Source organism: Azolla caroliniana, unplaced genomic scaffold (genome assembly GCF_043228905.1).
Source record: "Azolla caroliniana isolate FFs.n. ecotype wild unplaced genomic scaffold, voAzoCaro1.0.p SCAF_1, whole genome shotgun sequence".
In the NCBI taxonomy this organism is placed as follows: domain Eukaryota; kingdom Viridiplantae; phylum Streptophyta; class Polypodiopsida; order Salviniales; family Salviniaceae; genus Azolla; species Azolla caroliniana.
In genome coordinates, this window is record NW_028230436.1 from 35,984,568 (window position 1) to 36,128,746 (window position 144,179).

At 39.5% G+C, this 144,179-nt stretch overlaps 11 protein-coding genes and 3 pseudogenes across 12 annotated transcripts; 7 read left to right on the forward strand and 7 right to left on the reverse strand.

Moving 5' to 3' along the window:
• Positions 1-5,708: 5,708 nt before the first annotated feature.
• On the reverse strand, positions 5,709-9,277 carry LOC147870208 (putative L-type lectin-domain containing receptor kinase S.7). The gene has a single exon (XM_087337928.1). The coding sequence runs from the start codon at positions 9,138-9,140 to the stop codon at positions 7,077-7,079; it is 2,064 nt and encodes a 687-aa protein (XP_087194054.1). The 5' UTR covers positions 9,141-9,277; the 3' UTR covers positions 5,709-7,076.
• Positions 9,278-12,223: 2,946 nt separating this feature from the next.
• Positions 12,224-15,134, forward strand: LOC147870209 (uncharacterized). The gene is made up of 2 exons (XM_087337951.1): positions 12,224-12,489; positions 13,809-15,134. Exons 1-2 carry the CDS (start codon positions 12,319-12,321, stop codon positions 14,793-14,795), a joined length of 1,158 nt encoding a protein of 385 aa, XP_087194077.1. The 5' UTR covers positions 12,224-12,318; the 3' UTR covers positions 14,796-15,134.
• Positions 15,135-15,201: 67 nt separating this feature from the next.
• On the reverse strand, positions 15,202-25,241 carry LOC147870210 (pleiotropic drug resistance protein TUR2-like). The gene is made up of 25 exons (XM_087337940.1): positions 25,158-25,241; positions 24,948-25,068; positions 23,849-24,422; positions 23,072-23,281; positions 22,872-22,956; positions 22,577-22,736; positions 22,392-22,468; positions 22,233-22,286; positions 22,042-22,132; positions 21,645-21,946; positions 21,257-21,538; positions 20,858-21,174; positions 20,577-20,737; positions 20,382-20,485; positions 20,115-20,274; positions 19,843-19,968; positions 19,589-19,746; positions 19,168-19,500; positions 18,793-19,083; positions 18,630-18,713; positions 18,405-18,538; positions 18,082-18,309; positions 17,786-17,957; positions 17,438-17,692; positions 15,202-16,824 (listed from the first exon to the last, which is right to left on the reverse strand). The coding sequence occupies exons 3-25, from the start codon at positions 24,331-24,333 to the stop codon at positions 16,552-16,554; spliced, it is 4,542 nt and encodes a 1,513-aa protein (XP_087194066.1). The 5' UTR covers positions 24,334-24,422; positions 24,948-25,068; positions 25,158-25,241; the 3' UTR covers positions 15,202-16,551.
• Positions 25,242-34,975: 9,734 nt separating this feature from the next.
• LOC147870211 (uncharacterized) lies at positions 34,976-43,586 on the reverse strand. Its single transcript, XM_087337961.1, has 7 exons — positions 42,313-43,586; positions 42,138-42,218; positions 41,985-42,050; positions 41,830-41,895; positions 41,401-41,745; positions 41,110-41,269; positions 34,976-35,364 (listed from the first exon to the last, which is right to left on the reverse strand). Exons 1-6 carry the CDS (start codon positions 43,468-43,470, stop codon positions 41,111-41,113), a joined length of 1,875 nt encoding a protein of 624 aa, XP_087194087.1. The 5' UTR covers positions 43,471-43,586; the 3' UTR covers positions 34,976-35,364; position 41,110.
• Positions 43,587-63,630: 20,044 nt separating this feature from the next.
• On the forward strand, positions 63,631-65,911 carry LOC147870212 (pentatricopeptide repeat-containing protein At5g16860-like). The gene is made up of 2 exons (XM_087330274.1): positions 63,631-63,917; positions 64,015-65,911. Exons 1-2 carry the CDS (start codon positions 63,631-63,633, stop codon positions 65,909-65,911), a joined length of 2,184 nt encoding a protein of 727 aa, XP_087186400.1.
• Positions 65,912-69,105: 3,194 nt separating this feature from the next.
• LOC147870213 (uncharacterized) lies at positions 69,106-76,193 on the reverse strand. Of its 2 annotated transcripts, none has more exons than XM_087337980.1 (8): positions 75,642-76,193; positions 74,536-74,632; positions 74,355-74,430; positions 73,269-73,352; positions 73,031-73,185; positions 72,474-72,720; positions 70,661-70,724; positions 69,106-70,082 (listed from the first exon to the last, which is right to left on the reverse strand). In XM_087337980.1, the coding sequence occupies exons 1-8, from the start codon at positions 76,150-76,152 to the stop codon at positions 69,415-69,417; spliced, it is 1,902 nt and encodes a 633-aa protein (XP_087194106.1). In that variant the 5' UTR covers positions 76,153-76,193; the 3' UTR covers positions 69,106-69,414. The 2 variants fall into 2 exon arrangements, with proteins under 2 accessions (XP_087194106.1, XP_087194099.1); XM_087337973.1 differs by having other exon boundaries at positions 74,349-74,430.
• A 1,138-nt stretch (positions 76,194-77,331) lies between these two features.
• Positions 77,332-81,321, forward strand: LOC147870214 (ATP-dependent caseinolytic (Clp) protease/crotonase family protein). The gene is made up of 8 exons (XM_087337988.1): positions 77,332-77,620; positions 77,941-78,110; positions 78,197-78,271; positions 78,358-78,448; positions 79,359-79,410; positions 80,335-80,438; positions 80,533-80,609; positions 80,737-81,321. Exons 1-8 carry the CDS (start codon positions 77,497-77,499, stop codon positions 80,911-80,913), a joined length of 870 nt encoding a protein of 289 aa, XP_087194114.1. The 5' UTR covers positions 77,332-77,496; the 3' UTR covers positions 80,914-81,321.
• A 2,103-nt stretch (positions 81,322-83,424) lies between these two features.
• Positions 83,425-84,780, reverse strand: LOC147870215 (light-harvesting complex-like protein OHP2, chloroplastic). Its single transcript, XM_087337993.1, has 2 exons — positions 84,391-84,780; positions 83,425-83,818 (listed from the first exon to the last, which is right to left on the reverse strand). Exons 1-2 carry the CDS (start codon positions 84,735-84,737, stop codon positions 83,704-83,706), a joined length of 462 nt encoding a protein of 153 aa, XP_087194119.1. The 5' UTR covers positions 84,738-84,780; the 3' UTR covers positions 83,425-83,703.
• Positions 84,781-85,870: 1,090 nt separating this feature from the next.
• Positions 85,871-90,471, forward strand: LOC147870216 (bifunctional TENA2 protein-like). The gene is made up of 3 exons (XM_087337994.1): positions 85,871-86,056; positions 88,221-88,435; positions 89,338-90,471. The coding sequence occupies exons 1-3, from the start codon at positions 85,925-85,927 to the stop codon at positions 89,657-89,659; spliced, it is 669 nt and encodes a 222-aa protein (XP_087194120.1). The 5' UTR covers positions 85,871-85,924; the 3' UTR covers positions 89,660-90,471.
• Positions 90,472-94,013: 3,542 nt separating this feature from the next.
• On the forward strand, positions 94,014-99,477 carry SIR (sulfite reductase). The gene is made up of 8 exons (XM_087338006.1): positions 94,014-94,220; positions 95,481-96,266; positions 96,541-96,837; positions 96,921-97,118; positions 97,212-97,346; positions 98,441-98,557; positions 98,714-98,872; positions 99,054-99,477. Exons 1-8 carry the CDS (start codon positions 94,014-94,016, stop codon positions 99,258-99,260), a joined length of 2,106 nt encoding a protein of 701 aa, XP_087194132.1. The 3' UTR covers positions 99,261-99,477.
• Positions 99,478-106,267: 6,790 nt separating this feature from the next.
• LOC147870218 (ammonia transport outward protein 2 pseudogene) lies at positions 106,268-106,954 on the reverse strand (annotated as a pseudogene).
• A 6,668-nt stretch (positions 106,955-113,622) lies between these two features.
• On the forward strand, positions 113,623-114,294 carry LOC147870219 (accumulation of dyads protein 2 pseudogene; annotated as a pseudogene).
• A 10,530-nt stretch (positions 114,295-124,824) lies between these two features.
• On the reverse strand, positions 124,825-126,255 carry LOC147870220 (uncharacterized). Its single transcript, XM_087338030.1, has one exon. It carries the CDS (start codon positions 126,041-126,043, stop codon positions 124,901-124,903), a length of 1,143 nt encoding a protein of 380 aa, XP_087194156.1. The 5' UTR covers positions 126,044-126,255; the 3' UTR covers positions 124,825-124,900.
• A 4,677-nt stretch (positions 126,256-130,932) lies between these two features.
• The window catches only part of LOC147870221 (uncharacterized), a 17,703-nt pseudogene continuing 4,456 nt past the window's right edge, over positions 130,933-144,179 (forward strand).

Consider the following 144,179-nt stretch of genomic DNA (forward strand, 5'->3'; position numbering starts at 1 on the left):
ATCACTTTCCTATTTGCTTGGAGGTGTGTAATCATGCAATTGACATGTATAAATCTTTACTTGGAAAGCCTCCACTACGCTTTAACTCTTCTCTTTTGCTTCAACCTCACTTTGATTCTCTCATGGAGCAAATTTTGGTAAATTTTTCTCAACAAGTGAATCTTAAAGGAGTTAAAGCATGGGATATCACATTATGAACCATTAACATCATTCATCGTATGTATGGAGTAACCAATGCTCAACGGAAAAGAGGTCTTATTCGACAATTCACACACGTTCTCTCTAGGTGTAATGCCTTATTGATACCTACACCATTAGATGAGGAGCTTTTGGATATTCAGAGTCAATTGCATGTTATTATTTCTCAGTTGCAATGCCAAAGTTATCGTTATGCTAAGATGCGACAACTCAGGGAAGGACTCATTGATAATCAATGTCAATCTCATTTGTTTTTCCAAGCATTACATCCTACTTATGCTCGATCTAATGTGGTACATGTGAAGCAAGGGGATGAATTGATAGTGGATCCTACAACAATAATTGACATATGTCTTGATTACTTTAAGGAGTTGATTGGTCCACAATTATTAATGACATATGAGGTGAGTAGAGCATGTCATGAGTTTTATGATGTGGTTGGATGTATTGTGCCTGATCTCATTAGTCGTGAATTGGATGCGGATTTCACTGAGGATGAGGTGGATGTAGTTTTAAGGCATCTTCCTAGTGGTAAGAGCCCTGGTTGGGATGGCTTGACAAATGAAGTTTTTAAGAGATATTCCAACATTTTAAAGGGGCCCTTGACTTTGATGTTTCAACAGTCTTGGGATTCTGGTTGTATGCCTCAAGCTTGGAAGATTGGTCTAATTAAACTAGTTCCAAAGGTGGCATCTCCTGAGTCATTTCATCAATGGAGACCTATTTCTTTGATGGGGGGGTTGTACAAGATATTTACGGAGGTCTTGGCAAATAGATTACAAAGGTATTTGCCAAAGTTGATACACCCCGCCCAATATGGTTTTATTGCAGGTAGAAATATATTGCATAATGTGTTGAATGTTCAAATGGCCATGGATTATGCTCGGAACACTCATCAAGAATTGATTAATAATGGTGCAATTAGATTTGGAGAAAGCTTATGATCATGTTAATTGGTCTTTTGTTTCTGGGTTAATGCATACAATGGGCTTTGGACCTCGTATGTCTCGCCTCATATTTTTATTAGGACAAGATGCAGTGTCTCGAGTAATGCTTAATGGGGGAGTTACATCAGATATTGTCCTCACAAGATCCGTTCGTCAAGGATGCCCTCTTAGCCCATTGTTGTTTGCTATTGTTACTCATCCTTTGTTAGTGATGCTATGAAGACTTGCAATAAATGGTGACATTGTGGGTTTACACCTTCCGTCCGGAGGGCAAATAGTAGCACAAGCTTTGGTGGATGATTCTTTCATGTTTTTATAAGCCTCACGGGAGAATCTTGAGAAGGGGATGCTTGTATGGAATCAGTTTGCATTGGCTTCTGGATTACATATTAATTGGAGGAAGTCTAGTCTCATATCATGCACTGAAAGGGATTTGGAATGTTTAGGATGGCAAGGATCCGTGGTGAAGAAAGGCTCTATTTTTCGACACTTGGGCTATCCATTAGGAATGAATGTTACAAATGGTCAATTGATTGAATGGATGTCTAGTAAGTTGAGGGATAAGTTCATGTATTGGAAGTCACAATCTTGGCCCTTTCATGTGCGCTTGAAGGTTGTACAATGTATTATGGAACCCATGATATTATATTACTTGCCATTATTGCCATGGACAAAGAAGGCGTTGAATTCTGTTTTGCAACCTCTTCGATATTTGTTGTGGAAGAAGAGGGATAAGATGGGAATCACATGGATTGGTTGGAATCATCTAGCAACCCCTAAGCAATTGGGGGGGGTTGGAATATTGAACTTATCTATGCATATGATGGATCATAGATTTTCATTATTACAAGACATGTGTTCAAACTCACAACCATGGATATCTATTGTTCGATATTTCATTGAGAACAAGGGTTTAACACATGGGAGGACAACGATTAAGGCTTCATGGTGGCAATTACTGAATGGATGTATTTCACTTAGGATTCCGGGTTCTTCATGTGTTCAACACTTAGTTACCTCATGGCAAGAAGCACTCTTGTTATGTGTATGGAAACCATCATCTAGTAGAGAGCATTGTAAGTCTTTGCAAAAAGAGTTACTTGTGTCGTCTCGGTTATTATGTTGGTTAGGAAAGGAGAGATTGTGTTCTCAATTTAATCGTTTGTTTCGTTTGGGGGTCAAAGAGGTGGGAGATATAGTTGAGGTTCCATCTCAAAGAATTTTGGAGTTTACTGAAGCACGACAATTATTATGCATCCCGCCTAATTATGGGTTTATTTGGCAACAACTACAGAATATTGCATTGATGCAAGGTCCCTTACCTCTACAAACAGGAGAACAACCGTGGATTGATTGGAGTTTAAGGGGTCAAACACCATTGTTACAAGTGACTACTAATCTTTTGTATCATTGTTCCGTTGAATCTCTTAGATGGTTATCATCTAAGGCTGAAGAAGAATGGAAAATACACAAATATGATCATGGGTGGTGGCAGATCTTACAACGTAGTTGGCATTATAAATTGCCACTTGTTGCAAAGGTATTCATTTGGAGAGTTTTGATCGGAGGATTGCCTTTGGGATTAGCTTTAAAGCGTCGTGGACTAGCAACGGGCACCTGCTTCTTTTGCACAGTTCAGATAGAAGATAGTACTCATCGATTTATACAATGTCCAATCGCTTGTCAAATTTGGAGTTACATTTCTCAAATTTGGCAAGTTTTATCACGGAGTTATTTGACACCTAGACAATGGGTGTTTGCACAATTTACACAGGCTGACCCAAAATCAGAGATGGAGATTGTTTTCCTGTTTCTGAGATATTGGGGATTGCGTCATAATTGGAACATGCGCAACGCTTTTGTATTCGATGGTAGACATGGAGTGAAAGCATATCTACGAAAGTTGAAGGGAGTACTAATGTGGCAATTTTCTTTATTGGAACAAGTGGAAATTATTTCCTCGGTGGAGTGTTCGTCTTGCCTATTGGCAATTCAACATGTTCCACTACCCATGTAGTGTAGTGTGGTTAGTGTGTGACCATACTCCATTGTCACACATATTGTAAGTAGTGTTTTTCACACACATTTATTAATATAATTGTGTGTTTTCACCAAAGAGAGAGAGAGAGAGAGAGAGATACACATCACGAAATGGTTATGGTGCAATTACATTTGGAAAAAGCATATGATCATGTTAATTGGTCTTTCCTCTCAGGTGTGCTGTATAATATGGGGTTTGGTCCTCGTATGTGTCGACTTATCTTTTTGTTAGGGGAAAATGCAACCTCTCGTGTGATGCTTAATGGCGGAGTCACTCCGAAAGTGTTTCTTACTAGATCCGTGCGGCAAGGATGTCCACTAAGCCCATTATTATTTGCTATTGTTACACATCCTTTGTTAGTAATGTTGTCAAATCTTGCGGCCAGTAGTGATATTGTGGGTTTGCATCTTCCTTCTAGTGGACAATTAGTGGCATAAGCATTGGCAGATGATTCTTTTATGATTTTACAAGCCTCAAAAGAAAATCTTAAAATGCGTATGCAAGTTTGGGATCAATTTGCTTTGGCTTCAGGGTTTTATATAAATTGGAGGAAGTCTTGCCTTATTTCTTGTACGGAGAGTGATTTGGAATGTTGGGATGGCGAGGGTCAGTGATTGCACAAGGTTCAATTTATCGACATTTGGGTTATCCATTGGGCATTGATGTTACAAATGTTCAATTGATTGATTGGATTGGTAGTAAATTGAGGGACAATTTTATGTATTGGAAGTCTCAATTATGGCCCTTTCATGTACAACTCAAAGTGGTGCAATGTATCTTGATACCCATGTTATTATATTTTTTGCCTTTACTTCCTTGGACTAAGAAGGCATTACAAAGCATGTTACAACCTATTCGGTTCATGTTGTGGCGGAAGGGAGAAATGATGGGAGTTACATGGATTTCAAGGGACCATTTGGCTACTCCTAAAAGGTTAGGTGGTGTAGCAATATTGGATTTGGAAAGACATTTGATGGCTCGTAGATTTATATTATTACGAGATATATGTCAACAAGATCAACCATGGATATCTATGATGCAATATTTTATTGAGCATGAAGGATTGGTGCATGGGAAAACAAAGATTCAAGCATCATGGTGGTGACTACTGAATGGAAGTATTCCTCTAAAGATTCGACATTCTGTATGTGGACAACATTTGGTAAGATCGTGGCAAGATGCATTCTCTCTTTTTGAATGGGGACCATCAAGTGATCGAGAATATTGTAATTCATTACAAAACGAATTGCTTGTTTCTTTTCGAGTGTTGTTTTGGCATGGGAAAGAGAAGTTGAGATCTCAATTCAATTGTTTATTTCGATTGGGGATTGTACATTTGGAAGATGTGGTTGATAATGAATCTCAAAGGTTGTCGGATTTTGAAGATGCCAAGAGATGGTTATGTATTCCCCCAAATTATGGATTTATTTGGGAGAAATTACATGATATACCATTGTTGCAAGGATCTTTCCCATTGAAAACCAATTTTGCAACTTGGGTAGATTGGCGGTTACAAGATGGTACACGCTTATTATAAGTCACTACAAATATATTGTATCATCATGCGATGGCATCATTATCTTGGCTATCTCCTAAAGCAACGAAGTTGTGAAATGTATATAAGTCACATGCAAGGTGGTGGAAAATATTACGTGGTTGGCATTCCCATCTACCATTTCGTGCAAAGGTATTCATATGGAGAGTCATGATTGGTGGGCTCCCATTAGGTTCGGTCTTAAAGAGATGAGGACTAGGGTCTGGCACTTGTTTCTTTTGCACCGTTCCATTGGAGGATAGTACACATAGGTTCATTAAATGTCCTATAGCATGTACCATTTGGAAGTACTTATCGGACATTTGGCAAGTTTTAACCCGTTGTTGTTTGAGACCTCAACAATGGGTTTTTTCTCAATATGTTCAAAGTGGATCAAATGATGAGATGGAGATATTGTTCCAATTTTAACGTTATTGGGGTCTACAACGCAATTGGAATATGCGTAATGCTTTCATGTTTGATAATAGACATGGGGTGAAAGCCTATATAAAGAAGCTTAAAGGTATTCTCATGTGGAATTTTTGGATGTTAGAGCATGTGGGGATCATTTCCTCAAATGCATATTCAGGTTTTTTCATAGCATTACAGAACGTGCCTCTCCCTACATAGGCATATGATAAGTAGAGGAGACTAAGAAGCGTTGTAACTAAGTGAATTTTACATACAATTAATATAATTGTGTGCTTTTACCAAAAGAGAGAGAGGGGGGGGGGGGGGGGGGGGGGGGTTAATGGGAGACATTGTATTAAGCAAAATGGGGGATAATACAATAGTAAATCTACTAATAAACAATATAACTAACATTCATAATTCATTACATGAGGAGGGTATCGGGTTATATGGAACGTTATACATGTATTTTACATAGGAACCTAGAATAATTTGTTATGGTTTATATGGAACGTTATAGATGTATTTTACATAGAAACCTAGAATAATTTGTTATGAGAGGAGTTTGAGTGGGATATCACAAAGTATCCATTACCATTAATACAAAAGGTATCTACCTTTACACTTATGATAAGGGTGGACTTTAGCACAACCTCTTAAATAAAATATGTTCATACATAAATTGTTTGGTTGAGTTTGATATCTCAGCACTCCCCCTCAAATTCAACCACGTTGTACTATCAAATGAATGATAAACCCTGTTGTACTATCAAATGAATGATAAGCATGACTTATTGGATCAAGTGCACAAAAGCAAGCGTCGTTAAAAATCTCTCAACTGGTCTCCACCAAGTATTTTGGTGTAGATGTCCATACTTTGATGACTGTACAACATATGTTGGAGATCCATGTCTCCCACTAGTAGTTGTTGTTGGATGTAATTAAGCCATGGAACACTACGTTTCATACCAACTCTATAATACTTAGATTATTGCAAGGATCTGAGCCAACTCATTGACATGGATCTAAAAATTCTTTAGGATACATTTAAGCCTAATGTCATCAAATGTGGGATTCACCATACCCTTATATTCCACCTATATACAAAGATATGGCATGGTGGCATTCACTAAGGAGAATGCAAAGCATTGTCAATCCATTGAATAGCTGGCCTTGCTGGATTAATATACATAACACTCAACTATGAAAGATAACAAAGAGTCAATGGACAATGTCAAGAGATGGTGGCTTACTATTCAAAATAGTAGGTACTACACATTGTACAAGAGTTCTGTTGTGAACCAATGCTTGTTTGAGCTTTGTAAGTTTCTCATGTATATACTTGATCAATGTTGGTGCATGCATATTAGGTTGATCCGACTAGTCTTCTCCTCCATATAAAAAGTTCTCCCACCAAAGGCCGAGATTCATATCCATACGAATATGAATTCATCTCCATGATATATGTAAACTTCTACATCTGCCTAGTGTTGATAGACAATCCCAAAAGCTTTGAGTGTCAAGCTCGGGTCCGTGACAAGTTGAGCCAAAAGACGTGGGCTCTTAAGCATTCTTCCTAGGCACACTTCTTCCTCAATAAGCTCTTGCCTCTACATTGAGATTGTTAGATGGGGAATCTACTCTAATGTTAGAGACATGGGTCGATACATATGTCAAATCATTCCAAACCTTACTATAGTTTCATGCTAACCAGTAAAGCCAAGGTAGCCATGTTTATGATAATCAAGATAATATGTTAACCTTACTTTAAAAACTTGATTATATGTTGAATCACACTAAATGAGTAGCAGATCTGATTAAGTCTGCTTAGGAAAATTTGTCCTAACTTAGAACCCCTTTGCAAGTTGTTGTTTGGTTTCTTTCCTCTTCTTGCTCTTTCACACTAGGATATGACAAGGTGCCTACCTTCTAACTACTTCCATTGTCACCAAGTCATCTGGTTATAGGAGGATGATAATTGTCTCGATGGAGTTTGTCCCCACGAAGAGTAAGGACCATGATAGGAAGGCCTCGAAGGGTCAAGGGGCACCACGATTCCATGTAGTATGGTATCAAGTACCTCGTGCATTTGTGGTCGCTCTTCGGGGATCGGATGGCAACAATGCAAAGCCAAATGCAGGATGCACCTCCACATTGTCTCCATCTCCCCACTTACGTCCATCCTCGGGTCCAAAACCGTGGGTAGTGCGCCGCTCTCATGCTTGGACCAAACCCAATCGAGCAACATACGCTCCTCAGGTTGGTTGAGCCTCGGGTCGATGACCCGGCGGCCGCACGCGAGCTCTAACGCGAGCACGCCATAGCTAAAGACATCTACTTTGTCGGTCGGAGTGCGGGTGAAGAGCAGTTCGGGCGCGGCATATCCGGGGGTGCCGGCGGCCGTCATTGTCTGTGTGATATGGTTGTCGTCCTTGAGCAGGCGGAGCAGCCCGAAATCGCCCAGCATTGCCTTGAAGTCCGATGTGAGCAGCACGTTCGCGGCCTTCACATCCCGGTGCACTGCGCCCGCTGCGTGCAGATGGTTCAGGGCTTCCGCCACTCCCTTCAGGATGTCCACCCTAATCTCGCTTGTCAACATGCTGGCCTCCCCCTTCCCGAACAGGTGGTCCGCAAGGCTCCCATTGCTCATGAATTGGTACACCAGCATGGCCTCCCCTTTCTCGTAGCACCATCCTTTGAGGTTCACCAGGCGTGGATGCTGCAGCGTGTTGATCATCTTGATCTCCAAGAAGAACTCATCGCTCTTCCGCAGCCCCTCTTTGTTCAGCCGCTTGATCGCCACTTCACACATGGATCTATCTGTATTTGGTTGCTTTAATCTGCCCTTGTAGACGACGCTGAATCCACCACTCCCCACTCTGGCCTTGTCATGGAAGCCCTGGGTCGCCTTCCACAGCTCCTTGTACGTGTACCGCGGCATAGCCGCTGGAACTAGTACATCTTGTGGGATTAGGGCAAGCTCCGACACTTGATCATCATCAGAAGAACAACAGCATCTTTTCCTGTAGGCAATGGCTGCCACTATGATTACCGTGGCTACGACCCCACCGACAATGCTAGAAATGAGTATAAGTAGAGAATTGCCTGATTTTCGCGTGTACACTGCCTGAGGCACCTGGTTGCTTACAGCGTTGTCTCGTACAACAGTACTTAGCGAGAAATTCCAAGAATAGATCGCACAGCCTTGGTAATTCAAACCGGTAGTCGCGGACAAGCCGACAAACATGTCGGAATCAAGGAACAGAGTGGAGAGGTCATATCTTGTGCTGAGGAGCGGATCACGCGGCCGAGAAATCGAAGTGGACATGGTAATGTTGACCATCCGGACCTCGATGGATATGTTGGAGTAGTAATAATCCACCCACACCATGAAAGAAGAGTTCTTGTGGAGGTCGAGATGGGGATTCTTAGACGAAGCACTCGTATCAATGGTGATTGATGAGACGACGCCATTGAAGTCGATCCCGACATGGTTGTTGTTGGGGTCTTTCACATAACTGTTCTGGTAGGTGTCGAACTCAATGGCGAAGAGATGGGCATCCATGTAAGTGCCATTGGCGATGCCGAAGAACCCGCCCCCGCTCTTCTCGGGAATGGTGTGATACGGAGAGATAAAGAAGGTCATACCATCTCCGACTTCCGAGGTGCCGGAAGGGGTAATGAACTGGAACTGGAAGGAGGTGTGGAAGGAGGTGATATTTGTGAGCAAGGTCAAGGGGGCGGCAGACACGAGCCATCCCGCGTTTCCGTACATTTCACTCTGCTGCTGCACGCGAGGATCGGGCGTGAGCCAGAGCCTGCCATTGCTGAGAGTGGTATTGCCTAGTCGGGTAAGGTTTGGGTGCGGTGTGTCATTTGCAGGATCATAGGTAAACATGTAATCAACTGTTGTGACATTGAGATGATGGTTGGCACCAACAACAAAGGTGGCTTGCAGGCTAGCATACACTAGAAAAAGCAGGATAGTGGATGCTCCAGCCATGGCCATCGCCAGAGCCAAAGAATTCAAAGACACAGCGACAGAGACAGAGGTAGAGCGACTATGTCAGAATTCAAAAGAAACCAATTAGGTTTTACTACACGAGTGGCTGCCATGTTATCGAGACAACCTTCCACCATGTGTGCGTTTGTAAACTTAGGAAACAGATACATATACGGCTCTGCGCACACAATATATGTATGGGATCTTGTTAATCTGGCCTTTTCTCATTTGTGGGTGTCTCTATATATATTACATGTAATATAAATACATACATCCTGCATGAAGGACGTAAACGTTGAATCCTAGTGTGGGCTAGAGAAGCATGTAACTTGGGTGCGATAATGAATGGTGATTCAAGGAATTGTAGCAGCATTGCAAGCCATGTTGATATAATCCGAAAAGTCAAGAGTGTGCATTAATGCTGTGTTCTCATTTATTCCAAAGCTCAACTTAAGAATGGAAGGCCAAACTTGAGAAATCATTTCCTCGTCCCCTTTCAGCCCCCATGGACATGTGCAAAGTGGTGCTAAATTTGACACGATTAGGATGTGTGCGGAACCAACATTTATTGCTAGTATCCGACTACAATATACAAGACTAAGATGTTGATATATTCGATATAATAGAAATTGGAGCTAGTAGTTACAAAGTGCACATAGCAAAGGGTAAGATGAAAGGACGTAATTAAGAGATTTGAATGGATGTAACGTGATGGTGGTGTGTTGTGATTTTCTTTGTGACATCTACATAATCATATGGGAGCCATGTTGGTTGTAATCCAAATTGAGTATTAAATATATGGACATTCTTCTCAATATTCTATATATATAATTGTGCTTTTGCTGGTTAATTAAGACATCAATTCATTAAAGATCCTGTTTCTCACAACAATGTGCGTTGGTTTCCTATATTTCTATCTTCCATTTTTATTATTTGCAATTTTAAGAGATTTTGCCATGGAGTGATGATATGAACCTTAAACAACCATAAATGTTGCTCTTCTATTATTAGGTAGATCTAATTCAGGAACTCAATCATGCCCCTTTAGCCGCTTCAGAGTTCTTTGTCTTCATAAATGAAATTAGTGTGCTTTATTGTCTTGTGTGCTTGGTTACATTGGCTCAAATCGCACTAAGTCATCCTAAACTCGCATAGTTTATGAAACTCATTAGTCATTTCACTCAAGTATTATGTCCCCGTACTCTTTGAGTGGGCCTTTCATATAACACTCATCCCAAGCACTCCAATAACAATATTCCTCATTTTCAAGAGGAAATTCCTTTATAAAGTTAGTGTATTCTTGTTGCCAAGGGAAACAATGTATGATGCTTCAAGCATATCGAAATCCATTTTGATGTAGTCCAAAATCATTCAAATACTTGGAAGCATTCAAATGAAAACTACGAATGAAGTATTCTCCTATGACCTACATGCGTTTTGAGGTTGAGTGAAGAAAATATAAGTGTGGACTTTACATTAAAACAACTCAAAAGACTACTTGTATATTTTCAAGAGACATTGAACAACAATCCACTAGTAGGCATATCAAAATTCTTGGATGATGACAAAGGAGGATGTGGAGAAGAAGGGAATCCAAAGGATTTAACAAGAGAAGTGTCGCCTAAAATAGAGGAAGTCAATCGTCAAGAGGCAAGTGTGCATTGTGGAATCATCAATGGATTATACATAGTCTACTAAGGATAAACCCCTCAAACTAGGTAGAAGAAAAGGCTAAAGGATACGATGAAGTAAAGGATTAAAGCAAGAGAAATACAATCCATGAATGATGAGAATAGGAAAAGTGAGTTATAGTTAAGAAATCAACTAAGCTTTTTCCACCACAAAATCTAAAATTCAGCATGGAAGAAGTGGGAAGCTAAAAGTTAAGAATGTAAATTTTTTGAAGTCATAGAGCATGACCAATGACTCTTTTTGAGTCATAGAATAATTTTGTTCACATGGATTAAATTGGTGGCTATCAAATGTTATTGGGAAATCCATCTTCTTGTCTCTAAGATGTGCTACGACCATAATAACCACAAAGCAATGTACATGGTGTTCCCTAATAAGGCATTCTTTGAGAAACCCCAATGACTTTCTACAATTCTTCATCCATTTGAACTATTATGATATTCCATACAATGGTCTTTACCTCGCAACAAACATTTTAATGCAATGTCGAAAGTCTTGGAATTGTTTCTAATTAGTTGGAGGAAGCATGTCAAATATTAGTTTGAATTTATCTTCATCAATCAAGAAACCATCCTTGGGCATGATGCCTCCAAATATCAACGCATGTTTAACCGAGGCGCTCATTGGAAACAATTCTCTCAAGAGGGTGAGATTTTTGCCATAACTTGAGTTACAATATAGGTTTAGAAGCATGGGAATGGGCACAAAATATTGCATCTTTGACATCACTAGAGACATATGTTTTTAGTTGTTTGTTTGTTTATATTATTAGAATTGATTTGGTTGGGCATTATGGTCCTTTGGCTTGCATACTTGTTTGTGCTTTGTGCATCTTCTTTCTTCCATTGACCTCTATTTCGGTGGTGGGGTCCTCCTAATAGGATCATAGATTTTGGTGGTTTTTCCTAATAATGCGCATCGTAAGTGGCTAATTCATAGGAATGCAGGACAAGTTTATGCCAACAAGATTCCATTCAATGAAAAAAGTTGTCTAAGTTACATCGTGATACCCACTCTTCTTGCTTGTGAGGTTAACGAGGACAACTGAAGGCTATATATTTCCACCTCCTCGACGAAGTCTATGAAATCTCTGTTGCACTTTCAAGACAACTTGATATGCACGATCTAAACTAGACTTTCTCGATTGTCAAAACTAATAGTTCCTAAAGGCTTCAGTGGAATGTAGTTCGATCGGGGTCGGCCGAAGGCTTATGTGAGGCGATGGCCAGGAACAAGAGTGTACGCAATGGCCGGCATGTTGTGCAGGAAAGGCCGAGCAGCCGAGATGTTGGACACTCTTGGAATGTGTTTGTCTCCAATCCTCAAGAAACGAACGCATAAATGCACAACAGGCACAGACACAGATAGAGATATAGATATAGTTATAGATACAGATACAGATACAGATACAGATACATATATAAGTAAAATCCGTCATGGAATGATTCCGTTCTTTCTTTCGAGCTAATTGTTTGTCCTCATCGCCATCGCCATGGCTCCATCTGCTCAGAAGCAGAAATTACCACCCTTTGCTCTTCTGCTCCTTGTCTCCTCCGCTCTCATTCTCCTCATTACTTATCAGACCTTCAGAGATCGCAAGAGCGTTGCCGATTTGATGAAGGTGAAGGATTCTGCCATTGAAGACCTCGAAGAAAGCTTGAAGGTAAATCTCTTATTTTCGTTCAAATCATAGAATCTTCCTTTCTTTCATTTGTTTGCGTACATCATATTCTCGCTCTTCCTTTTCTTTCTTTTAGGTTTCTTCTATGTTCCTGATTTCCGATCTGATACGAATTTACGGAAAAAATCTCATTTTGAACTCTGTTCCAGAGGAATTTCATAGTCATTCTTCCTTGACCTAATGGCCATGCTATTGGTGTCTTTTTCAAGAACATTTTCCTCGTATAAATTTGATATGGCTCTTCAGGAATGATTCACTTGTCTGAGGCTATAGATCCATGCATTAGCTTCATCAGAGTCTATCTACAATTTTTTCCTCGAGATTTTCCAATGTTCCATGTACATTTTATGCATCTCTATGACTGTCATTTCGTTAACGGAAAATTATCTAGCTTCTTGAACATGTTCATATCTCATTTTTCTCTGGTTAAGTGGAGATATTTGGATATGTAAGCATAAAGTCAAACAAAGATATTATAGTTGTGCTTGATCATTATTTAAGAAACAATGGGTTGACCCACGCACACATGGGTTTTTCTACACTAGAATCAACATAATTCTTTCAGTTTGCATAATAAAAAGTCCCTGATCCTGATATATGGTTTTGATCCACTTCACCAATGATAGATGCTTATTTTTTTGAGCTTCCTTAATTCAAGAATGGTTTGTCCTACATCAGACTGTGAAAGGCATTATAAAAATGAAAAATAGTTTATCCATGCGTAAAATGTGACCAGCTAGTTCTTTTTTCAACCAATCTGAGTTGAAGAATGTTTGCTGACTCAAATGCTAGAAGAAGGTTGACAATTTTGTTTGTTGATTCAAATGCTAGAAGAATATTTATAGTTTTGTTTGGTGACTCAAATGCTAGAAGAAGATGCTGATCTTGGCATGGATTGAAAACATATATCTAATTTTTCGCATATAGTCTCACATGTTTGAAGATAAGAGTGGTTGTCAATTACTTAATACCTTTGAGAATTTCTAGAGAAGGATTTAAAGCTTGGATATTGTTTATATGTTAAGGCAGATTATGCAAATGGGATAAGCCTAATCAAGCTTATATCAAAATCTGAGGACGAAATCTGAGTGTTATTTATTCTTCTTGTGTTTAATAAAAGTAAATATGCAACATTTCTAACTACAGAAAACTGTATTTTTTACTAATATAGAATCAGCTATTTGTTTGAGAGTTTCTTATTTGGCCTCAATGTCTAATTTTGTAACTCATTACATGTTCAATCCTGATTACTGCAAGTTATCCTAGTAATTTATCTAAATTCACTTAGTTCAATTTCTTAGGATGAGGAGAAAAGGAATGCTGATTTGGAAGAGAGATTGAGAAAGGCATTGTCTGGAAAGCAGAAACTCAATGATTTCAAGGATGGATTGAATAGACGCGTAAGAGAATTGGAACATGTAAAGAGCTCAGATGAAGGAGAAAAGAAAAGCTTGGAACTGTCTCTCGAAGGTAAGGAAAACGAAATCATTAGTTTAAAAGATAAGTTGATTGTTCTCCAGAAAAATGAAGGGGAACTCAAACTTAGAAAAGATGAAATAGTCGAGAAAGATGCAGAGATTGAAAGCTTGAAAACACAACTGAGATCAGCACAGATATTATCTCCCGAAAAATCTGATGATGGTAAGGTAGGATATGAAGAAAAGCATACAAATGACGAAGGATACAAACAAAAGCATGAAAATGAGCCAGAATCCAAAGAGGAAAACAAGGAAGTGTCTTATACTAAAGTAAATGAAGAAGAAGAGCTGAAAGGGGAAGTACAGACAGATGCTGAACCACATGGAGAAATTTCTATAGACAACAAAGGAGTATCAATGGAGAGTATAGAAGATGAGGAAGTGAAAACGGAATTTACTATAGATGTAGAAGACGAAAACTCTGTAGGAAGAAAGAGAGTGCCTGAAGAGAGCAAAGAAGAAGTTGAAATGGAAATCAAAGATAATGCCACAGACACCAAAATCATCACATCAGAAAGTGACGAAGGAGAAGATAATGGAGAAGAAGAAAGACACAATGATGGAAGTACAGAGAATGAAGACAGTGGTAATACCGATGATACAAAGCAGAGCATGGACATCAATGAAGGAACTAGTCAGGTAGATGATAGAGGAGAGGAATTAGTAAATGAGGCTACAACAATGGAAGAAGATGATACAGCGAACATCAATGAAATAGAGGAGAGACTTGAAAGTGATAGAGGAGAGGTAGATATAGAGGCAATCAGCACAGTAGAAAATGAGGAGACAGAAGCAACAGCAATGGAATAGAGGTAAAGCTTTGGGTTAAAAAATCTCAAATTTCAAGGTTGAATCCTTCTTGGGGTACTTCTAACAGCGTATATCAGTTACTAGCTATGACCGTCATCTTGAATATTTAACAATAGAAAGCTTCCCATGGACTCACAGAACCATATTTTTTGTTGCATTGCTTCATCTTGCTCTCCTGATGAAGTGCTCCCTATTATTTATTTATTTATTTCAAGTAAATGGCTTGGCTGCCTTATATACTAATGCGTACCGCTAGTGTATTGTTTCAAAAACAATAAATGAGAAAACACAACTTGAATGATGTATGTCTAATTTGATAGTGAAAAAGATTATTGATGAGATCTTCTCAGGTCACCATTGACCTTTTTGCACTGTTTAAACTAATGATGTTGAAGATGTAAGAGTGTTGTTAATAGGACAGTTTCCAAAACGTGTTTTCATTAACAATTTAAAAATCAATTTGATCTATGGTATATGGTCAATCCGAGTCATTTCATGACAAAATTGAGGTTCTATCCATTGTGCTTGGATACAAATCTTCCATCTCTTGGAACCTTTTCAAATCTATAGATGACCAGAGATGTGCGTCAGGACGTAACCATTGACCATGATCTTCTTGATCTCCATGCACCTTCAAAGCTGTATGTCATACAGTCATTGTGAGGGACACAGGTTGTCCCTAACCCAAGACACTAAAAGCATGAACTTTCTTGCATGGATCATAACACAAGGTGCATGAGTGTAATTTATTGATGAAATGCCTCTTAGTTGAGCTTTGAATATGACATACAGGAATAGAACATAGTGATAGTTGTCATCTCTTGCAAGAAACACATTGATGCCTTGGCTATAGCAAGCCACTTACTAACAAACTAATGGCAGATTCCATCATTGAGAAAACTACAATCTGTAGAACGCTAACGTGAACATGCTTGTTAATTGTGTAATTCAGTGAGCCCTTGAGGACAATGAGGAGTGAGAAGGAGGGCATCAAACGAGAGGTGGATAGAGATATAAATTCAATGAATGATACATAGAATATGACAGTTATTTGTGCTTATTAATAGCATTATTGACTTAGATTTAGAACCCTGAGACAAAGGAGGTGATGCATATGCATATCATCACAAGAGTAATGCATAGTTCAAACATGTTGCTCTCCTATATTTCATCCCAAATGTTGGTTCTTAGCTCTGTTTGAATAAATGTTGGATTGGGTGGAGTCATATCACACTTCCATTCCCTGAATACCTTGTTGATAATCACTCTTACTTGGTTCATGAAAGGAGTGAACAGCCAGATTAACCACTATGTAATAGAATGTATGAGTTCATACAGAGATGGATGTCCAAGTATCAATTCATTGGCTGCTATAATGTGACATGGATTGGGTGTAGGGACAACCCTAAATAGACTGCAATAGCACCCTATGATATATACTCATTGGTGGTGTTTATAACTGTAAATATGACGATGATGATGCGGATGGTTTTGGTGGTGATGATGATAGTTTATAGCTTAAAAGACTGTCATTTGTAGTAAGCACGGTTCTGATACAATTCAAAAGATGAGGATTCTTTCTTTCTCAACCTCTGATTTAGAACAGAGGATCACAACACAACAGAGAGAGCAGAGCTTCAATGCCATCTCTTCAGCCCAAAACAGGAATCAGAACTAATGAGTTGAACACAGCTTCTCTTCTTCTGCCATATCCATTTATATATATTGAAGAAGCAAATATCCTATCTAACCAGCTTCATCTCCTTTGGAAGTTGAGGAACTTGATGCAGAAAGCAAAGACAAATGCAAAGAGTATGACAAACACGAGGTTCATGCCTGCTACCACACCAAGAAAGCTGTGCTTGAATCCAAAGTAAGTTCGAATATACGACTTTACTGTGTCGTTTGCAGTCGTGCCTGAACCAGTGATGGGATTCACGTCTTCACCCATCTGGGAATCGATAAGACCGTAAAGTGTCCATGCAACAGGTGTACACCAATAGTACCATCCCCACCATGGAGGCATTTTCTGTATAATTAAGGTACCCTTAAGTCAATTCATTCTAGATACACACATGCCTACTCTTATGTAAATTGTAAAGCATGTACATAGATAAGTTACAGTTGTGTATATGTACATACATACATTCATTCATACACTTCAGTCAATTGTTGTAGAGCGTGTACATAGAATGGTTACACACATATGATTTATGTTTACCTGATCCTTGGTGATATTAATATTCATTATGATTACTTGAGTAGGACTTATTGTTATGAACATCTAAGGGCATGCAGCTAAGTATACCTGACTAGTTATCCAAAGCTTCGTAGACATCTCATAGTGTTTATTTGTAGGAAAACATCAGTGGAAATATCTCACATAGGAAAACGGCTGACATGTTCTAGAGCTTGTGTAAGATCACTCATTTTATTGAGCATTGTAAAGAAACACTAGGGAGAGTGGTCACTTTTTCCACATGGGAGAATGCCAAAAAGCTGGCTACATACTGAGAAAGTGCATGACCAACCATAGACAATTTTGTAAATCTATATGCCTTTTGACATCACACCAAACCCTGGACCAGTAAACCATCCTAGATATCTATCATAAAGACGTATTATAACACCTTGAATCTTACCGGAAAAGTGATGATGAATCCTGAGAATAGATTCCACAGTGCATAAAAAGCTGATGAAATGATTGCGCTGACATGGTGGCTTGGAGTCACAGCAACGCACATCATTCCGTAGTATGTGAAAAATAGGAAGGCACAGAACATGAAGTATGTGAACCACAAAAACTTGGTTGCCGTCCATGGGAAGTCCATCATTGCATACACCATGAAGGCATAGACAATTGTTTGACATATACAATAAGGTACTTCGATGATAACCTGTTGGAAAAGAAATGATGGTTTTGTTATATGTTCTTTTGAAGCTCAAAATCTCATTGACAAAGGTGTTTATGATGCGATTGATTGCACTACCTGCGCTATTGCATAAGCTAATGGTGAGTACATTCCGGCAGCTTTTTCACGATAAAAGACTGTCCTCTCCACCCCAACTACTGGCTGGACTGAGGAGGAATTGCTAACCCCTAGGAAAAATGTTGCAGCATACATGCCCCCCATAATGTTATTGAGATCTTGGATATTTTCTCTGCATTGGATTCCATTTAAGTTTGTAAGAATTTGGCAAGATTCTTGGGTTTTAGCAAAATCGTTTTTGGCTAATTATGTGGCGTGGATAAGAATGCCCCTATTTTAGCTCTGAAATTGATTACCTTTTTTGTCCTCGTTTCCAATAGACAGTTCCAAACATGAATGCTGTGACTGCAGTGAAGAAAAATCTCACAACATTATAGAGAGGATTACGCCAATATGACTTGTGCTGCTTCCATAAGCAAGCAAAGAATTGTGTCATAAAACTTTGGGAGTATCGAGTTGGAAAGTGGATTTCTTCTGAGCCTGATGCTGGTGTACTCAACTCCTTTATGAGGACTTTGTTCCTCCTAAAAATTAAGTTATGGTTTATTTTAGGCATATATATATGAATTTGAATGCCAAGGTAATTGATCTTGAAAGGATTTGGAAGAATGATACTCACTGGAAAACTGTGGAGTTGCGGAAAATCTCCGCAAAATCGATATTAAGCTTTGTCTCAACACCGTAGGAACTGACCTCCAACATCCATGTAGCTGGATTATAACCTTCTTTGATTTTTGTCACACCTGGTATGCTCTGTCAAGATACATGTACACACACAACAAAGCAGCTGTCAGATTCTGAAGTGAACATTTGCACTACCTTTCCAAATGATTAACTACCATACCTCAAAATATTCAACAAGCTTGTGAGATTGGTGACCAAGAGGTCCACAATAGATAACTTGACCACCTCGTTTCATCAGCAATAACTGGACAGGAATAGACCATGAGAAAAACCAACAAGTCCAAGCATTATAACCATTCCAAAAATGTCCATGTAATACTTACTTCATCAAAAGCCTCAAAAATGTCAATGCTGGGTTGATGAATTGTGCAAACCACTGTCCTTCCAGTATCAACAGTATTTCGAACTGTTCTCATTACAATAGCTGCAGCACGGGCATCTAATCCAGAAGTTGGTTCATCCATGAATATAATGGATGGATTGGCAACAAGTTCAACAGCAATTGTCAGCCTCTTCCGTTGTTCTGTTGATAGTCCATTCAAGCCAGGTAGACCGACAAGTGCGTTCTTTATCGGTGACAGCTCCACAAGCTCCATAACCTCATCTACAAATTGCTGGAGGGAGAAGAAAAAATCATGTTTTGGGAGGTACGAAAACTTTATTTTTTTATTCTTCAAAATGTAAGAGAAAACACATACCATTCTCGTCTTCTTGTCGACTTCTCTTGGTAATCGAAGCCAAGCGGAGTAAATCAATGACTCATAGACAGTGACATTTGGCGAATGGATGTCATTTTGCTCACAGTAACCTGAGATCCGAGTAAAGGTTTCCTGTTTTTTGGGATATCCGGACACGCTTATGTCACCCTCAATATAGCCACCAGTTTTCCTCCCTGCCAAAACATCCATAAGGGTTGTCTTTCCAGCACCACTCACTCCAACTAATGCTGTGAGGACTCCGGGTTTGAAAGCTCCACTGACATCATTCAGTAATCTTAGTCTATCTTCTTGAACTCCACGTTCTTTCATTTCCTGTATTGCAATTGGAGTATTTATATTTATATAGATTATTGTTTGAAGTTCATCCAGTCAGTAAGAGGGAAACATATTTTGAACTTACTGCAGGCATGTCAACATAGTAGCTGACAGAGTCAAAAGTGAGTGCCAAAGGCTGAAATGGTAATATCATCCCTTTCTTTTCCACTCCTCCATTAGAGACATTGACAGCAGCTGATGACATGGCTGAGTGCCTAGACTGTCGATCTTGAAGGTCTATACCTGTGGGCACATTATATGGAATGGAACTATTAGAATCATATGCTGGTTCTCTGCAAGAGCGATTCTTTTAAACGGTGAACACCATTCAAAATATACCTTCTCCTCTGGCTGATCTTCCATATGATCTTTTGGATTGGGTTGCTCTTGATGGCACTCCGGTTCTATTGGAATTCTTCTCTTCTAATGCTTCTTCAGAGATATTTGATTGTGCCTTGCCAAGAGCTTCACAGAGTCTAATTAATTAGTCCACAAGCAGTGAAAGGATGTGCATGTTTTTTGAGCATGGCTTCATATTTTGAATTTGTTTTTAATCTTCGATATTTTCAGACAAGGAAAACTTCCCTCTTCTATGTATTTTGGAAACTTACGTTTTAGGTATGTCAAAGCGAGAGTATATAACACGTTGAAAAGTAATATATATCCACAGAGTGCTCCAACACCAATCCAGTACCAATAGGATGGAACAAACAGTCCTCGTTCTATCAACATTTCTTTCCCGATTGTGGATGTCAGGCTGCCATCGTATGGCTGGAAAACCACATATTAGAACAGAATGAACTTAACTCTAATTCTGCTGCTCACACAAGCTAAGTGTGAGTTTATGTAATGACTGTTCAAAGGCATTGGTATTGTACCTTGTCCCAACGGGGTGCTAGGAACTCATTATTGCATAGTGCCATTAGTCCATACATCAGAGGGGAAATCCAAAATCCCCAGATCCACCAGGCAGGTATAGCATCTGGAAATCATTGTAAAGTTTAAATATTCTGCAGCAATTTTTTCAAAAGAAACAAGAACTCTTAACCTCTCTAAAGATTGATGAGGCTTACGTCTTGATACAACGAAACCACTGCACACAAAGACTGCAACTAATGCGAAAGTGCCAAAAGTGTTGGCCACCACCATATTTCTACTTATTGATGCAATGAAACGGAAAAGTGCCAATGCCATTTGATGGACAAGAAATATGACCAAATACTGGCGAAAGAATCTACAATGCCAAATGAACAGAGTGATGAGATTGACGTGAACCAAATTATACAAGTATATGTAAGCTTTTAAAGGTTAATGCCGATATGAAAATAGGCAAAGAAAAAAGGATATTGGTTACCTCTCAGCTTCGGGTGCAAAGCCAATCACATAATATGTGAGGCATACATATATGAATGATTGAAGAATGGATATCGGTATTGTTAATAACCAAGTTGGCAAAGCATATGCCCAAGCTGGGAACAAAAGCATATCTCTTTGTTTGTAAAAGACTGGCAGCCTTGCAACTGTCATGGCCATCTCTGGATACCCATTGAACATAGCACTTACAAGGCCAAAAAAGAGTGCCCCAGCATACAGACTACCATCTTGTACTGTATCATGATGGAGTCGTGTACGGAAGAAAACAGTCATGGTGATAAGAGCCACGATAGCAAGCTTCAGTTCAATCATTTGTGTTAGGAACATTTGTTAATGTGGTAACAAAAAGATGAAAAAGTTAATGGAGTCGGGATATAACCTGGACAGTAGCAAAGATGTGGACAAAGGCACTACGCTTTAAGAGTAGCATCTCTCTTGAAAAACAAGCTTTTAAGAGTTCCTTTTTAGTGAGACCATACGTTTGAGTTGCCAGTGCTGCAGGATGACTCTTTGCCTTGTCGTATGGAACAGAAAGTTCGCTCGCTAGTTTCCTCCCTACTTGGTAGGAATTGAATGCTTCCGCGAACTCATTGACAGGTATATACCGGTATGGCTGGTTCCTCATTGCCCAGTATTGCTCCTGATCTTTTTTGGATGTAACCTGTTACAGAAACAGTTTCAAAATCACTGATTTGATTGGGAAGCTCTCAAGAATTTGCACCAGGATCACGTATAACTATTACAATGACTCGGAAGGAGTCTCATACCTCCTGAAGAAAATCCGCAATATTTTTCCTGTCTGGACACTTGAATCCCATCTGTTCAAAGAAGTCTGTGACCAATTCTCGTGGTCCTTGAAAGACAATCTGGCCCTCAGATAATAGAATGAGATCATCAAATAGCTCATATGTTTCTGGTGCTGGCTGAAGGAGAGCGACAACCATTGTTCCGTCCATTACTTCAACACTCTGCTTTAAGCATTTTACAATCTGGAATGTGGTTGAACTATCGAGACCTGTTGAGATTTCATCCATGAAAAGGGCTTTACATGGACCAACTAACATCTCACCTGTAAAAATGTTGATATCATAATTAGCAATCAAGAGGAAAGTTCAGATATTTCAGGTGATGCAGGGCAAAAAGATGTCCTTATGGGTGTCATACCCGTGGTGACACGCTTCCTCTGCCCACCAGATACTCCTCTATGCATCTCATCACCAACTAATGTGTCAGCACAAACATCAAGCCCTAATATCTGCAACACAACATTTGACTCAGTAGCTGAAGATCTAGAACTCATAACTAGAAGAGTTTGCCCTGAATTGTTTCCAAGATGTTCAGACCAAGAGGCATACCTTCAGCACATAATCTGTGACAAGGCTAGTCTCTTCACCACCAACCGACGTTGCCTTAAAACAGAAAGGAAAGCTAATTTAATCACAATGGGCTTTGGAATTGACTGTAGACAATTTGAGCTTTTTCATCATGAAAAAAAGCTATATAATATTGAATACCTTCATAAAAGCATCAATATCAGCATCTGGTTTTATGCCAGCAGCCTTTTCCCTTCTAGATAACTCAGTGAGCATGTCTACAAACAAAGCATCATGAATCAGAATGCAATGTAAATCAATGGGGATGGAAAATTAACTAGTGTTTCTATTTGAATGGAAAGGAACGGAATGAAGTGTTATATTACCATATCTTGTTCCCACACCCTGGCACCTTCCTGAAAAGTCCAAAGTTTCACGAACAGTCATCGAGCCAATTTGCATATCATGCTGGCTGATATAAGCAGAAGTTCTTCCTGGAACGAATTCATTGAGTTGATGGCCATTGTATGTTACTTGACCTGAAACCTGGATCATGCAGTAAAACAACAAATTAGCATGTATGAACTGAACAAAGAAAATAGGGAATATTACCTATAAACTGTAAGTTAAGGGTCTTATATGCTTTTCGTTGATGTGAACAAACAAATGAATACTGAATACCTTCAGCGTAGAGTCGAATTTTCCTGCCAAGGCTAAGAGCAGTGTGGTTCTGCCAGATGATGGTGGTCCAAGAAGGAGAGTCATTCTATAAAACAGTGTCAAGACATCAAAATGATGTAGCAAATGAATTCATACGGTTCTTAACATGAAGAATTGATCTCATATGTTTAGCATGGGTGCAAGAAAGAGAGAGATTAAACCTGGATGGCTTGACAATGCCACTGACGTCATTGAGGATAGTGAGATTCCGTTTCTTTGAGGGCATAAGGTGGAGAGTAGTGAGGAAACCTTGGAATGCATTCAAGGTGTAGTTGAGGAGTGTTGGGAGTGCCCTGCCTCCGACATACACATCCGCATTCACATTAAGGTGCTCGAATCTCACTTCAATCTTTGGCAACTCTATGCCCACTCTGTAATTGGAAAGCCAATTAGAATTCACCCTATCATTGATCTCTTTTACATCATCCAAAAATTGCAATACTCTCAATATATAATGCGTAATCTATCATAAAAAAAACACAACGGATTCTTGTTTATGACCATAAAAAAATTTCATTACACAGCTGGCTATGACTAGCCATAGGGATTACTGATGTAGAAAATGGAGTTAGAGTGAAGTCATTCACAGGAAATGGCTGTTACGAGTGACTGTATTCCTAGTACTAAAAGTACACTCTGGTTTCTCTTTCATTCTTTAATATTGTAGCAATTTGAGCTGGGCATCAGCTGTTTGATGTGGAAAAGAAACTGTCATTTCTGATGCATTGGTACAACAACCTTAGAAAAATGTTTCTTTGCATGTTATGTATGGGAAAGAAGGGCGTATGTGTGTCTCTTTGCATGCTGTTAACAAAAATCTGCTTTTCATTATTATTATCATTATGACAGCTAATAGGTAATAATATGATGATGATGAAATCAATGATCTCTGTACATCCCCTCTTTCAAGGAAGTGAATGACAGATGACAATACGTACTTGTCAATGCGGTCACGCAGCTTGCGCAGGAGACGCTCATTGTCCTCAGTTGCAACCTGCAGTATCTTCTCCATGAGCTGCTGCCGATCGTGCAGGCCAAGCTTGGTGACGTCCACCTCCTCCTGGATGACGGCACCGCCCTCGACCACGCTGGTCAGGATGGCCTTTCGAACCCGGTCATAAGTGGGCAGCTTCTCGATAGCAGCCCACCGAAGTGCCTCCTCGTCATCCATGCGGGCATCATGTCGGGACGACCCCGCCAGGGTGAAGATCTCTTCACCCATGCCTGATGTGGCACGCCCACTCTGGCTCGCTTGCAACATCATACCAGCAGCACTCAGACTCCGAAGTCCATTGCTGACAGTCCTCCGGAGGCTGTTCAATCCGCTTCCACCACCACCTCCTCTTTCCTCGTACTCATTGTATTGATTTATATATTGCCCAGCATTATTATTCTTATTAAATCCTGCCGAGGAGCTTGCCATCGATTCTCTTTTCTTCCTTTATATATCTAATTTTAGGTGTTTGCTTTTTTTGTGTTTACTTCGATTTAAATTGGATTTAATTTGATTTTCTGCATCAAAAACCATGCACTCTATAATTAGATTTACCACAATTATTAACTATTGATTGGATTAACGTTTCCTATCATTTGCGTTATTCCGTCCTATGGTTAATTGCATGAATACTTTACATTGATCCAATGGGTAATTCACTTACAAGTAATTCTCATATGAATCTAGTGTATAATTCATTTATATTTAATCCAATTTTTTCCCTTATAATCAATTCCATTCATTATATATAACTTATTATTGTATGATTGCAATTTTTATTGGTTGAATCTTATATAGATGATTATTTAATCTGATTATATTTATGGGCAATCATCAGCCACTGGCATTTTATCAATCGAATATATACATGGAGAAATCAGAAGCATTTGGAAACGCGGAACTGATATCAATTACTTGGGTCTTTTGATACTGATTGAATAGAACAATGGAATTATCATTCGAATCAATATAATATGACATTGTCTATTGCTAAGTATAATTAGTCGAATTGCAGAGAGTGGTATTAATCAATTGGTATGCACCTTAATGAGCTGCTGCTAACAACCTCTTGATCATCGGCCAATTGATGACAACGCAGGCTATTTGATGATGATCGGAGACAAAGTGGTGACTATCCAGCCGATTATTACCTAATTTGGAGACCTGGGGAAAGCATTAAGTGAGGATTAATTATTAGCCGACTTGAATGAGAAATCCAATGTTCTATAGTAAAAACGAAGAGCTTCCCATACTCTGATTGATTGATTGATTGAATAAGTTCCGGCATCCAAATTTAGGGAATCAGATGTTTGAAATCCAGGGAAGTGCACGATGTGAAATTTTGGGTCCGTAATGAGGTTGGAATGTGAAAGGTTCCAAGAAGAATTAAGGAAGGGTAAACGGAGGATAATTAGTGGGGAGGAATTAAGGGAATTGATCAGTTGGGCTTAAATGAGGGCCAGTAGTGAGTGAAGATGCAAAAGATAAAAGGGCCATATATATATATATATATATTGGGTTCATGTCTTGTATCAAAATCGGGGGTCTTGGTATGGCGGCTATCTATCATACACAAAAGAGTATCATTTTGTTTTTTATTTTGCTTCTAGAAGCAAAGAAAATCGATAGCAAGGAATGACTCACATGTTTCTTCTTCTTCTGCTTCTTCTTCTTTTCCTCTTCATATATTCACATATTCATTCACTCATTCATTAGACACACAATTATTACTACTTATTATTATTCACACACATATTAGACTTCTGGGGTCCTTATATTTTTTGCCCTTTTTCCCCTTCTCCTTCTACTTGTTTTTGCTTTTCTTCGCCAAAGCTTGTGAGAAACAAAACACTGCACATGGTGCAAAAAGAGGCCACGACTTGACTTTACAGACAGAGACGACCAATCCATTCTGCCACACTCCAACTCCAACTCCATCTTCTCCTACCTTGACCGAGTCATTGCCATCCATCCATGGAAGAGAGATCTTGGCCCTGACCCACCCCCAACTCTTTTGACCTTGGGCTCTGCCTTACACGGCCTACCCCACCCTTCTAGAAGGTTTTTCTAGATCCTCCCCCCCCCCCCCCCCCCTCAATTTATTCCCAAACAACTGGAATGGAATAACATTTGTTTGTTTCCGTCTGTCTACTTGCATTTGCTATAACAAAATTTGTCACCCATCCAATCCAAGTTTAGAAGTTGTCGTGTCGGAACTCGGGGGTTCATCTGCTTGTACCTAGTCATGTCAATGAAAAGGAAATGCCAAACTAAGCTAATATGCCTCGCTTTTCTTCCACAAATTTATGTAACTCCTACGATCGTGGTGAATTTGGTACAAACTTTGTCTACATACCTAAATATAATCGCAACTATTGTTGTAGTAACCGACTTTAAAGAGAGTCTCAATGCCGTTGTTGTGGGAGGCTGGAGGTAGCATAAATCATGGTGGCCTTTGCGCCATTCTTTCGGTACACATATACTATGATTTTAGTTCTATTCATGTTTCATTAATAATTGTTCTTTGCCTTGTCTCAATAAAACACACCTTCTTAACGTTTAAATCCACTAAGTGAAACCACCATGAAAAGGTTGAGGTAGGCATACACACTAACCTGGTGAGCTTTTTTCTAAATATTGTTTGTATGTAGCTATTATCGTAAAATACAAGGGTACGTACTTCATGAAAACCTTGTGGACATTTGATACAAGCATGCTATCTCATTCACATCCAATTGTAATTTGACACATGGATTGTAACCATACATGCGCAATATTAATCCTCTAAGGCTTTGAGCCCATGAAGAAGAATAGCCTCTAGAAAAGGGTAATAGAAATGGCAACGCATTACTTTACTAAATATTTTTATATTTAAGTGTTTAAGCTATTTGAAATAGGAGGCCGGGCTTTGTGGCAAAAGCTTGTCTTTCATAAGTCATAGTAAAGAAGGTAGGATAACAGCACGGTATTTCAGGTTATGCTTCTACCGCAATGAAAAATTTTGTTCATTGAAGGTGCAATCAAGGAATCAAAACTCTATTACATTTTCTATGTCATGTCTTCATTAAATATTAATGATTGCCAACTTTTAAGTTTTAGAAGTTCTTTTGGTTTTGGCACCCTTCAAAACCGTTTGCAATTCATGTTGCATGGGTGTAATTGTACACTTTTTGAAAATATGGCACACTCCCAATCAACTGATATTGTATCAGCCTTTATCATATCGTTATCAGATTTTTGAAAAAAACTAAGATACAACAATACAACTATGTTTATCTTTCTCATTAGCTACATAGAGGCTTTGTGGCTTGTGCCTTATTAATAATTATGAGGTTTTCCAACATGCAAGATGGGGTCTTATTTATTAGAAATATACATGTATATGAAATGACAAAGTGTCATAAGAATGAATAAAGACATATGTATTTGTGGCTTGTGCCTTATTAATAATTATGAGATTTTCCAACATGCAAGATGGGGTCTTATTTATTAGAAACATACATGTATGTGAAATGACAAAGTGCTATAAGAATGAATAAAGACATATATATTGGGGAAAGTGTTGTTGTTTACACACGCAAGTAATGCCCCCCATAGGATCCATAGAAGCTAGAAGGGATTATCTACAAGTTGGATGTTGTTAAAGTTGTTCTATAAGATTTTCAAATAATCTATTAGAATATTGATTATTAAGACTTAGACATTCTAGAACTTTGTGGGGCCCTTTATGTGTTCACTTTTGAATTTGCAATCTTTTTGAAGGTATTAAACAAGACTATACACCTCTCAACCTTGTTAACATTACTTGACAATCAAATGCTGAAATCAGTTACCCTACTCCTTTTTCATAAGACAACCTAGATAAGACAGTTAAACGCCCACGGACATGGATTTATAGTGCAGGGTGGCATGGTGTTTCAACGTGTTGGAGTTCGACCTAGCACCAACTCTGAATTTTCTGAGGAGATACGGATGATGGTGGCTTGTTTATCGATCTAGCACATTTGGACCAAGCGTTGTAAGTTTGTTTTTGATGCTCATACAACAAATATTATTCATAACGATATTTTTTTAAACTCGGCAACACAATACTTGGGTATAAAACAAGCTAATTTGATTTTGGTATACAAAGTCCTCAAAACTTACATTGAGGTTTTCCCACTATGTTATGAATGGGATAAGATGTTTTGACATAGCTATAGATTTTATGTTTTGACATAGATGTGATTTATGATTTTTGGCGTAGACATGTTTGAACTATCCAAAGGATAATGTATAGACACAACTCATCGTACACACTCCACATCCCTATTTTGCTAAAAAAATCAAATTTCTGATTAGGCTTGGTATTATTCGTAACAATTCAAGGGACATGCTCCATATTTTATCACCCTTCATTGATCCTTATCGAATTTTTATTAAGCTCCCTATTCTAGTAAAAAACTAACCAATGAAATATGGTGACCTCCCCAACTACCAATATATTTTGCGTCATAAACTAAGTCTTTTAAAATTGTGGCGAATAAGTAAACAAATGGGAACTTTTTATTGCCCTTAATATGAGGGGTATTTTTTATATTTCCATTTTCGAATATCAAACAATTTTGCTCAACAAATTACCAGTAGTACCTCACTTTTATGCAACAAACTTCCTACATCTCAAGCATCATAACTAAATTCCAATAAGGCCAAAATGGTTTGATTCAAGCTTATACAAATAAATAATTGTGTTTATCTTATCTTCTATTATTAAGTTTTCTTTGTATTTGAAGTAAGCAATTTTTGACATTGTATGGTTGTGTATGAGTCGATACCCTACCATAGCATTCAATAATTTGTCCAATGAACAATCTTTTGAGTTGCCTACTGAATTGAAATTGGTGTACCCATACAGCTTGAGGGTTACTATTGTGTTATTGAAATGACATTTGAAGTCCAAGGTAAAGGTTCTCCTAATGCATTTGATTTGCAATTCAAGGCTTTTGCATAAATTGGCTTACCACACCCACAACATAGTGCAAACATAGATGTTGCAAGGATCATGGTGAGATAGATAAACCCACCCACTATCTACCTATCACATTATTGGTCTTTTGTGTCATGCCATTATCCATTTGGGTTCTCATGTTCCATCTTTCTTCAATTCTCCTTGTCGAAACGCATTCTTGATATCCTCTTACAAGAGATGCCATTCATTTCAACAACTAGTATGAGTATTATGCAAATGGTTATCATCTTGACAACCACGAAACTTTCTCCTAATAGTCCATGATAACATATATGCATACCTATAGGTGGGTTTCATGCCGTCTAATTGCACCATCCACATCATTCTTTATCTTGTGCACCCACTTATGGACAAATGCTCTCCTTTCATGTGTCCACATCATTCTTATATCATATAAGAATGATGTGGACAAACCATTCACCAACAAATTGCAAGTATATGGATGTGAGTTAGAAGGCTCATTATTGGGAATTTGTCCATAAGTGGGTGCACAAGATAAAGAATGATGTGGATAGATGACATGAAACCCACTTATATGCACATATAGGTGGGTTTCATGTCGTCTAATTGCACCTGGATAGACGACATGAAACCCACCTATATGCACATATAGGTGGGTTTCATGTCGTCTAATTGCACCATCCACATCATTCTTTATCTTGTGCACCCACTTATGGACAAATTCCCAATAATGAGCCTTCTAACTCACATTCATATACTTGCAATTTGTTGGTGAATGGTTTGTCCACATCCTTGTACTTACTCTTCAAGCCCCACATCATTGCATGAACCTTCTAACTCACATTCATTTACTTGCAATTTGTTGGGCAAATGCAAGTCCCACAATCATCCCTGTGACCTTCTTGTATGGTCTCTCTACTAAGTCCCAAGTTCAATTATCATATATACTCTCCAGCTAATACTACATGGAACCCTTCTCAAGCATCATCGTTATAAATGGTAGGATGACAATTTCTAATGAATATGTCTACATTATGGGTATCTTGGATCTCCATTCAGACAAAGATTTTGAAGCGAAGTTGTTGGCAATGTCGACAATCAATTGTTGATTTCTTATGAATGTATTTGTAGGGCCTGTTTCTTGCTTATCCATTGTGATAAAATTTTGGAACAAGTGGATCTGTTGACAATAACTAAGAAATAGGAGGATTAAGTTTTACACAAACAAACGTAAAACAATCAATGGTTAAGCATTACACCATAATCTACGCATACTTCAATGTTTAGAATGAGATGACAATCCATCCGAAGCATAAAATCTCTACAAATATGGGTCAGATGGAGTATATCTACAACATCTATTTCTTTCTTTTTTCCAAAATGAAGCTACTTTCCCATTAGTTAGGAAGGATTATTACAAAAAGACTGTACACGGGGCTTATATACAAATCGGGAAATCTCCCTCCGAACAAGTACAAGAAAATGAGATTAGTTACTTAGCATAACGGGTTGACTACTCAATATAAGCAGATACCTATAGCTAAAAATGGTGCCCGTCAATTTTGGCTAGTACGAGACACCTCCTAGGGCCTACACCGCAGGGAGGGCGGCAAGTGACTCGGAAACAGCCAGCGTGGGGGCTGGTAGTTCCACCTAGGACCACTTCCTCCTTGTGTCACCATAGGCGTGTTCCGCCATTTTTGCCAAAAGCGCAAACAGGCAGTGACCACATCGTTGGAATGGCTGCAAACCTCGTCCAACTGCCCTTGTAGGCAGCTGATAAGAGCAAACCATATGTCCATGATCACTTCCTCTGGGGGTCGCACCAGATCCTGAAAAACCTTCAGGCAACACACTTTCCATATATACCACATGGTGAAGCCTGCGATCAACATCCAAATTTCCAAGAACCTAGGGGATGCGGACTGCAAGCCTCTTCCATAACGAATATTGGCGATTTTGCCTCCAATGCATACATAGCACCAACTATCCACATTGAAGGCGTTCGTCCACCTATCGTCGGAGTGATCAATCCATGCCGCAGTACTCCACGATGCGGTTCCTTCCACTTCACAAGCCACAAGGAGGCGAGTCACTCTATCCCATACCTTTTGAGCTTGAGAGCAATCCCATAGACAGTAACTCAGAGTCTCAATAGGTGAAGGGCAGAGTGGGCAGCCTAACGGGCCACCACGTTTACCTAACCATTCGCCAATGGGAACCACATTATGACTAATCTGCCACCAAAAAAACTTGATCTTTTCAGGCATGTGGAGACACCAGAGACCTTTCCAAAAAGTAATGAGCACCTCATCAGGGATGCCCAATGTATGCCAGCCATTGCGTAAGGGGCCATCTAGCTGCAATTGTAAAGTCTGACCCAATTTAGTGTTGTACTCGAAGAAATGGCGAAGTCTGCCATCCTGTTTCCACCTGAAATCCACTGGGTCCTATTCTAGCTTGATGAGGGGACAACCACCATATACCCATAACTTCCAATGGGGTTCCACCTTAGCAACATCCGGGTCTGTTTTCCAGATGTTACCAACCTGCACCACCACGTGGATTGGGTGCCAAGAGCCCCTACTCTGCCTTTCCCCAAAAATTGTATCTCGTCCCGATCCACTCACACCCTTCAGCAACTTAACCACACCAGTCTCATCAAAGAGACCGAACCATGTATCTTCTCTCACCTCCCCCATTGAGACCCTATCAAGTGCCTCAGCTATCAACCTCCGCATTTTCATGGCTCCCTTGAGGGGAGGGAAAGGGACCTCCTGGTCCCCTCCTGAAGCCACCGTGCGTCTCCAATCATCTATAGAGAGGAGCCCTGTTTGCGCCAACTTTCCCCAGGCTAGGCCCTTAAGCTGCCCTAACATCATGTCACCACTTGACCGCACTTGAGGGTTCCAAAATAATGGTTGTCTAACCCACTCGACTAGTGTCTCTAGCGTGTGCTTGACCAAATGACGTCTTACGTGACACCATGCCCGCAAGATGGAGTTCGTGACCCGCTCCTCCGGTTGACAAGCCAACGTGGGAGGGACTCCACTCGTGCAACACCAATTCAAGGAATCCGGCCAAGGCCTACCATACTTGGGCGTCCCTGCTTGCAGCCTATTGCGAAGTAGTACCTTCCAGCACCCCTTACCTGGCAAGAGGCATCGAACCACCATTTTGGCTAGCAATGCTCGGCTCTGCATTAAGGGGTCTATGAGGCCAAGCCCCCCTTTGGCCCGCGGTTGTGTTAACCAATGCCATGACACTCTGGCGGCAACAAACGGGTTTTCCTTACCTGACCATATAAACCCCCTGATGGCAGCCTTAATCGCGCGCAAACTTGAGGGGTCCATAATCCAGCAAGAGACTGAGTGCCACATGGTGGCGAGCAACACTTGGTTCGCAATAAGAACCCTACCAGCGAAGGAAAGTTTAGATCTGCTCCATTGGATCAGCTTCTTGCTTATTTTGGTTTGCACATGTGACAATTGCACTCCCTTGGGGATTGCCCTCCCCATCGTAAATCCTAGGTATTTGAATGTCGTCCCATCAGGGACCCAAGCAAAATCAGCGTGGGGTTGCCACCCTGGCTTCTCTTGTTCGCTGAACCAGAGGCCTTGGGTTTTATCCCAATTGATCTTGGCTCCAGCAGCCTGACAAAGGTCCTCAACAAGATGTTCAACCCGCTAAAGATTCGTGTCATCGCCCTGCAAGAAAAGGACCGTATCGTCGGCATATTCAGATAGCAACAGATCTTCAGACGCATTGGGGATGGACAATCCCCTCAATCCGTTGCTTGGTGCTTGTAAATAAGCAGAGAAAGCCTTAGTGACAAATAGGTAGAGATATGGAGCTAGGGGACAGCCTTGCCTCACTGAGCGATGTAGTTGGAAGGCAGGGCCCCTAGCACCAGCTACCAACACGCTACTAGAAGCATTCCGATAGAGTGCAGAAGTGCAATTCCTCCATTGTTGGGGTAGGCCCATAGCGCTCATCACTCTTTCCAAAAACGGCCATAATACCCTGTCGTAGGCCTTCTCAAAGTCTAACAGCAGAATAGCCGAGCTCGATACGGCACGATCTGCTAATGCCATAACTTCCCAGAGAAGAAATACATTATCAGAGATACACCTACCCTTGATAAACCCAGTTTGATTCTCGTGAATGATGTCCGGTAAGAAGCTTGCTATCCGCCTAGCTAAGACTTTTGCAAGTATCTTGTATATCGTGTTAAGGATCGTGATTGAACGCCATTGGCGCAGCTCTAGGCTTCGCCCTACCGCTTTAGGGATGAGATAGATCATCCCCTTAGCCATGCTAGATGGCACCGTTCCCGAGGCCCAAATCTCCTGAACCCCGGCTTCCAATGACGGGATAACAGTGTCCCAATGAATCTCAAAAAAATCTCGTGAGAGACCATCGGGGCCGAGGCATGCTCCTCTCCGCAATTCCCTAAGTGCTTCCGAGAGTTCTAATCGAGAAATGGGGTTGTCGAGCACAACTTCCATCTCGTGGGTTACCTTGGGGTGAATGCAAGCCAACACCCTCTCAGCCAGCTCCATGTTTTGTTGCATATGCACAGGTGCAAGCAGGTCGCAATAGTATTCTGTCGCCATATGCAAAATCTCATCCTTGTCCTCCGTTATTGAACCATCTGGTTTGCGAAGCCCTTGTATATGTCCACCTCCACCCTTGGGTGCCCTGTAGTGAAAGAAATGGCGGTTGACCTTGTCATCTTTTCTAGCCCACCATGCTGCGGTCCTTCGAAACAGCATGCGGTTCTTCTCCAACATCCTTTCCCGCAACTTTATCTTTGCTTCCTCCAACTTGGCTCTAGACCAATTGCAACTAGGGTCTGCTTGCAGCAGTCGTTGCGCGGCCGCAACGGATTTCCGTAATTTTGTTTCAATGGCTCTAGCCTGCTAAAGGGCCAGCTTGGTTTCTTGTTGTAAAAAGGAGGAGGAGAGGGTCAATTTTTTCTGCAGATCCTCACTAGCCGATTCACTTACAATGGTCTCCCACCATATACTTTGCAACCCTGCCTTCACCTTTGCACTCTTCATGATCTTGGTAGGGATTTTCACATTGAGACTCCCCTTGCTGCCACGGGGTGGGTTAAGGTCTAATCTCATCGGCTGGTGATCAGAGAAGGTGAGACCTGCCAAGATGGCAAAGGAGCCCCCCAACTCTTCGAGGGACGAGCTGATGTATATGCAGTCTAGCCGTGCAAGACTACCACCCCTAGCATTCGCGACAGCTCGGGAGAAGTGAAACGAATGTGAGCATCTTCTAAGGGAGGAGCCCCATGTATCCTTCACCCCAATTTTGCCGATTAGGAAAGCCCACGAGTCCAACTCCGCACCATGAAGCGGTCTTTGGGTCCCCCGTTTCCTATCCCCCAGGTGCTCCCCCAGGTGCCCACCATGAGGCGTGGATAATGGCTGGTGATTACAACATCTCATTTTACAGAGCTCCACTCATTTGTGAACTATCCAAAGATAGGCATAACCCAAAGATCTGACCAATAATTGGTAGGAGCTAGGGTTGCTTTACAACATAGACATTCACAAACATGTGCTTTTCAATTTCAACTGAAGGATCAGAACATTGCACTTCTTTGTTTCATTTGTTGACCCACCTAATACCCCAGTTGAGAGGATTGAAATTGTTCTTTTTTTAAGTCAAGAGGTATGAATACCGTTTTAACCTGTATGTCCAGCTAATCCTCAATCTTCTTTGTATTAGCCCCATCAAGTCAACTCTTTTCAAGCACACAATGAATTAAAAAACTACATTATTTTTTTGAATCCTCCAAAAGATTCCCTTTTACTTTTGGCCCTATACGTCATACTTAACCATCGAGGACAATATTAAATTTGGCTTTCAATTATGTATACGCTAAAATAAGCAACACATATAGGGTCTCAATACCTCCTTTTTCGCTCCAACCAACCATGTGAATGGTATCAAGCTTCTTAAATAGTGATGGCAGACAGCAATGTGAAATATTTCACCAAAAAGCCCGACTACTCATGGATACAAAGATTCAGCAATCATGCGACATTAGTTTGATTTTAAGGACTCAATTCCTGATACAAAATGATTTTCACATCCCCTTACTTTAAAAAAAGAATATCAATAAAGCTTCCAATCAACTGTTGTAATTCCAACAAGGTGTTGTCTATAAAACATTCTATGGCTTACTTTCCTAGGGCTTAAGGATGTAGTGTGTATTTACATATAATAAGAAATCACTATGATAGAATGGTACATTTGAGTTAAAGATGGGAGTTGTCGAAGACATGAAATGGCTTCCTCGAAGAATATCAATAAGGAATGAGATGTCATTTATCCATTCCGATTGTTACATGTACATGGTAAATTGTGAAATGGCAAGAAAGACAAGATGAATATAGGTACACGCCACTCCTAGATCATATTTAAATGATTTGTCAATCCTTAATATCCACACAAGGGATACAATCATTTACCTGCAATCATCCAAACATGAACAGTGGTAAGAACGAATGTGAGAGTGATCAGGACTCATTACCAATATTCCAAAAACACCTAGTAACAAAAACTCAAGACGCATGCACCATTCTTTGGTGTTTTAATTGAGATAAACAAGGCACTTATGCTCATCAATCAATATATTTATATTTCAATACATCAACCTTAAGAGGTCCAACAAAAGGAAATTAGTAGATAGTGAGCACTTGGAGCTCATAACATTAGGCAAACTGGGTTATGCACCATTGGCAACATTTTGTGAAAATAAAAAATATACCCCTTGATAGTATTCTCAGAGTTAATTCAGTTAACATGCTACTAAAAGGGAAAGAATAATAACCATGGAACTAAAATAACTCCACCAAACAATACAGACCAAAGAAACAACTCTGATCACCCCTAAATATAAGCAGCATTTACTATATAAGTAAACAAATAAGGCAGTCATCAAGTAAACAAATAAGGTTTGAATGCAGTGCACTAGTTCAGTAAACAAATATCCAGAAGTAGAAGAATTGTAGTTAAAAACATTTCACGGCGTACATTGCATCACCATGCTACTGAACTAGTGCACTGCATTCAAACCTTATTTGTTTACTTGATGACTGTGGAATCATGACCACCTGGTCTCCACCAGAAAATCTTACCAGCTCAGCTACATCCATTTGAAAAAGCACAGGCCAAGGATCAGGTTATGCAACCATATGGGACCAAGTCTATTCAACTTACAAGTTAGAGCTGTAGTGGTTACGCAACCATGTGGTAGCAAGTCTATTCAACTTGCAAGTTAGAGCTGTAGTGGTTATGCAACCATATGCAACCAAGTCTATTCAGCTTGCAAGTTGGAGCTGTATAGGTTTCATGTGAAAGGCAGGAGAAGATGCAAAGGAGGTCAAATCCCACAGGATGACATACTCTTCATGAAACATGGAAGACTGCTTTATGACGTACCCCTTACATTGACAGTGACACTTTATATATGCTCCAAAGTGCTAAAACAGGCTAACTGGGACACATATATTGCTAAATCAGATAATAGAACAACCTTTTCCTCGAGATTGGCAAGATATCTGGACTAGACCTTATATAATGGCGGGAATAGAAATCAGCTCACAAACTATGGCATGATTATAGTGGGATCTTGAATGGTTGAAATTTTCGTCAGTACCACTGGACATCAACTTAGCAAATGGGTTGAGAAACACAGCAAGGTAACTGTGGGACATGTAACAGGTTTTCGACCCAAATTGGCACTATTGTTCATATCATTTCTCAGGGGGTCATAATGGAGAAGACGGCTAATTTTTTCTGCTCATTGGAAGAAGTCTTTTCAGACAATCTGAAGGCTAAAGTTATGGGAGGGATAGGAAAGCTTAAAACGTTTACATCAAGTAAGATGCAGGCTGAAGAATGACAAAGGCTTTTCAAGAAGTGAAACAAGGATGCCCTTTATTGCCTACTATATTTGGTTTGTGTATTGACCAAGTAAAGGAGTTCACCCAAGTACCCATAATTCCTGTACAAACCAGAGAACACCAATAGATTTATATTCCTTTCCAAGACTTTTAAAGTACAGATATTACCTCAAAATCACTTCCGCAAGGCTGCACAGAAAATCGGATGCTTATCAGAAAGAGTGAACGATGTACTAACGTCTAAGAGGCCAAAATGGCCGGCCTATAAGTCCAAACTAGAGATTACATCTTAACATGTCATCGTCTTTGAGAACAAACCAAAATAAACATAACTACATAAAAAAGCAAATAGAAATAGAATAAGATGTGACTAACAAGTGTCGCATCTCTACATGTAAGAATCTCAAGTCAGATATATTGTAATTCTTGCCTTCAAAAGGTCTCTCGCATAGGTCAATCCAGAATGGAGAGGTTGTCAAAAGAGAGGGAAGCACCTACAATGATGGGAGATAATGAACTTGTATATGTCGATGACAAGGGTGGTAAGGTTGTGGTCCGCAAGGCCCAAGCTATTTAGAGATCCCATTTGTGTAGCCCTTGATTGACTTGTAGCATGAGTAGGAGTAATGGGGCTAATGAAAGTTGTGATTGTTCTTTGTTGATGAGCATGTGTGGTTGTAATATTGTCCTTCAACAACTTCTCCTTGTGTCTCTTGAGTTATCGCAAGAAAAGTCCCAGGCATCATTGGTTCTCATATTCCATTACCTTGCATAGTGGGCCAAAGCGTTTTTTAAAGAGGCAATTGCACAAAGTACAACCACACAAGCTCATCAACAATGAACAATCACAACTTCTCCTTGTGTCTCTTGAGTTCTCGCAAGAAACGCCCCGAGTATCATTGGTCCTCATATTCCACTACCTTGCGTAGTGGGCCAAACCGTTTCTTAAAGAGGCAATTGCATCTCCTTCTTATTTCATAAAAACAATACGATGAGAAACATAGAGTTCAGATTGCATCTCCTTCTTATTTCATAAAAACAATACGATGAGAAACATAGAGTTCAGATTGCACTCCTTGATGACAATTGGCAGGTTCTTTCTTCTGCAGGTATTTGTGCATATCTGCCTACCTTGATATCTAGCTGAAGGTTATTTTGTTTTCCAAGTTGATAATATCAGTTCGGATCATTCTATTTATTTTCTAGAGGGAGGCTGCAAAACCAACTTTTCTTTCATTCAGCTGGCTTGGCCCAAGATATCTGAAAATGGTTTGCAGGATGGCACATTGAAGAACATCTAGAGATTCATGCAGAGGAAAAGAAAGGGATGGAAGAACACAACTCAATGTTTTCACTTGGCCGAAGATTCTTAACGAGGATGGAGCCATTGAAGATGGAGCTCAGCTGCTCTTTGCTCCACTTGGGCACAAACCAAACTAGCTACGTTTTACATTTCCTTTTGGTTCTACCATTTAAAAATCCCCCCACTATACAGCTGGCAAGAGCACTTGAGCACAAACCAAACTAGCTAAGTTTTTCATTTCAGCTTTGACATTTCCTTTTGATTCTAATTATTATTGATCTCATGGGTCAAATTGTCCCTTTTTTGAAGTTAAGATAGCATGAGCATCAACTATTGTAGCACAACCACAAACTGACATAGATACATCACATTCTCTAACAGAGGTTTCATATGTTGGAAGGATCAAATTCATGACCTATTTGCCCATATCACTATTGAAATCTTTATATCATAGGCAACAAAGTCTTTTGACATTACATTTCTAAATTGCTAAATTCGAATCTTAATATGCATTGACAGAACTATACCCAATAATTCTCATTTCCAAATAGGTGTTGACCACAACTCCCTATCACAGTTCCTCATCCATCAATATGAAAATCAAATTATCCGGAATTGAATCAAAGCCTCATGGTTACTTTGTCAGACATGTACAGCATAGTAATTAAGCCCATTACATATACCTAATAGAAAATCTTATGTCGATTAACCTAGTCATGACTCATACAACTTGCATACATCCTGGCTCATGTGATCCTTTCAAAGGATTCCAGAAGTTCTTAGACATATCATGAGATTGATCTATTTAAAGAAATATTTCTATGCATATGCAAAGTCTATTATGGCCTTTCCTAGAATGACAATGCAAAAGACCTGGATGGTGTTCCATCATCCCCATTCAGCTATCTTCTTAAGTCTGCCCTAAACAGAAGACACTCACTCATTCAAATCCAGCTCCTGTGTCAAATTCTAGTTGTCAAGATAAAATAATCGAAGTTTTTATAGGAAACTTAAATCTGGATCCTTTTAAAATTGATTTGGCCTTTCTATTGAGAATGTAGAACTAAAATAGATCAGCATAATTATTATGCTATCCTGAATAGCATGATTGGCAAGCAACACACCAATCGTACATGACTAAATTTGCATATAAAAATCTGAAAGTAGATTATGGAAATCAAGCTTTATCCTCTTGCATACCAAATGTGATTCTGTCATTCAAGCAATTTCCTCATAATAATTGGAGGTGCTGCTAAAATACTCGAACGCCACTTGACTCCTGATTATCCCACAATCTGTGTACATTCATGTGAGCATACAACTTGTGGACATTGAGATAACCCAATCCACTCACATATGTAACTGCACTTTTAGCTTCAGCTGAACACATTACAGACAATATTTGCATGACAATATCGAGAAACCTCATCATGGGATAAGAGTACCCAACTAGGCTAAATAAAATATCCAGACGACCTTCACCTTGCAACATGTTTAAAAGAGCGTTTAGCCAGGCAAAAATATCCTATATTGTCCTCCAATTACCTTAGAAAATAAAATCCACCATATAGCCCCGTGATTGAGTTTTCCATGCAACCAACCCAGCTGTGAGAGAAAAGATAAATGCAATTTTCAAATTCATCCTGTTAGTAAGTAATTGCATTTTCTGACATATCCATCATAGACATCTTGCCCAACTATAATGAAACCATCCTGACGAAAATTTCCCAAAAATCACCCAAGTAACTTCAGGATTCACCAAAAGTTTTTATAGAAGATAAAAGTCAACTCACATCTCAGTGACATGGAAAGGAGACAATATTAGTCAAGTAATTGGTCACATTACCAAGGCCTCTGTAGCTAACATATGAGAAATGATTGTGTGATTAATCAACTTGGATGTTTGAAGCAGATATCCTACCGATGGAGGTTTTGGGATGTAAAAGCAAAGACAATTGCCACAATTAAAGTGGGATCCTCAACTGAAAACCAGATGGCCAGATCAATCATACAGATTCCAATGCATCCGACAAGGTGCATTTCCATGATCAAATAATTGCATCTACAGCTGTTTTTATTGTATGCGATAGAATGCCTACTCATATGACAACCACTCATAGTGCATACCCATAGTATCATTCTAAATGAAAGATGGGTTACACCATAGACGAACAATAACAATTCATTTTTCGTGCATGTGGACCATGTCAAGTGCCAACCTAGACCTTGTCATAAGTAAATCAAGGCAATAATCACCTCAAAATGGAGGTGTGATCCTCTCTTTCGATGCACTCTCCATCTTGGAACAACACACTTGGAGATTTTCAGTCCATTTGGGCTCACAATGTGATGCGCTTAGTTACCGTGATCTACATTTTGCCCAAGTTGTATGCCCTTAGCCAAATTATTGGGAATAGACATCGTACTCATTTAATTTTTTGGTATCCAAGATAAGACTACATGTGCAGATGAAAACATGTCAGATCTAATAGAGGATTGTAGTCTCTTGACATACATTATAATCTTTTCTCTTTCGGCAACGTAATCCAACCTTGATTTTTATTATCACGGAGAGAATTAGTGTATAGATCCAATCAATCATAAATTCCATCTTTATGAGAATTCTACATCTGCAACTTGATTTTTATTATCATGGAGAGCATAAATTTAGAGATCCAGTCAATCCTAAATCCCATGTTTATGAGAATTCTAAATCGATTCCAATGCTAAAACTGCTTGAGCCACTCAAATTAAGCAAAACATTTTTATCCTCGAGAATCTTAAATGAAAGATACCAAGAAAGAACGTTATGCTTATGCACCATGGAAATTGCTTGTGAGAACTTTCATATGTTGGCCTTTCACTTGTGAAAAATATCTTATTTTAACTAGAATCTGTGAGTTTGAAGTAATAATACAATAGCTTTCAATGTTTAGATTATCCAATGGCAATGACCTTTTCAAATAGCTATTATTATATGAATCACAATTGCAAAAATGACATACCTTATTGAATTAGTTTGTTTCCATTAGTTTGTTGTGATTCTTGTAATGGTGATGGTTGTAGATGATGCCATTGGTGCTGCATCTGCTGTTGTTGCTGTCCATGAATGTACGCATTGTAGAGTTCCATACTCCTCTGAACATCCATATTCACAGGTGTAGGCTGCAATTAAAAACAATAACAATGATCACATTCTTTCGCATGCCATCTTTTATGTAGTAAAGCAAATAACAATATTCCGGATATAAGTGCATGCTTATTCATTTCTACATGTGCAACCCTCCAATGCATACCTGAACTAGAGATTGAGGAACATAAAATCGGTACGGATCCAATACATGGGGGCTTTGCAAGTGATGATATTGATTATCAGTTGTATTATGTGATGGAACACACAGTTGTGGAGCTCGGGATTGCCCAACAGATTGTGGAGAGGAGATTGGTAAAATCGGTACAAGTGTGCGACTGCTAGAAGCAGGAGCAGCAAGATTAACATCCATAGGACCCATCCTGATCCCCATGCCCATGCCCATGCCAAAGTTCATGGGTGGAACAGTTACACTTTGCAAGTGATGCATGCCATTACCATTAGGCATCATGCCTGGAGGAATGCATATCCCCGTTCTTGTGGACCATGCCTATACAAAATATTGGACCAGATGACACCCCTTGGCTTCATGTTTAAATATCACTATTTTTGTTTATGACGGAACTTACAATACCTGTAACTGTGATTGGAGTAATTTGACATACTCAATGGCTTCATCAAGTATGGAAGCTTTTGCTGTCTGGCACATTCAAATCATAAGAGACAATTATCTTTGTTAATGCCAGCTTCTCATATTGGTAAAACTTACAATTGATCTTGTGACCTCACCTTAATTGAATTCGGCACTAATTCTCTTAACGCCATCATCTTCTCATTGATTTTATCCCTACGTTTCTGAAAAAGAAATGCATAGTTACTCGACTATGTGTTCATCTATCATGCTACAAAGTAATGGGAATAATCCCCATGTATGATAAGTACCCTTTCACATAAATTGTGCATCTCTGCAGCTCTTGCTCTCTTAGCTGGCTTTTTCTTGTTGTTAACGAGATCTTCACCATCCTATTTCCAGAAACCCCACAATACAAATGAGTGAAATGATAAGATTAACCGAAAGAAAACAAACAAAAGAAAGGCGGGAAAAAGGCAAATTTACCTCACTTTGATATTCAGAATTATCAGTTCGAATGGACTTTTGCTTCCTCAATGATACTGGGGTAGGATCCTGGTCAGATCTCTCTAAGCTACTACTACCTGAGGCTCGAGAGTGCGACATAATTCGTTCACTCAAAGGATCGACTAAATTGGCATTGTTGGTGGTGGTGGTGGTGGTGTTGTTGTTGTTTTTGACATTATTGTTTGTGGTGTTATTGTTTTTGCTGTTGTTGTTGTTGGTGGTGGTGGTGGTGGTGGTGGTGGTGGGGTTGTTATTCCTGTTGTTGATGATGGTGTTGTTCATGGTGTTATTCCTGTTGTTGTTGTTGTTGTTGCTGCTGATGTTGCTGTTTTTATGGTTGGTGCTCCTACTGCTGCTGCTGTTGTTGTTGTTAGATAACATAACAACGCTTGAGATTTGTGAGCTAATTTCTCCAACCCTAGCATTGGCACCTCTCCTTATGATGGCATTGTCCGCCTGATCACAATGGGAGATGACTGGGGGTGATGTTACCGAACGCAATGGTTGCTGGGATGGTGAGATGTCCTTGCTTTTCTCAGCCCCTGAACTGTCCTTCCTAGGGCAGAGATCATTAGTCGAAATATGAGCTGAATGTTGCCTTGCTCTCTCTATACTAGTTGGGCCACTTTCAGTACCAACCATGTGAAGCCCTGCCTTAGCCTCTGCCACTGGACTAGAAAACAGAGCAAAATTTCTATGCCTATTCAATGGGCTATGCCACATACTCTGATGCATTTTATCAAACCCAACATCCACCTCTGGTGCTAGTGGTTGATTCACACCATGCCCTACCGCATCCACTATACTATCAGTGTCGTTGTTAGCATTACTCACAATCTCCTCTGTTACCATGTTTACATTAACCATTTGTTCATCTTCATGAAGAAGACCAATCTGGTTCAAAGAATGCTTCACAATCTGCACATTCGGGTCCCCCACAGACCAATCGGTGTAATACCCGCCTTTGTCGAGCAGCGCATCATCTGTTGGTAGATGGAGCCACGAGAGCATTTCATTGTCCTGGTCATGGAAATTAGGATCTTGGATTGGAACATCGATAGAGTGGACGGAGGCGGGACAAAACCTCGCCTTCTCCGCCATAGCCATGGGAAGGGGGAGGTCAGTGGAGAAGGCCATGGTGATGGAGGAGGAAGTAGAAAAGGTGGGTTCTATTGGGCTTCATGGTGTGATGAGATAAGAGGTAGTGGGCGATGGAGGAGGAGTTGGGGGGAGGAGGTAGTATCTGCAGCACTGGGCTTCACAACCATTGACCTTCTCTTTCCTCTTTCCTTTTCCTTTCTTTTTGTGGAGACAGACAGAGACAGAGAAAGAGATTCATTCATTCATTATTCATTCTTTCATGGGTATGTATGTATGTATGTGTATGTATGTATGTATGTGTGTGTGTGTGTGTGTGTGTGTGTGTGTGTGTGTGTGTGTGTGTGTGTGTGTATGTATGTATTGTATATGGATTGGGGGGGGGTTACATCCATAATAGATTCATTTGGGGATGGATGGATTGGGGGGGGGGGGGGGTACCATCCATAATAGATTCATTTGGGGATGCTACACAACATATTGTCTTATAAAATGCTCTTTCTTACTTATTTATATATACGTGATGATACTAGTAAAAGAATCCCCGAGTATCTCGTTATACGTCTCCATCCAAAACCCTCACAAGGAAGGAAGTCTGTTATTTTATGTCTTCAGAATCTAAGCCTGTCTGAATGTGTATGTTATGGATTGAGAATCCAATCCCCCCAAACTCTTCTTCCTTTTGCTAAATATAGCAAGCAATATATATTGACAACTCTTGACTGGTCTTCCAACATGCAACTTGTTTGTCCATGTCCTTCCCCCATTGTCACTCACATGTGGCTTACTCTATACACGCGCCAAAATTTTGTCTGCAACCACACCTCCGTAGGTAGTCCCCGTGACTAGAAATTCAAGTTGTTGGTTCGGGTTTCGTTGCGTCTGCTTCAAACTCGAAATGCTAGTGTTATTGGCCTCCTGACTGTGATTGATTCCTCTTTTCTACTCTTAATCTTTTTTTATCGCAACCTTCAATCATTGATTCCTCACTATGATTCCATTCCTATCCCCGCACTTTTCCAATGTGGTTGCATGCATAGTGGATTCAAATGTGTGTATAATCTATCGTCAATCCCTCTACTCTAACCAGTCTTCTCTCTACTTGAACTTGGTGCTATGAGTGGCCTAGTTTGAAAAGTTACCTAAATGAAAAAGTCATTGGATTTCTTATTATAATAAAAGAGTACAACTAATTGAGCTATTATTAGAAACGATAAGACAAAGATTCATTAATAAATTGTCTAATTCTAATTCTTGTTTCTATCTCGTTCTTCTATATTTAATTCATTGATACATTTGCAAAAAGAGACGGTGCATGTTGCACATGTAGTGATTGCTTTTTTTACTAATTTCGCTTGTTCCACTTTCTATCATGTATACATATATTCTATTCCATAAGTCATCCACCATACATTTGAAAAGAATAGGGAATGCATCCCACGGTCCTATATGTTTGTTTTTTTACCATCCATGAGTTAGGATAGGTCCTATATGTTTGTTTTTTTACCATCCATGAGTTAGGATAGAGAGACATGTCACATGACGTAGAATTAGGATCTAAACACCGAGAGGGGGCCTTTGAGAATGATTGCTACATCCAAGAAACTATCCCAAGTAACTTTTGAGGTTTGTCAAGAATGAACAACAACAAAATGTAACAAAATAATTGTCGAGGTTCATGATCCGGTTTAAATAAAACTTCATCTTTGATGACTTGTGTGTGTGTGTGTGTGTGCGCGCGCGCATGCGCTACAACTTCCACATATGGATCTCAGTTTCGACAACGTGCATGCAATGTGAAACGGATCAAGTATAGCCTTCTCTACCAGCTTTGTCGTAGGCTTCGAATTGGGTGAATGCATTCACCACCCTACTCTCTAACCAAGAAAACTATTTGGGTTTACGCTTCTAAGATGACTCCATTTTTGCTAGATGCTCAATACATTCATTTATATACCATCTTTGTCACATGCAAACCCCTTTGAGCAGCTCACTACTTTGACCTTACTCTCAACAAAATATCATCAGCTAAACTTTTTTTTGCTTGATGAATACCTTGAAATAACACTACTCCATTCAAGACAATCTAGATGCTTTTTAAGTTTGACCTCAAGGCTTGTGGGAATTATATTGGAGAGGATATTGGAAGTGGTTTCATCCTACATGTTAAGTCTCCTTTCGGAGCATCCATCTTTTTTGTTAAAAATAAACATGGATCGTGTCAACTTGGTTTTGACTATCATGGTCTAAATCACTTAACCATAAAGAATAAATATCTCTTACCTTCGATCCACAAGCATCTCAATCACCTCCAAATGGGAGAGTCTTCTCCAACATTGAGCTACCTAACACCAACAACATAGTTCATCTGAGGTTCACTAACGAATGGAAGACTACATTCCAAACCTACTACGACCATTTTTTAGCCTACTATAGGCAATGCATTTTGGGCATAAAACACCTCATCTATCTTCCAACATATGATGAATGAGACTTTTTTGGAACAAATGGATCAATTCGTCATAGTCTATCGCATTGGTGCCACAAAAACTCTCAAGATAGAATCATGGAGCTATTGGTGATCACGACAATGGAAGCTAATCAAGGTATTTGTTAAACCATGTGATACATGTGTTCGTCACAAATCCCCCCATCGTCATCCTTGTAGTCTTTCAACCTCTTTTGATCATTGTCTTGCCTTGGGCTTCAATTTCAATGTATCCTATCACGAACCTCTCGTTAATCAATGGTTGTGATTTATGCTCAAAATACTCAATTGGATTACAAAGACGATTCATTTTATTGTTTGTTTGTAAAGCGATCTTGAGCTTAGAAATAACAACTAATGCTTGCGAATGTGGTTTTGCTACATGTGCTCCTAAGTGACATTGGTTTGGATTGTGGTCCATAAATCATCTCAAATTTCTTGAAGCGTCCATTTAAGCTCCTCAAGACTCCAATGAAGTTATCATTACCATTTCACCCTTACATATAACCAAATAGAAAGGAGAAATCGACCCGCCGAACAACATCTATAGTTATGGCGAGCTATCAGCGAGATTATTGGATTCAATTCTTACCACTTTTAGAGTTCCTCAACTTAATTTCTTTGCTAATTACGATTTCCATATGCCTCTCAAGTATCCACATTGGTTTCATAAAACCTTCCATATAAGAATGATCATGAATACTCAAGGAAGGCTCGCCTATAACCAATATGACAACATGCAGGGTTCACTAGATACTGTGAACAAGAGAAAGAAGAAGTTCCTTCACTTATGGAAAAAGTTACCCCTGTTTACTCAAGGGCCTCAATGGAACTATCAACTTCCATGGACCCTTTCTTGAATATCAGTGAAGCATGGTAGAGTGCAACAATAAAGTTCCATACCTTTTACAAAGTTCTAGCTTTGGTCTTGGGATTATCGTATATCATTGTACATGAAATTTGTAAGCTTTTGGACACACAAGCTTAAGTTGTAGCATTCACATGTTTTTTCTTAATACTAATGAGGAAAATCTTTGAAGAAGAAAAAAGGCTCACCTACAGCCAAGAAAGGCATAGAATAAAGTTGATCAACGAAGATTGCCTCGCGAATCAAGGTTGGAGACAAACCCAACCTCCTATGAAGCAATATTGTGATGCCCTATCATCTACCAATTGAACTACAAGAGGTTGGTCACTTCCATATTGTGGAGCCAAAAACATTATTGGCTTTCCAACTCGTCCTCTCGACACACTTTTGGGTCTAGTATGTGTTCCAGACAATGTTGTTGGAACCTTACATGTTCCTAATTCTTAATCACAAACTTCTATGAGTATACTAAAATAAATGTCCATTGCATATGAGGCAAAACAACATTGGAGTTTATAAATGTGCCCCATAGATATTTTATAATCTCATGAGTGGATGTTCTTTTGACAATAACAAATGTGATCATAAAGGAAACCAAATTTTAATATGCAAGAATTCAAGATGAAAATTACAAAAAGACAAACCGAGAAAAATATGATTTGTAATAAATTATGGTTTTGGCTTATTGCTTATTAGGTCAAGTTTAAACAAAATATTCATATAACAAACATTGACAAACATTGGTCCTACAACATATGCACAACCATATATGCAAGACCATCGTTTAGTTTATTTTGTGAACTAATATTATGGTTTTGGGTTATTTTGCTAGCTAAAATCCCAATAAAATATTCACAGTAAGTGACAAAATATGCACGATCTTTATTATGGTTTTGGCTTATTTGATCAGGTCATATCGTATGAAAATATCCATATAGTAATTGTATAAACAATGGTCACATGAATAAGTCCACTAAACGAGGGCTAAGATAATAAATTGTTAGTGAGGTTTATAGATCAATGTATATTCTAGGAGAGGTGCTTCCAGGTGAGTAACCTATATACCAGTTGTTAGGGTGGAAGCTTAGTGTCACAATAACCCATTGTCAGCTCACATGTGGAATGTAGTAGGAATCCATGCATGATTAAGGTTTTGGAACCTAGTGAATGTTATCATACTAAATATACGTACTATATATAATTGTTTTGTGTGAATGTACACACTCCAACTAACAAATTGCACACTCTTGAACTTGCCCTTTGCTCTAATTGTTTGGAGTTAACATGTGAATGGGAATAAGAAAATGTGAGAGAGATGATGATATTTTAACTTCCTCCTATGGCCAAAACATTATCTAAGGACCATAAAATTGCAAAGAACTTTGTATACTATCATAAGATAGGTGTTAATGGGAAATTTTAAACTTATCCAATAGTAAGCCATGGCCCATAAGTATGGTGACTAGTGTGTCCTTCATTCGATATCAAACTTGCATCAATGTTGTATCATGTAATTAACGAGCATTTACATTTAATGCAATATATTATTCCTCTCACTCTCATGATGATGGATTGTCGTTATTCTTTGCTAACACATTGACAAATTAGTAATCAACATGCAAATGAAGGGTTGCGAAGTTTAACCTCTATCTTACCACATTATAATCTAATGTCTTCGAGTTAAGGTATAATGCATAGGCCTAGAGAGGCTAGTTAGTTATAACCGAGGATTAATATGATATTGCAAGTTAGTTCATTCATATTGTCTTGTGGTTAAATATTTGTAGATTTTTAATTATATTGTTGATCTTTTGTGATTCTACAAATTTAGAATCTGACAATATCTGTGAGCAAAGGTACAAAAACCAAAAACATATTGTAGGGGTGTTCATGGGTTTGGGAGGAAAAAAAACAAATAATACCCCAATCTCCATGGAGATTCACCCAATTCGAGAATTGACCATCCATCTTCTTGTGTTCTTTACCACCATGTTTTAGGTGGTTAGGCTTGAGCTCCATCACTTGCATGGGGTGTGGGTGTGGGTGTGAAAGAGAGAGAGAAGTTATGATGATGATATCTTAACATCCTCAATATGGGACAGGAACGTGACTTGATGGGACCTAGAGAGGTACGTATATGTATTGTACCTATAGAAATAGATCAAGTTTTTAACATTCACGAGAGACACCAATACAAATTTGTGGGCTAAATTTGGGTCCATGGATAGAACTTTGGGTGCCTTCATTTTTATAAATATTGGTGCTATAATGTAAACCACAAAAGCTAATAACCAAAGAGAAACATGTACTTTTAAGAGAAAAATAACATGATTGATGGGACCTAGAGAGGTATAGGCACATACATAAATAGATAAAGTTATTAACATATACTAGAAACAAAATACAATCTATGGGACAAGTTCGGGCCCGTGCATAGGACTTGGTCGTTCATTTTCATACATTTTAATGCTACAATTTAAACCACAAAAGGTAATGACCAAAGAGAATTATTTTATTTTGAGAGAGAAATATGCATGTGTTTGTGTCAGTAGATTGATTTGTATTGTCTTGAGATAAAAGATCACATATGGGGGGCCAAAAACATGGCTTATGATCCATTACAATTGGTGTTGTGTATAACCACATATAGCTCATGTGTTTGCTTGAGGTGGCCACTATGCTTATGTGGAGGACATACATACATAATAATTGGAAGCGGTTGGGTTCGGTTTGAGAGGGTCCAAACCGAACAATTCAAATTTTTTGAAACCTGAACCGAACCACAAAACCGTTAAACAATTTTCAAACCGTAAAAAACCGTGGTTTCGTGGTTTAGTTTCGGTTTTTAACTTAGGTCAAATTTTAGAATTTTAAAGATGTTCCTAAAATGTGAGAATAAGGTCTAAAAATGAAAAGATTCTTTAAAAACAATTTTTAAAATTGTTTTAAGTTTTTTTTTAAAATAAAAAACCGTTAAGTCATTAAGTCACGGTTCGGTTCAAACCGAACCGTTGCCGATTGTTATACATATGCCCCTAAAAGGTAGAGGTTGGTGTGTCTGACTTGGAATTTTGCGAGTTAGTGCATGTAATAATTGATAAAGTAAAATGACAATAAATGCTTCATATTGCATTGTGAAATGCTCCTCGTATCTCATGTCATGGTTTAGGGTTTAGGGTTTAGGGTTTAGGTTTTAGGGGCAAGAATATGTGGTTGGAACTTAGATGTGCCCTATGACTTACGCATAGATATCCCAAGATGTTGGATTTATATGACTATAATTGCACTTCTTGGCATCCTTGTTCCACTTCAAGTAGTGCTACAACCATTCCATCTCTTGAAACATTTGCATATGTATGCCCAAGAGAAGAAATGATTGCCTTAATTAAAAGCTTCTATGTGTTTTTAGAATCCTTGGAGATAGAGATAGAGAAAAGGATTTGTCGTTAAGAGGTCAAATATGACATATGGAACTAAAAGTCAAATATTTTTATATACTATGTATGTGTAGAATTGGGAAGTGGTTCTTAATGTTCCAATAATTTTGCTATATAGAATGCATGTTAAGATTTTGAGAGGGATATGTGAAGGGAATGGACAGAATTGATAAAGTATTCCAATACACTCGTAAGCTTTAAGGCATCTTTTAAGCTACTCTAAAAAATCACTATGTCATCTACATATATCAAAAACATGATAACTACATTCCCAATGGTAACTTCTTTAGCGTTCAAATTTTCTATTTCATAAATAAAAAAGAGTTGTTGAGAGTTGGCATCTTTGCGTAAGGATTTGAAATTCCATCTCCCCTACAAACATGGAATATCGACCTTTGAAAAGAAAATATAAACTTTTATGGAGGTAAATTTGTGTCCTCATGGGCTTTTAGAAAAGAAGTTTAATTCTAATTATGCGCCCTTCAGATCCATCATGAAACAAAGGTATTTTTTATTAGAGAGAGATGGATAGAGTATAATGATTCATGAAATTAGTAACGATACTGTAAAGAATCAAACACACTAACACGAATGGCATGGTCAGGAGTAGCAATGGGCACGGTTCGGTTCGGTTTCAAGGCAAAGAAACCGAACCACTTATATAAAACAAAAACCAAACCAAACCGTTTAAGAAAAAGTAAACCAAACCATTTTGACCCAAACCGTTTACAGTTGAAGCCAAACCGAACCATTTAATAAATTTTTCTAACTTAACCATTTAAGTCAAACTAATTTAATATCAAAATAAATAAAACTACATTAAATTAAATAAGCATTTAAGTTAAATCTACTAAATCAATTAAAAAAACTTTAATTGAACCATTAAATTAAATAAACATTTAAGTTAAATTAATTAAATAAAAAGAAACCATTGTATTAATAAACTATTAAGGTAAAAAACAAAAGTTAACCAAAAACCTATAAACCCGAGTTTTGAAACCGAAACTGAAAATCCAAACCATTACATTTTTTTGGAACCAATAAACCGTTAAACCATGGCTTAACGGTTTGGTTTGAGCCAAAAAAACCATGCCCATTACTAGTTAGAAGAGAAACTAGGAGATATTATCATCGATTCTAAACCAGGAGAATGGGAAAAAAGTCGACGATAGTTTAGAAGAGTTTAGAAATGAGGAAACAATGCCTTTCAAAATGTGTGGTTTAGGGTTCAAATTTTGAAAATCTTAAATGAATCAAATTATCATGGAAAGTTACTAAATAAAACCAACTTCCAAATTTGAGTATGGGATCTCATTATGGGCATTCAAGTTTCCACAATCCCAAGAAGCCTCCATAGTTTATTTGAAGAGAACCAATATTGTTTTTACCTCTACAAAATAAATTTGACTCTTGGAGAATTATTATATCTGCCATGGTTTATGTATTTGAAGAGAACGCATATTGTTTTTACCTCTACAAAATAAATTTGACTCTTGGAGAATTATTATACCTGCCATGGTTTATTTGAAGATAACACATATTGTTTTTACCTCTACAAAATAAATTTGACTCTTGTAGAATTATTATATTTGCCATGGTTTATTTGAAGATAACACATATTGTTTTTACCTCTACAAAATAAATTTGACTCTTGGAGAATTATTATATTTGCCATGGTTTATTTGAAGAAAACACTTATTGTTTTTACCTCTACAAAATAAATTTGACTCTTGGAGAATTATTATATTTGCCATGGTTTATTTGAAGAAAACACTTATTGTTTTTACCTCTACAAAATAAATTTGACTCTTGGAGAATTATTATATCAACGTATCCATAGCACTCCATTCACCCTTTTAGATTCCATAGCACTATTACATTCCACTTTCTCAACAACGTTACAACAAATTTGGTAGAGATGTTGTTGTTTCACTTAAACCCAAAAAGTTCTTATGTAACCAAGACATTGCATTTACGCATTAAAGAATGAACGACAAGAGGTCCTCGAGGTACAAGGCGGGTGATGCTAGCTTTTAAATCTAACAAAAGAAAAGTTTTCTATTGTTTAAAGTTGACATGAATGGGGGTAGGATCTTGTTGAGCTCTACCAACCACACAATGTGCAAAAATGATTCGATGGGAATTAAATTTCATGAAGAAGCAATAATGCAAGGGATGCAAGGGCTCCCACATTAGTTCCGCCCCAAAATTAAAGGATAGGTTCCTTTTCAAGATGGTGTACGAGCATTTATTCCAATAGTCTACATGTTACATGCCCACACAATCTATATAAAAAACAGAAATCTCAATGTTAGCACTTGTATTAGGGATGATGTTGGTCGTACCCGTTGTATTTCTTTGAAATATCACTTTATGCACATGGTCAAAAAGAAGATACACCTTGTGTCACGCTTAGAATCACACACACACACACACACACACACGCATATTCTAATACAAGATGATGTTATATATATTGTGAAATGCACAAAGGTACACCACAATATATATATATATATATATATATACAAGATTTTGGTTACCTTATTAGGAGCTTAGTAGCTACTTTAGCAATAAAATGTTACCAAAACCAAGAAAGTTTCTTGTTCCCTTTTTTTAAAGAAAGATGCACCTTGGTATATTACTTGAGAACTATACATAGAGAAAATAGAAGGAGACATTTCATCTCACTTCTATTGTGATACAAAGACTAGTATAAGCATTCGATCAAATAGATGATGTCATATATGAAAGAAGTGGAGCAATAACTACGAGCTATGCAACAGAAAAGAAGGTATGGTATAATTCCACCTCAAACCAGAAATTGTATCCGAAAATAAGTGAAGCCCTCACCACATACATCTTTGCACCATGCTTATTGAATTCTGGATATTATTTGTCCACACAATACGTGGTCAATATGATGATTTGTAGGTTTCGACTGATGTTTCATGGCAACATCAAGTGGCCTTTTAAGTTTCTTGTTCTTTCAGCAATACTTAGTAACTTTATTAGGAGTTTATGAGCTACTTTAACAATAGACATTGCCCAAAAGTGAAAAGTGGCCTCCCTTTTAAGACATTATTGTTCATGTAATATAGTAATTAAATGTCTAACTTATTGTGCGGAAGTTGCAGCCCAAACCCTAAAAGATTAGCCTGAACAAAAATATGTGAGAGTCATTGCATAAATATTTAATATTATGCCCCACTAATTATAACAACGTTCATTGAAACATTATGCAATGTCATTTTCTTTCTCTCTAGTTTGTTTACAAGCATTAGAAAGCTCTCTGCCAAGCCTTTCCATACATTACTTTTGTGCGATGGGCACCATATGTGTTTACACATTGTGTTATTGTGTATGTGTATGTGTATGTGAACCCTTGTTTGGATGGATTTATCCATGCATCAATGACAAAACATTTGCCTACCACATAATTGCTATGGGGACAAACAAATATCTCTATCAATAATGGCTTTCCCAAGTGCTAACTTCATTATAGAATCAAATGCATTGATATTTAGACTTTGTTTTACATTCTTCTACCACTTTGACTCTGAATCTAGGGAAGTAAAGGATGAATCACTAGGTTACTTCATTATCATAATAAGAGCCTTAACCATTTATTTTTCTTCGAGATCAAACATATTTAGCAACTCATGGGACGTATCACAATCATGGAATGAAGGTTTATTGGCATTGGCTTGCATTTTCAAACTATGCAGTTGATGATGCTACTCAGAATGTGGATTGATACACAATGTATTTTGTATTGTGCATTTAGATTATAATGTTGAAACTGTACAAAATATATATTGTATTGACAAACTAGGAAGAAACAGATCATCATGCATAATTCTTGAGAACGAAGTGACATATCGGATACCCTAAAGAATGGAAAGGAAGATGTAAAGGAACATCGAAGACTAGAGAAAAATATGCAATAATAGATATTATCTAGATGGCATTTGCATGTACAATCGAAAATAGTACCTTGTCCTTTGTGATTTTATCTAATGATCGTTGTCACTTAGCTTGTGGCGATGAAAGCACATTGAACATTTTCATGTTAGATAATAGATATAATGGGGTGATTTTCACAAATTAAACATGATGGGAAAAGTCCCTTGACTATGAGATGATTGGGGTTTCTTACCAAAATCTAGAATCTATATCTATTGACCATAAAAGTTGCATTTGATGCTAAAACATTGCCACAAATACAAGATTTAATATTTTATGTGCTTCTCTAAGAGGACATAACTTTTGTAACTTGACAACCTCATCTTATAAAACAACCTTTATGCATCTCAATCCCAATTCATCCTTTTGTTACATGTTTTATAGTCAATTGGAAAAAATAGTTGAAATACATAAAATGGATTTAATGAAACAACTTTGGTCATTAAGGAGAACATATTGGGCTTGCCAACATTCATTAGATTGCAATGTGTCAAGACTCATTATGTTTCTCTGTGACTTTATGATTAAAGACAATTGTTTTGAGTACGAGGCATGTTCTCTCATCTTGACTGGCCCTTTTGTCACCTTAAACAACAAATGTTTATGTGGGCATATAAGTAGATACCTTATTGACACATGTTGTGATTGTGTTTGAAATATGAAGAAACCGTTGGTTTAATGGAAATAAAGGCTAAAGATTATGTAAAAGTTCATGATATCTAAAGGAATAAGTCATTTTTTTGAGGTGCATTGTTAATCCAATCAATGCGTTTGATGTGGAACTAAAACATGCACACAAACAACCACACCCAAAAGTATCTTGAGAGTGGGATTCTCTACTTTTAAATCCCCACATCACATCTCTTTGTGTATGTGTATTGGACGATAATAAAATCTATTTATGTGCATCTAGGACTTAATTGGTCACTTATTGTCCAAAGCCCCTCATGGGCATACCTACGGTTTTTTATATGATCGTTGCTCCTTGTCCTTGGTATATTTGATGCATCTTAGGTTCCCTTCCAACATATCTATTATCAACGTGTCATGGGTTCTTAAATATTACATGATCTACCAAGCCGTAAGTGCTAGTAGGTTTAATTTATCTTTGAGTGATGGTATTACAAAGCCCCCAACAATGTTCCTACGATCTCATAGGATTTGTAGGAGATGCTTTATGATGTTGCATTATTCATGTATGACATCGCTGACAAAAACATTATTTCATGCTAAATCACTCATTATTGATCAATTAGGATGTTTTGCTCACAAGTCCAATGAGTTGTTTTTTGCTATTAAGATGCATGCGTTGGATTCTTCAACCATTGGCACCTTTCGTGATGTGACTCATATTCTACAATATTGACTTTGTGGGGAATATGAATATCTCATCTAATCAACTACATGAGGGATAGCTTTGACAAATCTTGTTTATTCAAATTTGAACTCGGACAAACTTTGCGTGCTTGCTATGTCTCCAAAGATTCAAGATATGTGCCCTATTCTTTGAAAGTTTGCAATCTTAAGGCAAATTATGTAATGATCAACTTGGTACTTCATTGGGAACTTCACTTGACATTGAGATTCTTGATCATGTAATGTAATATATTGAATAACACGTGAATAAACTATGCCATGACACTTTTCTATCGTCATTGTGACATTTTAAACGAAACATTTTATCATTTACAGTAACCAATCTCTCTCTCTCTCTCTCTCTCTACCAATGTGCATAAAAGATACCAATATCTACAATAATTTGTACATAAATATTTGAAGGACAAAGAATATGGAAGTTAGAGGAAATAATGTACTCTAGAGTCTAGACAATTGCTTTCATGTTTATTTCTCTTGCTAATCGACAAGCACAAGATGTAGTTTTTGTCATGCATGATAATGGACCACTTTATAGTATCGACAATTGGGCCCCTCAACATAAAACACCTAATGGGAAGAAGATCAACATTACTCTGTAAAAGTAGTTAGTTAGAGATAATACATATTTTAATATTCGTTTCCAAAATCAAACATCCATATCTTGCAATCCATTAACATTTTATGAATCAAAGAATGCAAACACTTTGAATAAGCTATGATGTGATTTATTAGAAGATCCTTATTTGAACACTATGAAAAGAAAAGACAATGCAATTAAATAGAAGAGCCTTACACAAGGGACAAAGTTACAACAGAGTCTCATGCCATATAGGACAACAAAATATTTTATAGGCAAATTTTTGATAGGGTGGAGTGGTTCAACTCTACACCGAAGTATTTGTTCAAGCTGACAATTAGAACTTAGCATAGGGGTCATAACCTAAATGTACATATTTCACGTCTAGCCTTAGGACGTTTTCTTAATACTGAAATAGTATATTTGTTGGAAAAAAGTAAATAAATAGAAGAGCCTTAGTTGAATACTTTGAATAGACAATTTGACTAGTTAGAAGAGCCTTATTAAAACAATTTGAAAGATGAAGGTAACCTTAAAGAGAGTTTCCAAGAAAGGATAATCCTCATGTACTTAAAGTTCATAACCCATACTGTCGAATTACAGATCATCCTCAACGTTCATATGGAGTACCGACGAACTATATGTAGTAGCTCTTGCACTAGACACTAGAGAAGATCATTCATGCTATTAGGGAATGGCACATTGGCTGGCATCCAACCAATTTGACAGCAAACGTAGGTCCTAGAGTGGAACAAAACAATAGACCCCCATGTTTTTGCATATTTTCCAAGATACTCATTTAAAAAGAATGTACTTGTCATCTTTTACATATTCCAAAAAGATCCCTCATATTTGATTAGACTTAATACAGGAATCATTGTGCGATAACTACAACCCTCGAATAAAATCATTATATTGAACAAAAATCATTATATACTAGATGTCCCAAGCATAAAAAGTTCTACATGAGATTGGTCACCATCCTCCCAATTGAAATATGTAGCTCACTATCGTGTGAGGATCAAAGAACATTTAGTTATAAACGATAGTGATCATAACATAATAGAATCGAAGGAATGAAGGATCATAACATGTCATACAATGTTGCGGATATCCGTGCGCTTGGTCGGCTTGGGCGGGACCACCGGGGTCCGGGGTCTCGAACCAGGGAGGATGCGGACGGGAGTAGAGCCCCGAGTGTTAGGTTTGTGGGCCTTTGGACATCGGTTATAGTCCACAACCTACAGACTACGGAAAACTCTCGGGCTTACCTTGCGACGGCGTGTGTGCAGGCTGAAGCTATCGCGAGTCCAGCCTCGTGCCGGCTGACGACTGTTCGACAATGAACGCACAGGGGTTTCGCAAGCAAGCAAGAGAGAGAGAGAGAGAGAGAGAGAGAGAGAGAGAGAGAGAAACCGTAAGAGACAGTGAAGCCAATACACGCACAATGTACGTAGTTAGTAGATGGCCGTGAATCAGATGAGTAAGCGAAAGTAGACACAAGAAGAATGGCCCCAAAGGCCGACAGATAGAGAGACACTACTACGCTAAAGATACACGAGGGTGAGGCTCCTGTCGGGAGCACACGGGCTTGCTACTGTGAGCGGAGGGAGGCCTCCCCTCCGCTCACAGAAACAGAAAACCGAGTACCCTTCCTTCACTTCAAATGCCCCCCCAAATAAATACCATACATACCCCACAACTAACAGACACCTTCCCTTCTTTTTCTTTTATAACTTTGAAGGAGAGGGAGGAGGGTCAACATCCCATCCGCCTGTTATGACAGCCGTTTTCTTGTCACAGATTCTCCTCATAATCTCCTCCCCTCACCTACCCATCATTCCCCTCTTTTTTTTGGGGGGGACAATAAGTACACACTAAAAAATATCCTTATAGTACTTCTCTAACAACCCTTTACTTTACCTAAAAAGTTTATATACAATTCCCTTTTGTGTGCGCACATGTGCACACTCCTTTTTCTCCTTCCCCCGATATATTTTCTCTCTGCCTCCGGATTGTCGGATGGCTTCTGGGTAGAGGCCCTACTTACGTCAGTACACATATTCAAGATGTCCCCGAGTAGGCCTCTAGGACTTGGAATACCTAAGGAATTATGGACCGGCAGTAAGTCGAATTACAACAAGCTGAGGATTTTTGAATATGAGGCATACGCCCTCATACTGAAGGACGATATCGCCGAAAACTCGAACCGAGGTCTAGGAAATACATTTTCCTTGGCTATGGACCAAATGTCTGGGACCCTGAGCACAGATAAATCGTTCGTAGTTTGGACGTAGTGTTCAATGAGTCAACTATGCAGAAGACGACGAAAAGGCCTATAGAAGTCCGAAGGGTAACCTTTTTCGAAGTACTGGCCCTTCATGGCGGCCCAACTCATAACACGAGATCAGGTTCATAGGTAGCCGAATCCTCTAGCACCAAATCGACTCCAACCGATTCGACACAACCGAATGTTTCGGCTTTGGACCATCCGACCCATACACCCACTAGCCCAGCCATTCCAAGAAGATCTGAAAGACTGTCTTTGCCTCCGGAGAGGTACTCTCCTAATATCATCTTCACAGATGCCAACGAGCTGATGTCATACGAAGAAGCATCGGCCTCAGCCGATTTGACCACATGGCATCTGGCAATGGAGTTAGAAATGAACTCCATTCAGCAAAATAAGACTTGGGACTTGGTTAAACTTCTGAAAAATCAACATGCTCTTCTGTGCAAGTGGGTTTATAGACTTAAAGAGACGTATGATTCAACCACCCTAAAAGTCAAGGCCAGATTAGTAGCGAAAGGGTTCTGACAGGAATATGGTGTCGACTTCGACGAAATCTTTTCACCAAGGGTGAAAATGACAACCCTTCGCTTTATGCTTGGTGTTGTGGCAACCGAGGATTTGGAGCTGATCTAGTTAGACATTAAAACAACTTTCCTTTATCGTGAACTAGAGGAAGAAATTGATATTAAGCAACCAAAAGGATTTGTGGTATCCAGCTAGGAACATCTAGTCTACCGACTCAGGAAGAGTCTATACGGCATGAAGCAAACACCATGACAGTGGTATACGAAGTTTGACAACTTCATCCAATTGGTCGGCTTCTTCAAGAGAGATGAGGATGACTATCTCTTCACGAAAACAACTGAAGATGGGTCACTCATCTTCCTCATCATTTACGTGGACGACATGCCAAAGATCTAACCAAACTTGTTTGCCAACCGCGGTTGAAGTTTGCCATGAAGGGCCTCAGTCTGACAAGACACATTCTGGGGATTGTTACCATACGAAATGTACAGAGATTCATAAGTGTGATGAGTGAGGGTGAAAGATTATAATGTTGTTGTTGTGTATGTGCAAATGTATATGATTATGAGTGCGAGTATATGTGTAAGTGTGGGAACATGCACATGTGTGTGGACAGATAGGAAAGGGTACTATGGTTGAAGTTTTCCATGAAGGACCTTGGTCTGACAAGATAGAATTTTGGGATTGTTACCATACGAGATGTATAATTGTGATGAGTGAGGGTGAAAGATTATAATGTTGTTGTGTATGTGCAAATGTATACGATTATGAGTGTGAGTATATGCGTAAGTGTGAGAACATGCACATATGTGTGGACATATAGGAAAGGGTGTGACTGAGTCATATGTGTGAATGGCTAAAGGGGCATGTAGCCCTATGTATCCAATCCTTTGTGTACTATTTAACCCCCTTATGGGGAATGAATGGAACATGAAGTCTCTCTCTCTCTCTCTCTCTCTCTCTCTCTCTCTCTCTCTCTTTACAATTAAAGATATATGCATAGGACTTAAGAAATTCGTCTCTCGAAAGGCAAGCGATCATTAATGTATATAAAGGCTGAAATGCTCAAATGGATGGGAAAGGAAGCACATATATGGATTTAAGAAACATGTTTAATGATACATTGCAACATGGTATGCTGTGTGATTAGACTACAAATTGGATCAAACCTTTACATAAAGGTGGAGATGTAAATAATGCAAACAACTATCGAACCATCATGGTTGGCTCATTAATGGCAAAACTATTTGGATGTATAATGGAATCAAAGATAAGTGTATGGGCTGAAAAAAATGGTAAGGGAGCTATGGACAAGTTGGCTTTCGAAAACACCATAACACCATTGATCACCTTGTCACCCTTCGAGTATTAATAAAGGAAAGTCGCCTTAGAGGTAAAGGTTTATATTGTTGCTTTGTATACTTCAAGAAAGCTTTTGATATGGTACCTCGTGAGCATTTTTGGAGGTGAATGGAAGAACTTGAGATGCCAAGTTAGTATATGCTTGCAATTTCCCGAATATATGAGAAGGTTATATGTTGTGTGTGTATGAGAGATAGACTTTCAGATTTTTGTAGCAAGGATGTCCACTCTCACCAACACTATTTGGTCTATGCATTGATGAATTGGAATAAATGGTTACCAAGTTTGTAAAGGAAGAATGTGTTGAAGAAGTTGCCATTGGGAATGTTGTGATTATGCTTTTGCTATATGTGGATGATGTAGTGTTTTTTGCAAATACTTTAGGAGATGCACAAAAGCTTATGAAGGGATTGGAAATTTTTTGCATGCACACTAAATTAAGTGTCAATAGCTCTAAAATGAAGATTATGCTTGTGAAGAGTTAAAAAAGAGATAAACCATGCATTATGTACAACAATGAGCCACTTGAATGTGTGGAAAGCTTCAAATATCTTGGCCTTGAAGTTCCTTCAAATCATACATGGAATGAATGTGCTACACACTGCTTAGAGGCGGTTAAGCAAGCATACTATGCATTTGAGAACACATGCAATCTTGGAGATATTAAGTGTTGGGTCCTCAAGAAATATCTTTTCGACACTTTGGTGACACTGGTTCTTCTCTATAGGGTGGAAGTATGGGGCGGTAGCATCCCTAAATCCACATGGAAAGAGTTTGAAAATATCCAAAAACATTTTCTTACAAAGTTTCTACAAGTTAAGTAACAAACGCCCTACACCCTCCTCCTCCTTGAGATAGGATCACATCCCTTTGAGATCATGGCCATGGAAAGGGTTGTTGAATACATGCTTAAGGTTAAAAAAAGTCCCTCACATCGACTTCCTAAAATTGCACGGGAAGCAAGTAAAAAGATCCAAAAGATGCATAAAATCAAATTTTTGTGTTCTGGTTGGATGCAAGATATAGAAAAATGGTTTGGTAGATGGGATGCAAGACACTTGCTTCACGATGTATCACTAGATTCCTCAGTAAACGAGGCCTTTTTGCAACGCCAATGTATCATGACATGGGACAAATGTGGAGGCGCACGCTTCACAACACCAACCTAAATAAGCTTCCCTAATAGAACTCATGGTGACAATGGGAAGTCAAAGAGCTTATAGATTCATAGAGTTTAGGACACCGAGTTAAGGGACATTGAAATCTTTTCAAATGTTTGAAGTGACCAAAGACCATGCCCATGATGTGGTTCAAGTGTTCCATCTCCCACACACACTCAAGTCCAAGGAGGAGAGGATGTTACAACTACTTAATAATATCTTCTTACTCTTTGTTGTCTTGTATGTCTCAACTCTCTCTTGTCTCCCTTTGTGTCGTGAACTAGGAACTCTTGTGAAACATGGTAAAAAATCAAACTTGAATTTGACAAAATGGATGCCAATTATCATTTTTCATAATTCTTTGATACCACTAAGCTAAAACTACAATGTCAATGCTAACACACAGTTGTTTGGGCTTCATCTTCCCTTTAACACATGGATGGTGGGGTTTTAGCCAAGCAAAAGCAATTCCCAAGGTCTGATGGGTGGTGTCTATGGGGCTTCGGTACATATTCACCACAACATATTGATCCATGATTACTAGTTCTTCCAACTTCATATTCTCAATTTGTAAAGAACAATATGTCTGGTCTCTATGCCATTTGCCCATGGGTTCCACCTAGGTTTCTTCTCTAGTTTCTCATCACTGAATTAACCATACTACCCCATCCTCGCCCCTTCACTAATCTTTATCCTTAGATCCTCCAAACCTCATCCTCTAATCTTGTGTCATCCCCACATCCCCACACCCTCTCATTTGATGCATGAAATAGTTCCTTCCTCTCACATCTCTTTATCTTCTCTTATGTGAACTAATATTTCCATTTCAATTTGAGGAAGTATTTATCATAAATTTATTCTCATGCACAAGTTGCATCTAAGATGATATAGAAGTATGAAGCCTAGAGAAGACTAACTAGGTGGGTAACATGCTTTTTGGGAAAGCCAATGCTTTTCAATAATAAAAAGTAATCAAGGCCTAATCCACAATGGCTCTTGAAGGTGATGAAGGGTAAACTTTAAAATCCACCATTATTGGGATCTGTAGATCTCTATCTACTAGGAAAGAATGTGGTTTGGTTCCATAATCATCCACTGATTCAAAAGCGGACGAATTAAAAATCCATAACGTACGTCATCTACAAAAATATTATACAACATAAAGTGGGCGTACTTTTGTAAAAGAGGATCAACTCCTTGTGCCCATATGTGTGTGGTTGGAGGAGCAACAAATATATGGCTACTATGTGGGCAAGTGACTGGTACCGTTGAAGAGTCTTATTGTTGCAAGTTGTTGTTCATTTTTCCATATGAAGAACACATTGACTAGCCGACAAACTAGTAATTCAAAATACTTCGATGTAGTGTGATTTTCATTATAAAGGAATTATCTATTGTGTACATTAAGAAGAAGAAGAAATAGTTATGAGTGTAAGTGTGGGAATTGTATACATATATGCACACAAGTGCCTAATTTCTAGTTGTATCGAGGTTGACTAGGATTATGTCATTAATTTACCCTAGTGTGGTAAGCTATTAAAGATATTGTCTCCAATAACAAGATTTGGTTGGTGTTGAGGACCCGATTCTAAATCAAATGTACATTTTATAATAAAAGAAGAAGAAATAGAAGCACAAAGATTAGGTTGCTTGTCATTGACAAATCGAAAAATGCTCCCAACTCACATGAGGGGGGGCACAATGAGTCGAGCTGGCGGTACGCGTGCGGAAAGTAGTGTAGAGATGACGATGAGAACGTTAAGGGTCTTCCAAGAGACAGATTCGATTCGTAGATGTCGCACGTGGTTTTAAAAAAAGCGACGAGTTTTTGTGTGTGCAAATAGATGATAATCGTCTTGGGGCACCCGCGGTAGGTGGTGGTCGGGGAAGTGAGGTTGTAACCGAGGGTGCGACAACGTAAACATTTGGAGAGAAGAACAACTATTTTGTGAACATGTATAGTATCCTATGTATATATATGTATCATATATGTATGTACATATAACAGTATATGTATATGTATGTATTTATAATATGGTATGTACATGTATGCATATATACGCGTATAAATACGGTAAATACATCTACGATAGAGAAGCCTGTGTATGAGGTTTTCCTCCTTCGCTGCCTCTGTGTATCAGACAGAATGGCGGGTGAAGACCTCTTCATTGAACACCCTCCTGCCCACATCATGGAGGTACGTACCCACACCATTTTCTCTTCATCTTCTCTTAACAAGCTACAGAAAGAGATCCTCTCACATCCACAGGTCTCTCTTTCTCCTTCTAATGTTTCTTGTATCACTGTGCGGCAATCTGCCCGAACAGAGAATAACGTCGCCGCCGTGGATCCACAACATGGAGGGCAGGGTCTTCGACCTATCCAGATCATCGTCTCAACATCGCAATACTCTGATGCACATGATAAAATCATGTGGAAAGCTCAAGAACCTGAACAAGGCCAGATTATTGCATTCTCAATCCAAACACTTGATTCCACAAGACCTTTACATCACTGTTTCTGTGCTCAGTATGCTTGCCAAGTGTGGAGCTATGAAAGAAGCTGTGGAAATATTTGAACAGATTCCCAAGCGAACTGTAGTGTCTTGGAATTCGTTGATATCTGGCCATGTCCAGAATGGTCAACCCGAGCTAGCCATGAAGTGCTTCTTGCAGATGCAAGATGAGGGTGTCTCCCCTGATTCTATCACATTAACATGCATTCTCAAAGCTTGTGGAAGCCTTGGTTCCCTTGAAATTGGAACAAAGATTCACGCTCTGATTGAGGAGAAAGGCTTATTGCAACAAGATGTCATGTTAGGCAATACATTGGTGAACATGTATTGCAAGCTTGGTTTGATTGGAAAAGCCCATGAAATTCTGGAACAGTTTCCTAGACGGAACGTGGCATCGTGGAGTGCACTCATCGCAGGATATGCTCAACATGGACGTGGGGAGGAAGCTCTCAGATGCTTCTACTCGATGCAGAATGAGGGAATTCCCCCAGATTCAGTGAGTTTTATTTGCATCCTGAAAGCTTGTGGAAGCATAGGATCTCTCAAGATAGGAGAAGAGATACATGGTGAGGTTAAGAAGCAAGGATTATTAGGAAAAGATATCATTCTTGGTACGGCACTGGTGGACATGTATGCCAAGTGTGGTGCACTAGAAAAAGCTCACAAAGTTTTGGAAGAGCTTCCAGAGAGAAATGTTGTATCATGGAGTGCATTAATCACAGGATATGTCCAGCATGGCCATGGTGATGTCGCAGTAAAATGCTTCATGGAGATGCTGGATGAGGGCATATCCCCAGATGCAGTCACTTTTGTTTGTGTTCTAATGGCATGTGGAAGTACAGGATCTCTGAAGGTAGGACAAGATATACATGCAGAGGTGAAGGAACAAAACCTTTTGGGAAAAGATATGGCCCTTGGCACTACACTGTTGCACATGTATGCAAAGTGTGGTGTTCTAGACAAAGCACGCGAAGTATTTGAATTGCTGCCACAGAGAGATGTCGTGTCCTGGAATGCACTGATGGATGGACATGCTCAGATGGGTCAGATCAAAACTGTTTTCAAGTTATTGAATGAAATCAGGTTGAAAAGTATTGTGCCAGATCCAATCACTTTCCTGATTGTACTGAATGCATGTAGTCATGCGGGTCTTATCGACGAAGGGCAATGGGTCTTCAATGATATGTGTAATGCCCACTCTCAGTTTCCTTCTGTAGAACATTATACTTGTATGGTTGATCTTTTTGGTCGTGCTGGACACTTCGATAAAGTCAAAATACTCCTCAATGACATGCCATCAGCTACTCACCTTCCACTGTTTGCTGCAGTTTTGGGTGCATGTCGAAAATGGGGTAATGTGGAGCTTGGGAGATGGGCCTTTGAGAAATTAATAATGTTGGACTCAAAGTGTGGGGCGGCATATGCATGCATGAGAAACATATACACTATTGCTGGCATGCATGTGGACGCAATTAGAGTCGAGTCTCAGAGAAGGGGAACACAAACAGGGAATCTAGGGGGATGTTGCTGGTGGATTGATGACAGTGGGAATGCGTATTCATTTGTGGCGGGTGATAAAACACATCCCCAAATTGTTGATGTTTATTCAAAGCTAGGAAATATTCAACAAAGCATATCACATGATGGTCATTCTCCAAGTTTAGATGATAAAAAAGATATGATGTGTGGCCATAACGAGAGACCAGCTATTGCATGTGCCTTAATTAATACACCCCATGGTACACCTATAAATATTATAACCAAGCATACACGTATTTGTCATGATTGTCATAATGTCATGGCACTCATATCGAAGACAGAAAAACGAAGGATTCATGTTAAAGACGCATTGCAAGTTCATATCTTTTCAGATGGAAGATGCATCTGTCATGACTATTATTGTTCTTCCTAACAGAATTAATGTGCAGATTCTGTGGAGCTGCCTCAAGCTTCCACTTTGACATTTGGCTCAACAACCCTTCCACTTCAATGTTCATAATTCATTTTTTAAAGAGATTACTTGCTACACTCAAATATGAGGCTTCTTCAGGAATGCAATTCTTCTTGCTTAATTGGAAAATTCAATACGAGTGCTCAAGCTCTAGTGTTGTACTTTCCTTTTCTCTAATGTTTGAAACAAGAACTTAGAGCATAATAGCTTTCCAACTAACATAAGCTGACACACGTCAGGTGTTTATCCTTGTCAATTCCCCTTTGTGGAGAGCACCACCAACCTCCAAAGGGTATATCCAAATACAAAAGAAGGGGTGATGTGGATTGTGCAAATAAAATTCTAAAGAGGGGATACTTGTGTAACAAGGTAAACATTTACTATGGATTTGCACAAATGTTTGCATGATTAGAGTTGACATTCTCACTTCAATATTCCACAATTTTGACATATCGAGTTTTGCTCATGTTTAACACAATACTTGGTGGATGTGATGGATGAGGTTTACGTGCTCTTTTGAGGTGTCCTTTACCATTGAACAACCATTTCGGGACATTATGTACTAATCTTTATTTTTCCCCTCTCGATAATGAAGATTATGCCCCCGATTTCATAGTTGACCCTTTCCCTTCATTTCTAGGTCACATCTGGTATTACTAGTTCTTCAACGTGATAACACTCTCACAATGTACATTGAAATAATTCTTTACCAATTGACAATCTAACATATAGCACCTTAAAGCACACGCTAGCTCTAGTTTTGGTGTCATACTAGGCTTGAACTAAACCTCAATCTTCTGAAGGTAGTTTCAATCCTTGTTAAATAATCTTGATGGACTCTCAAACATACTCAAACGTGCATTGCTCTCAGTTGAAATTGAGCACATATCCATTGTCTTTATGAAAACAAGTGTCTTTTCTGACCCTCAAAATTCCTAAAAGTATGTTCAAGCTTTACAAAATTAAATAAAACCAGTTCACTTCACACCGATTATTTAGGGGCCTTGAAGCCACACAAACCATCCAACTTTCCTATAGCTGATAAGTCGTATTAATCATTTCCATTTTCCTCCAATTTTGCTTTATAAAGTCTAGGTTTCTACCAACATACTATGCTGAATCACATGCATCGACTTAAGGGCAGGATATAGCCAATGATCTTGATTGTCAAACAATGAAGCTTATCCCCACTTTGTCATTGTTGACCACTTTTCTCAATTTCTAAGTCACATCTAGGATTCATACTTTTCACACAAGATAGTAGCACTCTCACAATAGGCACTAGAATGATGATTTATCCCTTCATGGCCTAAATTATTGCACTTCAATGCATTTCAAGGAGAACCAATTACCTCTAGTTTTATATTGAGTTTTAAGCAAATCAAGACCTCTTATAGGTAGCTTCAATCCTTGTTAAATAATCTTAATTGACTCTCGAAACAAATTTAGATTTTCTTTGCTCTTAATTGAAATCCACCTCCCTTGGTCTTTATGAAAGAGAACATGTCTTTTCTGATCCTTGGTTCCCAAGAATACGTATGCGTTTAAACAGAAAACCAATAGATACAACTGGCAATTTATAGGATCAAAAAATAATGGTTTGACAGAATGCACCAACTTGAAATTTCCAACAAGACATTGCACTGAATTGTTGCATTGTATTGTAATCATTGGTACAGTGAAGGGTGAAAGGGAAAATATATTACATGCAAAATATATCATTACACACTGACCAAAGGTGTCACCTAAATAATACATACATGTTTGTTGGAGTACCTATAGCAATGATATTTCCAATCAATTTTATTATTATTGAGCGCCTTTTTTTGTTACAACCATGTCATACATATATCACAGTGCCAACATGTATCAAGTACTCATGGAAGTTTTGCCTATTGTAGCTCTATGATGGCAAACACATCTCTTGTTTTTACTTCACAACCTAACACCTAACTATCTTTTGAAATGATGGTATAAATAGAAATGTACTAACCTTCACTAAAAGAGACCTACTATTGGAGACTAATTTTATATTTCAGCAATACAGCAAATACTATATGGGAGATATCTTAGATAGGTCAGACAGCTTAGAAATTAGAGGGGGGATGTAGTTTTTGGGTTATAACTTATAACTCATTATTCATACAATGCTTCATACCAAAGTTGTTTGTATCAACAAATCAGGATGATGCTTGCTACCCTTGCAGCTTATAATATTCTTGTATGGGACACCCTCTCTTGTTAACTTCTCTTTTCTCAAGTTCATTGATGGAGGTAGAATATGGAGTACATGCAATATCAACTCCTCGTACATATGCACATGTTTCCATGTAGACATTATCCCTCTTGATTTTCCTATCTGTCTTTCGACTTAAGTATCTATCTGTATATAGATAGGGTTTCCTCTCTTTACATAGACCCATAGTGCTATGTCTTAAAACTAATGTCTTGTAGTTTACATCTACCATGTCTCCCTCTGCATGGGAGGAAAAAATGAGCTCTCACTTGCAAAAAGATTGGCTGTCTCTTCCTCTCAAGCGGAGACAAGATCAGTGCTCATCTAAGAAAGGTTTGGAGCATCTTCCCTACGAAAAGAGGGAAATGAAATGGCATCTAGTCAATGAGTAACAAGAAAAACTATCTTAAAGTAATGGCTCGGGAAGGATCAAGCCCAAGCTAATGGTCAAAATATGTTAGTAAAGTTCTACACTAGGGGCCAATTGGACAAATGGGAAGAGAGGAAGTTCACTTACATCGATTTGTATGTGATATGCACCATCAATGTCTATGGTTGCTGTGTCGCCTTAGGCTGGTTGTGTATGTGATACACAACATTAGCTACGCTAGAAAAGAAAGAAAGAAAATTTTAAGTCTCTATTCCAAGAGAGTGCCATGAAGCATACTAGCTGTGCTAGATGCCCCTACATAAAGATATATTTGGATACACCAACCCGCGTGGATGTTGCTGCAATTTTGCATAGCCTGATGGACAGATCTACAAACAGTTATTAATACCACAGTAAAAGCCTTTTATACAAACCAAACTGACCAAGCATGATAGAGAACCTTTATACAAATCAAACTGGTCGCGACCTTTCATATACGGTATATGCATTCCCTAGAAAAATGCTATCTAGATACAGCTCACACAGAAATGTATTACCATGCAGGGCTTATCGTGTATGGATCTTAATACTGATTTATAATTCATGTCATGTGTAGATATGTTATTAAAATGGCAGATCAAAAGGTATATTGCAAGAGGGCAGGGTAGGGAGAATAAAGTACTAATCCAAAGAGATCATTCTTCTGATTGATGCACAGCAATAAGACTATGGGTGCCAATCTAAGGCAATGTTATGCCAAAACATTCACTATAAATCAATCGTCTTTTGCTGGACCCCTCTCGACTTTATAGCTTGTTTTTGTGTAGCACACAAATCTACAAGCAAAAGATCCAATATCTAATGTCGTTTAGACAGAGACTGCATGCCACTATGATGCATGGATTGCAATGCTTCTTGAGCAAGTGCCCAGGCCCTCTGTCTAGGGTCAAAACCATCATTTCTATAATCTTGACCATAATATGGTCTTTGGCTCAAATGGGATGGGGATTGGAATGGCCTAACATTATTCATGAGATTCTGTCTAGAGACCGAAAAAGAGGCTCCTAAACGAGGTAAGCTATGCAACTCATCATATGGACTTCTTGAAGAGTCCAATGATGATCCGCCCAAATAAGGGCTCCTTGTATTTGATTGATGTGGACTCATACTCTCCCTACCTGAACTCCTATGGTATAATTCCTGCGGCAAGGTTCCCGGAGGAGCATCTGGATCATCATTCCTTTGATAAAATGCATCAGCACTGTAACTTGCTGCAGAAAAACTAAACATATGTCCAGATCTCTGATGATGACCACTTGAACCTACTGGGAAACCCCAACTGAGTTTATCTGCATCACAAGGTATGGGAGTATTCACTCCAGGAAAGTCAACAATCATGTCCTTCGTAGGCAATTTTTTCTTATGCTCCCCAAGTACATACTCTCCATCCTTGCCTAGTTTGCCTTCCATGTCATCCTCATCAAGGCCAAATATTGTGATACCAGATGGTTCATCTTCCTGATCTTCTGCAAGTACAGAGGAACCAATGAGTTACAACATCTATTGAAACTCTAGGGAATTACTGAAGTATAAAAATTTGCAATATAGTATTTCAGGAAACCATTTCAAAATTCTGAGGCGTATTTTGTTAGCTATATCCCCACTCAAATCATCCCTATTTCACAGAATAATTTGACTCTAAAGCATTATAATGAAGATATAAAGTCAAATCCAGGAACCACAACCTGGCAAGTACAACTGGAGGGTGTGGAGATGTCCAACAGCTCAACTAAAGGAGCAATAGAGATTTACCATCTATTAGTCTATTACCATTACTGCACCAATTACTGTTGATTAATTATTGCTTAAGAATGAGAAACTAACCTTAGCAAGTAAGTAATCTTAGATTTCGTGACATCTTAAGAGTATGTATTTGAAGTACAGTGATGCAGTAACAATTTCATAAACCGTACCTCTCACTTCATGCAATACGTATCTAACTTTAGAGTGACTCCCAATGATCGAATGACCAGTCAAAAGAATGCTCTACGCCACATACATAATCAGCAATTTAGAGAAGGGAAGTAAAAAATGGGCAACATACCAAGGTACCCAGGAGGATAGCCTAATTCTCGCATTCGATTTAGCCATGGGGGTGGATCTAGCTCCTGCAATTTACAATGCATACAATAAGCAATAGTATTGCCAATATATGATATTTAAAAATTTACAGGAAAATGGCACTCCTCAAAAAACTCTAACAGGAACCACAATCTTCATAAAAAATCAGAAAACGTATAATATCTCCCAAGGAGGTCACCTATTGAAGCTTCTATTCAATAAATCCTTAGCCAAATAAATGGTGGTTAAAATGATAAGACAACTTTCCTTTATACAAATGACATTTACCTTCAAATAGTTTCACCAGGATCGTCATGCCAATAAGAAATACATTTCAATACACAGGATTATTCTAACTTCTTCCATAACATAGTAAAGAAATTAAAATTACCGACCAATAACAATTTACGCATAGTCCCCTATCAAAGCAACTGCACCCTTATTCTCTTTCCTTGCTATATATTTAGGATCAACAGCATAATTGCTCAATAATTCTAACCAATTATTCCTTTGGCTATTGAAGTTATTGTTCAATAGTTTGTAGTGCTTCAACCTGCCCATTTAAGGAGAGGTTACTAGCTGTCAGGTGAGCTGCCTCAGTATTCAAGCTAGCAAGTTGAGCCACTAGACCATCTCTAAAGAACTACAATGCAAGGCATTTTTTTACCCCGGTTGTAAGAACAGAGTCACAAGTTGCAACATTTTCGCAACACGTTGCGAAACTCTTTGAAGTACTTGTACTTTTTTGTCCATACTACCATTCGTTTCTCTCAGTTTTTATCTACTCAATGGGAAGATTGTGGTTGCCACATGCTCAAGGTAAGTTCAATCTTACTATAACATTATGCATCATGCAATAAATTGAAGTTATTCATCCTATGTAGGGATATCATAACAGAAGCTGCATTGCTCAAACTTTACAGGAACAGCTCCTAACGAATTATGCAAATTCATGTTTAACATGAAACATTGGCCAAATTCTAATTATTGATGTTTTCATTGTAGAAGCATTCAGAATTCTTGAGAATGTCAACGCCATTATTGATGTTCCAAATAGGTAGCTACCTTTTCACTACACTCACCTGTACCTAATGACTGAAAACTGAATCATCATTATCCGTGAGTAACATCTGTGGCATAACTTGTTGCAATTCCATCTATTTTGATGGCAATGCACACATCCCTTTCGTTCTTGCTAAAGTCATCCTCCGCATTTCATGAAATTACTCAGTCATGGGAGAGAAACCTAATTAACTTAACCCTGAACCTATCTAAGGAAAGATGGATTTATGTGAATTAGCAAAATAATGGCAGAGTTCAGGTTTGGCAAAGAAAATCTCCTCTAAATTTGAACAACAAGATCTCAAGAGAGAATGTGCGTGGTTTGGCTAAAAATATTGCAGTCATGTCAACCCAGCAAAAAACATTTGAACTAGTAAAAATTTCAAAATCAGCATTCAAGCATTGCAGATTCCCTTCATTTTCAAACATCATTGTTAGAGATGGCACACTAATTACAGGAAATTTTGACGTTATGTAGTTCTTTAAAAGAGATTAATTCAGGGCAAGCTGCAACTCAAACTTCAGGAAACTGCAAGAAGAAACAGCAGGACACATGGACTTCAGCATTAGAGCCAAATTGACACCTTTCTAGATTCATAGTGAAGTAGTTCATAATACTATTAAGAGTGGAAAACCTAATTTAGTCAAGCAACATACACAAGATACTAAAATCAAGTTTAGCTTAGAAATGTCTGCAAAAACAATGTAGAAAGTATTTCGTGGAAAACTAATACCCCAATGCCAAGTAGTTGCCTTACTTCACTTCCAAGAACGCCAGGCTTTAAATCATCAAATTTTCCACCTGTAGAATGCTGATAATATCTAGATGCAGCTCGAGATCCTGGGCCTCTTTTCTCTGCCAGCTGTTTCCTGGCGTTATTTACAGCAGTATTATCTCGAGGCCTTGGACAATCTTTGAGTGAGTGACTATAAGATCCACAGTTAAAACACCTAGATCCTTCATTCCCGTGTGCCAAACTCCTGAATCAAATATCGCCCACTAATATAATGAGGATTCTTGTTACCATATTTTCAATGTTTTTTGAACTTGATGCAAAAGATATATATTAATTAGGTCACATACAACTACAGACGCACAGATAATGAAATTCAGTAAATCATAAGTATGGTAAGATGATAGAAATTGTATGAATATCAAAATATATTATAAATCATTGAGCAACGGTCAAGCATCAAATAAGCTGGAATATACACGAATTGTTTTGAGCTGGATCTAAACATTGTTATCATAAAATAAATCATGTTTTTGAACATTGAGACTATACTATACCCTTCAATATATGACTCTGTCTCTTCCAATATCAATGCTCCGATCCCTGCCCGATCATACAATGGTACATCTCTCTCCCTATCTTGGATTATAGTCATTACATCAACTGCATCATCTAATCGAGCATGTTTTGATGGTTTATCCATCCAAAAGGGCTGCAAAATCCAAATACAAATGTTTTAATGTTACGCAATAACAACACACAATCACAGCTTCCATTCCCAGGCATCAAACATACCACTGCTGTTCTTTTTTGCCCACCAACTTGCAGTGCTGGAAAATATATTTCATCTCCAGTTTCCAGGGAATGCTTATCTACTTCCTGGAAAAAGAATATACAAACGAAACTACTAGAGTCAAACCGAAGGCCAGCTGAAGCATAAGTTACTATTCAGCCAACCAAGTAACTGGAAAATATCTTCACTATAGGAAAAAACAGATACTTCCACATACTTGAGCTTTAAATACAAGTCTCCAGATCAAAGGAATGCTAGATAAACCCGAAAAGTAAGTGCAGATTTATAAATTGTGATAAATTTTCTAATATCCTTGAGCTGTGCAGATACAAAATGCATTGGAGTTCTTAAATTTCTAGGAGAGAAGGAAGAAAATGTACTTTTTGCAATAAGAGACAGGTAGGGTATCAAAAATAAACCGAATGAGCACAAATAAATAAGATATTAAGACAATCTTACAAGTTTTCCTTCTAGTTTTCAGCATAATAATGTATTACACAATTGACTCCATGATATTAGCATTGACACAAAGTTACACTTTCTGCTTATATTGTTAATGCCACGCATAAGTAGAAGTTTATTGAAAACCACACTTCTAGGATATCTTAAGATATGGACATATCAAAGAAAGATAAAGTTGTATTTATAAAGAACCAAGCTTCGAAGATATCTTAAGGTATGAGGGCAAAATCAAAGAAAAATAAAGTTGTATTTCTTTCCATAACTGTATATAATTCATATAGAGAGGGTAAAGATGGCTTCACACCTTCTATTAGATAAGTAGAATAATCATACCACTAACTTTGAGCTAACTATGACAAAATTTAGTAGTACCAAATAAGTATAAATATTTTAATATACTGTCTTATTGTCTATATTCTAAACAAATATGTAACCCTAAAATAAAGATGCTGAGATTTCAAACAATCACATAGCATGTACATAAATAAACAAAATCTTGCAAAATCTTGAGGTGTGGATATGTGCATGTATTCTACAAATTCAGAGATTCTTTCATTAGATTTAGGGCTCAAAAGTTCTAAAAAAGAGATAATTTATGCATGTAAGGTGTGATCACTTACACACACCTCTCCAAATCCAACAAATGTACTGTGCCATTCAGCCCATTGCTTTAGGAGGTCTTTCAGTTTCTCTTTGCTCTCACTGCAACACAATAAGCAACTAGATGGTAAAAGTGGGGTTATATGTCAATCCTGGGAAACGAATTTGAGAACTCTCATCGTGACTTTTGCACAGTAGTATACAAACCTCGTGAGACAATTATAAATGACTTGTACGGATGGTGTGTTGCTGAAGAAAGATGAAGGTGAGATCTTCAAACCTAGCCTCCCTGATATTTTCTCACCTGAGTACCAGAATACCAGACGAACATAAGAGAGGATGAAAACTGTCACATCATTTAACCTAGAAACTAGACCAAGAGGTAGATAAACAAAGATTCACCTCACAATTATACATTGGACAATAGCTGTCAATTTGTGTTTCAAATTCCGGGACATGCAATGAATTTTACCATCTATAGTAACAAAGGCATCTTACCAGAAGATAAGAGCTAATGGACCTGCTTTAGTCATTGGTGTACTAGACAAAGAGCTAGAAACTACTTTCATCGTGATCTCTATCAATTTTATATCAGATTTGAGGATGTCGTCTATAGTATCAATATCATCTGGATAGAACATAAGAGTGAAGTAAAAGGCTCTCATCCATTGTATTGGCGCTTACCATAATAGCTATCTATTTTGTATCAGACACAGGGATATGCACGGAAGATTACCATCTATTAGAGGAATGTCATCTTAGCTGAACTTAACAGATTGTTACAAGGGTCTCGCCAATAGTATGCTAGACCAATAGCTAGAAATGATTCTCGCCACCCATAGCAATCGGCAACGGTTCGCTTTGAACCAAAATGAACCGTGAAACCGCAGCTAAACAGTTTAAACAGTTCAGTATTAACGGTTTGACGAGTTAGGGTTGCCACTTGATTATTTTCTTAAATACTTTTTTGGACAACTAGGAAAAATCTTTAATACTTTAAAATTTTAAATGTGAAATATTTACAAACAGAAATATTAATAATTGAAATTTGAATTTTTGAATTTTGACCTAACTTGAAAACCAAAACCGAACCACAAACCACGGTTTTAACAGTTTAATGGTTTGGATTTTTTGTAATGGTTCGGTTTAAGTTTCAACGTTTTGAAATAGTTCGGTTTTAAATGGTTTGAGTTTGACACTTTCAAACCGAACCAAACCGTTGTCGATTGCTAGCCACAAGTATATGTATCAAACACTATCAACTTTGTATTAGATTCATGCCTACACAAAGAACGGAAGATGAGAGGACATACCATGTGCATCATCAGTGTCATCTTCATTTATCCCGAGCTTTCCATTGTCAAAGTTATCATGTCCATCTGATTGTGCTTTGGTATCAATAGCATCTTCATTTGATTTATTGATGGGACCATGGAGAGTTCTGATTGAGCCACTGATACAGCAATTACCATCTGTTAGATTTGTAGCTTCAGGAGCATCGAGCATAGTCTCATGAGAGATACTATCAGCACAATGCTTAACATGAATGGTTTGGCAACTTTTGAGAACTCTGTCTTCATCGCTGCCTTTAACTGTGTATTTGGAGTTTACATTTGAATCTAGGATATCATGCGCATTGGCATGTGCATCTTGGTCATGGGTTTCACGACATGAATCGATTTCAGTTGCGATTGTATCAGATTCCAGGTTAGAGTTAGAGTTTACTCGACAAGGAGGAGTAGCCATGGCTTCCAAGGCAACTGGAGGAGAACAGTCATCGTCTGCCGGCAGGGAAAGGAGAACCTGTTGCGTTTCTTCGTACATGTCGAGAGTCGAGACCTGGTACTAAGTACAGGATACGGTTTTCCTCCTTAAGTTTGTGAATAATAATGAATGTTTTTGAAGTGTGGAGGATGTGATGAGACTGACTCCTAAACGTTTCTCGAGACTCTGGCATCGTTGTGATAAGATTTTCCCATGTCGCTATCATATGTTTATAACTTATATGCATGTATGTACATATTTGAATTTTATGATATCTTTACGGATCGTGTATGTAAATCTATAAGTGTTCGTTTTGGGGGATATATAATGTCAATGCTTTCATATTCATGCTTTATTGCGCAATGTCTCATCGTGTAAATTGTCTTCTCTCTGAGAATACTTGACTACCAAAGAGAGAGCTAAATTTTCATTTACTAGAAATTTCACATTTTTTTATGTTGCATCAGTGGTTGAGCATGTTAGCTTACTTATGTGGAATTCTTGTATAATGGTTGGTTGAAACATAGACATGTTCTGCATGAGCACCCCTTGATCTTGGTTGTTTGTCGTGGCAATAAGATTGTTAAAGTATGTGAACGTTCTTAGTGATTGTGCAAATCAAAATTTATTTTAGCATTTGGACATAATATGGGATGACAATAAGGTTCATTTGCTTTAGATTGCGCCTCCTTTGGACGTGGTCACAAACTTCATGGGTATATTTCTCCCTTGTTTTAGGAGGTTTTCATATTCTAAAACACCATAGAGGAAGGTATGATTATCTTTTATATAGTAGAGTGTCTTATCATGTCACTACGTCCAAGACATGATGGCATAAGAGGAGTAATCCTTTGCCTATATCCATATATAATAACCTATATGATGGGCTCTAATTGAATTACAAAGAGAACAACTTCATAGATGTTCAAGTGATAATGTACAAAACAATAAATTTACAGGAGTGGTAAAAAGGCTATCATTATGATCCACCATATACCAAAAGGTTATCATTATGATCCACCATATAAAGATCGTTACCTATATTGGAAAAGAGGAATGCCTAGATGGGCGTCTCTTCTTATTGGGATCGAGTCATATAAGGAGGTTTACGAAATCCATTATTGCCGGCCCAAACAACTCGACGTAGGCTATTAAAGACTTGTTTTTAGTGGTACTACTAAAACACTAGAGCCTTACTAACGGAGTATCGAGGCCTCATGAAAAATCATATATACAGAGAGAGAGAGATTAGTTGGTTCTGTCTTTCGTTCTTTTCCGTGTCTCTGTTTTCAGGTCCTGCATACTCTCGACTCGTCTATACAGAGCTTTTACATACGCAGACATTTTTTTGGGTGTCAGCTACAGCAGAAGAAGAAGTAGGAACGGTCGCGTTTCCAGGTCGTAATGGCGTTTCGAGCAAGATTTGCACGCTGCATCCTTCTCTCAGGTCGTGGACATCGATCTCTTATCACACAGACTTGTTCGCCTAAGCACGTCACAGTGGAGAAGCTGCAAGGCCCTGACTCTGGTAAGGAAAGAAGAAGGTTCATAGATGTCCTTCAATCAATGATTTCCTAATTACTCCCCCTTTGCAATAAAAAACAGAATAAATAAAGGGGTTGTACACTTGTTGTGGATTCCCATTGAAATATTGTTACAATGGTTGCAAAATGATGTAATTCAATGCGTCGTTCTCCAATTTACGTTTTGGAATATGGCTTCAAAATCTAGGGATTCTGCATTCTAAGTGAAGAAATGCATAGATTCCTTCTTCAAGTGGAGGGATAGCTCAAAAATATCATTTCATTATCTCTGTGTCTTCATCCCTGCATTTTGGCTTTTGGGCAGGAATGATAAATGTCACTATTAACAGACCAGAGAGAAGAAATGCGATCGGGGTTGAAATGTTAGATCAGTTTCGAAGCGTTTTTGAATCCATACATCATGATCCTGCAGCCCGAGTAATGATCATTCGGAGCGATGTTCCTGGTGTCTTCTGTGCTGGTGCTGACCTTAAGGTGAATATCTGTTACCTTTTCTATATGAACTTCTCTGTTTCGAGTATTTTTGTAATTCTGCAGCTTTTTTATTTTTTGGGTGACAGGAGAGAAGGCAAATGGAGATACCTGAACTCCGTCGCTTCTCCCATACAATTCGATCCACTTTTTCATTCCTCGAGGCAAAAAAATGTTTTTTTACTGTTGCAATCTGATAATTGGTTTCTTTGCATTGCAGCAATGAAACTCAAATCTTCATTTTAGTCAGGCACTTAGTATACCAACAATTGCTGCCATAGAAGGTGCAGCGTTAGGAGGTGGATTGGAGTTAGCTTTGGCTTGTGACCTACGCATATGTGGTATGTAGAGTCGTGATCCCTTCCTTTGCTTTTCAGCTGAAAGATGCATTAGAAAGCTATGGAATCACTGCATAGAGTTCTCATGTAGCAGCACAATTTATGTTTTAACCTGTATTATTCCATGTGCTCAGGAGCGTTTACTCTTATGTCCAAACAGTGGTAAAATATGCTTTAGGAGATAACATATGGGATTCTATTTTGTGAAAATTGGAAGGTCTAACACAAAGTTACTTGCTCTTTTATGCAACATCCAAGGCTGTTTTTAACAATTATGTGTTTCTGCCAGTCATATTCTGGTGGTTAAGTATTTCTTGTCTCACTAGAGATGATGAAGATTCTTTAGGCTGCATGAAAATCAATTCTCTAACTCAATTGACTTAAGTTGGGTGGCAGTTCATAGTCAACTCAAAATGCATTACCCTCTATGTGAAGTACACAACAAAATGAGATTAACCTCCTCATTGAACTCATAAAAGAAAGGCAAACATGTTTCTTTTAAGTTTTCTCTAGGAATTTTAAGGGATTCCAGTGGATAAAAAATTGGTAGCAATTTACTGTCAAAACTGAAAGTATTGTTTCTGTTATAGCCTTTAAAGATGATCCACCATGATGTATTTAGATGTTTGGGCCTTTTTATCCTTTGGATTTGGATTAAATTTTATATTATGCTTAATTTAATAAGAAATGAATGTCTCTAACACATATAATACATGTTCCTGATATACATAGAGTGCACTTCAATATTCTCATAATGCTAGAAGGTTTGAATTTTGTTCTCTTCTGAATATTTTAAATAGGTCTAAATAATGTGTATTTCTATGTTGAAAGAGTAGAAATATAGCTGATTGTGCATGTTGCAGAAGGAAATGAGATCGCTGACTTCATTTATTTTTTCATGCGGGTAATATAGGGAGTGAAGCTATACTTGGATTACCGGAGACAGGACTCGCCATTATACCTGGGTATGACAATCATTCAAATTCAAACCTTATATTTTTGTTCCACTGTTATTTGTAGCTATGGTTCTGAATCAAGGTTTTTAGTAAATATAAAAATAAACCGATTAATGTTCAAAATGCATTTTCTCTAACCTAGAATGCTGTGTTCGTACCTATTTAGTACTACTTATGCACAGTAGACTTTCACCTTGGCAGACAAATGGTTATATCTTGGCCATCGTGTGGTTATTTGCGATAGCAGGTCTCTACTTATATAATTATGGACTACTTAAAGCTGTGTCATGTTCAGTTGCATCCCAATTAGAATTAGAATTAGAATTCTTTTATCGTCCATAAAGAGGCGAATTTTGACCTATGGAACCAGAGTATACATGTGTTCTTGATATGTGTCTCCTTCCTAAGAAGGGGTATTCATGTAAGTCTTCTTTAGGTTGTTGCTATAGGAGTTTCATCTTGCATGCCGAAGCCTAAAACAATAATGCCGTTTACAGCCATGTGTAATCAAATAACTTACCTTGCTTTGCCATAGACGATGTTCTAACCAAAGTAGGCAGTTCACTTTTTGGATCATTTATTGTTATTTGTTTCTTCAGTACATTGAGATAATGGAACTTTCCAAAACAGAAGAACATCTATTGGTGATATCTGTAGATGTGGCTGCTCTTAAAAGTAAATCAAATCATGGTTGAGGGAAGAACAAATGAAATCTAGCTTCATATGCATTCTGTGCCTGGTGATGTTTTTGAAGAGTAATAACATGGATCCTGCTGCTGGTTTGGCTTAATTTTTGTGTAGCTGTCATTGGCATTTTTCACAAGAGAATGCAATCCCTTTGAAAGATTAAACTTTACATAATCAGATCTTCTAGATTAATGCGGAAAGTAAAGGTTATGATAGATAGTTCTGATTGAAACCTTTGACCTTCAGAGCAGGGGGCACTCAACGGCTGCCAAGATTGATAGGAGAGGCCAGAGCAAAAGAACTTATTTTCACTGGCCGGAAAATTGATGCCAAATATGCCGAGAAGATAGGTGATACTTCTCTTTCCTGTAGTTGTGAATGATTTTATATGGGTCTAAATGACACAACTTAATACACATTAGTTAGCCAATTCCTTTTTTGCAGGCCTTGTAGAGCATCTTGTGTCTAGTGGTACAGCTCATGCAAAAGCAATGGAGATAGCAAGAGAAATAATGCAGCAGGTAACTTTCTATTTATTAATACATTCTTTGATATTTCACATGGAAGTTCATGTGAATAATTCTTGCACACATTTTCTTGTTTGATCATCACGCGTAGTTCTTGATCTCTTCTATGTGTCATGTGCAGGGTCCATTAGCTGTAAGATTGGCAAAGGTTGCTATTGATCGTGGTATCGAAATGGAGGCTGCTTCAGGGATGGTGCTTGAGGAAGCTTGTTATGCCCAAACATTGCATACACAGGACAGACTTGAGGCATTGGAAGCTTTTGCTGAAAAAAGGAAGCCGCATTATCGCGGTGAATAATTAGAGTGTGAAGTAATCATCCCGATGCAAATGGGATAGATGGAAGGTAATACAGCAAAGTCTATTAGAGAAAGGAAAGCTATTCTTTTGTACAGAATTATATAACGAAGGATAGCTGCTGCATTGTCAGTGTGTTGTCCCTTCCATGGTGGTGGGTTCTCTTTCTTGTCTCTCCAACTCAACCATTCCCAATGGACATAGATTTTTTTATGTGATTATTCAGCCATGGTCCAAAAAGTAAAATCTTTTGGTGACATCACAAAAACAAAACTCCAAAAAAAGTAACCTAATTTGGATTTGTGTAACAAAACAAAGTGTAAAAATATACAGTTGTGTGAGTTATCAAACCGATCAAAGTCTTCGTTGTAATGTTAGAGGTATCACATGAAATGTGTTTCCAATCCACAAGGACATAGAAAAGTCCATAAGCCCATCTAAATGGGGTGTTTTATTTCAACACTAAGAGATGAATATGACATTGGTCCAAGCTTGATATGGGCTCCCACAAGGCTATTAGATGTGACAAATACATGTTAATTTTTATGTTAACATGTCAATGCAACATATAGATTGGTAGAGAGAGAGAGAGAGAGAGAGAGAGAGAGAGAGAGAGAGAGAATCAAATAATCAAGAATCTTGTAATTCATTACAAAATGAATTGCTTGTTTTTCTCGAGTGTTATTTTGGCATGGGAAAGAGAAGTTGAGATCTCAATTCAATCGTTGTGGTTGATAATGGATCTCAAAGGTTGTCAGAATTTGAAGATGCCAAGCAATGGTTATGTATTCCCCCAAATTATGGATTTATTTGGGAGAAATTACAAGATATACCATTGTTGCAAGGATCTTTGCCATTGAAAACAAATGTTGCACCTTGGGTAGATTGGTGATTCCAATATGATACGTGCTTGTTACAGGTCATTACAAATATATTGTATTATCATGCAATGGCATCATTGTCTTGTCTTGGTTATGTATTCCCCCAAATTATGGATTTATTTGGGAGAAATTACAAGATATACCATTGTTGCAAGGATCTTTGCCATTGAAAACAAATGTTGCACCTTGGGTGGATTGGTGATTCCAATATGATACGTGCTTGTTACAGGTCATTACAAATATATTGTATTATCATGCAATGGCATCATTGTCTTGGCTATCTCCTAAAGTAGAGAAGTTGTGGAATGTATGTAAGTTGGATGTAAGGTGATGGAAAATATTACAATGTGGTTGACATTCTCATCTACCATTTCATGCAAAGGTATTCGTATGGACAGTCATGATTGGTGGGCTCCCATTAGGTTCATCCTTAAGGAGATGAGGACTACGGTCTGACACTTGTTTCCTTTGCATCGTTCCATTGGAGGATAGTACACATAGGTTCATTAAATGCCCTATAACGTGTACCAATTGGAAGTACTTATTGGACATTTGGCAAGTTTTAACCCGTTGTTATTTGAGACCTCAACAATGGGTTTTTTCTCAATATGTTCAAAATGGTTCAAATAATGGGATGGAGATTATTGTTCCAATTTTTATGTTATTGGGAACTACAACACAACTGGAATATGCTAATGTTTTCATGTTTGATAATAACACATGGGGTGGGGTGAAAGCTTATATAAAGGAGCTTAAAGGTATACTCATGTGGAAGTTTTGGATGTTAAAGAATGTGAGGATCATTTCCTCAAATGCATATTCAATGGCATTACAAGACGTCCCTCTCCCTACATAGGCATATGATAGGTAGAGGAGACTAAAGTCTATGAGAGAGAGAGAGAGAGAGAGAGAGAGAGAGAGAGAGAGAGAGAGAGAGAGGCCTTATTGTTCTTGGATATCAAATATTGTGAATGAGACATTGGAGTATTCTATGTTGTATGAGGAATTGATCAATGACTCAATAAATATTCAAGGATTTTTTACAAATGAACAATCTATTCAAGACTATGGTTGAAATATTGAGGAAAACAAACATGAAATTTTTCATTGAGAACAAAGCAACACAATTGAGTCTTGTCCTTGGACTACGTATTTCCTTTGGTGCAAAGCTGTTGTAATACTCGAGTTTTTTTGTTGGAACTTAGTATGAATGTTATACTCAAATGACAAACTTCTTTGGTGCAAAACACGTATAGTCAAGGAGTTTCCTCAATGGAGCCCCAAACCCTTTCCATACTCGTGATCTAAATTAGAAGTGACTCAGCATTTGTATTTTGGCTTGATGAAATTTTATAAGGAAATGTTTACAATAGAACCAATTCACAATGGTAACCTCTGCAATATTTTTTTGTTGCACGAAAGCAAAACCTAATTTCTCCATATTCATCAATGCATCAAGCCAAAGATACTTGCACAATTGATCATTTGCCTACGGAGCATTTGAAACTCCATCTACTCACCAACTTTTGATATATGTGAGAAACATGCCAATATTTTTTTCTTGGAGCTAGGAGGTCTCCCATACCTCTCAGAAAGGGCAAACGTCAAGCATATCAAAGTAGACTCAAAAAGCTTTGAGAAAACACTACAAGAACCATACGATACATTAACTAGAAAAAGATCTTGGATCATTCAATATGAAGCAATGTCTGGTCAAATGAAATGAATCCACAAGGTTAGAGTATGATAACAAAATAGTAGGGTGATGGAATGTTACGTCGGCAAATTCTTCATATCAGCACTGACATGGAAACATGCACAAAAGAACCATTTACATAATCATGTACTTCAACATAATCCTCCTTCAGAAAATGATCAGGGTTAAGATCTCCAATTGAATACAGTTGAATCTTCACTCCAGATCCGCGATTCCAAGGTTTGAGACAATGATCTTTAGCTGATCTACAAAATCAGACCCCGTCGCATACTCTGTAAGTAAACCTACAGCAATTCCAAACATTGCCCATCTGGAAAACAAAATAGAAGAACACCCAGAATATGAATCTTATCTCTTGAATGGTTTTAAGTCTGTATACGGCTCACCACCTTGATATGTAATCTACCATCTGTATTTGATGTCCTACAACTGATTCTACTAGGTGCATTTAACTCATAACGCTGTAAAAAACAACCAAATTTACCATACTCCATACATCTGATTCCCTCACTAAAGTGAATTTAAGGATATATTCAGCTTGTTGAGACCCTAAGGAGAAAACTGAACTGTGTAATTCAATCAAAGCTATACATATAATCCGGAGAAAACTGAGCTCTGTAATTCAATCAAAGCTATACATATAATCCGGAGAAAACTGAGCTCTGTAATTCAATCGAAGCTATACATATAACCCCACAGGAGATTACGATAACCATATAAGATCTACCAAATGCTTGTACATCTGTGACAGCTGATGTCACCAATTTACATTTGGGAAAAAACAATGAGAACGTCCACATATTAATTCATGGCATGTAGATGGCCCATTTTCTATGCAAAGAAGTAGCAAACGAAACCGAGCATAATTAAATGTACACATACCTGCCATTGTTGATCTCATTCTTAGCATTCCATCCGAAGATGCGTCCCTCAGCAGACTGTTGTTCATACTTAAGGTCGAGAAAGTACTCCTTAAGCTCCTTCGCACGCTGTCTTTGATACTCAACCGTGACTGGAGAGGAGGAGGAGGATGAAGAAGGAACTCGAGAAGGAGGGGTCGGAACAGAGGGCGTAGGAGATGGAGATGGCGATGGAGATGGCGATGGAGATGATAAAGTTTCTTTGATGGTTGGCACAGAAGGTCTGCGGATGGGACCTTCTGAATTGGAGCTTCGTATGGAAAGTACCGTTGAGAAAGATCGATGAAGGGTAGGACTGATTAACGCCATGGCTACATGTATGTTACATGTATGTTGCGATTTTGGCTCTGGCTCTGGCTATGGCTATGGCTATGGATCCTGCTTCCTCTTGCCTCGATCTGGTCCCAATCTCTCTTAAAGCTAAGGCTTAGGTGGCTTTCACATGCATGGCCCCAACACAGCCGGGATACCCGACCACCTCGTTCCCACATTTGATTCGATGTAAACGCGACCGACAATGTAGTTGTTTACGAGTTCACGAGTGCTAAGCGTGTATGTTCTCATGGGAGTCTTCAACCAAACTATGATCCCCACTCTTCACATATTGGATAATTGGTCTCTCCGACTCAAACTTCGATGTGAGAGACAAAGAACTCTTAAAGGAGATAGTGAGCTCGGTAAAGAAATTTCGAAGGACCCAACTCTATCCCTTTGGAAATGACAATATGCCTTTGTGTGCCACCCTCATGAGTTCTTTGGGCATGTAGTTTTCTTAAAGTAAGGAAATATGGCTTCACATTTGAACATAAACCACATTCAAAGGATATAACCAATCCTTTTAACCTCATTCATTACCCATGACCAAAGTAGCCATCTTAACCTCGTACAATTTGGCGAGGCCACAAAAAACACATATTTTGACAAACTTTAAAAGCAATATGTTAGCGCTCACAAATATGTAGGCCAACAAGTAGGTTGCCATTTGCCAATCAAGTAACAATGGCTCTGCTTCCTACACATGCAATTAATATATAAGGCATGAAGTGTTAAAATGACTATATCTTACGAATGCATTGAATGTGTCATCCCAAATATTGGGTAACTATAATAGTAGGAGCGGTTGTGCATGTCTTGCTTGTGTGAGTATTGGGCAATGGTGATCTTGGGCGAGCAACCCTAGTTGTGTGTGGAGTAATTGTAATCTTGTGGGTGGGGTGTGGAGGTCTTGTTGGTGTGTTTTGGGGCCACAATACTGTTGTGAGCTAGTGTGAACGGGACTCATCGGTGAGCCATCCAAACCATGCGTAATGTAGTGTAATCTAGAAGGTGTGCATGTCTTGGTTGTACCACTAGGTGGCGGTCATGTGAGTGGAAATCCGATAGAGATCCAATGGTTAGGTTCCTTCTACAAATTTTGAACCAAAACAAGTAGAGGAAGATCATTAGGTTGCTTTTTTAGCGAGAAGATTTGGTTGTGGCCTGTGCCACGTGATGTGATGGCTGAGGAGTCCATAACGCATGGATGGATTGGAACCCACAAGGAGCTCTATCAATTAGCTACTCGCCACCCCTTTCTTCTCAGCATCCGTGATGGATCCCTAGACCTCCAGTGCTTCAAAACTTGGCTGGTTAGTCTTTCTTATTTGCTCCTTTTTGTTCTGTTCCTGACGAGTTTTGTTTACACGCACATCTGTTTGTGTCTAATGCAATATTGAGAGAGGGAGAAAGATGTGTTAATGTCTTCTAGAGGCCGAAATCAGGCCAAGGAGGAAATCATGATTACAAATACAGTTGAATTCAAGGTATGATGATGATCTCAATGCATGCCCTCTAATGTTTCTCGAGATGGTTTGCAAAATACATATGGGGTGGGTAGTCGTGACAGGAACAGGGTACCCTAGGTGGATCAGGGCCTTGTATTCTGGTACTCATTGGTCCCCATTTCCATTGACATTCCTTTGCTCACTCAATGATGACTTGGCATGTTATTAATGGAGGTGTTTGGGTCCATGTGAGACGTCGGTGGCATCCTGCATGGTAATATAATATAAGGATTGAACTTCTATGTTTTTGTGCGCGAGCCGGCTTTAGCCAAAATGTTATGGTCAGCCTTCTCCATCATTCGTTGAACGATGGTGAAGTCTGGAAAGAGATTTAACATACTTCTCTTTAATATACTTGTGGGCACTTGCACACAAATCATCCCTTGCAGCTGACCTCTCTACATAACTTGCAAAGTCTTCCGTTTCTAGGTGTGCAAAGTGCTTGTCCCATTTTGGTGTTCAGTTTATAGGAGGAAACTATGTGCCTGTAGGTGTCCATATACCTTGGTCTATTTATGAATCTATCTTGTGAAAAGCTCATGACATGATATTTCTAATAGGCTATACTTATGGGAACAGGCTCTTCCCCCAGTCTTTTGGGTATAAATATATATGCAGATGTATGTATGTATGTGTATGTATATAGATAGATAGATGGATAGGTCTTGCCACAATACGTTGTTCTGTTCATCATTTTGGAGAGTTGCACTTGGAAGGGTGGCAAGTTCTCAACGTGGAGGCCAATTGTGCCTCCAACTGTCATTGAACCACTTGATCACTTGTGAGTACCATGATCCTTCTCCTTGTTCTGTTGACATCATTTCGTTCAATGTGTCAAATGCCTTGCATGTAATTCTTTGAGGTGGCATGGCTTGGATGAAATGCGTGTACCATCATGGGAGGTGCAGTTGCCTCAGCTCGGCGGATCTTGTATTGATGTAGAATTGTGACCATCATGATGAGTGGACACCCTATTTTTCCATACGTGGTTCAGAGGGCCCATATGGTACAACCATATGGGCTCTTGGCCTCCCCAACCACACATGGACAAATAGAGTATCCATTGGTCATGATGCATAGCGTTGGTATGAGATTCTTGGAAATATGCATAGTTGAATTGTCATTCTAACATGTCCCAAGGTGCATAGCGTTGAGTGAATCGATCCTTAGTGGCTTGGGTCATGAGAAGTGCCCTGTCATGCTTGTAAATGTGACATGTCCTGTGAATAGACATAGGAATCCACTGCTTCAACTTGTGCTCCTAATAGAGTGAAGAGAAGTTGTCATGAATCAGCATGGGTGTGTGAAGATCATGGCCTTGATGGTCTATTGTCAGGCATCAAAGACCATCTAGCACATTAAGATGACACTGTAGACCTGTATGTCATTCAAGGACTAAGATTATGTTATAGATGTAAAGAAGAATGTGGATGGATGTACCTGATATGGGATCCCCTCACCATCTCCATGTGTGATGGCCTAGTTTCACACCGATGGTTCTAGTGATGGCCTCCAATAGCCCCAACACTTTCTCATATATTGGCTTATATAGCACACATAATATCAGAGGTAATTTTGATTGCATGAAGCCTTTGTTGGAGATGTGCCCCTGGTATAATATTGAAGGCCTTGTGGAAATCTACATAGTATCCATAGAATCTCTTCATTTGTGCCTTTCCTCGGTCCAGCAAGCAGTTTTGGATCTTCACGATGGATTTTGGAAATGGCTATGATATGTGATACAATTATGATATGCTGCACAGATGGTTGTATCTCTGTTGGTAAGGTTGTCTGGCAGAGACTAGAAAGTCATCAATTCAAACGCCACATTTAAGTTGTTGCATCTAGTAAAGTAGTGGATATAGTGGAAATTTGAACTTTTGTCAGGCTAGTAAAAAATGTGGCTCACCACTATGTTAGAGGCCTAATATGGAAGGAAAATAAAAGGAGAGCATTTTTGTGGTTGCAGGGTCAAGACTATTTTTTTGTAAGAGCATTTGTTAGATTTATAGCAAGTATCCTTGTGAAAGTGCCAAAAGATGCAGAGGAAGCTGACATTGATATTATACTTGGAGGGTTATGTTCCCTAGAGGAAGAGATTTCGTGGTTTCGGGGCGAGGCATCCACATGGAACCTTCAGTTTGATCAGATTCCTCTTCAGGTTGCAAACATTAATTATTGCAGGTAATAATTTTCATGCTATACGCTCTCCTCTCAAGATAGATAATTTAACCATGCTCAGAGACATATCAATAGATATAGAATCCCCATTTGAAACATTAGCCTTTTTCAGCCAACAATGTGGAAATGTAGGATGAAGTTGTGATGCTACGAGGATGGATGGATGATTGTGTTTATGTTAATATGTACTTCACCGGTTCATTCAATGGTGTTTGTTTGCTTGTTAATTTTGTCCTTCATAGTATCTTGAAGAAAAATGCAGGTTTATCGATAAGTTTTTCCTAAAGTAGCAGACCCTTGCATCTCCTTCCTCGGCTTCATTTCTTACATGGAGAAATTGAATTATCCAAAAGAATTCTGGTGGGTTACATTTGTAATTTTACAGGGCATTAATATTCATTAGAAACTGAACTTCATAATAAATCATTGCATATATCATTATGTGTTTTTCCTGAATTTGGTGTTCCAGCTATCTGTTCTTATGATGGCTCATATTGCTTATGTGATTTCATTCCACTATTTATTAGTTCTCATGCACTTCCTATTAAAGTAAACCAGAAGTTGATGAGCATTCTAAGGTATAAGGGGTATACATAGCTGGAGATATATTGATTCTATTATCATCCTTGGAAATCAAATATGACCAATGGGACCAAAGATGAAACGTTTTCATGTTGTTGTGTTGTGTAGTTTAGTGACTCTTGATGTTTGAGAGAGGGAAAGAGACAATCAGGCCATATTTGAGAAGGCTGTATCAGTAGTTTGGAGGCCATTTCTAGGAGAAATCATATGTGGTATATAACAAGACGTGTGAAAGCCAGGATTTGAACCCTGGAACTTGTGCTAATAACTGATAACTTACCATCAGGGTAAGTTGATGATAGATTGATTTATATTTATTACAGATACCTTGAGGAGCTCTCCGAACCTCATACAGATTTTGCTATTGCTCTAGCAGCACTGTGGGCAATTGAAGTGGTATATAATGATAGCTTTGCATATTGTTTGGAACCTGGTTCAAGGACACCACCAGAACTTGAAACTGCATGCAAGCGATGGGGAAGTTTGGATTTTAAAAGGTATTGCCAATCGTTGCAAAGGCTCACCGATAAGTATCTTCTGAAGTGTCCGACACATGTTCAAGAACAAGCAGCAGGAGTATTCATTGAAATCTTATCATTCGAGATTGGTTTTTGGAACATGAGTGTGGGGTTGTCTATTTCCTAATGTCACAAGAAATGTAAAAAACCATGTAGAGGTTTTGTTGAGCAAGATGATTGAATCCTGCAAGATCATCTCAGAAATTATAGTCAGTGGTGGAATCTGAACCCAGACCTATGGATTAATGCACGCATTGCCTATACATTGCCTATACCAGGTTCTAACCCTGCACACAGTAACAATTAAGACAGATTTTCCATTAGCACTAATCTATGTATGTTTCAGAATGTATTGCCTGATTTTCCATTAGCACCAATGTGGTTATATTTCAGAATGTTGTTTGCGCTGGTAAACGTGACTTGTACTTTCACTAGTAGTGTTACAACGTTGCTTATAGATTGTGGCGTATTCATGGATGGTGTCATGTATCTATATGTATATGAGACATTGTCCCAACACTTCTATATATGCATTGATCAGTAAACGGTGGATATCATCACAAAACAAGGGCGGTGATGTGAACAAGATTGAACAATTCTCAATGGCAGTTGGCTTGCGTCCCCTTGAGCCATAAGCTTGAGGGGGGGCATAAGAGGTGCTAGAAAGCGTGTGGAGGAAATCCAAGCTTGTTGTACAAATGACTAAATGGGACACATTGAGAAATCTCAACCGCACACCTATTGTGTGAGCACACTCTTTGGAAGATGCGTGGATTAAAGTCCGCCGTTTACTCTTATGAATGGGATATGCCTTTGCATTGAATAAAAGTGGATACCTTCGATATGCCACACAGGGTTGTACATGGATGGATACACTTGCCCTTTGTATATATTGATCATTATGGGTTTTCAACTTCAAGTGCTTTTTATTTTGTGTTTCATATGAAATGTGTTCTTTATTTTTCTAATTCTTATAGAAGAAAAAGCTGCCATGTAGACTAGAGGCCAAAGATAATGCTACACAAAAATGAAGCACCATAAGAAGTTTTATTCAATTGAAAAGCCTATGTAGAGGATTAAGATTTTCGGCCAAAGATAATGCTATACAAAAACGAAGCACCATATGAAATTTTATTCAATTAAAAACCCTATGTAGAGGATTAAGATCTTCGTCATCGTTTTCGAATGATCTAATTACAATTAGTAGATATTGGAATTAGGAATATATTCTAGCTATATCCTTTTTATAATTAACTTACCTGAGTGGCAGATTAGTTGCATGAGAGAGAATGATCAGTGCAAATTTAACAGAACATGAGAGAGAATGATTGATTAATTATATGTGCATTATTAACTAGATTATATTTGCATGTAATAAAAAAACAAAAAAACATTTTGCTTTCTCTCCTCTCTCTCTCTCCAAATTTAATTATGCTTAAAAATAATTAAAGAAAGCAAAAAAGCACCCCACATCTAATTATTCATAAATGATCAGATTAGTTGCATGAGAGAGAATGATCAGTGCAAATTTAACAGAACATGAGAGAGAATGATTGATTAATTATATGTGCATTATTAACTAGATTATATTTGCATGTAATAAAAAAACAAAAAAACATTTTGCTTTCTCTCCTCTCTCTCTCTCCAAATTTAATTATGCTTAAAAATAATTAAAGAAAGCAAAAAAGCACCCCACATCTAATTATTCATAAATGATTATGCACATAAATAAATTGATGCAATTCCGTTTCCCAAATTCCAAGAATGTAACCTTTTTTTGTAATACTTTGTAAATAAGAAAATCATTGAAATAGATTTGGCTGTCAAGGGTTAGACTTGGAGTTGGGAGCCCACATGCCTACTTCTCTTGTTGATGCTTAACTTGGATATTATACTTTGAAGTGCATGTAGTGAATAAGGATGACATCTTATCTAGTGTAAAAAAGAGAGAATGATCATCAATTTAAAACCATGATCCCACTCACTTTCCCATTGCCAATAGATTGTTCCTAAGTTTTGTATGCATTTCAATAGTCTATATAAAGTGTACACATCTTTATTATAATCTTCCTCATGTTGCCTAATATAGTTTATGCTTGTTCTTGCATAAAACCTCTCTCTCTCTCTCTCTCTCTCTCTCTCTCTCTCTCTCTCTCTCTCTCTCTTAGATACATACATACACAACACAACACAACATAGTATACCTCATTTAATCTATTTTACATTCTTGATCCTCCAAAAAATTATATTATCTAGCTCTTAACAACAGAAGTATATTTCTAACTACAACAAATATCAATATCCTAATTTTCTTATCGGCATTGACTTTTTAAAGGGAAAATGGACAAAAATGGTCATCATCGCCCTTGAAAATGGAGTGCACCTTGCTATTGTTAATTCTTTGTGATGGGATGTGAAAGTGTGTTCATTGAGTATCATTGTTAAAGTCACCTCTCTCGCTAGATGGGACCCCAATCCTTGTGGAACTTAATGTTGGTTCCCTTTTTTTGCATTTTGCAATACATTCAGAAATGTGAAGCATCTTAATTATTCACGTAAATATATTAAAATGGGTTTTGTTTATGAGCAAAGGAAATATAAACAAAAGAACCTTTGAGAGTCCAAACACACAATGCAACATTTATGGATTCCTTCATAGCAACCCTTAAGAAATTGAGTAAATTCTTTGTATTGCATAGTCAACTTTGCAGAAGCCAAATAAGCCTCGAAAATTGTGAACTTGTGTTTTCATCAAATATAGAAATGGGGATTAATGTTAAGGTTGGAATAACGTTGCAATAGTAGAAGATGATGGAAAAATGTGTGTGCCCATCCACATTTATGGGATGGGAATGCAAAATTTTCTTATTTACTCTCACTTGCACTTTCGTTTAGTTACCAATGATAAAAAAAATACATTGTATTATTTTCATTGGCTTTTTTAATCATACAAGACGAGAAAGAAAGTATAAAAAGTTATATAGAGGAGGGGCTTCAAGTTTTGATGTTGTGGTATGCAAAAGATACTTTTCCACCCATAAAAAGATAGCAAATGATCAAAATCCTGTAAATGTAGTTTGAAAGCGACCTAAGAACCACAACGGGATCCACAACAAATTATATTGTCGAGTTTTTTGTAGTTTTGCTAGAGCCTTGTTATAATTGAGCGAAGGTCATTATTTGAAGCTAAGGGATAATAATTGGCTCTAGCGATGTATGCAAAGGACCTCCTATTGAAAGAGTATCATCCAAAGATCACGATGGATGGCATTGTAACATCAATGACCACTCAATTGATATCCATTCTCTAAACGGCTACAGTGGAATTCGAAAGGCCTCAAAGAAAGAAGGAGGAAAAAAAAACGGAGGGTTCGGAACGGGAGGTGTAAGAACGTGAATGAATTGAAATTTGGGCGTTGTTCCATTCTTGTGTGTGAAAGCACATCGTCACACAAGAGAACGACACTAGTACTACTATTATCACGACATACTACTACACCACTATGTGTTGTTGGAGCTCCGTTTTCTCGACGGATTATTCATCCGAGGCGACCGGGCTGACCGAATAACTAGTGTTTTTGCGTGAGTCATTTGGTTGGGTTGGGTTGTCTTGAATGGGCAAAAAATAGAGAGAAGACAAAGGGAATTATCGTGGGTCATTTATATACATAAACAAAACTTCTCTCTCTCTCTCTCTCTCTCTCTCTCTCTCTCTCTCTTGCGTTTCATTGTCATCTTCATCTTCCTCTTCATTATCTGCCGCTGCCGCTGCGCCTTCTTCCTGCATCATCCCCAGGTTCGTTGCATCCGGTCCGGTCGCTGAACCGATTTCTTGCCGCCACGTCTGCTAATCCTCTCTCTGTCCGTGAATGTTCCTCACAAGCTTTCCATTAGACCACCGCCTCCTGGTATCTCTCTCTCTCTCTCTCTCTCTCTCTCTCTCTCTCTGTAAACTTCTCTGAGTCGCCGGCTCCTCGAAACCAGCCGTTATCTGTGTGTGCATGTGCGTACAGTGAAAGTTCTCAGAGCTACCTGCTCCTTCAAACAAAAGTCTCCTTTGAAAACCAAGCAGGGGTTTTCCTCTCAGAAGTTGCTTCTGACAAAAAGAAAAGAAAAGGAGGGGTTTCTGGGGGTGTGGCAGTTTTCCCTTTGAGAACTTCTCTTTCTACGACGTTTTTTCTCGAACTGCGCAGCGTTTTGACTCTGAAATCAGGATCTTTTCGCGAATTATCAGAGGTTTTTGCGTAGGAAACAAGCTTGTTCTTGCATGTTCTTACAGTTTTGCTTCAGAAACGAGCTGAAACTTTTGTGATTGTGCTTCTGAAAGTCTAGTGTTTGATGAACCCTCTTTGTTTCTCTCTGCAGGTTTGAACTTTGAACAGATCGATCGATCTTATTTTTCATGAGACCTTGATTCAGTTCTTGATCCTTGTACATTTGCAAGTTCTTGGCTATCTTTTTCATCTTTTGCAACAGTTTGAATGGAGCAAACAGCTCTTCATCTTCCTGCACCATCGGCAGTGGTTGCTTCTAATGAAGTCTCGCCATTCCGTCAGTCTTCTCTGTTGGCTTCTCGTTTCTCTTCCTTTGAAGGATTAAAGGCCGTGAAAATTTACAGTTTTGTTAATGCCGATGGATCTAAGTCAAGCCGCAGATGCAACATGTTGCCTATCCAAGCTGTTTCATCAGTACGTGTATATCTGTCTTGATCATTCCTTTCCATTCTGAATAAGATTTTATGTTTTATATGCCTACACATATATTGAGCCAAGCATATCTTTTTTGCAAACTTAATCATGTGCGTTTAGAATGTTGACTAGGGCATGATTATCAATCATGTAATACCAGACTAGAAATCATGTGACATGTGTTATCATGTATGAATGCACATTTAGCGAGGCGTGCATTACCTAATGAGAATGTCTGTGACCGTAATATTTGATGCAAGTGTAAATGAATATTGTGGAAAACGATCATGAAGTTGAAAGTACCAGACATGCCTAGAGGCATACCGTCAGAGAAAAGAAAGAGTGCCAAAGAAAAGAAGAGCGGTTTTCCGCTTCTTCTGCCGGCCGCAGGTCAGCCTGAGTCGCTTTCTCGAGAGCCGGCTACCTCATCATCATTTTCTGATGGGTGTTCACCATATGAGAAAAATAATCAGATGATTTAATCTCATGGCTCATCCTGTTGAGATTATAAGATGGCATAATTCCAGAGAGAACTAAGAAAATAAATTCTTGTGGTAGATAAAACCCCATAACTTCAAGGAGCCTCGGTGGTAGATAAAAACCCATAACTTCAAGTGCAAGGCTCCTAAACACTTAGAATAGGATACTGAAATGCAGAGATGAAAACAGCTAAAAATGCACAAATTTAAGGAAAGTGTAGAAGTGAATATTGGATTGCTTAGGATATTAAAGTTACAAATTGTGTAAGGAGTGCAAAAATATGCGTCACAATCCCTGTCCCACAATGCAAGAAAATAGCCAAGAAAATGGCCAAGAAAATGCTTTACATGAAGCTCGGAGCTTAACTTTTTTAGACATCAGGCTTCAGTTTCGGAACCAAATAAGGTTTTATTTTTTGGGGGGGAGGGGGATTTAAAGGTGTCCAGCCACCATGAACAGCTATAGCCATTCTGGTACCTAATAACCTATTTATATAGCGTAGTGTACGGTGGATATGATTTTCCATAATGGATTGGATTTCGCTGGCTAAAATTTGTCATTATCATCTGTTTCTCTATTTCTGCTCAAAATAAACACTCACAACATCCTAGCATTTAGTTGCTTGTAGCTATGCGTGCAACATTTTAAGTGATTGTACTTTTTTCACTTTAGGAATTTTTAAGTCTTTCTGTTTCTTGCACATTGTCCCATTGATATCTCACATTCAGCTTACTATGTACATTGGGAATGAAATTAACGTCTATCAATCATTCCTTGCAGCCTGTAAAACCACCTGCATCTCTACCCCAGAAACGTAGCAAAGTAGAGATCTTCAAGGAGCAAAGTAATTATTTGCGATATCCTTTGCAAGATGAGTTGCAAACAGAGGCTCCAAATATAAATGAAGCGGCAGTTCAGTTGATCAAATTCCATGGGAGCTATCAACAAGATAACAGGGAAGAAAGGTCAGGAGGGAAGTCATACCAATTTATGTTGAGAACTAAGAACCCATCAGGAAAGGTTTCTAATAAACTATATCTAGTAATGGATCAACTTGCGGATGAGTTTGGGATTGGGACACTACGGCTGACCACACGACAAACATTTCAGCTTCATGGTGTTTTAAAACACAACTTGAAGACAGTTATGAGCACAATCATTAAAAACATGGGTTCAACTCTTGGAGCTTGTGGTGATTTAAACCGAAATGTATTGGCTCCTCCAGCTCCTTTTGCAAAGAAAGAGTATATATTTGCACAAGAAACTGCTGACAAGATAGCTGCACTTCTAGCTCCTCAAGCTGGTTCCTACTATGACATCTGGGTCGATGGGGAGAAGATCATGTCTGCTGATCCACCAGATGTTGTTGAAGCTCGCAATGATAATTCTCACGGTACAAATTTTGAGGGTTCACCTGAGCCAATCTATGGAACTCAGTTTCTTCCACGGAAATTTAAGATTGCTGTGACAATAGAAAAAGATAACTGTGTTGACATCTTAACCAATGATGTGGGGTTGGTTCTTCTTTGTGATGATCAAGGAGAACCAAAAGGCTTCAATGTTTATGTAAGTGAGCCAATTTTCAGATTATTCCTGTGAATGAAATTTAGGAGATGGTATTGTGTCACATTCTACTTAAAGATTAAGGTTATCTTACTAAAACATGTATAACATGCAAAGTGTTGGTATGTATTATGCATGTATATAAATATGAAAAAATGTATTTTATCGTGCTTCATGTCATATCCATAAGTTTATTTACTTGGTGGAAAATTTCTTATGTTCAAGAGGTAGAGAGAGAGAGACAGAGAGAGACAAGTAGAGAGAGATAGGTCAACAGGTTGGTGGAGGAATGGGACGAACTCATCGCATGGAACAAACGTTTCCGAGATTGGCTGACCCTCTTGGCTATGTCCCCAAAGAGGATGTTCTTTATGTGGTCAAGGCAATTGTTGCCACTCAAAGAGACAATGGAAGACGTGATGATAGAAGGATGTCGAGAATGAAATATCTTTTACATGAGTGGGGAATCGATAAATTCCGCAGTGTAGTGGAACAATATTATGGAAAAACAATTGAACCTTTTCAAGAACTTCCACCTTGGGAATTCAAAAGCTATTTGGGATGGCATGAACAGGTTCAAGTTGCTTTTATGTTAAGTTTGAGAACCTGCATTTGTTTTTTATTATAGGTTTTGATAGTTGGAAATGTTATCATCAGGGTGATGGGAGATACTTCCTTGGTGTCCATGTTGACAATGGGCGGATCAAAGGTAAAGCAAAACGAGCGCTAAGGGATATAATAGAAAAATATGGACTCAGTATCCGTCTTACTCCAAATCAGAATCTAATACTATGTGATGTCCGGCCGGGATGGAAACAAACAATCTCAAGGGCTCTTAGACAAGGAGGTTTACTGGTAAATTTCATTTTACTTTTTCAGATGTGCTTTTGTTTGTTAGTTTACAACAGGGATGTCTAAGATGATTTACTGATGTATAATTGTTTACAGCATCCTCACTGGGTTGATCCCTTAAACTTGACTTCTATGGCATGCCCTGCATTGCCGCTTTGCCCCTTGGCAATTGCCGAAGCAGAACGAGGCGCGCCAGATATTTTACACCGTATTAGAAAAATGTTTGATAAGGTATCCTTCATTTTAGGATATAGATAATATTCTTATTGTTTATCAGTTGCATATAATAAATATTATCATATGCGTTTTAGAGAGAGAGAGAGAGAGAGAGAGAGAGAGAGAGAGTTGATAAAGAATGGGGAATAACAAGATCCAATAGGTGCTGGCAAAGTGTGGTGCAAATGGGGTCATGGTGGCAATGTTGTCTTCCTTTCAAAGCTGAGGTATTTATTTGGAGGGTCATAGTGGGTGGATTAGCTTTAGGAGTTGCTTTACGAAAACGAAGTATTGCTGTTCTGGAATGTGTTTGTTTTGCACAGTTTCAGAGGAATATAGTTGACGTAAATTTATCAGTTGTCCAGTGGCAAGGGCTATCTGGAAGTTTATACTTATAGCGTGGCTTCTATTAGTGGAGTGTTGAAATTTCCGTTTCAATGGGTGTTGGGTCATCTGCAGTCAAGAAGGCCTTCTCCACATTTTGAGTTAGTCTTTCAGTATCTAAGGTATTGACATTATGGCATAATTGGCTGATGCAGAATACCTACGTTTTTTGTGCTCAATATGGTGTTGAAAGACACATTCGATGATTAAAAGAGCATACTGATATGGCAGTTTCCCTTATTGGAAACTTTGGGGAGTTTGTCACAGGAGGAATTAGGGATATGTAGGCTGGCAAGGCGTCATGGCTGTCATTTACATTAACCTTAATCACATGGAACTGTCTAGCCCCATATTGATGGATTTATAATATATGTCATGAGAATTTTAGCTTAGTTTTCAATAAGTGGATAGGTGGATTTTAGCTTAGTTTTCAATAAGCAGGATGCATGTATTCCTGTCAGAATAATTTTCCAAGACAGCAAGATGGTGGTGGTCAGGCATATGGGCAATGTTGTTGAGAAGCAACAAATGGATATGCAAAATGCAGGGATTTCTTGTCAAATTGAATTAACAATAAGTTGCTGAAAAATTGGCATTATGTCAGGTTGCAAATACAAACAAGAAGTCAGATGATAAGCACACTGCAGGAAAAGGAAGTTGTTATGTTGATGATAGACATTTTGTCTTGGTATTCGATGCTTACAGTGTGATTAAATGACTTCCAGGTTGGTTTGAAAACTGCTGATACTGTTGTAGTGAGAATGACTGGTTGTCCCAATGGTTGTGCAAGACCATACATGGCAGAGCTAGGATTTGTTGGTGACGGTCCCAATAGCTATCAGGTAAGTCTCTTTTACAATGTTTTTTTTTACCTGGGTCAGCTTCATATGAACTCAATTTGGGAATTATTCAATTTAATCAAAATTGATCAATTAGGCGATGTTCGTAGTGTTTTGTCTGCAGTAATGAGGTATCTAATAATTGTACTACAAATCTAGATATGGCTTGGAGGCACAACAAATCAGACTCGGCTGGCACAGACGTTCATGGAAAAAGTCAAACTTCAAGATTTCGAGAAAATTCTTACTCCATTGTTCCATTCTTGGAAACTTAACCGTTCCACTGGGGAGTCCTTTGGAGATTATACCATGAGAGAGGTACAGTTTACTGATGCTATTTACATTATCAAAATTAATTTATAAAAGAGCACATTGTTTATTGCAATTGCATTGCTGAATTCTTGAGAAAATTAGGTGCTTCCTGTTCCTGGATTGCAATTTTTGCAACTAAATACCCCACATAATATGAGCTTTTTGGGTGTCTTATTGTCTGGTTCAGGGATTTGAGAAATTACGCCAATACATAGAGACTTGGACTGAACCTGTTAATGTTCGCTTGCCTCCGTCGAGTGTTTTACTGGATAGAGAGCTTTATCGGTCTGTCAAGGACCTTGCTGATCGTGAGGGAACGAGTACAATAAATCTCATTTCTCGGGTACTCCAGAAGCATATTGATACCCATGCTGCACAGATTAAAGGCAATTAGTAAATATGATTTTGTCAGAGTTTCTCTTAAGCTTATGTACTGAGCAGATATGTAGGTGGGAGGTCTATAGGTATCCTGTGTCATTTGATGAAAATGAGAATAAATTGTACCTTTATTTAGACTGCTGGATTTGCTGTTGCAGTCAAAACCGCCTAGCGCATAAACAACAAACTATTCAGAAATATTTTTTTCAAGGAGTTCAATTTTGTTTGAATTATACATGAGATAATGAAGTGGTATGTTTGTGCACTCGAGCAATCTCACATGGATGGCGATGATTGACATCAAATTTTGTGTTGAATGGCATAAATAGTAGTAGCACCAGTGTCGGATTCTGGTTTCTAATAAAACGTTTTTGGGTAGAAATATAATAGTAATGTAATTAATTAGCACATAGCTATATGTGGTCCAAAGTGATGGGAAGCTTTTTGTACCAGTATCCATGTTCACTTGGTTGTATGTGCTTTTCTGGTTTCTTACAATTTCTTTTGTTTGTAATATTGAATCAATTGTAATTGTTAAATAAGTGTTTATTATTGGTGATTTAGCATTTCTCTCCATGTAGGAATGATACCACTCAGTTGTAGTACCACTGTAGTGTATCTCACTCACATTTCAATATAATTATGTCTAAATTCACAGTTCAATTGAATTGCAAGGCTTGGCATGGTAATTGTGGAAGATGTTTCTTAGAGTCATGTAGGAAAATAATGCCCTTCCCTGTCAGTCAGAAGTAAGTTCCACAGATTTCCCAATTCTAGAGTTGGTGGTCTGAGGAACCATGGGAAGGTAGTGACAAACCTATATTTGTGATGTATACCATAAGTTGGTTAAAGATAGAGCTTGGTTAGCGAGTAAGGCAATTTTTTGTCACCTTTTAAATGAGTTTTCATTGAGGGTGGTAGAGCTTTGCCCACCCCTCATATCAAGTGGTGTTTGACTACCTTGGGTATAGGGAGATGTATAATTCTAGAGTTGGTGGTCTGAGGGACCATGGGAAGATTGGTCATTTGGTAGTGAAAAACTTATATTAGTGGTGCACATTAATGGAATAAGGCAATTTTTTGTTACCTTTTAAATGGCTTTTCATTGAGGTCATTGAGGGTGGTACTCTACGAAGAGAGCCTACGAAGCGAAGGAACAAGAAAGATACTAAGCTCTAGTGTGTCTCGAAACTTCGACTCATTCGTTGAGCAACGAGAAACTAAAGCATAAAGTGTGACACAAGTTTCAATGAAAAGAAAGTGTGCAAAGATTTTGCCTTTTGAGTGGATATTAAAATAACAAAAGAGCAGCTTCAATATATCTTAGAGATCTATCTCATGGTGACTCTTGCTATTTATGGTTGATAATAAATGTTGAATACCACGATTTTGATGACAAGAAAGTGTACATGTACATATAATTGGTTTTGTGTGGATCTTATTATAGTAAAACGCTATGGAGAAGGACACATTTTATTAGCAGGTGTCTCCACGTCCTTTTCTTATATGACAGAAGGACCGATGGTATCTAAATAAGCATTTTGCTAATACTAGCAATTGTTGTAAGATAAGGGCCAAAATTGGTGTGTAGAACAACGAGAAACTACATATCCATGTTTGTTTCTCCTTGTAATTCTGCTGGACTGTCGATAAACAATGTGTCAATCAATGGTTGTTGGGCTTCCGAAATGATCACATTGATGGATTTTGCCGAATTTCATTTCTCATAATCCTCAGTAAACATGGCGGTTCCCTTGTTTCTCGTACACGAGCTTAAGCGCTCGATTGGCTGGCCACCACACTTTCACGCGTAAATGTTTAACCAGGATGTGCAGAGTGATTTAATTGACGGAAGTGAGGTTTGTATGCCTGCGTTTTAAGTATTAATTACTCTGCAGGCAGAAGAAGGGCAATATTCAACGGGGTTAGTTATATATAAGAATTGTATGAGAAAATCAAAGACATTAATTGTTGGCACGTCTGCACATTCACTGTGGTGACGTTTTCTTGCATAATTAATAAATGGCGAACATTCATCATCTCTCAAATAAACCACAAATATCAATCAGCCAAACTCCGATGAGATTCAATGAAACAATTATATCTGTGGGCTTATTCTATAAAGTGGATTTGCTCTTAGAAAAATGAAAATCCAATGAGTTGGGAGCATAATTAACGGATATGTGGGTCGTCATTCCATCGTATCCGTCGCCTTTTTCCACAGAATGAAAACTGGGCTTACAAATCAAAAATCATGTAGAGATGTGGAAAAATACCCCTTCTCATAATAGAGCGAGTTTTTTTTTTTTTTTTTTTTTTTTTTTTTTTCACAGAGCATTATATCTGTCTGAGATTTTCTATACAAAAACAAAACACGATCTAACTTTGAATAGAAACGTGGGCTTCTGAAAACAATGTAAAAATAAAGTAAAATTCAGCCTCCCATGGAGGCCCCAAGCACCACAATTTGTTCACTACCTCTTCGTTAACCCATTAAGAGAATGCATACTTATGACATGGGCAGTGTTGTTGTTACTCGAGCCCAAACCCATGTCCTGGTCTTTGTCTTGGTGATCATCAGCCCTGCAGCCGCCCAATGGATCCTCGACATGTCCGCCCACCACATGCTTCCCGAGTGGCAACAAGAACAGCGCATCCGGCTGACTTTCCAACAGCTCCCCGAGGGCATTGTACCAGGCTACAGCCGCCGTAAGCAGGCCCATGAAGCCGCCCGCTCGATGCACCGCTGTCCATTGCCCGAACTCCGCGGTAGTCAGCAGCGTGAATGTGGCGGCCACAAGCGCGAAGAGAGCACATAGTGCGGTGGAGGTGCGAACACTCCCTAGAAACATGATGAAGGTGAAGATGGTCCAGCCCAGCAAGTAGATGGCCTTGGCATGGGCCAGAACATTGTTACCGCCGGCGGCCAAGTAGGCGTCGGAAACGCCGAAGGCGGGGACAAAGAGGGCGGAGTAGGAGATCCAGAAGGCACCGTAGGATGTGAAGGCGGTGGCGGCGAAGGCATCACCGTAGACAAATGCCCACATTCCAGCCAATGCCTGGGCTCCGCCGCCGTAGAACAAGCCGAGCGTGACGATGGCATTGATGGGGTCGGTCGCGGACATGCCGAAGATGCCGGCATTGTAGCACGAGATAACGAATGTGGTGAGCGCGAAGCTGAAGAGACCCAGTGGGGCAGGGTGGGCAATGTTGGGGGCGGCGCGATTCCTCGCCATTGTTCGCAAGGTGGGGTTTTGTGAGGACAAACAACAAATGAAAACGAAAATGAGAATGATGAGTGGTGAGTGATGAGTTAGGAGAGGATAAAGGATGAATGTGATTGATTGATTGATTGATTGATTGATTGAGAGTAAGCAAAGAGAAGAGGATGGATTGGATTGTGGTTAAGAGTGATTGGAAAGTGAGAGCAATAAAATGAGTACCTGATACCAAATGTGGATGAATTTTGTTTGAAGAATGGTGCGGTGCGGGGGTGTGCCTTTTGTAGCGACTTCTTGTGTGGGTCTTTAAATGAATGATGACACATTAGAATATGTACCTATAACTCTTATGTATTTGTTATACCTTGTTTTCTATGGGCTCACACATATCGATTCAAAGGCGAAGTGCATCACCCACCCCCGTATTCTTTTTCTAAGTTAATTGTATGTATTTGTCAATCCCATGCATCTCTCTTTGAGTGAGTGAGTGTGTGTGTGTGTACACGTGTACGTCAGGCACATTTCGGACGCATTTGTTTTGTCTCGTTTATTGTGTTCTAGTTCCAAGTTGTACCAATAGAGCATCTTTCAATGCAAATTCGATTCTTTTCATATATACTATACTATATGGGCAGGCAACGTGCATAGAGAGCGAGATTTGCAACTTTGACATTGCCGCTAATATAATCTTCGTTCACTCTACATGGCAATATGTCACTTTCGTTCCCATCGATCATATTTGACCTCTGAGACCTATAAAAATGTATCTCTCGTTCTCGCCCCTCTTATTATTCGTATCTCGTCCTATGGGTCTCATTCTTCGCCCCCATTTTTTGGTTTGTTGCACCCCCCGAAACGCCATTGTTTAAGCATAGAGTAAAGGTGTTCTCGTTTAAGAGACGAATAGAACCCAATTGACATTCCTATGTCAAAACTAGTTCAACGTAATAACAAATCACATGCATTTAAACAATAGTAAATTTTGGAAATTTTGGAGAGCTAACCTGTTATGGAGGAGGACAATTTTGATTGGTTAGTAGTAGGCAAATGGAGAAGCCTCTAGTTCTTAAAATATGATTTCCTTCCACATCAATGTTCCTTTCTTAGGTCCCAAGAAAGTGTTGTTTCCTTTTTTATGCCCATGACATGCCTAAAGATCATTGTTGTTATGTCGTATATCAACTTTGGGTAATGATTTCAATATCTTCTTTGATTCGGCATCAAGTGCGCCAAGCGCCCTCAAAATCTGTACGCAAAAAGTTTCTTTCATTTTCTCTACATCTATGTAATGACTTCAAGATTTTTCATTTAATGTTATGATATGTGCATTCGGAGATACCTTTTTGAGCATTAAAAATGAACACCAAACTCTCTAAACAAATATTTTGCTTGATATTCAATGGTAAACTACTAGCCTTTAGTCGTTGAGGCTTAGAGTTCATTTGATCGTAAGTTAGGTCTTTATATGCAATGAAGTTTGTGACCTCGATCTTCTGAAGGTTTACCAAACCCTAATGTGAACGAAAGAAAAAGGTTGGTTTAAATTTAAGAATTGAATAATACTGAATCAAACAATAAATTAAACACAACCTAAACATGGAGAAATTTAACTACGTTTTTTGTTAAAGAAGACCTAGGAATGAAGGCTCCATGACTTGAAATTAACAACATGACCCATGCAAGTACACCTTTGGGTGTTGTGATTGGTCCTTGTTGTTGATGTTCAATTTTTCTTAGTTTTGTCCAACGACCGAATAATCACCCTTCCGAACAACTATTTCTCTGCTTGATATTCAATGGTAAACTACCAGCCTTTAGTCGTTGAGGCTTAGAGTTCATTTCATCGTAAGTTAGGTCTTTATATGCAATGAAGTTTGTGACCTCGATCTTCTGAAGGTTTACCAAACCCTAATGTGAACGAAAGAAAAAGGTTGGTTTAAATTTAAGAATTGAATAATACTGAATCAAACAATAAATTAAACACAACCTAAACATGGAGAAATTTAATTACGTTTTTTGTTAAAGAAGACCTAGGAATGAAGGCTCCATGACTTGAAATTAACAACATGACCCATGCAAGTACACCTTTGGGTGTTGTGATCGGTCCTTGTTGTTGATGTTCAATTTTTCTTAGTTTTGTCCAACGACTGAATAATCACCCTTCCGAACAACTATTTCTCTTGCAATGTTATTGTGCCTTCTAGATATGTATGTCACTACAACAAAATTCCACCTCCAATCTGTCGAAGAGGTAGCCAAATATTTGAAACTCTACTAAATTTATGATGCCTATATTCTTAAACAAAATTATTCTCATTGCATGTAACTAGTTGCCTACAATAATGATTTCCATTTTTCCAATTTCCGAAATTCTTTTTTGGCTTCGTGGTAGTATGTTGGGGACTCTACGCAATTCGTGATCAATTTTGTTGTCAACCTATATTTAATCATCTCGCTTTGAATTCCTTTCCACAATAACTATTACATGCTTTGCTAACACATGTATGAGCCCATTTCTTATTGCTATTAGGATGATAGGATGTAAAAATCCATTTTGGGTTTATGAGTAAGTTTGGACGTGTTATACGAGGTGTTAATGTGCTCATATGTGTGTATTCTATTATTGTAGGATGAATTTCATTCGTAGCGATAAACCTCACAATTCGTCCTTGACATATACCCTTGGAATTACTTGATTACGTTGTTTTCATTTTCCACTTCCATTTTGCGTGGAGTGCAAAATAGAAACTGCGATAATGTTCGGTATTTTGTCCCTCCTATTGGGAGAAGCTGACGACCAAATTCTAGTCAGTTGACTGGATTGACCAACGAGTCGACTGAACTGAAGGACTTTGAGAGTCAACCAGTCAAGTCCACCAAGAGGTGGAAGATAGAGGAGCTAATGCAAAATTATTCTTGAAAGTTGTAGCTGTAGTATTAAGTGAGATAAGAGATACATAGAGTAGGTGTGAAGAAAAAGAGCGTGAGTGTGAGTGGCGGCACAGTTTTGTGAAACTTGCCGAAACCTTACTAAGGGACTCTCTAAGATTCAAGTTTTGTAACCTGCCTTTGTACACTTGAATCATAGTGAAATTTTGATGCCCGTGGTTTTCCCCATTTTAAGGTTTCCATGTAAATCTTCTATACTTTAAGTTTTTGGATTGTGTTTTCAATCTACTTTCTCTGTTCATCTTCGGTCTTAAACCCATCAGACAATTCGGACGACACAATTGTGAACCATAAATAAATGTTTTCTCCATTAATGCAAGACACAATTTTGAGCATGTAAGCAACAAATTCATTGCTAGGTGCTCCCGGTGACAATCCCCCCAACCCCCTCATAAAAAAACAAAGCTTAAATGACATGTTTTATGTAGCCTCCAATGTAGGGCAGGATAATACATGTATGTAGTACAGACCGAGGAGAAATGATGGTATAGGGAGGGTTGACAGGCCTAATTTACTATGTAAGGAGGTCTGACACTATCTCGTTTCATCGCGGGAAATGTGTGCACAAAGAAAGAACTCTTGGAAACATCATTGACGAAATGATTGGGGTTCTATATGTATGTATATGTAACATGTATATATGTGTATACCAGACTTTAGAATGCCCTCCATTTATCTAAAAGAATTGTATACAATGGCTCCAAAGCACCACAGTTTTGAGCTTGGCTTATTATTACATTAGTTCACCTTTTGGTTAGCTCATTGAGGGAAGGCATTCTTATTTATTACATGAGAGTGGTGGTGGTGGTGGTCGGTATTCGAACCCACGACCACGTTTTTGTGGTGGTGGTAGTGGTGGTGGTGATCATCAGCCGTCCGCTGGGCCTTCTGTCCGGCCGTCCACGTGCTTCCCGAGTGGCAAGACGAACAGCCCATCCGGCTGACTGTCCAAGAGCTCCCCGAGGGCGTTGTACCAGGCCACAGCCGCCGTGAGGAGGCCTACGAAGCCGCCTGCCCGATGCACCGCCGTCCATTTTTGCCCGAACTCGGCGATGGTGAGCAGCGTGAATGTGGCGGCCACGAGCGCGAAGAGAGCGCAGAGTGCGGTGGAGGTGCGGACGCTCCCTAGAAACATGATGAAGGTGAAGATAGTCCAGCCCAACAAGTAGATGGCCTTGGCATAGGCCAGGACATTGTTACTGCCGCCGCCGGCCAAGTAGGCGTCGGACACGCCGAAGGCCGGGACGAAGAGGGCGGAGTAGGAGATCCAGAAGGCGCCGTAGGATGTGAAGGCGGTGGCGGCGAAGGCATCACCGTAGACGAATGCCCACATCCCCGCCAACGCCTGGGCCCCGCCGCCGTAGAACAAGCCAAGCGTGACGATCGCATTGATGGGGTCGGTCGCCGACACGCCGAAGATGCCGGCATTGTAGCACGAGATGACAAATGTGGTGAGCGCGAAGCTGAAGAGGCCCAGTGGGGCGGGATTCGCAATGTTGGGGGCGGCACGCTGCTTCTTCATCGGCGCCCGCAATGGGGACAAACAACAAGACTTGATATAGAGGTCCAGGGAAATGGTGCCGACTATGATTATGAGATAAATAATTTAGACTTGATCAAAAGAAAGAGGATTTGACGAAGAGATTGGCTTTGTAGATGAACGCTCAATGTGTTGGATCTCCAAGGATACAATACAAATAAATGTGTTGTGTTGGATTGATGAGAAAAGAACAATGTCAAATTATGAAATTTTGATGAATGATAGGAGGGTGTGGGATTGCCTTTTGTAGCGACTCACAATTTCTTCATAAATTATATGTACATATATATTATATATGTACATATATGTATATATATATTTATGTATGTATGTATATTTATTTGTATTTGCATCTATGGGCTCATACACCCATTGAAAACCTGAAGAGTACCCATGTTCTTCACCCTAAGCTCATCAAGATTCAAGCCTCACACACACATGTATGAGAAGGTCATTGTTGCCGCACCACATTTGTCGTCTTCTTCTTCTTCGTCTTCTTTTTTATGGGGTTGTAGTATGTATCGAGCAAGCATCTTTGAATACTACGTTTTCGTTTCTTTCATCATAAATTAAGATATGTGTATACCGGTGTGCGGCCCTCGTGTGTTGTGCCGACTTAAAAGGCCAAAGTGCGAGGGACCCCTTGCTCTATACCTCCAATCACGTCTTTTTCTCTCTCACTCACTCATTCACTCACTAAAGATGCTTTACAACTTTGACATTGTCATTAATCATCTCCAACATATGCTATTGATAATTGCTTCCTTTTTTGTTCCATAGTTCATACATTTTTTACCTTCGTCACACTATACTAAAAATATATCTTTCAACCCCCTCATTATTCGTACATTTCCCTTTCATCCTTCTTCTTCCCGCCCCATTTTATGCCACATCACATCAACCCCTAACATACCTTGGCTTGTTGGATCATAAAATGATAATCCTCATAGAGTCCAATAGAGTTTATTTGGCATTCCATATGATTTTTCCAATAGCATTGAGAAAGAATATTATCTTCACCTTAATAAAGTATGACCAAAGTTATTTTGTTTGTAACCTATATCTTAAGAGGCATTAAAGTAGTCACCTTGATTTTCAAACCTTTAAGCTAAACCATAGATTGACATATTCGCATTCGTGGGGTTTCCCATTCGAATGCATACGCATACGCATACGAATGAATGGTCAAGTATTCGTTAATCCCCAACAAAAAGAAAAATAGAGAGTCCAAGAACTCCCTCCTTTTTTAGTTTCTAGGATAAAAAAAAGGGACTTCACAATAAAAAGGGATATTAAGAGAGGGACTTGACACTAATAAATTTTTATAATAAATATAAAAGTATTCCTTTTATTTTTAATAAATAAATAAAATACAATAAAGGTTCATTAATACTCACTTTTTATTCTCTCAAAAATTATAGATATTTTTATTTTGATATTAAAAATTGGACTTCACACTAATCATATTTCTATAATAAATATACAAATACTCGTTTTTAAAAATTAATTAATTAATTAAAATAAAGGTTCATAAACTTCCCCGTTTTTTATTTGACACTATAAAAGACAGTTAATACTAATCATATGTATATAATAATATAATCATGATTGTTCTTTTTTTAGTGAATTATTATTTAAATAAAAAAATGAACTAATTAATATTTCGGGCCATTTCGTATTCTCGAATATTGAGAATACACGCATGGAGAATATCACGCATGTGTCAATCTATGAGCTAAACGAATAAAAAGGTAGATCAAAACATCTTCAACACAAATTTACACTAAATCATTGAACCCTATTAATTTCATAAGAATGTCCAATAAATCCCTTTTTAAGATCTAGAATATATTAATTGTAATTCACGTTTATAACTTATAATTATAATTTGTGTGTATGTGTGTGATATGTGATGGATTTCAAACTACCTATAAAAGATCATGAAAATATCATTTACAAAATTTGAACCTTAAGTAACATTTATGTATTTGGTAATATGTTTGTGTTCAAGTTTGGTATTAGATATGATCTAGCTAAAGGCTCCAACACTTGATATTAACTACATGGCCCATGCATGTACATCTTTTAATGTTGCTATATGTTCTTATGGCTTAAACCCAAAATTTCTATCATTGGTTCCATGGCAAACCGGGCACTTAGATACTTTTATGTCAACCATATCCATCCAGTTTGAGCAATCCAAAGACAATAAAAAAGGATTCCGCTTTAAATTTTGATCACTTATTACATATATTAGGGGGGTCTTAATACTTTGAATATTCAGACGTTGAATTGTATTAATCATGATCAGTATAATAAGAGATCAAGGAAAATAATATATTAAGGATGCTTAACCACACTGACAACCCCCAAGCAAAGGACACGAGGCAACCATAAATTATCATCGATACAACCTAATAGTACCTTATGTTATACATTAGTAGATGAATAATGGATTCGAAGAAGAGAGCTCAACCTCACCAATCCAGTCTCGACAACGTCTCAAAGTTCCAAAAGGGGTAGTTTGTTCCATTTATATAGCCCAATACCACGTGGTTCCGCTATCATATATCCTTATGGGGTTGTCCTAAGTTCTAGGATAATTCGTTTCCCACATATCCTACCCTGAAACTATTAACACTAGCTTTAGAATTTGTCCAAAAATGTATGCTATATAGCATCATATCTTTAATGATTCATCACAATTTTTTATTTTCCAAAAAAATGATTCATCACAATTGAAGAGCACATGTATTACCATGTTTTTAATTGTTTTTTGTTTTCATTTCTTGGTTTTGGAAATGTAAAAGGAGTTATTAATACGAAAAAGGTGTGTGGTGCACCGTGCATCTGTGTATGTATATGTGAATTTCGAAAAACATTTATATAGATGTTATTAAGTGAATTTCTACCACAACAATTAACCTTGTTATTCATGTGTGACTTATGCTCTCGAAATCACTTGAATAAGATCTTCACATTCTCATTTCTTTTGTATGATGGACAAATTGAAAACCTAAAAGTCTGATGGACGCAATCGCAATGCCTAAGTAAACACCCAATGATTATGAATTAATTGGCTCCTACTAAACTTTGTAAATATCTTTAACAGTTGAATAGACATATTTTAAAGAATTTAAATAAACCAAAAGTAGGGTGACTCTTGGGTTTTGGGAATCACAATGTTTTGTTTGTCTCACATGCATTACTTGTCATTGTCATCACTAACGTCTCTGAATAAACAAGTAACAACATTAGCAAATTAGGTAGAATATTTTCGAAATATCCTTGATGAGGTAAGATGCTCTCAATGCAAAGTAGATTTATGGACATTTTTAAATGGGTTTTTCATTATGTAACAAATCCATGGAAGTTTCTCTTTCATCATTTCCCACCTTTTCATTTTTATGTTGACAAATCCATAAGGTTTTCTTTCTAGTTTACTTTATTGTTTCTTGCCAATACTCTCATTTACAAATTCCCATCAATGATTTGATCCATGAAAAAGATATTAAGACTTTCATGCATAAAAGGCAATAGGCAACATGTACAGTTGCAACTATTGGAGTTTCTTGCCATGTGGAACAAAAGAATATTTTATAGACTGATTTCTAATAAGGTGGACGCTGGAGTGGTTCTACTCTACACCGAAGTTTTGATTTAAGACATCAATTAGACGTTACCACAGAGCTCATTATCTAAATGTACATCATTCATGTATAGCATTAGGGCATTTATCTTAATACTAATGTAATATCTTTCTTGGAAAAAGATAAAAGAAGGTATTAGAAATTTCCTTCTACAATATGCAAACCGACATTTTTGTAATTTTCTCATATACACATTTAACATGAGGTGAAGTGCATTGAACAAGATTAGCATCCAATTCTAAGTTCCATGTTGAAAAACAAAAAGGCAACATGTAAGCACAATGGTTCATGCCTTGCTTTGACAAATGCATTAACTAAACTTTGTTGTGACGCTATCAAATTGCATCAAATAGAAGGAATGTTGAGCAATATATGTGGCACTAACTCTAGTGATGAAGGGCAAAAATCCATATTCAGCTTGTAAAAAGATGGGGTTTTTTTGAACCCAGTGTTGTTGAGACTGATGAAGCTACACGAGTGTTCAATAGTTTTCTAGTTAATTATCTTGCAATTTTCTTTGTAATAGTGGACTATTTTGTATATTGCCCTGGGCCACTTTATGTTAATACCACAATGGAGGATATTTTTATGGATAAAAATTATGTCGTAAAGCTAAGTATTATATAAAGAATCATGCAATTCAGTTTGAGACTCTGTGCTATTAAATGAGACAACAACAATGGGGTTGCCTCACAATTACATCCTCAAAGTTATACCCCTCCCACGACATGTAAAACATGCTTATACATGTGATTGCTTGTGAAAAATGTGATCAATGTCAATTCTCTTTAAAGAATTGGAGTCTAGGATCATTGTTATCGCCAATGTAGTTCATGAATATCGAATGCTTTTATGGCAAATAAACATGGTTGAACCTTCCAGAGCCATCATACATCACTAAGATAGAGATCCAGGAAAGACACCTTATACATCTAGAGGGGAATTGATATGAGACATTTTCTTACCTATTTCATTGTTGATTATTGAGCACTTATCTCATCATTGTTTTAAGACTTCCTTCCCAAATTATTTTCCTGAATAATTTATGCCAATTGTTTATGCATGGCTCAACATTTTAATGATAATGTGTGACCTTTGCAAAAGAAGCTGATTGAGCACTCTTCCATTCAATGCCTTTCTTCAGAAACAACTCAAGTAGATATACGACTCAATGAAACGGACTTTGCATGAGCTTCAAGAATTTTGAAAATCTCATGATATTCTCATGTTGCCATTATGCATATTGATGTTGAGATGAAATAGTGAAAAAATCGGAATTAAGTATCATCTTCTTTTAATTTCGATAATTGTCTAAGGTTTTACTTAGAATATTTATTGTAAAGTTTACTTGCATTTATAAATTCTATGTTTTCTATTAATATTTATGTTTGGTCTCTATCGTTTTTTATTATAGTCAACGCAGTTTTCATGAAAATCCAAGAGATCATGATGAAAACATTTGTGTATCGGACATGGGATGAAGTTGCTCAACAAGATTTGGGTTTCAAATGAATATGTCATCTTTTTAAAGATTTGAAGTTACATATGAATGTTTACTAGTTCCAATACCTTTTGAAAGTGTTTCAATTCTAAAAGAAAACATAGGGTAAAAAACAAGATGAAATCTATGGGGAGTGCTCTCGGAAGGGCAAAGCAAAAGAAAAGTTGCACAATGTTGAAGGAAGTGACAAAAGCATTGGCTAACCAAGAAATGAATCCATTTCTCTCAACAAATAATACCTCGCATTTTGTATTATATAGTATATTTGTTGGGAAGTAGAAAATATGTCCACATTCATCCCGGAGAAGGCTTTCAACTGATCGATTTAGAAAACATTATGGTTTAGAATAGAAGGCTTTCCTTACGATGAGGAAACATATAAATGATATCCAATTTAAAGCAATGTCGGAGGAGTTTCCTAAATCATTGGAGGCTTAATGTCATCATCCACCCCCAAGAGCAATGGAATTCTTGGAATGGTAAGATTATTTTAGATCTAATGTATTTATTATAAATCTTCTCTAGCATGAATATCCTTTATTTCAACTAACATTGATCACAAAATAAGTCATGTGCCATCGTACAAATTTATGAATTGCAAATTTAGGATGCGACAATGAGACCTTGTTCAAAGGAACGATATATACTCCACCGACATATAATATGTGACAATGAGGCTTGTTGTGCATCGAAGTTTGATCTTGATTGTTCTACGTCCTCTAGATAATGAAACCTAGGTGTGTTTATATTGTGAGTTATTGAATCGATCTAGATAATGAAACCTAGGTGTGTTTATATTGTGAGTTATTGAATCGATCGCAAGGCTCAGCCTATAAAAGGACCCATCAGTACAAGATCATGGATGAATATAATGTACCTCTACCAATGAGATAAGTTGGGGGAGGGATTTTGTTCTTTATTTGCCCCAAACATTGGGAGGAGGGCAGGGGAGAGGGAGGGCTCAATGTAGGGTTTCCAGAAGTTTCCATGGAATATTAGCAAGTTGGGGACAGAAGCATTTCGTAAATAAAGAATGGGAAGGAACGATGGATCTTGTGAATTCCGGGTAGTAAAAATTAAAATAGCAAATGGAAGCAAGCGCACAGGCCACGCCACAGGATCGAATCCCACGCCAAACCCCCAACACAAAATATTTAACAAATCCAGTATATAAGCAAAGAAAATAACTCGTCTTATGGAGGAGGCGTTAGACAATATCTCACCTAATCAATAACGTCCCTCGTTTACCACGCATTCCTCTCCTCATCTCTCTCACCATATGATGTATGTATGTATTATATATACATGTGTACCCGTACATCTTTTCAATCCTATGCCATTAAGCAAATCCCAGGATCAGAATCAAACCCATTTGTTTGATCGATCGCAGTTACCAAGGATTTGATCCGAAATCAATCGATACACCCAACCCCAATCGATTCGATCCTCAGAGACAACCGGGTTAGTTCCGAATTTGCTCTGCTCAAATTGCTCCATCCATCAGGACAAACAGAAGGATGCCTAAGAAGCATGTAACGATTGGTGACCCTGCCCCCCTAGGGCTCTTCAGCTTCGCCCTCACCACTTTCGTCATCTCGTGCTACAATGCGGGGATCTTCGGGGTCGCCGCGACAGACCCCATCAACGTTGTGGTGACACTAGGCATCTTCTACGGGGGCGGTGCCCAGGCATTGGCAGGAATGTGGGCATTTGTATGTGGGGACACATTCGCCGCCACCGCGTTCACATCTTATGGCGCATTCTGGCTTTCTTATGCCGCCCACTTCATCCCTGCATTCGGAGTTTCGGAGGGCTATTACGAGAACACGGCCGATGCTGCCCATGTGCTCGCCCATGCCAAGGCCATCTACTTGTTGGGCTGGACCATCTTCACCTTCATCATGCTTATGGGGAGCATTCGCACCTCAGTCGCGCTCTGCACCCTCTTCGCCCTCGTGGCGTCCACTTTCACATTTTTGACTGTGGCCGAGTTTGGGCAATGGACGTCGGTGCATCGTGTGGGCGGGTTCATGGGTATCATAACTGCGGTGGTCGCGTGGTACAACGCACTTGGGGAGCTGCTTCATTGTCAGGAAGACCCTATTTTCAGGCTGCCTCTAGGGAAGCATGTGGTTGCCATGGTGGACGGCAGTGACGATGACGACGACCCACATGCTGTAAGTGATTGAGTCGTAGTGGTTTATCACAAATTTTGAACGTTCCATCATGCCTTTCACCTCGAATGCAGTAATCCGAGTAAAATTGTTGTTTGGTCATGACAAATCTCCGGAATTCGGAGTTTGTTCTAGGCCTATGTTGTAAGGGTTTAAACCATGGATGTATGTGGCCTATGTTGTAAGGATTTATACCATGGATGTATATAACGCAAATTGGAGAGGTAGTTGGGGGCTCTTCTTTCTAGGGTGCTACTAGGATTTTGGTTTTCTTTTTTATTTTGAGCTTGTTTTAGGGTGATATAATGTTGAACTCAATAAGTTTTGTATATAGCCCTAATATATCTAGATTGTCTCATGTTGCAATGGTACGTGAAAAATGGAAAGAAAAAAGACAACCCATTCTTGCATGTAACTTTGGGAGAACGTTTTTAAACATATTGTTACCTTTTTTACAAAATTGGAAGAGCATTTTGCATTCGGGGTTATAGTGTAGCTTGAACAGAATCATAATTCATATTCTACACTTAATAGGTGATGCTTGGTTTGAATTTCCATCATGTTTATCAATATTGTCACTACCTTTTCTCGGGGTGCTTTTCAACAACTAGTTCAAGGGTATGTGTTCGATTATTAGTTTGGTGAATTGTAATTCTTCTTATATGTTTAATGGACGTGTGATTCAAAGTTTGACCTTATAATGAGATATATTGTGATCATGATTAACAATATTGTCACTATTTGGGATGGTTTGAAGGGACGATGTGTTAAAGTATTGTTTTCCTCACCACATGTTAATCATGAGCAAATGCAACGAAATGTATGAAGAGTTTTTGTGTCAAAAAATATTTTCTACCATGATACAAATGCAAGGCTTGTAAGTTAGTAGTCACATTAAAAGCCTTCCATGTGAAATCATCCATAGTAGTAAAGACAAGTGACAAACTATTTATTTATAAGATAACGCCTATGATATGAAACATGTTTTTCTTATGTTATAGTAGCTAAATTTAGTCATAACCATGAACATCAAAATCACGTGACAATTTATAGTATAATTCAGCATGCAAATTTTAATAGCCATACTTCCTAGATCCTAGAAGAGAGAACATTTCCAAAAAGAGAACATGACGTATCCCACATATAGTTATGGTATATAGAGTTGTTATAACTTATATGTCTTGGCCTCTATCTATATTATTGTACAATAAACTGATCTCCTTGAGTAAAGTGTATGTCAATAAAAATGTGGATTGCAACTAATGTACAACCACAATAACAAAGGTAGAAACAAATCAACCATACTATCGTCATTGGGGTCAAATGCAGAATATTTAGGAGCAACTTTTGGCGTTAAAGAATATTATTGATGATGATTAACATTGCAATTGAGAGTAGACAATGTGGATATGCGAACAATATGTGTATTCATCAAGTCTTCCCGCGTGTGTGCCAACATGGACGACAATGTGAGTGAGGTTCTGTGGAACCAATCGTGCAATGTTAGACAAAGGGACAAGTCTAGCATGTTTCAGTGGATGTGGTCTATGCATTCACACAAAAAGATGGTGTTGTAGTTTGGTCCAACATATATGGTATGCATGAATTGTGAGCGTCCACATATTTCCGAAGTTTTCATGATACATTGGCATTGTAAAGACTATTATGCACCCAAACTTCCTACTTTGCATATCTTTGAGCACACTTTTGGTGAGTATGATGGAAGTTAGCCCACGCCAAATTTGGGCAAGAGAGAATGAGTTTGGGTTGTGATCATTTGGGAACGGAATTAGTCCTTGATAATATCCTAATAGAAAGGTAACAATCTATGTAGTGGTTCAAGCAAGGTTGCAAATGGTGATGTAAGAATTTTAGGATTTCATCAAGAAAAGAAGGTGAAATGGGAGAAATAAAAGAAAATCAATTGGTATCACTCTTCAGCTAATGGGAAACTAAAGGGAAGTAAAAGAAAAGAGGCAAAATAAGAGGGAAGAAAAAACAAGAGGCCACTAGCATGAATGTTCACTTGTCCTTTAGAAAAAAAAATTAGTGGCCACAAATGGAGTCTAGGTCGATGGAAAAATGAAAATTAATAAAATAAAGCTTGTCAGGATAGCCAATGCAACCACCTCTTTGAACATATAGCCTTGTGATGGGTCATCTTCCGAAGCAGTCTTGCATATTTTGCATTCATTTCGAACTCAAATATTTGATTTTGTATGACTTGGATCTATTTACTAGTTTCTTAGGCAATTCTAGGAAGTGGATTCAATGGTCCTTTTTAAGTCTTAAGCATGTACTCCATAACTCTCTCCATGGTCGTCGTTATGTGAATGGAACCTAATCGGAATTTAAGTAAGATGGCATATCTAGAAATTCATTTTAGTGTAGAGTAATTCATTTTAGTGTAGATTGTGAACCCGTTACCTTCCAATTCAAGAGAGACCATCTACTCAAAAATCCGAAATCATGTTGTAAAACTCTCAAACCATGCATGTGACTGACTATCCAATCTCGATGACACCTAAGTTGGGCTTTTTATGTGTGTTATGAGAAGCTATATTCATTCAACAAGATAATTTAGGAGAATTTTGATATTTATTCAATTCGCATGGAATGTATATCTTTCTATATAAACTCTTGATAGAAAACATAATATTTATTTCAATAGGAGAAGGTATCAAGCTACCAAATTTGTATCTCCAAATTTCAAAGATAAACAATCCAAATGACACGCTTCTTTTCTTAAGTCATAAGAGCAAATTGCCATATGTGATGACAACTTGGATGATGAAAGGCCTTTGAAATTAAAGGATTAGGAAGGACAAATACTTTTGTTACCATGACGTATTAAGCTACATGAGAAATTGACATTTCGAAGAACAAGAATCATGAATTTGAATGGCCTTAGCTTGGCAATGCATTTTGACATGATGGAATATTGGCAACAAGGACAAAAATTCACCATTTTTTGACAAATAATGCATCCAAAATCAAACACGCTTGCGAAATCAATAAACATTAGCCTTAAGAAAGGCCTTGTTTAAAACTATAATCCAAAAACAAGTCATCCACATTGACACGATGACACTAAAGTAATAGCCAAAAAGAGAATAATAACAAACACTAAATTGACTTGAAAGGATGAGAACCAATGGAGTCTAATTCTAGAAATACACATTTTTCATGTGTACATTGATATGAATGACATTCTTTATTGCATAAAAAAGCATGCTATTTGAAATGTTCAAACTTGGAAATTTATGACACTCATCAATATACTTCATTTATCTTTATGAATATCAAATGATGGTTCAGTGCCATGACATCAAAAGAATGAAGTTATATATATATATATATATATATATAGAGAGAGAGAGAGAGAGAGAGATAAGAGTACATGTGTGAATCAGGTGAATTAATATATTGAGTTTTTCTCTTGGGGGTTTGTCTTAAGTTCTACATAGATATAATCATATACATAAGTGATACGGTTGTCATTTAATACAAGGATTCTATAAAAAGTTCATTCATGTTGTAGAGTTTCCACGAAAGTTGACGAGTTTATAAGCACTTATATGTTTTCTAGGTATTATTTCTTGCTTCCAACATGTAGGCATTATGTTGAATATGATTTTTGTTGGATTTAAAAGAATGGCTTTTCTACATAACGACATGATTTAATATAGGTCCTAGTTCGAAAATTATGGTAAGTACGATTTATATGTGTTTCCAATTAATTTGTTAAAGAGAATTGGGATATTATCTTTCACCCATAGGGCCAAACCAACTTGACAATTTATGTGTTTTTCTAATTAATTTGTTACAGAGAATTGAGATATTATCTTCACCTATAGGGCCAACACAACTTGATCGAAGTAGCGAAAACACCATATACCATATGGTTCCAAAACGAAACTACCAAAGTTGCTTGTTGGTTTTGAAAACAACTTTAGGTGAGACATAGAAAAACAAGCACAAAGAGGAACCAATGAAGTATTATAATATAGAACTCGGCAACACAAAGCATGGAGACACGATTGTTATTGTCATTTGACCACACTACAACTGGGACTAGTATGTAATAGGACTAGTCTACTTCATCATAAAAGGATTAAGATTGTCAAATCAAGAGATTTAATTGGCTTGAATGTAAATTAAACCTCCAAGTGATTGGTACTACTAAAGAGACAAGTCGAGTAAACATATCAAAGCTTTTGGATGGCACCTGTAAAGTGTTGACAAATAGCCTATGCTTAACAAGCGAGTGAGGTGCATTAGCTAAATCTACAACTATCCATTTGGCTATTTATTGAAATCAAGCACCAATGATGAAATTTCTTTCTTTCTTTTTAAAGATTTTCTTCAATAGTATTAAGGAAAAAAAGCCCGAAGGCTACAACTTGAACCTAGCCGCCCGGGAGGTTACAAGGTCTTATATACAATGATGTAAAATAATCCTAGGACCAAATATCAAACTCTGTGGAAGGTGTTGAAATTTGTTGATATTCAAGAAAGAGTCTGTGGAAGTCGATAGTGCCATTGAGGTTCTTGAGTTGACATTGTAAACATGGGCAACATTTTCCATAAGTGAAGAAGCTTTTTCCTTCTCTTGTTCACAGTGTATGGGGAACCATTCATATTATCATACTGGCCACGGACTACTCCCAACAAGTTCTCCCATATCTCAAGCAACACATTTGAGAGATGAATGTTTGTTGCATCATAAAGTCGGTTACATTGACATTTCCATAATGCCTATAACATTATTGTGGTTACTATTTTCCAAATCTAGATAGATCACACCTGCTTTCGAGGTTTACTAAAAGAGACTAACTAATATCAATCTTCTATTATGTACTAGCATTGCCTCATGAACATCGTTTGCCTCATACAACATCAAGCTAGAATGTACACTCCCCACATCGTTGATCCCCATGAGAATAGGCAACCGCCATTGATTGTTAGGAATAAAGACATGACTTTATTCCATACTTGTCGAGTGATGGGACAATACCATAGGACATGCTTGGTAGTCTCCTGAGCTTCATGGCAAAAGCCACATTGCCGCAAATTGGGTGCTACATTCCCTTTCAATGAATGACCAACTGGTAGTGCCATATGCACTAATAGCCATCGAAAGAGAATAAATTTAGTTGGCCCCTTAAATGACCTGATCCATTTCCATTAGGTTCTCAAATGCAAAGTTGAGACACCTCAGTAGGTCCAATGTTTCTGAGTTGTTGGTATCGTTACATTCCGAGAGAGCAGTAATGATCTTCCAAGTTTTACTGAGTACTGAAAGAAGGGGACCTTTACGATCATTTCCCCCAAGGAGTGACCAAAGCCAACCCCTCAAATCCTGTGTCAATCTTGCAACAGGGTCTTTTGCGTATGACCACAGGATCTCACACATATGAGCAACTGAAGGATAAGGATCAAGCATCCACTTCTTTCTAGTTTTAGCAACCACTCTGATTGCTGCACTTTGCAAGTCATGTAGATAACTTCAATCAAAGGTATAAGATTGCAATTTGCAACCTATTGTTGTCTAGGACCTCAAAATAAGAAACGTACCCGCTAACTTAGTTGAACACCCTTAACATCCATCAATGTATCATTTGTGAGCATCCAAACCATAGATGTTCCTGCTTGGGTTGGAAGGTTGTAGAAAGCGAAGAATTTTTTGAGTTGATATGTTAGTAGTCATTATCTTGACACCCTAAACTAATTGTAGATGTGTAAGACGATCTTCTTGACATGGCATTTGCTGAAATTGAGTCCAAGTTCTTACAAAGTAGTTGGCCCATTATCCAATTTACCCCAAGCAAGGCGAGTTTGCATGCCCAACACTTTTTTTACATTATCCCGAAATAGAGAATTGGCAAGAAGAGGTCGATTAAGTAATGCGTCTCACGTAAAAGCTTTGTCCTTAAGCAAAAATGATTTAATTGCATCCCATGCTCTTATTATTCCTAGCAAAAATATATTGGATGCAAGATTCCTCCTTGGTGTTTTCATATCATTCAAGAACAGCCACTTTAGAGAGGGTGACCACACTCCTCCTATCTTAGGAGTTAACGACATTAACTTATTTAGAAATATTCCTTTCCAAGCTTTTGATCCTAGCAACAATCCTTTGATCACAAACTTAGTCAAGAGAGCTCTTGACTACATCAAAGGATCTATGAAACCCCACCCTCCATAATTATTTGATTTTAGGTTGAATCAACACATTCCAAGCAACTTTGGCTACTGTAGGAGAGCCATGCCCCCCCTCCCCCAAAGGAAATTACGGATTGAGCTTTGCACTTTCGTTATTGTTGATCTAGAAAATAACCACACAGATGCTATAAACTACATTGATGCCAACAATATTGTGTTTGCTACTACAACCCGACCTGCAAAAGACAATTGTTGGGCATCCCAATATAGTAATTTACGTTTTATTGATAATAGTAACGGAGATAACATTGCTTTTGGCCTTAAATCTATTCCAACCATACATCCCAAATATCGAATTGGTTCACCATGATGAAGCCATCGGAAAGCAGGACCTAGATACCACGCATGGTGAGTTTTTGTACCCACACAAAGGCCAACTGACTTATTCCAGTTAAGTGATGCACATGTAGCATCTGAGAAAACCTGCAAAGCATTTTGTACCCGGCCAAGATTACCAATCTCCCCGTCAACATATAGGCAATATCATCTACAAACTCAACATCCACTATAGTGGATTGTAATAGGTAATATTACGCCTTCGATACCAGTCATTGACGATCTTAGGTAGGAGGACAGCTTCCCCAAACAAGATAAAAAGAAATGGGGCAAGAGGGCATCCTTGCCTAATAGACTCAGATATAGTAAATAATGGCCCATATTCTCCAACGAACAAAATGACGGGAACTCAACGCTCCTTATGTCCAACGCTCGGCCACAACCGAGCGTCTTTTCATACATAGAAAAACGGGAAACAAATGCACGACACAAAGGAGAGAAATTACACAGGAGGTTTACGTGGAAAACCCCAAACTAGGGGAAAAACCACGGCAGCCCACAGGCTGCAAACTGTCACTATGTAGTAATGTACAAAATAGTGAGTTCACAGAGGCAACGACCTCGTGCTCACGATCTTCGCCACAGGCGGCGGTTACAACAGAGGCAACGACCTCTTTCTCTCTCTCTCTCTCTCTCTCTCTCTGTACACAGTTACGCGCTCTCTCTATTCTTGCACCAACAAGAATGACAACAACTCACTAAAGGTTTGCCCTAAGTCATATTTATACTAATATGACTTTTCGGCTATTTACAAATATAGCCTCGATGGGCTCACAGAAACATATTTGCGAATATGTCTCTTCCTCCGGTTCTCACCGGGTCTGCGTCATCCGGCTCTCCGTAGCCGGGTGCTCCTCATCCGGTTCTCACCGGGCCTGCACCATCCGGCTCTCCGTAGCCGGGTACTCCTCATCCGGTTCACACCGGGTCTGCACCATCCGGCTCTCCGTAGCCGGGTACTCCTCATCCGGTTCTCACCGGGCCTGCACCATCCGGCTCTCCGTAGTCGGGTACTCCTCATCCGGTTCACACCGGGTCTGCACCATCCGGCTCTCCGTAGTCGGGTACTCCTCTTCCGGTTTCGGCCTCGGCCGAGATTGTTCGTCGGCACTGTCTTCTCCCTTCCCATCCGGAGGGACCTGTCTCCCAACACAAAACTAAACTAGAAGCATGCCTGTAAAGGGCAAAAATACCTTTTATCCATGTGGCGAGAAGACCTAATCTTGACAGCAATGCCTCAAGAAAGTCCCAATCCACCTTATCATATGCCTTCTCAAAGTCAAGCAAAAGTCAAGCAATAATATTGCAAACTGTTGTTTACCTTGCTAAGCTAATGCAACCATTTCCCAGAACAAAAAGATATTATCAAAAATACTTCTATATTGCAGAAAACCAGATTGTGTGTCATGCATAATAGACGGCAATACATATCATAGTCTAATAGAAATAGTTTTTACCACAATCTTATACACGACATTAAGCAATATTATTGGCCGCCACTTGGAGACTTCATCACACTAAGCATCCGACTTAGGAATCATATATATGATCCCTTCCATCCATTCCACTGGCATATTACTACTTGCGAATATTAAATTAATTGCTCTAGTAAGGAGAGAACCAAGAAAGTCCCAATAATGCAAATAGAAGCCAATTCCTATTCCATCTTTTCCCAGACAAACATCCTTACCTAAGGATTAAGCTACAACAAAAGCCTCCTAAGATGTAAATGGTTGTAATAACTAAGAGGCTATTACATCTATAATCTTCTATTGAACAATTGCAAGAACAACTTGTTTCTTGTAAAAACTGTCTGTCATAAGAGATTCAGCAAACAATAACTAATGATAATAATCCGAGATTCTACTTCGCATCTCAGAGTCATCTATTGTATAGGATCCATCAAGCTGCTTCAAAGAAGCAATAGAAAGAGGTCTAGGTTTTTGTTTAAACTGATTGAAGAATTCTTTATTGACTCGATCCTATCTTTGCGACCGAGCAACATTATGGTAGTAAAAGAACATCGAGCGTGCCTCTTGTTTTTCCCTTACATTGCTTTTTACTTGTTGCAAATCACAACATAGCATAGATGAAGTTCGATATCTTTCCAACAATTGTTGTAATGTTGCAAGAGCACGACACAGGTTGGCAATTTCTGAATTGCAGTGATAAAAAGACACGGAAATTATTTTTGTGAATAGAATCTTTGTATCGAGTATGGCATGAACCATATTCCTAAGCAGACAATCATCCGAGAAATTGTCATTTGACCATATCTGAGTGATTGCCATCTGATGACTATTTTCATATAGCAATGCAGGAGGGATACGCAACTGCTTAGAATATCGTCTCTTAGTAAATGTAACATGTAACTTCAAAGGTTCATGGTAAGATATAGTTGATCCCCGAATAATTCCTATGGATCCACCCGCCTCCCAAAAAACACTACTAGCATAAAATCTATCTAACTGAGACAAATTTGTAACAACCATACTCCCATCTGATCCAGAAAAGTGAAGGGATCCTTGTATACGTGAAAATGAATGCACCTTCCATAAATCAAGTAAACCATATGCAAAACAAAAATAGTCTTGGCAACACTTCCCATCCTGAAATTGTAGTAGTTATACCTCCCATTCTATTAGCGGCATCCTCAATCATATTAAAGTCATCTCCCATCAACCAACAATCCACTAAACTCGCATAATTAGAAAGAGATTGCCATAAACATGTCATTTCTGACGCAGAATTAGGGGCATAGAGATTCATAAGGCCAACCTTCTAAGATCTTATTTTTACAATAACGAATTGTGCTCGTTTATTCATTATAGTAGCGGTTGACATTATGATAGATTGCAAATGTTGTTTAAGACCATTGCATAATCCAACCTAGCGGCCAGTGGGGCCAAAGGCAAGAACCCAGAAATGAGTCCACCGTCCTGGTAAAATAGATCCATACTTCTGAATCCTACCCATGCATAGGTGATGCTCTTGTAAAAAAAGAATATCAATAGTACCTACATTAGCAATACCTAAATCCGAGTGCAAGGGTCCTTTAAATCTGCGAAAAGGTTGACCACCTAGGCCTTGCACATTCCACGAAAGAAGATGTAAGGTGTCCATCTTACACAGATTTTATTGGACCATGTCCTTTTCTCAAGAAGAGGATCCTGACAACCTTTCTAAGCACCCTCCGGAGCTCTTGCTTGTCTTTTTAAAAGCAGATAGTTCCCTGCATACTTATGCATCCTATGATCCTTAACTTGCTTTTGAGGGGTTTGAAGTGTCAGGTTATCTTGTCCAATGATCAAGTTTCTCCACCAATTTCAGTTGATTTGAGTAGTTGTTACGCCTCATCCAATCCAATGAAATAGATATACAAATACCCATGAACTAACCAATTGAAAAGAGTTACCCAAGTGCAAATTTGGGTGAGGTTGATACAATCCATTAGAGAAGCTAAGTTTAGTCATGCATTTGATTCACTTGGCTAGATTATCCTTGAGGAGCTTATTTGCTGCAGACAATGTGCTCGAGAGACTCGTTAAAGCTAACTAAATGTTGTGCTTGAATGCCTCATTACCCTCTCGACAAATAGCCAGAATATATCGACTAGAAGTCCTTCTACATTAGCCCTCTCAACTAGATAGAGTGGATTGAATAGGACTCCCATGTACATTCACCGTATCAATACCTATAAGTAGGACTAGAAGATAATGCCTATAAGTAGGACTAGTAGATCAGATCCATATACATTTACCAAACCTTCCCCTCTTAAAACTACCACAAATAGTTAGGCTCCATTGGCATGGATGAAACCCCACCTACAATCAAGTCAAGGTCATGTAAGACTACATTGATTGATCAGAGCAAATTTTCTCCGTGCACATTCACAATTCAGGAGACAATTCAGTGTATATATATACATGAGAGAGAGAGAGAGAGAGAGAGAGAGAGAGAGAGAGAGAGAGAGAGAATGATGGATAAAAGAAATGTTTGTAAAACCTATGTTCTGGATATGTATGTAAATTATGTACACAAATGTTTATAAAACAAATTGCTACTTGTACAAAGGCTCATGGTGATCATCCCCACTAGGCATGGATGGCGCGGACGAAGGGAAGAAATTCGCAGTAGTGTTGGGTGGCGGGCGGGGAGGAAGGCCGGGCGAATACAGGTGCCGCGAGTTCACAATGTTGTTAGCTGATACCGGGTTCTTCTCGATCCAACCATAAGCTGCGGGCGAAAGAATGGGGAGATCGCAGATGTCAAACCCAGGAGAGGTCATGTGAGATAAACCGAGCCCGGGCGACGGTAGTGGCGAACTAACAGTATACCATGGCGGCGAACTAACAGTATACCATGGCGGACGAGGCAAAAGGCCATCTCCTACTGGTCCCGGTCCCAGTCCTGGCCTCAAGGTGGTCAAGGACAAGGACGATGCTGGAACTCGGGGGGAGGGGAGGATTCCTCTTCCTAATGCCGACGGATTGTTAGGTTCCTGAGGGGTTGGTATGATGCCCTTGGGAGATGCAAGCGGTGTGAAGCTTCGGGGTGTGGGGTAATCGAAACCGAAAGTAGATGGCGATGAGACAAATATGGCCGAAGGCGAGAAGTCGAAGACAGAGGGAGACAGAAGGGGGTGGGGATGGTCCCGAGGGGTGGCCACCGATGGACCCGCACCGATTTCTGTACGAGGATTGGGGTAAAGTGGTCTGGGCGCGAGGAGCGGGGCTGGGCCCGGGCCCAGGGCCGAGGGGTGGGGAGCCATGGATGCCGATGAATTCTGGTTCGATCGATCATAGGAGGCCGACCGTGACTGATTGTGATCATCCCCGCTACTCATATGTCCGGTCGTGGCACCTGGTAATCTGAACCCAACCCTGGCTCGTTTGAATGCTGGGGGCAACGACAGGTCATGATCGCTCGCCGTGCCCGGCCCAGTTAATCTCTGCACAATCTGTCTAAAATTCAGGGTATCAGCTTGTATTATCTCTGGCGAGTATGTGTGGATGATGACAGGCTGCCTAAAATGAGGATGAGGGTTAAGGCTATGGTTAGGGTTAGGGTTAGGATTCGGATTAGGATTAAGGTTGGGATTAGGATTAGGATGATTATGAAGGTTGTGATTAGGGTTAGGGTTAGAATGCTTAAGTATCTTCAATGGAGGTGGCCTTTCTCTATGCAAATCTCTCTTCCTCATTCCAAGAATTGGTGTTGGTCTGTGCTGCTACACACAGATCTTCTTCGTGGCTCCTTTTAGACAAACCCAATAAAACTATAAATATTAGAGAGAGAGAGAGAGAGAGACCGAGTCAGACATAGCACAGAAAAAATGTGTCGCTGCTGTTCTTTTGTTCATGTTAGAAGCTCTACTAGATTTAGTAACAATAGAGAGAGCATCATCCCCAACACAAGAAATAGAAAGAAATGGTCAAAAGTTTTTGCGTCTTATTATTATATCTATCGGCACAGCACGTGAACCCAATGTTGTGTTGCTTGGTCAACAAGGGTTACCTCTTGTTGCCACAACCATTAGAGACAGGTCATTTGGACCCTCACAATACATATTTGGTCATTTGAACCCTCAAAAATATATTTGGTCATTGGACCCTCCACATATTTGGTCACAAGTTACAACCATCACAAACTCCGCTAAGTTTTTGTCCCCCCCGACCCCATTCTCGTATCTATCCTCGTTACCACATCCATGGCTTCGTCTCTTTGTTAGTAAATCAGCCGCTTCACTTCACATCAGATGTTGTGCATTATATCCGCGGGGAGCTTGTGTAATCATTTGTCTCCCATTATTATCGGATCCATGTCACTCCCCGATGATCACTAAATCAACTCAAGGAAGCATAGTTGCGCAATCCCAAGCCAATGTGGAAAAGAATCGGTCAATGCTTCGACATCCAATCGCGAAGGACTAAAAGCGACTAGTCAGTTATTGCATCTTTGCAATCACCAACAACCGAAAGAGACCAGTCAATGCTTTAGATTGTAATTCCCTTTTTGAATTTGATGATGACAACATCAAGTGTGTTACCATGAAGAGCGTGAGATCATGTACATTAGCTAGGAAATTTGGTGGGAATAACTTCCGCCACTCCCCCCGGTTTATGGGGCTATTGGCTCCCTACACTTTATTTGTACCAATAGGTGTCAGAGGTCCAAATCACTTCTCCCCATCACATGTTTTTCAAAAAGGTATAGAAAAATATGTGAAATGTGCAATTACAATTTCCACAAGCTTCACAAACATTGCAAATTGCAACATCATCAACTTCACCCCATTGCATGTGTTTCATAACATTGTAGAGAAACATGTGAAACGTGTGGTTATTTTCCATTGGAAACATTCTTGGATTGATTAGATGTCTTTGTAAAAAGTAGGTTTACCAATCTAAAACATAGAATTACATGGGCATATAGCCATTTGAAGCAAAATTCCAATCTCTTGCTACTTGAAGCATCTTTGGACGTTGTGGGAATTGTTTTTCTAGGCTCACGAGGCATCGCCTTTTTAAGCTTTTGTACCTCGAGATCCCCTTGCATTCAACCTTTTGGATAATTGTGTTGTCACCATTGACATCACTTATTATCTTTTTACGCATAATTGGAATTCTCATTCCTTGTAAATCATGCACAATGTCTTGTACTTTTTGTTTTTTTTTTATTCTTGAACATTTTTAGGACAACACTTAGAACATGCAAGCAAATAACCTCATTGATTACATCCCTCTTCATTTGTTAAAAAAGTGTTTACCTTTTAACTTTAAACATCACATGGATCCAATTACTCATTTTCCAATCATTATTAAAAGAAGTTCTACACTTCATTGATTCACGATGACACTAGAAAATGCATCTCGCGACCATTAGAAAAATACTAGGTGTTAAAGCATAGTGTTTAATCATTTTCTTTACAAGCTATGATTATTGAATTAGACTTGACATTTGTTAAGGAATCATTTTATTGTTCAAAATATTATTTGAAAGATGAGCTCCTGTCCTTCCAACCCTTTGTAAACACTTTTTAGTTGATTTTCCCCTACTTTACTGTATACAATGTCCACTTGTCCAAATCCTGCCTTGGCCTTATTACATATTACAAGCTACATTATATTTAAACAATTTCTTTGTTAGCACTAATATCAAAGGGTAATGTTAACGTTTTCACTTCATGCCAAAGAGAGAAAATGTCAATGTTAATGTTGACTATTTTTTAGGAGCATGTGGTGAGTGTGGATGACCTCGTATGATATCAACTAGCATTAATGTATTATGCTTGATTGGAGAATGGAATTAATGTTCATCTTCCCACTCTCATACTTATTGGAATAACAAATAGGGTGTATTACTATTATGTGTTTGCACGTATTTGATGGCTAAAATGTGATTTCTAATGTGTAGTGAGGGCATTATTATGTCGTTTGATGTCACTACTATGTGGTTACAACTATTTGATATCATTACTTTGAGATTGTGGATTATGATTCCACTACTATAAGTGTTTGTGTGTGGCCTATGATGTCATTGTTATGCCAGATGGTTGAGTTCATGTTTTCATTTATTGCAAGTGTATCTGCATATGTTTCACACATGCAACATAATCGTATTTTTTATGTGTGTTGGATATTGATTTGCACATGTTAATGTATTTTTGCACCTCTACTCTTGCTTGTGTTTGGAACCCAAAATTTATATACAATGCTAGTGTGATGCAATGGATCATGTATGGCGATTGTTAAGCAACATTAATATTTTATAGGTTTTTTTGCAATCCCCTTCTTTGTTCTCAAACTCACCCCTTTGCATGGACTAAAAGTCACTTCCCATGTAGCTTTTCCAAGCTAATTAATTGAGATACTTGTGTTTTTTACTTACCTCATATGGCTCTTTTCTAGTAACTATATATTTAATTAATTCAAACTTGTAGCTTAAACTAGTTCAATGATTACTTAAGAAGCCTTTGAGGCTTCCACATTTACATGGAGTTAAGATGTGATCTTTGCCAATGAGGAATGACTACCCCTATCCCTCAATCATCCATCGTGAGGGAGGCTAACCCTTGGCAATCAATAGTGACCTTAGGCAATACAACACTTTTTTTAAGATTCACCTTGGTATTAATGGAAAGATGCCCAATTGCTACAAAGAACTCATACAAGAAAACATAACCATCATACCCTAAATCAACCAACATCTCCAATAGCAAAAGCCCTCACGCAACTACCTTAACAACTTTAAATCGGGGTCCTGCCAAGACAAGGGGCGGGAAAAGCCATCTTGGTGGAGCATATCTCCACTTTATTCTCTCCCCAAAAGAAGTGAAGACCTCTGACAGGTTCGATGCATATCTATGATGGATTGTTTCATTTTATATGCATTTCTATACAGTTTTAGACATGACCCAACCTAACCCAACTCGGCCTAGAATGCTCGTTTTGGACAAATCATCATTAGCATCTAAGGACTACCATTGACGAATTATCAACTAGTTAGAATGTCGTGCTAAACACATAAGCCATTCATTCCGAGCCTTCTTGGGCAAAAATGGGTAAAAATGCTAATTTCTAACAAATCATCTTTGAAAGGACATGTCGTTGCTATATTAATATATTCATGACCTCTTTCAAAACCTTATTGGTCCCTAAATATTCATTCCCTATGAATGAGTTTTCGCATATACATAGTACAAGTGAATCCTTTGTAACACCTTTTGATGAATTGCCTATCATTGACAACACACATATGTGATACAGGAAGCTGAATGTTGTTTGGCCTAAATTGTTGGCGAAAGATCTTAAGGAGGCTTATTTGCTAAACAACAAGTTAACGTGCTATTACTGCACAAATTGGTCGATTTCTTAAAATTTCTAGTGTGGTCTTCTTCAATTGTTTTGATGTTTTAATTGCAAAGATTAGAATCGTAGAGACCTATTAGGTTGGTTTATTCTATAATTGTGATTTGGATTTGGATCTCAGCCCTTATTTAAGATGTTTTAGCACATTAGCCCATTTGGTTAGAATATCTTGTCCATGAGATAAAGGTCATATATTCAAGACTTATGTGGACTTCCTCTTTACATAAAGAGGTTATAGCACATGCCTTTGTAGCATTCTTTAGACCCTTATATTTGTGTTTTTTAGTATTTTAGAGACCATTTTGTGATAAATAAAAGGGAAAAGTACCAAGATACCCTTGGAAGTTCACCTGTTTACAAGAATGCCCCTGGAAGTTCCAAATTTACCAAACTACCCCTATGTCCAAAAAAATACACTTTATGAAGTAAGTACAAAGGACCCAAAGAATCTCTTAAGTAAAGAAATGTGTGTTTTAAGGGTATTCTGGTAAATAGGGCTTGTAGATTTGAGTGTATAATTACTTTATAAAGTGTATTTTTTTGGACATAGGGGTAGTTTGGTAAATTTGGAACTTCCAGGGGCATTTTGGTAAATAGACGAACTTCCAGGGGTACCCTGGTACTTTTCCCCAAATAAAAACACGATTGATAAAAAATTCCTTGTAATACCAATACTTTTTATAGCACGTCATTTTGAGGTGCCCTTACATAGATTTTGACCACCATGTATGATTCACAGATTGTATGTATGTGTGCGTATAATGTATGTAATGCCTTTGTTATGCATGTATGTATGTATGTTGCAGTATATTTAGATGATGTTTGAATGCTTCATATATTCAGACTTCTACCATCAATATTGTCATGTGTGGGGGACCACACTAGGTGGTTTTGTCCCAAGAAGAAAACTAACTTGTAACTAACTAGGGGTAGAGCCAAGAAAGGTGGGAAACACTATAAAGAGAGATGCCTACCGAGAGAGAAAAGGAGACTGTAATTGAGCACATTACATTGGTGGAAATAATGGGCATTTTTAGATCAACCACAGCATGCACACCCACTGATCATCACACAGAAGCAGCCCACCGATCATCACACACGAGTATCCCACTGATCTTCACACAGAGGCAGCCGATGAGCCTACAAGTGACCAGCCGAAAAGACGCGAATTCAAGAGAGCATCAACTACACAAAGATGTAGACATCAGATTTCAACAACACAATGAGTATGCAACCGGAGTTCGTGGAACAGACCTCTCCAAGCAACGCAACCGAGCAAATGCTTCAAGCTATGTCAGCGATGATGCTGCAGGTAAACCACACAAATCAAACAATAATGGATTGGTTAACTAATCAATCACAACAAACAGGGAACATCACAGAGAAACAGAAGGACTCACGAATTAGACCACGATCATTTTCCGGCCTACCAACAGAAGACGTTGTCGTGGAGAATTTCGGCCAGAGGCGGAAACCGGGAAACATTGGCTACATCGGCGGGGTGCAGCATGTGTGCTCACCCGTGTACATTTAGTGTGAATAACGAGGGCGTCTTTATGGCGCCGAAGAGTAGTCAAGTCGGGACAGACGATCCCATGTAAGTCGGGATTTATCCCACATTGTAAAGCATCCCTCTCCTTGTTCTATAAAAGGAAGGGAGCGCCCTTTGTGAAAGGGGTTGCCCATTTTGCGTTAGAGGGTATACCGTTAGATTTAGGGTTAGTTACATTTCTTATTCTTCTTCTTCTTCTTCTTCTCCCCCTTTGTGTTCGCTTAGGTTTTGCTTCAGCTCGTCTCCTACGCAAGACCCCGCTCGATGCGACAAGCCCGTGAGCTCCCCGACCGGCGGCTTGGCAGCTGACGACTACTGTAACCTACCTTGGCCCGGCTCGAAGCCGGGAATGTATTCTTCCTCTTATATATATACATTTGTGTATGTCTGTGTATATTCGCGTCTCTGTTGGTGTCGGGTGCTTCCCCTTTCCTGCGTTTCCTGTACATAAGGGCGTGAGCCGGGTCAGCCTGTGTGTGTGTGTGTGTGTGTGTGTGTGTGCGCGCGCGTGTGTGTGTGTGTGCGAGTTAGTGTTAAGCGCGCGCTCCCTCTCTTTCTCTCTCTCTCTTCGGTTGCCTCCGGTGTGCTTCTAGGATGCCCCGGAAACGGTGAAGTACGACTTCCTACGCTCCGTCACTCTCTACTCCAAGACCCCTGTGTTACGGGCATGACCATATAATATCCCGTGGTGAGAATTGTCGTAGTATTCTATACACGTGGATAAGTGTGAGGGTTAAACAAAGAGTCTAAAGAAGGGGAGGATTACTTTTAATCCTCGGGATTGAGACAACCCATGAGGCCAAGTGTGAACATGGCTGGGGGCCTTGAGAATTACTATAAATAAGAGGCCTAGCTACCCTCATTTGGGCATGCATTGACTACGTCGAGACTCTGTCCGTGAGTGGAACGACTCTTGTAGCAAGCGCGCTATCGTCCAGGTACGACTCGACGCCAAGGCGGTGGTATGGGACGCCGATCGAGGCTCGAGTCCGTCTCGATCCCTTCGCTCGGGGGTGGTCGGGTGGATCGGCACCCTTCTTTCTCTCTTTTCTCTCTATTCTTTCTAGATCTATCATTGATATATCCTTATTTTATGCTTACTTTAGTACCTAATCTCTAATATTTGGTATCAGAGCCTATGTACTAACGTTTCTTTTGGTTTTCTTTTTGTCTTCGCGTGGGATGGCGATTGATCGTTGTGCGGTCGCCTTCATGCAGACAAGGATTAGCGAAAGAACTTCGGTAAATTTTCCTTAATTTTTTATCTAATTTTTCTTCTCCCTTCTATACATGTGTATACTTAATATGTAGTTTTTTTTCATATATTCAATGATGTTGACGTGGTATTTAATTGGTTATCTTAAACGTTTACATATATCCACGAGGTCAATACCTCGTTTGACATATAAATCATATGTGATGAGTGTCGTATGCGTACGAGGTTATTACCTCAATTGCGTATTACGTTCACGAACATATGTTACGTTCGCGTACGAGGTCAATACCTCGCTTCGTTCGAAATGATATGCGTTGGATTTACTATGCGTAAGAGGTCAATACCTCAATTGCGAATTACGCTTAACCTTATTTTCGGATGTTTCGTGTGCGTAGAGGTATATGCCTCGATTACGTATCCCGAATACATCATTGTTGGCTATATAAAAAAAACGATTCATTTAGTATACACATATGTGGTCACTTATATACGTCTCTGATCGTATATATGTGATATATTGACATATGTGTATATTTTAGATTACGTGATTCATATCAAATGTTTTCCTAATTGGGGAGAGGATTTTGGTGGCCGTCCTCACATTTTTGTGAGAATGGCGTTGTCGCCATCCCTTTTATCAACAATTTTTATTGTTGAAATTCCCGTTGGTCACTTTGATCTTTCGTTACGTAACGAACCTCGTATAGCCAAAATGATGTTGAATACGTCGGGCTTGATCCACATCAAGTAGGGTCGCTCTAATGACACACGTATCCAACATCTCCCCTCGTTACATGGATACGATGCCACCATGAGCTCGTTCTTACGAGCGCCATTCGTAATGACGTGACCATGTGATGGGCCACATGAGCCTACGAAGACACAAGGGCTCATTCGGCTTGACCATTAGGTTACACTTTGGCATATGCCATTGTACTTACGAGGCTTGAGGGTAGGTAGCGTACAACCATAGTGGGTAATAAATGAGGGAGAAATAAGGCCACTTGACCTATATGTTTCTTTTAAAAAAAAAAAACATATAGGGGCAAATGCCTCGCATATCTCGAATACGCCTCAAACATTAAACATTCAAGACGCGCAATCTACTTGGTTGGCTCAAGTGTTTAATGTATTTGTCCTCGAGGTCTCGAGTTCAAATATGACCAACACCATACAACATCGTTGATACATATGACTATAATACATGTTTAGACTTTAGGTCTAAGTGCACTTCGGGGTCCTCGTAATAGGACTTAAAGAGTCGAAACCACATATGTGGGCACAGAAACATAGTTATTGTTAACATTTTTTTCGTGTATAAACTATTCATGACGCGAACATACATGGTTGAGCCTCGGGGAGCCGCCATGAAAAAAATCGATATAGAGATCAGGGAAAGGCATTCATTTGTCACCCCCATGGTTTTTAAAACACCTCTGTGTTACCATAGTAACCTGATCTTGAACCTCATCTCATACGTCTAGAGGGGTATTGACGTGAGATCATGATATCGATTAATGTTTGCCCATGATATGTTTACACCACGACAAGATGTTATGACTATTTGTCTGACCTTATCTTATTTCTTTGCCAGAAATAATCATTCAATGGCTCAGAATAACGACCCGATGCCCTCCGCTCAAGCGGAAAGACCTCAAGGAAATCCTCCTGGGACAATGTCCATTGAGGCGTATATTTTACAAGTACAACATTTCCTTAGTTCAACCGCGCAGCAGTTGACCGAATTTCGGCAATCTCAAAGTGCTCTCGAGGCACGAGTCATTAGTCTCCAAAATGAGATTAATAGACCTGATGAGCGTCAGGGTGAACCATCATTTGTCGTAAAGCCATTTACGGGAGATAAAAAGGAAAGAACCGAAGAAGCAATCTGCACGTGGCTGGGCCGATGGGAGTCTCATTTTGAGCTCTATCCCACGCCAGATAGTACGAAGATTGCATATGTCGGCCGAGAACTAGGGGGTAAGGCCGCCGCTTGGTGGCGTGGGCTCCGAACTTTGGGGAGATTGCCCGAGACCTGGACAGACTTTGTCACAGTTTTCAAGGGTCAATTTCTACAACCTCCCTCTCGAACCGAGGCAGCACAAGCTTTAATGAACCTCTCTAGCAGGAAGTTTTCCTCGCTAGAAGATTATGTCCACCATGCTAGAACCCAAATCCAAAAATCGGGTCTAGAAGGGGACAATTGGTTAATAGCTTGTTTTGTCAATGGCATCCCCAATTCGGACGATAAGGATCCAAAATCCTTCGAAGAGGCCGTTGAGATAGTTCTTCGCTATCAACGCACTTCGAAGAAGGACCATAACAAACCCAACGAAGCGCCCGGGACTAAGCAGTCGCAATTCGTTGGGAAACGCAAGACACCCAACGAATTCATGGATCGCGATTATAAGCGACAACATCCTTTTTGCGTATTCTGCAAAAAGAAGGGTCATACAAAAGAGCAATGTCGTAAGCTCCAACGAAAAGAGCACGACGCCAAACCTAAAGCTACAGATCATAAAGGTCAGATTCCTAATGTCCTTCAGGTCTATACACATCATTTGAGTAATTGTCAATGTTCTTTCCCTCATTATGTATTGGGTCCCAATGATTTACTACGTGCAAACGGGTATATCAATGGATCTCCCGTACAATTTTTATTTGATTCGGGAAGCTCACACAATTTTGTGAATGATCGTTTGGTACAGATATGGGGAATCCAACCCACCGTAAGTGATCACACCTACACGGTGCACTTGGCTGATGGAAGAGTACAACACATCAACGGGGCGATTCATTCTTTAGGAATTTCTATTGATACCTATATAGAGGAAGTAGACTTCCATGTAATGAATCTTAGTACCACCGATGTAATACTGGGTTATCCCTGGTTTTATAATAAAAGCTCTTCTTTATTTATTGATTGGGTTCGCCATTCCATTTCTTTTGTACTCAACGATTGTACGCATTTTATTCAATGTGTAACAAAACAATCCCTCTCGATTGTTTCCTCGTGTCCATCAATATCCGAGTTGTCTTGTTCTACGTTATTTTATTGTGTACTTGATCCGGACATTCACATTTACAATATCGATAATGTCTCGGGTCAATTAACATATTTTGAACAAAAACAACTTGATGAAATCGTAAACGATTTTCGTGATGTTTTTCCGAGTGAACTACCCGATGGTTTACCTCCTAAACGTAATATAGACCATCGTATAGATATTGTACCTGGCATTGCACCCATTAGTATACCTCCGTATCGCCTAAGTCGATCTGAAGAGGATGAGGTAGCTAAGCAACTTAAGGACTATTTACGAATGGGTTATATACGTTATAGTAAATCTCCATGGGGTGCACCAGTTCTCTTGGTTAAAAAGAAAGAGGGCACATGGCGTATGTGTATTAATTACCGACGCTTGAATAAAGTGACGATCAAGAATTCGTACCCATTGCCCCGGGCTGACGATCTAATTGACCGTCTCTAGGGAGCTCGGTATTTTACGAAACTTGATCTCCGTACTGGCTACCATCAAATACGAATAAGTGAGGACGATGTTCCTAAAACAGCATTTCGTACGCGCTACGGCCATTATGAGTTTTTGGTTATGCCTTTTGGTTTGACCAATGCTCCGGCTACATTTCAACAAGAAATGAATGACATTTTCCGAGAACAACTTGGAAAATTTGTCGTTATCTTCTTAGATGATATTTTAGTTTATAGCCGTACATTACAAGAACATGCTAGACATGTCCGCTTTGTTTTACAAATATTGCGTGACAAACAATTTTACGCGAAGATCTCAAAATGTGAGTTCTTCAAGAAATCAATTACTTATCTTGGACATCTCATAACCGAACGAGGAGTTGAAATTGATCCTTCTCGCATCGAGAAAATCAAGCTTTGGCCCACTCTTCGGAATATTCGAGAAGTTCGATCATTCCTTGGTTTTGTCGGATTTTTGCGAAAATCTCTTCGTAATTACTCACAATTGACGACGCCGTTTACTGATCTTCTAAAAGGTCAAACGCGTAAGTCTACAAAACCTATTGTGTGGAATGCTACACTAGACCTCGCCTTTAAGGAACTCAAGGACTTGGTATGCACGGCTCCTTCACTTCTTTTACCCGATCCTTCAAAACCTTTTGAGGTTGAAACCGACGCAAGCGATTATGCTATAGGTGTTGTCTTGTATCAAGATGGTAAACCAATAGCATTCGAGAGTAAGAAACTTGATTCTGCTCAATGTCGGTATACCGTTCAAGAAAAGGAATTATTTGCGGTTATACATGCGCTCAAAACATGGCGCCATTATCTTTATGGAAATCGCTTTGTGGTAACTACGGACCACGAGTCCTTGAAATATTTTTGTGACCAACAAGACCTGAAAGGTCGTAAGGCACGATGGGCTGATATCATCCAGGACTTTGATTTTTCCATACGATATCGTAAAGGTTCCATGAATACTGTCGCTGATGCACTAAGTCGCATCCGTGAAGTTAACATGCTTAGCTTCACTGAAATAACATCAGATCTTTATGATCACCTTCGAGGAAAGTATCCTGATGACAATTATTTTGCAAAATACTGGGCAAGAGTCGAGTCTGGAACAAACACCACCACACCCTCGAAGGAATACTTCCACATTGCTAACGGTCTGCTCTACCGTAATGGGAAGGTTTGTGTTCCAGATTTACCTGAGGTCAAAAAGAGAATTCTTTTTGAATGCCATGATGCACCCTCAGCAGGGCACCCTGGAATACATCGTACACTCGTTCTCATCTCCACTCAATTATATTGGCCTAAGATGTGTCCTGACATACATAGCTATGTGACTAAATGTCACCAATGTCAGGTTAACAAAGCCGAGCGACTTAAAGCCGCAGGACTTTTACATCCCTTGGACATTCCCAATAATAAGTGGGAAAGTATATCCATGGATTTTATTGTTAGCCTTCCTCGCACCCAAAAAGGTCATGATGCCATATGGGTTGTGGTTGACAGACTAACTAAAATGGCCAGATTTATTGCTACTAAAACCACGGTAACAGCTCCTGAATTGGCTTACCAATTCGTTGATGAGTTATTTCGTTTTTACGGGTTACCGATGGATATCGTGAGTGACCGAGATCCGAAGTTTACTAGTGACTTCTGGACGCAAGTCTTTAAGAAGTTAGAAACTACGTTGAGCATGAGCTCCACGGATCATCCTCAATCCGATGGACAGACAGAACGAGTAAATCAAATTATTGAGGACATGCTTCGAGCATACGTTGGTGCAAAACCAACAAAATGGGAACGTTACCTCCCAATTTTGGAGTTTGCTTATAACAGCTCCAAGCATACGTCGACGGGATATAGTCCTTTTATGTTGATGTATGGATTTCAGCCACGAGCCCCGATTGATGTTAATATACATCATGATGAGTTGCGAAGTACGCAAAACTTTCTTCGGGATATGCAAGATATGTTGCATATTGCACGGGATAATATAAAAACAGCTCAAGATAGAGCGCGTTTTTATGCCGATCATCACAGGCAACCTCGTGTATTCAGCCCTGGACAGAAGGTATTTTTACGTGTACCTCACAATTCTAAGACATTGTCTACGGGTAAGTGCGCTAAGTTAGCTCCACGGTTTTGTGGACCTTTTACAGTCCTCAAACGCATTGGATCATTAGCCTATCGTCTCGCTCTTCCCGATGGTGTTGGAATCCATCCAGTCTTTCATGTAAGTCGTCTAAAAGAACTTCTAGGTTCTGGCGACAATACAGTTACAACTGAAACTCTTGTTACTTCTGAAGATTTATCTTCTAAACCACATGTACCAGAAAGAATTCTCGATGTTAAAACAAAAAAATTACGTGCTAAGGAAATCCGAGAATTTAAAATAAAATGGATGGATAAATCAATCAAAGATGCCACATGGGAACGCGAAACGACTCTAAGAACTAACTTCCCTAACTTTCCATTGCAAGAGTGCAATGTTTTAAAGAGGGGGAGTATGTTACGGGCATGACCATATAATATCCCGTGGTGAGAATTGTCGTAGTATTCTATACACGTGGATAAGTGTGAGGGTTAAACAAAGAGTCTAAAGAAGGGGAGGATTACTTTTAATCCTCGGGATTGAGACAACCCATGAGGCCAAGTGTGAACATGGCTGGGGGCCTTGAGAATTACTATAAATAAGAGGCCTAGCTACCCTCATTTGGGCATGCATTGACTACGTCGAGACTCTGTCCGTGAGTGGAACGACTCTTGTAGCAAGCGCGCTATCGTCCAGGTACGACTCGACGCCAAGGCGGTGGTATGGGACGCCGATCGAGGCTCGAGTCCGTCTCGATCCCTTCGCTCGGGGGTGGTCGGGTGGATCGGCACCCTTCTTTCTCTCTTTTCTCTCTATTCTTTCTAGATCTATCATTGATATATCCTTATTTTATGCTTACTTTAGTACCTAATCTCTAATACCCTGTGATCACGCCTTTCTCCACGCACGCGCGTAACAACGCGACATCTTTGGTGAACCCGACGTGAAAGGTAGTAAGGGAGGATGGAGTCGGAAGACGACGACCTCGCAGTGATGGTGGTCGAAGTGGTGTTGGAGTCAACACGAGTGGTGATGAGGCGAGAAGCAGCGCAACAAGCGGTTGAGCGAGTGGTCGAAAGAGTCGGTCGTTTCAACGGGGACAAAGTCCCATCTTACTTGGGAGTCTACAAGGCGGATATGGAGGAGCGTGGCGTAGACGAGGCGTTGAGGCTGGAGTTCTTCTGTCGGGTCGTAGCTGTCCGGATGCATGCGGAAGTAAAGGAGCTCCGCGAGGCTCATAGTTCGTGGGAGGCCTTCGAAGAGGCGCTCCTGAAGGCTTACGGAGGACTGCTCGAAGGTCGGAAGGGTGTGCCAACGACTAGACAATGAGCGAGCCGAGAAGGCTAAGAGGAAGGCGCGCGACAACATGCCATCACAGCGGGAAGAGGCCGAACGACAAAGAGAGCCGACAAGGGTCGGCGTTGGGGCTAGGATTACGGAGGCGTACGTAGCTCTCGAGGCGATGCTCGAGGGAGAGGAAAGATCAAGGCCGCAAGCCGAGACAGAGGAGACGGACTTGCCCCACGCGACGGCGGAAGATCGGTACAACGGTACCACGGGAGAGGGCGCGAAAAAAACCCCCTCTCGACTTGCGGAGATAGAACGCCCAAGGACGAGGCCAAGATACCGATCGCAGGATCAGAACATTGGAACCAGCGGTGTCGGGCGTGTCAGCCCGAAACCCCGGTCATTGGAGAAGCGAGCCAAGACGGGGCTTGCGCGATCGGTAAGAAGACGACCGCCGACCACGAAGAGTCGGTGGCTACGGACAAGGGCATAAAACGGGCAGGCGATTCTTTGTGTCTTCCCACACTTGCTCCCGAGATGATGGCAGTCGGGCCCAAGTGCCCACGTGAGTCCCAAGCGGAGGAAGGCGGCGGCGAAAGGCCAAGAATCACCGGCGAGACGATATGGGGAAGGGGCGGACGAAAGCCCACGGACCTGATTCCGGAGAACTCGGCGTTCAGGTCCGTATGCCCATGTAAGACCGAGGAGATGGATGGCGGTACCGAGGAGTCCTGGCACGATGCCAGCGAAGATGGATGGGAGATGGCCAGCGAAAGGAGTGACAAGGAGACCAAGGAACGACCCGACCGGGGACCGAACCACGTGACGCTCCGGTACGGGTGGAGCGTGAACCGGTCGTGGATTGTTCGATCGGGGCCAGAATCGGCATAAAGGTGCCAATACGGGAGAGGGTGCGGGACAAGCCGCCCTCTTTTACATGGGGAGAAAGACCGACCGGGCGAAGGTCTAGAATTCGAAGGAAGGTGATCAAAGGTTTGGAACGAGTCTGGCAAGGTCGGCATCGGAGCCGAAACTCCCGACATTGGAGAATCAAGCTCAGGCGGGGCTTGATTTATCACAGAGCGGATGCTATCCACCGACACCACTAAAAGGGGCGGTGGCCCGGACGAGTTGCAAAAAGACGTTACGAAATCGGTTACGCCACATCTTATCCGGAGACTTCGGTTGTTCAGCCGACGAGGCAACGTAAGACCGAAAGAGATGGAAGATGGAGGCGGGAACGCAGCAAGGAGAGCAACGACAAGTTCGGGAGAAGTACAAAGGACGAAGAGGAGAACGAAGACCGGCCGTACAGAGATCCTTACACCGATCCGGCTGTCGGCCCGAGTGCCGGCGTGAGTCCTATAGGAGAGATCGGTGGCGACCGGAAAACGGGACCCAACAATCCGGGGAAGGACGAACGGACCCGGACGAGAACCGGGCGGAGCGGACTCCCGGACGACCATTCCGGGAGGGAGGAAGAGAGCAGGCCTACGAAGAGGCCGAGGAGACCGTACGTCGGTACCACGGGAGAGGGTGCAGAGTAAACCGCCCTCTCGGCATGCGGAAAAGGACGACCCGGGACAGGGTCAGGAAGACAAATTGGAGGCCCAAGGAGGATCCTTCACACCGGTTCTACAGAAATCGGCGGTCGGCCTAAAGTGACGAACGGTGGCAGCGAGGGGACGAAGGCAAAGGGCTACGGATGGGCGATCTACGGAGATCCTCACACCGATCCGGCGGTCGGCCCGAGAGCCGACGTGAGTCCTATCGGAAAGGACGGTGGCGGCAGGAGAACGTGATCGGACGACAGGAGGTGACGAACAACAAGGAGGTATCAGGCCGGCGAGGCGGCCACGAACCTAATCGGACCTTCCGGCACGGTCAGTGGGCGTAAGGAAGTCCGGTCCTATGGGATCCCCACACTTAACCAATGAAACGGGCAGTTCGGCCAACGTGGCAACATGAGACCGAGAGAGAAGGTCGGTGGCGGCGGGAAGCGGGACCTGACTACGCGGAAGACATGAGGAGAGTCCGGGAGGGACTCAAACAAAAGACACCCGAATTTCGCCAAGCATAGAAACGGAGCCCGGTCCTATGGGACCCTCACACCGATCCGGAGACCCCGACAGTTCGGCCAACGTGGCAACGTGAGACCTAGGGAGAAGGACGGTGGCGGCAGGGAACGGGACCCGACGACACGAGGTAGCGGATAGGGAGCCGGTAAGACGGGCGGACGAAGTGCGAAACCCTCACCGGCCGATTACGGTTTCGGAAGGTGTGTTAGGCCGGAAAGGCACACCTGGGACGGAACAAGAGTCTCGCAAGTGGCCATCGCGGGCCGGATCGAACCGTGACTGCGGGACGGTGTTCGGCGCGGGTGGAAGACGGCACAAGGGAGGTGTCGGGAACGAGGTGACGAGTGCGTAGCGGGCTACTACGGGGTGTTCCTCAGATGAGAAGGACACTAGTATGCGGGTGAGCCGCGATGCACGATCTAGCCGAAAAAGGGGGGCCGACAAGGCGTGTAATGAACCGGAGTACGGCACAGGCAGTGCCAAACAACGGACGAGGGTATGTGGCACACGGAGGTGCCGGAGCGGGAAGGCGAGCGCGGAGACAGTGGCGGAAACCGGGGTGGAAGGGGCAAGTCGGTGGTGTGCAACATGTGCACATGTATACTAGGATATGGTGTATAGAAAGAGAGGGGAAATTTTTGTCCCACATTGTAAGGTCCCTCCCACCTTGGGCTATAAAAGGAAGGGAGGGGTCACTTATGAAGGGGTTGCCTATTTTGTGCGAGTAAGGTATACCACTTAGTCTAGGGTTCTCCCTCTTCCCATTTCGTTTTAGGGTTAGGGTTTCGGTTAGGGTTTTCTTCTTGGGTTTCCCTTTAGGGTTTTCGGATAGTCATTTTGGTGCGGCCATGGCGGCCACCATTGTTGTAACCATTCGTTGTTTTAATATAACTTGTTGAGCATCTTGCCTCCGCCGATCCCTCCTTCGATGTCGTGGTCTTATTCTTTCCTCTTCTCCTCTTGAGCTAAGCCTCCATATCATGTCCTATTCTTTCTCCTCCACTCCCTAGTCCAAGACCCCCGTGGTCCCGCCCCTTCTACACGCACGCGCGTAACAACGCGACATCTTTGGTGAACCCGACGTGAAGGGCGGCAAGGGAGCATGGAGATGGAAGAAGACTTGGACTTCGAGGAGATGATGGCAAAAATCGTGATGGAAGCCGGACGGAAGATGGCGAAGCGAGATGCGGCTCAACAAGCCGTCGAAAGGGTGGTCGATCGAGTCGGCCGATTCAACGGGGACGATGTCCCGAGGTTCTTGGAAGCGTACGAGGCCGAGATGGCGAAAGGGGGCGTGGACGAGTAGATGCGGCTAGAGTATTTTCCTCGAGTGGCGGCCGCATCGGTGCACAAGGAGGTCAAGGAGCTACGAGAAGCTTACGAGTCGTGGGTGTCCTTGGAGGTAGCCCTATTGGAAGCGTGCGGATACGCGAAACCGGAGTGGGTATGCTGACAACCCGATGGGGAGCGGTCGGCAACAACGTGGCCCGCGAGCGGCAGAGAAGAGAGAGCGGCGAGTGAGTACGCACTACTGCCGGAAGAGAGCTCAAAGCAAAACGGTTCGGAGGAGCTCGACCTAGAAGCGCTAATACGAGAGGCATGCGAGCTTGTGAAGGCGAAAATCGGAGCCGAAGAAGGGCTTGTTATGGAGATGGGCCGGAGGCGATCAGAGGATGCGGAGGAAGAAGCCTCCCTAGACGTAGAAGACGGGGCCTAGACGGAGGCCGGGAGAGCGTACGACGGCGAGATAGGAGAGGGTGCGGAGCAAGCGACCCTCTTGCCTTGCGGTGAAGGGACGGCCATGGAGGCCGGTAACTACGGATTCGGGACATGGCGGCCCGAAACATTGAGTGAGGAGCGGACAAGCGGCGGTGCCGCGACCTTACACACACCGGTCCTAGAGACTCAGGCATCCGGCCCGAGAGCCGGTGTGAGACCTAGAGTGACGGACGGTGGCGGCGGCAAGGCGAGCAACCGAGACGACGGCATGGGAGAGATGGTGGCAAGCGTAATCGAGGTTTGCGGAATCGGAGATGGGGTAGCCGCGGACAACGACGACCGGACGGAAGCGGATACTGACACAACGAGTGCCGGCGTGAGACCTAGAGCGACGGGCGGTGGTGGCGGCAAGGCGGCCTACCACGGCGACGAAGAGAACGAGGAAGAGATAGCCACGGACCACGGCGTCCGAACGAAGGTGGCTACGAACATGGCATCGGCGAGTAACGGTATCGGGACTTTTCCCACACCTATTCTAGAGACTTCGACAGTCGGCCCCGAGAGCCCACGTGAGACCGGAGAGACGGAAAATGGCGGCGGCAAAGCGGACGATCGAAACGACGACGAGGAAGGTCGTAGCGGACGGAGGCAAGACCTCTCGACACCGAGACCAGAGACTACGGCGGTTGAGCTCGAATGCCAACATAAGACCGGAGAGAAAGGCGGTGGCCGTGAGGAGGTGTGGCCCGGAGCGAACACGTACGAAGATGAGGACGCGAGGCCCGGAACGGGCATATACGAGAGGACCGACGGAGAGGTCGGGAGCGGCAAAGAGGAGAGAGTCGGGAACCGACCCGACCGGAAGATGGACCGGTCGATAATCCGACATGACCGGAAGACGACGCGGAAGGACATTGGAGCGGGGTCTGGTCAACCGGGCCCGAACCGAAGAAGAGCTGGCAAGGTCGGATTTGTTCGGACAAACATCTACCGGCCGGTTACGATTACGGAAGGGAGCCGACC

What these genes read in the sequence shown, in the direction of transcription:
- LOC147870208 (XM_087337928.1), bottom strand. Translation starts at nt 9,140, where the DNA reads ATGGCCATGGCTGGAGCATCCACTATCCTGCTTTTTCTAGTGTATGCT.
- LOC147870209 (XM_087337951.1), top strand. Translation starts at nt 12,319, where the DNA reads ATGGCTCCATCTGCTCAGAAGCAGAAATTACCACCCTTTGCTCTTCTG. An exon ending in ACCTCGAAGAAAGCTTGAAG is followed by an intron (nt 12,490 to 13,808) that starts GTAAATCTCTTA and finishes TCAATTTCTTAG; the next exon opens with GATGAGGAGAAAAGGAATGC.
- LOC147870210 (XM_087337940.1), bottom strand. Translation starts at nt 24,333, where the DNA reads ATGGCAAGCTCCTCGGCAGGATTTAATAAGAATAATAATGCTGGGCAA. An exon ending in GGCATTGTCAAGCCATCCAG is followed by an intron (nt 22,957 to 23,071) that starts GTTTAATCTCTC and finishes ACTGTTTTATAG; the next exon opens with AATGACTCTCCTTCTTGGAC. An exon ending in TCGACAAGAAGACGAGAATG is followed by an intron (nt 19,084 to 19,167) that starts GTATGTGTTTTC and finishes TTCTCCCTCCAG; the next exon opens with CAATTTGTAGATGAGGTTAT.
- LOC147870211 (XM_087337961.1), bottom strand. Translation starts at nt 43,470, where the DNA reads ATGGCCTTCTCCACTGACCTCCCCCTTCCCATGGCTATGGCGGAGAAG. An exon ending in ATTCTGAATATCAAAGTGAG is followed by an intron (nt 42,219 to 42,312) that starts GTAAATTTGCCT and finishes TTCTGGAAATAG; the next exon opens with GATGGTGAAGATCTCGTTAA. An exon ending in TAGTGCCGAATTCAATTAAG is followed by an intron (nt 41,896 to 41,984) that starts GTGAGGTCACAA and finishes TGAATGTGCCAG; the next exon opens with ACAGCAAAAGCTTCCATACT.
- LOC147870212 (XM_087330274.1), top strand. Translation starts at nt 63,631, where the DNA reads ATGGCGGGTGAAGACCTCTTCATTGAACACCCTCCTGCCCACATCATG. An exon ending in GATGCACATGATAAAATCAT is followed by an intron (nt 63,918 to 64,014) that starts GTGGAAAGCTCA and finishes TTCTGTGCTCAG; the next exon opens with TATGCTTGCCAAGTGTGGAG.
- LOC147870213 (XM_087337973.1), bottom strand. Translation starts at nt 76,152, where the DNA reads ATGTACGAAGAAACGCAACAGGTTCTCCTTTCCCTGCCGGCAGACGAT. An exon ending in TTGGATTTGGAGAGGTGTGT is followed by an intron (nt 73,353 to 74,348) that starts GTAAGTGATCAC and finishes TTCTTTTTCCAG; the next exon opens with GAAGTAGATAAGCATTCCCT. An exon ending in CTATCCTCCTGGGTACCTTG is followed by an intron (nt 70,083 to 70,660) that starts GTATGTTGCCCA and finishes CTGTACTTGCAG; the next exon opens with AAGATCAGGAAGATGAACCA.
- LOC147870214 (XM_087337988.1), top strand. Translation starts at nt 77,497, where the DNA reads ATGGCGTTTCGAGCAAGATTTGCACGCTGCATCCTTCTCTCAGGTCGT. An exon ending in GCTGCAAGGCCCTGACTCTG is followed by an intron (nt 77,621 to 77,940) that starts GTAAGGAAAGAA and finishes GCTTTTGGGCAG; the next exon opens with GAATGATAAATGTCACTATT. An exon ending in CAAGAGAAATAATGCAGCAG is followed by an intron (nt 80,610 to 80,736) that starts GTAACTTTCTAT and finishes TGTCATGTGCAG; the next exon opens with GGTCCATTAGCTGTAAGATT.
- LOC147870215 (XM_087337993.1), bottom strand. Translation starts at nt 84,737, where the DNA reads ATGGCGTTAATCAGTCCTACCCTTCATCGATCTTTCTCAACGGTACTT. An exon ending in AATGAGATCAACAATGGCAG is followed by an intron (nt 83,819 to 84,390) that starts GTATGTGTACAT and finishes TTTGTTTTCCAG; the next exon opens with ATGGGCAATGTTTGGAATTG.
- LOC147870216 (XM_087337994.1), top strand. Translation starts at nt 85,925, where the DNA reads ATGGCTGAGGAGTCCATAACGCATGGATGGATTGGAACCCACAAGGAG. An exon ending in AGTGCTTCAAAACTTGGCTG is followed by an intron (nt 86,057 to 88,220) that starts GTTAGTCTTTCT and finishes TTGTGGTTGCAG; the next exon opens with GGTCAAGACTATTTTTTTGT. An exon ending in GCAAACATTAATTATTGCAG is followed by an intron (nt 88,436 to 89,337) that starts GTAATAATTTTC and finishes TATTTATTACAG; the next exon opens with ATACCTTGAGGAGCTCTCCG.
- SIR (XM_087338006.1), top strand. Translation starts at nt 94,014, where the DNA reads ATGGAGCAAACAGCTCTTCATCTTCCTGCACCATCGGCAGTGGTTGCT. An exon ending in CTATCCAAGCTGTTTCATCA is followed by an intron (nt 94,221 to 95,480) that starts GTACGTGTATAT and finishes CATTCCTTGCAG; the next exon opens with CCTGTAAAACCACCTGCATC. An exon ending in ACGGTCCCAATAGCTATCAG is followed by an intron (nt 98,558 to 98,713) that starts GTAAGTCTCTTT and finishes CTACAAATCTAG; the next exon opens with ATATGGCTTGGAGGCACAAC.
- LOC147870220 (XM_087338030.1), bottom strand. Translation starts at nt 126,043, where the DNA reads ATGAGGAAGAGAGATTTGCATAGAGAAAGGCCACCTCCATTGAAGATA.